This window comes from Pelobates fuscus, chromosome 13, assembly GCF_036172605.1.
Source record: "Pelobates fuscus isolate aPelFus1 chromosome 13, aPelFus1.pri, whole genome shotgun sequence".
In the NCBI taxonomy this organism is placed as follows: domain Eukaryota; kingdom Metazoa; phylum Chordata; class Amphibia; order Anura; family Pelobatidae; genus Pelobates; species Pelobates fuscus.
Window position 1 is genome coordinate 49514259 of NC_086329.1, and position 121513 is coordinate 49635771.

The following is a 121513-nucleotide window of genomic DNA, read 5'->3' on the forward strand; positions in this document are numbered from 1 at the left end:
AGGGGTTTTGTTGATTGGGGTCAAGTCTCTGGAAGAAGAAAGGGGTGGGGGGGGGGGGGCTGAGGGGTCTTGGACTCAGTCCTCTTCTTCTTCACCAAGGTTATCTATGGTGTCATAGTCTCTGAGCAGGCTGTGGACCAGCCTGCGGCAGTCTCGGATAGTGACTTGTTCCCTCCTCAACACCAAGCGATTCCTGGCGAACCATAGGGCATCCTTCACGCAGCACAGTAGGCGCCATGCGTCCTCAATTGCCCCCACTGTGTGTGTTCCGGGAAATAGTCCATACAGGATAGAGTGATATGACAGATGCTGTCTCTCAACTGAGTCTCTGAGTTCTCTTTCCAGGGCTCTCAGCAAAGCCTGTGCAAATTTGCACTGCCAGAAGAGGTGTAGAGAAGTTTCCTCCTCCACAACACACTGTGGACAATGTCTGTATCTGCACAGCCCCCTCGCATGCATGAATGTCCTTAGGGGGAGGCCTCCCTGGATGGCCATCCATGCCATGTCTTTGTGTCTATTGGTCAGCCTGCCGGATGCCACCTTTTCCCATACAGTCTCTGTTGTGGCGGCTGGCAGCCCTGGAATAGACTCTGTAATGTCCTGTGCTCTGATTAGTTTGTAGATCACCTTGGGGGACCACAGTTCCGGTTTGACTCCTTCCAGATGGTGTTCCTTCACAAACTTTCTCACATCAAGGTAATACCAAGGAGTGTTCCAGTTGTAAGGGATGGAGCTGTCCCACTTGTCCCAGCCCAGCCCTCTCCAGATGGGTAGGAGGAAAAAGCGGGACATGGAGTTCCCGGCAGAGCAGTTTGCATTGTCTCTTAGCGTCCTGCGAACTCCGTTGCATACAAAGAAGGCTCGAAGCCAGGTGGGGATATCTGGAACTCCCTTGCCTCCCTTGCGGGGTTCTTTGTACATCATGGTGCACTTCACTCTGTCCATCTTGGATCCCCAGATGAAGTGAAAAACTGCTCTTGTGATGGCTCTGCAAACAGCCATCAGAGGGGGCCACGCCTGGGCCGTGTACTGCAGAACAGGGAGGATCTCGTTCCGCAGCACTAGTTTTTTCCCTTCGATGGTAAGGTCTCTGAGGATCCACAATCCGAACTTCTGGTTCACTTTTGCCAGTCTCTCGTCCCAGCTTTTCAAGGCAGCACCCTCTCCCCCAAACCAGACCCCTAGAATCTTAATGAGGCCTGATTTGATGGGGAAGGGAAGAGGGTCTGAGGGTACATCCCACTGCCCAAACAGCATAGTCTCTGACTTCCCGCAGTTGATCTTGGCTCCTGAAGCTCTGCTGAAGTCATCACAGGTGGACTTGAGTGCTCTCACTGCATGGTGGTCAGCGCAGAAGATGTGACGTCGTCCATGTAGATCGAGCACTTTACTTCTTTCCCTCTGGTTCCTGGTGTGGTGATCCCTCTGATCTCACGGTTCTGCCTGATGGACTCGGCGAAGAGTTCTATGCAACAGACAAAGAGGAGAGGTGAGAGAGGGCAGCCTTGCCTGACCCCTGACCTGACTAGGAAGGGTTCAGTTTTCCAGCCATTCACCAATACAGTGCTGCAGATATCACGGTACATTAGGTTTACATAGGAGCAGAACACTTCCCCCAGCCCAAACCTGCGCAGTACTCTATTCATGAACTCATGAGAGACACGATCAAAGGCTTTCTCCTGGTCCAGGCACACGAGTGCAGCCCGGACCCGGCGATCCTTGATGTAATGGATCGTGTCTCTGACGAGTGCCAGGCTGTCGGAGATCCGGCGTCCTGGGATGCCACAGGTCTGGTCAGGGTCGATGATCCCTCCTATGACCGCCTTCAGTCTGGTTGCTAAGACCTTGGCCAGGATCTTGTAATCCACATTAAGGAGAGAGATGGGTCTCCAGTTTTTAAGGTCGCATCTCTCCCCCTTCTGTTTATACAAAATCGTGATCATACCTTCCCTGAGAGTGGGTGGTAGGCTGCCCGTCTCTGCCATCTCCTCATACAGGGCCAGCAGGTCCGGTCCAATGAGGTCCCACAGCGTTACGTATAACTCGGCTGGGAGACCGTCACTGCCCGGGGTCGTGCCTGGTCTAAAGGATCTGACCGCAACGTGCAGCTCCCCCAGAGTCAGGGGGCCGTCTAGCACGGCTTTCCCTGTTGGGTCTACCGTCCTCGTGATACCCGAGAGGAATCTCTCGGCGGCATCACTGCACATATGCTTAGGGGAGTAGAGGTCCTTGTAGTAGTCCGTTACTACCTTCGTGACCCTCTCTTTCCCCTGTTGCATATCACCATTACCATCACATAGCTCAGACAGGGGTGTGTGGCCAGAGTGGAGTTTCCTAAAGAAAAAAGAGTTACACTTCTCCCCCTTCTCAAGATTCTCCACTTTGGAACGAAAGATGATTTGCCTGGCTTCTTCCTCAAAGTGTCTTTTCAGACCCTCCTTGGTTTCCTCCAGCTCCTCACCCACGTCCCATCCACAGAGTTGCAGGTCCAGCAGAGACTGCAACCTGCGTTGCAGTCTCTGGAAGTACCGCTTCCTGGCAGCCGCTAGGCCTCTGCCTTTTGCCTGCCAGAAACTGCGGAGCTTGACTTTAGTCTGTTCCCACCATTCCGCCATGGTATGGAACTGACTCTTGTCTGCCATCCTTGGTATGCAGTGCGCAGCTCCTCCACAATTTCCCGTCTCTGCAGCAGGGTACAGTTTAGCTTCCAGGCACCCGGGCCAGGGGGGAAACCCTTTCCCAGTGTACCTTCGAGCTTTACCGCCCTGTGATCAGAGAAGAAGCAGGGAATCGTGGCAGAGTGCTCATGCTTAACTGTTCGGGATGTGAACACAAAGTCTATCCGAGAGCGCTGAGACCCATCTGGGCGGCTCCATGTATAATTAACAGAGCCATTACCCATTGAGCCCACAGCGTCCCTCATGGATGCCTCGGTGATCATTTCCCTAAGCAGTTTGGAGGTTACATCTAGCTTGGCTGCAGTCTGGGAACTGCGGCCATCTTCCTCTATTGGACAGTTGAAGTCACCTCCCATCAAGACTGCTCTGGTAGTTGCGAGTTGGGCCCGCAGGGTTTGGAGTAGTTCCAAACGCTGTCTCTTCTCCGGCGAGGAGTACACGGTGATGAACCTCACTGGTTCCCCTGCCCAGGAGCCGTCCACGACTAATAGTCGACCACAGACAAGCTCCCGGACAGAGTCCACCGTGAAGTGTCCTCCCCGGATTAGGACAGCGGTACCTGCTGACTTGCACCCGTTCCCACCAGACCAGAATGATGGTCCATGCGTCCAGTCCCTGGCCAGGTGGCGGTAGGACTTGGAGAAAGGGATGGAACATTCCTGCAACATAAACACATCACACTTCTGAGAGGCTAGATATCCTAACACAGCATGTCTACGTAACCTATCCTTGATGCTCCTAACATTAATGGTGAGAATAGAAATAGACGCCATAATCAATGTAAGGGAGAAAAGACAGTGTTATTCACAGACATGACTGTTCAGTTACCGCCGCCTTCCCCCTGATGGGGGAGGCTACTTCCTTCTCCTCCTCCTTGGTCCTTTATGTCCAGTGTTGGTGGTGGAGGTGGTGGGCGTGTCTCCGTCTGAACCGGCTCCTCAAGGAGGCGTTGTAGGCTGTCGAGGGTCTCTGTGTACTGCAGCTCTGGGATAAATGATGTCCCACATTCTAGAGCTTCTCGGATGAGCTCGTCTGCTTCTGCATCGGTTACCTCTGCAGGGGAGGGGGAGGCTGCTTTTTGTGCCTTTTTGCTCTGCTGAACCTTGGGTGGGCTTGTGTCTTCCAGTCCTGCTTCTTCACTGCTGATCTTCCGTTTCCTCTGACCGGGGTCTCGCAGTTGTTCCTCAGGGGGATTACCTGTAGCGGGAATAAGAGCAGGGAAGGGGTCCTGGGGGGGGTCTGCAGCAGTGAGGGAGAAGGTTAGATCTGCTGCAGTGGGTGAGGGGTAGAGTTCGGAGGGGAGAGAGCTGGGTGGGGGGCGGGTGCTCTTGGGAGTCAGGAAGGGTAGGGGGCAAGAGGGGTCAGGAGAGGTGGCCGGGTTTTTGGGAGGGGGAAGTGAGACAGCGGGGGTTGGGGTGGTTTTCTTCCCCTTCTTTTTGCCTGGCTTCTGTTTCATTTGGAGGGTCTCAGCTGGGCCTGACGCTGATAGCCCCTTACTTGCTACTGCCGCGTAGCTCCTGGTCCTTTTTGGGCAGTCTTTGTACATGTGTGAGGTGTCCCCACACAGGTTGCAGGTTGTTCTCCTGGGGCAGTCCTTGGTGTCGTGACCTGCCACCTTACATACCTTGCAGGCGGATGCCTTGCAATCCTTCCCCTGGTGCCCGAGCTGGTTGCATTTCCGGCAGTTCCTGGGTTGGTCTTGGTAGAACAGCATGCCAGCTGAGCTACCTAGGGAGAAGCACTGCGGCAGGTGTTGTAGGTTCCCAGGAGAGGATGGATCCTGTTTCAGGCGGACAATCAGGGACCATCGTCCTATCCAGAAGCCGTGCTTGTCCTTTATCTGGGCCGGGTCACTCATCACCGTGCAGAATCTGCCTAGAAACGTTGAGATGTCCTTGCCAGGGGTGTGGGGGTTCCTCATGGATACCGTCATCCTTCTCTCCTCTCTCTTTATTGGGCAGCTTCCTATAAATCGTGTGAAAGGAGAGTCGGGTTTGGCCGCCAGGAAATGTTCCCAGTACCTTTTGCAGATTGCCATCGTTAGGAACGTGACATGGAACAGGCCTGCTGCGAGGGATTGTATGCTCAGGGTCTCCGCCGCGGTGAACCCTTGGTCCAGTACCATCTGCTTACTGAAGGTTTCTGGGTTCAAATCGGGTATCCTCCCATCTACTTCCTTCAGCTTCAAGGCCACTGTCGTTTTCATCCATGGCTCCAGGGTGGGTGCTTCTCCGTGATTTGCCCCGACTCCCTTGCTCTTCCCAGTGGAGGCGAGGGGGGTGGTCCCGGAGTTCTGGGGTTTAGACACAGTGCCTTCTAACGCCGCAGTCTTGGCTCCCGGGGCTGCCATTCTTGATGCTCTCTGGGCGGTGTTGGGGCAAGTAGAAATTGTGGTTAAGGGATGTTGAGCACTGAGGTTCACTCCTCCGCAGGAGCTGCTTCTGGTTACCTCAGCTTTTCCTCCGCAGGAAGCTCAACTGCCACTCTTTCTCCGCCCCTTCAGGAGATTTGCGTTGCCTAGGCTACCTTCTCCGCAGAAGGCTCCTGCTGCCTTGGCTACCCGCTGTGCAGTGGGATACGCCGCCTTACTTTGGAATCCTCCTCCGCAGGAGGTCTAAATTCCGCCGCTTGGCGTTTTCCTCCACAGGAGATTTGCGCTGCCTAGCCAAGGCTTCCTTCTCCTCAGAAGGCCCTACCGCCTGGGCTACCCGCTCCGCAGTGGGTTGCGCTGCCTAGCTTTGGATATCTCCTCCGTAGGAGATCTTAGTTCCGCTGCTTGGCCTTCTCCTCTGTCGGAAGTTGCGCTGCCTTGGGTCCCTTCTCCGCAGAAGGCCCTACCACCTTGGCTTCCCGCTGTGCAGTGGGTTGCGCTACCTCGCCCCGGATTCTTCCTCCGCAGGAAGCCCTACCTCCGTTGCTCGGCCTTCTCCTCCGTCGGTGCCCAGTCTATGCCACCCTCTGGATTCACTGCTGGCTAGAGCCTCAAGAGTCCTTCTCCAGAATAGAATCCACTCTGTGTTGGGGAACTCCAGCAGTTTCACCAAGGTTACCTGGGGCTAATCTGTGTTGCTTTGGCTTCCTTCTCCGCAGAAGGCCCTACTACCCTAAACCTCAGCAACCCGTGATCGCATGTGTGTAGCACCGCTGTTCGGATACTGTATCTAGTCCACACCAAAAGGCCACTCTGGTTCGATCTTCCCCTAATAGCAGCAGATAGCTTAAGCCGGTTAAGGCGATGCTATAAGGCCAAAGGAAGATACTCCAAAGCACCTAAAGGCAAAGATAAGAACAGATTTTTTTTTTTTTTTTTTTTTTTAACCATTCAGTCATAGAGCATTTCCTCCAGATAAAATTCAAGGAATCTCTCAGATAACATCCTCATGATTTTTTCCAATAAAATTTTATAAATATTTACATCACAGCAAAATCACAGCAAAACCCCTCCACCTCCCCTTAAACACCACCACAACCCACCACCCAACACACCAAAAAGGCACAGCAAATTACTTACCCCAACCTCCTATAGCGCAGTCATCCATCCATTCATACTTACCCCCCACATAGCAATACAAATTTCATTTACTTTTCTACAATATTTACATTTCTACAATATTTACATTATTATCACAATACCCATCACTTATCCTCTTTTACCCCTCCACCCACCAATAAAATTTTCTCCACAAACCTAAAGAAAAATACAAAATAGACATGTTATTCACATAAAAAGAATGCCATCTCTCCCACTTTTGAAATATTTTCTCTCTTTTTTTTTTTTTTAATTATTTTTTTTTTATTATAACGAAACCCCAAAAAATCCCATATTTACGCACACCATTTATTCCATTTTTTCGTCTTCCATACACCTTCCGCATCCATTTCTCCATTTTTCCGAACATCTCTCAAATAATACAAATATACTTTTCCTCTTAACATACTTACACATGCATCCACCGTTAAACATTCATGTCTAAAAACTAACAAATTTCGAACATCCCACAACGACTCTTTTATACATGCCATAATAGTCCACAACACTCTCTCACTTGTCTTCTCTATTGAACACATACCAAATAACAATACATCAAACGAAAATACAGAAATCCCAGTCAAACCTATTACCAATTTCAACAATCTTTTCAACACTTCTCTCACAAAACCACAATTCCAGAAAACATGCACCACATTCTCTCTATCTCCACACCCTTCCCTCGGACACATCTCTGTTCTCCCTAATCTTCTTCCATACTGCACCTCTCTTGTAGCCAGACAATTGTGTATCGCCATCCATGATATATCCTTTTGCCTATTCAAAATTTCTATATCACTCAATCTCTTCCATACTTCCTTACTCATATTTTCAGTCAATCCATCAATCCTTAACACAATTTCTCTGTCATTCAAAATTTTAAAGACCTTTTTCTTCTCACACCAATCCTCCCACTTCACATTCTGTACTTCATACTTCTTTAAACACACCTCAATCTTTCTATAAAACCACGGAATATTAAAACACAAGGGTTTCATTTGATCAAACTCATGCAAACCATACCTCCTCAAACACATCCCCGCTGCATACTTCAACATACATGCTATCAAACTATCCGTTTTACAAATCCTAACACACATCCTTACATAGTGCACCATTAAAAATCTTTCCACATCCGGGACATTCATACCCCCATTCTCTCGTAATTTCACCACTTTCTCTCTACTCAGTCTCTCCATGCGACTACTCCAAAAAAATAAAAAAATTATCCTAATCAATTTCCTCAAACTCTTCTCATCCGGGGGGAACACAAAACTCAAATACAACATAATAGGAATCAAAACAGATATTATCAACACTTTACCTTCAAACGACAAAATCCTTACACTCCACAATCCAATCTTTTGATTCACTCTATTAACAACTTTCTTCCAACTTTCTTTCCCATTCAAATCCTCATCAAACTTCACTCCCAAAACCTCAATCTCATATTCAGCAACCGGCCATCCACACAACTCCAATTCCCTCCATTCACCAAAAGCCTTACACTTACATTTATCCCAATTAACTCGAAATCCACTCGCCATACAAAAAAATTCCACTATCAGTTTCACCCTCCTCAAGCCCGCCTGTGATCTACATACAACCGTGACATCATCCATATACCCAATTACTTTCATGCTTCTTCCACCACTCCCAGGAATCTCAACCCCTTTCACAATCTTATCATTCATTAAGTTACGCAACAAAGGTTCAATAACACAGATAAAAATAACAGGAGATAAAGGACAACCCTGTCTAACTCCCGAACATACCTTAAAACTATCAGTAAACCATCCATTAACTTGCACGACACTTTCAATATCTCTATACATACACTTTATCCAATTTATCATTTGCCCAGGCAATCCCATTCTCTCTAAAACACGAAACATAAATTCATGCGCTACCCTATCATACGCTTTCTCAAAATCTATCGTTGCAATCGCTACCTCTATCTTCCTTTCTTTACAAAACCATAGCACATCTCTCACACCAATCAAGCTTTCCGCTATTTGTCTGCCAGGAACCGCACAAACTTGTTCCTCACCTACCATACTTTCAATCACTCTTTTCATTCTATTAGCAATCATCTTAGCAACAATCTTATAGTCCACATTCAGCAACGTAATAGGCCTCCAATTACCCAAATCAAACTTATCACCCTTCTTAAAAATCAAAACAATCACACCTTTCTTCATTGAATCAGACATCACACCTTTTTCCAACACATACTTACAAACATCCAAAAAGTCATCCCCTACAATCTCCCAACACATTCTATACAATTCCACAGGCAAACAATCACTCCCAGGTGTTTTATTCAACTTAAATTCAAAAACCAGTTTCATACAACTCCTTCCTATTCAATTCCCTCACTAACCAGCTAACATCCTCCTTACTTACACCATTCTCCAGTTTATCAAACATCTCCTCTTCCAAACTCTCATCACGCCTCTTTTCCGTGTATAAGTTCTCATAAAATTTTTTAACCTCATTCAAAATCTCATTTTTACCATGCAGCACTTCCCCACGCTCATTCAACACACCCTCCATACCTTTTCTACAATCATACGCTTTCTTAAAAAAATATCTCGTACACTTTTCATCACACTCCAAAACATTCAATTTTGCTGCAAATACAATTTTTCTACCTTTCTCTTCCAAACATTTACGCCTCATTTCTCTTGCATCCTCAAGTTCAATTTCAACATCCCAACCTAATTCTTTTAATTTACTCAAGTAATCAATTCTTTTCCTCCAATCATCCCAAACCTCTCTCTCCATTCGAACCTTCTTCCAACTTTCTCTCATAAAAAATACTTTTGTATTTTCCTTCACCCATTCCCACCATCGTAATACACAATCAAAACTTGCTTTACATTTACGCCAACATTCATACCGTTTACTATACTCCATTCTCACTTTTTCATCCTTTAACATGCTCACATTCAATTTCCAACTACTTCTTCCATATTCCATTTTCACATTCATCCTTACCTCACATACCAAAAGCGCATGGTCCGAAAAAGCCACTCTCTGTGTGCGTAAAGACTCCAACTTAAACCCCTGTGATAAAAAACAAAAATCAATGCGAGATCTTACAGTACCCTTATCGCTATAAAAAGTAAACTTATCATAATTACCAATAACCTCCACTGCATCAGTTAAACCAACATCCTTAACTAAATTGTTCAAAATCTTCCCCGTACTATCTAACTTATACCCATCACCAACCCCCATCCTATCCTCCCTCCTTATTATACAGTTGAAATCCCCACACAAAATAGTTAAATCCCTCCCTGGTAAATTCAAACCTACACATTCAAACACATCCATTCTCTCTTTTTTATCTACTGGTGCATAAACATTTAATATCCTACACAAAACACCCCTAAACAAAAAATAAATCAATAAAACTCTCCCAGAAACTAATTCTAACACCTTCACAATATCAAATTCCCACCCCCTAAACAATATAGCTACACCAATATTTTTCCCCACCCCAAAAGAATAAAAGGACGGACCCAAATCCCACTTTATACCAATTGGCTCATCCTGTAAATGACATTCTTGTAGGCAAATAATGTGAAATGAAATTTTACAAAGGAAATCAAAAATCATCGCTCTCCTAACATTAGATTTTAAACTCCTTACATTAAGAGAGGCGACTTTAAACATAAATCAGAGGTAATTAACCCACATCATATCATGTCCCTTCATCGGACTCAGTAGTCTCTAAGACCCTAGAGAAGCCAGATATGTCAAACAATCTTGACACCGCCTGGACGTCAAAGACAGGAGAAGCAGGTCCCGAAGTTTCTGACTCTGATCTCTCCCCACGCTCCGGAGAGGATTCCATTAAAACATTCGGATATTCTCTAGACAGAACTTCTTTACTATTTCTCTTTAATCTTTTTGACTGAGGAGCATCTTTAACCTCCAACTCACTAGATACACTAGCCGAAGATGGACTAGCTTCCAATACCCCAACAGAACTTGACTCACCACACTCCATAACTTCTGCTGCACTCAGGGCTTCTTCTTTCTCTTTTTCAGCTTTCTTCTTAGCATCTTCACGCATAATGTTTGCGTGTCGTTCTTCATGCTCAGCTAAGGAACGCAATTGCGTGCCATACGATGGAATAAATGCGACCCTAGACGCTTGCAAAGCCTTCTTACCTGCATCCTCCAGAATTACTTCCTTCAGTTCCAGGTTTATTGCGTCCACTGCCCGGGCAGCACCTACCAACAAACTTGGACATAATTTAGCCATATGGTACTCAGACCCACAAAGATCACACTTGCGTTTTTCTGAACACTCATAGGCCGTATGCCCCTCCCCAAAGCAGTTTCTGCAGCACATGCCCTTTTTGCAATCCTTACTCACATGTCCGAACTGGAAGCAGTTCCTACAATACATAGGTTGACCCGGATAGAAAAGATATCCCCTGTTTCCCCCAAGGGAAAAATTCTGCGGGGGGTGTCTCACACCACTCACCTCAGTTGCATCTGGGCGAAGAACAACAAAAAATTTTCTTTTTCCATTATACACTCCAAATTGATTGACCAGCTTAACCGGCTTGGATACCTGTACACAATACCTGCTTAGAAAAACTGAAATTTCATCGTCACTAACAAACGGGTTATACATGTGTACAACAAGCGGAACCCGGGACACAGGTACATATGGCAAGAACGTCATACCTGCCAGTAAAACATTACCATCTTTCTCTCTTAGCCTTTCCATCACAGTAGTCACGCAGATCTGATCCGTAAATGTAATGTCGTACATACCCCGGGTCTGGAAATCCTGTATACAAAATAACCATTCCCGAGGTACCTTCAGCAGACCATCCAGAATCTCCTTCTGCACCGTGTAAAGGCCAACTTCACTCCGTCTCTCCTCCGTCACCAACAGCCGAACTGTCTTCGGATACGAGGGGGCACCTCTCTCCATCGCTGATTGCTTCCCGTTCCCGGAGTCAGCGCAGATCGCCCCCCAATAGCAGCATCCAGACCGTGTCCCCACTGGGAGAACACAGTCCGGAAGGCCGAGGGGCTAGCGTTGCCGATCCTCCGAGGCCTCCCGACTAGACCAGCTTTTACACTTGATCTTAGCCAAAAGGCCGAGAAGAGATAACCAGAATGGGCGCCCAGCTACTCACCTGCCGTTCGCCGGCGCTTGTTCAGCTTGCGGTGAGCCTTGGGCACAGTGCCGCCTTTTCCTCATCTAGGTGTAAGCTGGCTACAAATAGCAACAGAGACAAAGTCACCAGAGCAGCAAACAACCTCTAAACCCTTGAAACCCAGCTCCCCTTCTTAATCTTGTCCATTCCTCCCTCCTCCCCTCCAGACATACCTTGCACCTCTGTCTCTCCTGCTCAGCTGATAAGGTGCCTAACGAGGTTGCTGGATCACCTGGTCTGTCTGTTCCTCTTCAGCTGCAAGTAGGGTAGATAGAGCAAGCAATTAAGCACCACCTGCTGATTGCTCGCAATCACTCAATAATGCAATTAATTAAACTTTTAATTGATTGATAACCTAGATGTTGCTCAGATTTCCCTCCAAAACGTTTGTGCTGTCATTGCAAAGACCAGCATGCTGCAGGCTGCAGCAAATTTGCATAATTAATCCCGCCCACTTTTCCAACACTGATAATGCACGCTGCCAGCCAGCCAGCCAGCCAGCCAGCAATACATACTCTGACTTCTTCACAATGGATATGTACTGGACACTTTTATTCCATGAAGTGATTACACAGATTTACACGATAACAATGAATAAATACATGGGATCAGGTGAACAGAATTGAATCGTGCACAGCACATGATAGAGAATAACAATCAGACTAGCGATCAATCCAAACGAAACAATAACAGTTAACAAACATTGCTACAAGTGTCCATAATTCAAGGAATGTAATGTTTTTGGTCCGTTCCGTCCAGGCTTCATTCAGGCAGGCATGCCATGCCGCAGACAGGGGGAGGCAGAGCTCGCACTTAGACAGAACAGAGAAAAAAGCAGGGAAGGAGAACAAGTTTGCCTTCGTTCTCACACACACACACACACACACACCAAGTGAGAGTCCAGTGGCTTGCTTTTTTTTCCCTTTTGCATTCGTTTTTTGTTTGTTTGTTCCATCTATTTTTTAACCAGCATAAGAGAGGTGCACCGGTCCTGGAGGTACTGCAATACCAGGTCAATGCGTGGAGTGGACAGAGCAAGCTCTTCTTCCATCTCCCTGTTCCAAAAATCCATTTAATATATGGTCCCCAGATAGGGGACGTATCAGATATTAAACTGATAAGAACAGATTTTTTTTTTTTTTTTTTTAATAAAACCATTCAGTCACAGAGTACTTCCATCAGAAATATGTCAAGAAGTCTCATTCACAACATCATCATGGTCTTAGTATCGCTATAAAATAATACATTTTATTACATACAGGTTTTAAACAGACATCATTATACAAAAAACAAATTCTTAGTCACTTCAAATGCCTCTGAAAAGTTATTCAGAGCACCTTACTAAGAAATTCCCCATGGAATTAACTATGCACACCATTTCTTCCATTTATTTGTTTATCACACCCCTTCAGCATCCAATTCACCCTTCCTTTTAGCATCCAACAGATAGTACAGGTACAGTTTCCCTCTGACCATTCTAACACATCCCTCCACAGACACTGTTTCTTTTTTAAAGACCAATAAATTTCGCACATCCCATAGAGTCTCTTTTATGCACCCCATTAGTAACCACAAAATTCTGTCTTTTTCTTTATCCAGGTTACATAAACCAAATAATAAAGCTTCAAATGAGAAAACTGGGATTCCTGTCAGACCTACTACTAATTTTAACAGCTGTTTCATTACTTCCCTCACATAATTACAGTTCCACATCAGGTGAACTACATTCTCCCTAGCGCCACACCCTCCTCTTGGACACATGCCAGAACCTACTAAACCCCTTGCATGCTGGAATTCTCTTGTTGGCAAAACATTATGAATAGCCATCCATGCAATATCTATTTGTCTGTGAGCAATGTCTTCACCATGCAGCCTTTGCCACACAACTTTACTTTGTGCTTCTGTCAAACCGTCAATCCTTAGCATCTCTTCTTTATCACTTAATATTTTAAACACTTTTTTCTTTTCACACCAATCACCCTTGGATATATTTACCAAATCATATTTCTGGACACACGCATCGATTTTCTGATAGAACCAAGGTGCAATGAAGCAAACCGGTTTAGTCCTATCTATGACATGCAACCCATGCTTCTGTAACACCATCCCTGCAGCATATTTCAACATACAGGCAACCATACTTTCTTTTTCACTTAGTCTAACACACAATCTCACATAATGAATTAATAAAAACTTTTCCAAATCTGGGAAACCCATACCCCCATTCACCCGTTGTTTTAATACCTTATCCCTACCTAACCTCTCCATCCTGCTTCCCCAAAAAAACAGAAATAGAATCCCAACTAATTTCCTCAGACTGTTATTCCCTATAGGAAAGATCAAATGTAAAAACAGGATGATTGGCAGCAAAATCGCTTTTACAATTAAAACCTTACCCTCAAAGGATAAAGTTCTGTCACACCAAAAACCAATTTTCTGATTCACCCTGCTCACAACTTTATTCCAGCTTACTGTTCCTTTAAGCTCATTATCAAAGATCACCCCCAGAACTTCGATCTCACCATCCTCAACCGGCCATCCACACAAATCCAATTCTCTCCAGCGTCCAAATGCCTTTACAGCACATTTATCCCAATTTACTCTAAAACCACTTGCCATACAAAAAATATCAATCAGCAATTTCGCTCTGCGCAATCCAGCTTGTGTTTTGCACACCACAGTCACGTCATCCATGTATCCAATCACCTTTAAACTCCTGGTGCCACTGCCAGGGATTTCAACACCCTTCACCAACTTGTCATTCCTAATGCTTTTCAGCAAAGGTTCAATCACACAAATGAAAAGGACAGGGGACAGAGGGCACCCCTGCCGCACCCCAGAACTGACCTTAAAGGCCTCAGTCATCCATCCATTTACCTGTACAACACTTTCAATATCCTTATACATACATCTGATCCATTTCAGCAAAACACTCGGAAGTCCCATTTTCTCCAAGACTCTAAACATAAAATCATGTGCCACTCTGTCATACGCTTTTTCAAAATCAATCTTCGCCACCGCCACAGCCTGCTTTCTTTCCAAGCAGTACCACAGAACATCTCGCAAACCAATCAAACTTTCTGCTATCTGCCTCTCCGGCACCGCACACACTTGTTCTTCACCAACCGCATCCCCAATCACATCCTTCAGCCTGTTTGCCAGCAACTTAGCAATAACTTTATAATCCACATTAAGCAGAGTAATAGGTCTCCAGTTCTTCAAATCCTGACGATTGCCTTTTTTTGCAATTAAAACAACCACTCCCTTCTTCATTGATGTACTCAATTCACCACTATTCAGAATAAACTTGCACACCTCCAAAAAATCTTCCCCAATCACATCCCAGCATATCCGGTAGAATTCAATAGGTAAACCATCACAGCCCGGAGTTTTATTTAATTTGAAATTACAAATTGTAGTATGCAACTCATCCATAGATATTTCCCTCACCAAACCACATACATCCTCACCCCTTATACCATCATCAATGCCTTCAAGCAGTTCATCCTCCAAACTTACATCTCTCTGTTTATAATCATATAAAGTTCCATAGAACTGCTTAACTGTATGAAGCATCACAGTTTTCTCATTCACTAATACCCCATCAGCATTCAGGATTCCATCCATACCTTTGTTACATTCATATGCTTTCTTAAAGAAAAACCGCGTACATTTCTCATCATTCTCTAACACATTCAATTTTGCTGCAAAAACAATCTTTCTCCCCATTTCCTCCAAACACTCAGTCCTACATTTCCTGGCTTCATCCAATTCCGCTTCCACTTCCCACCCCAACTCACGCAATTTAAGCAAATAATCAATTCTCCTTCTCCACTCATCAAAACACGCTCTCTCCCTCCTGGCCTTGTCACAGCCTTTTTGAACAAAAAACTCTTTTGTCTTTAATTTCACCCATTCCCACCAATCAACAATGTCCTTAAAATTCAACTTACATTTTCTCCATTTACCATACCGCTTACAATAGGCCTTCCTCACTTCCTCGTCCATCAACATTCGCACATTCAACTTCCAGAATCCTTTCCCAAATTCCTTATTCTCATCCATTCTTACTGTGCACTCCAAAATCACGTGATCAGAAAAGGGCACTTTGCGCATGCGCAAATCTTCAGTGATCACTCCCTGCGAAACAAAACAAAAGTCAATACGGGATTTAACAGTCCCTTTATCACTAAAAAAAGTAAAAATGTCATCACCTCCTGCTCCTCCCAAAGTATCTTGCAAACCAAAATCCCTAACAAGATTGCCCAGCATGCGCCCCGTCCTATCAAGTTTATACCCTTCACCTGTACCCACCCTGTCTTCCCTCCTTATAATACAATTAAAGTCCCCAACCAAGAAGGTTAAATCCCTTCCTGGCAAAGCCATCCCCAAACTTTCAAGAACGTCCACACGTTCCTTCTTATCAGCAGGCGCATAAACATTAACCACCCTAAAAACAGTGCCCCTATAAGAAAAATAAACCACCAAAACCCTCCCCGACACAACTTCCAAAACTTTTAGAATTTTAAATTCCCACCCTCTAAACAACACAGCAACCCCTATATTTTTACCAACTCCACATGAATAAACTGAAGGGCCAAGGTCCCATTTAGCAATATGAGGCTTTTCCACCAGGTTACATTCCTGCAAACAAATTAGAGAAAACGTTAAAGCACGTAAATAATCAAAAATCATAGCTCTCCTACTGGCAGATTTAACACTCCTCACATTTAAAGAAAATATTGAAAACATAATTTAAAAGATAAGCCCCTCAGCAATGTTCAAGTCCCAGATTCTGACAGTGCCTGACTCTCTGAGTCCTTGGAAAACCCAGAGATTGCAACAAAACGTGACACTGCTCCAGTATCAAAGACAGGCGAGCCACGCCCAGATGTGTCAGATCCAGAGAGGCCTGCCGCCTCAGGCGAGGGCTCCACTAAATTTCTCGGGAACTCCCCAGACAGTGCAGCTGAACCTTTTTTCTTCTTTTCCTTCTTTTTCTTTTGTGAATTCACAACTTTGAAGTTTCCCTCTTCTCCAGATTCCACCACTGCAGGAGTGCCCGCTTCAAGTACCTCAGACTGAGAGGCTGGGACACATTCCATGGTTTCCACGGCAACTGCAGATACCTCGGTGTCAGTTTTTGCCTTTTTAAACGCCACATCTGCAGCCATAATGGCAGCATGCCTCTCCTCATGTTCCTCCCTGGACCTGCGCTGTGTGCCAAACGCCGGGATAAAAGGAATCCTTGTCTTGCCGGCAGGCTGCAAACCTGATGGCTTTGTAGCAGGTTCTGCTACACTGGGCTCCCCCACCGTATCCTCCCTAAATGCATTTTGCAGCAGGGTGGGGCAGAATCTGGCCATATGCTTATCTGATTCACACAGGTCACATTTCCTCTTTTCAGCACATTCAGCAGCAGTGTGCCCTTCCCCAAAACAATTTCTGCAGCATAAACCTTTATCACATGCATCGCTCAGGTGTCCAAACTGAAAGCAATTGCGGCAATATAGTGGCTGCCCAGGGTAAAAAAGATATCCCCTGTTCCCGCCAATAGAAAAGTTCTGTGGTGGGTGTTTTAAACCACTCATTTCAGAAGGGTCCTGCTTTAAAATAACAAAAAATGTCCTCTTGCCATTATAAACACCAAAAGCATTAACCAGCTTGATTGGTTTGGAAACAGCTGAGCAGTATCTATTTAGAAAAGCCACAATTTCCTAATCAGAAACAAAAGGGTTAAACATGTGAACACATAAAGGAATCTTGGAGACAGGTACGAAGGGGATAAAAGAAATACCTTGCAGCAATGGGTCAGTTTCTTTCTGATTTTTCCTGTTCATCACAGTGGTGACTTGATCCTGCTCCATAAAAGTGATATCAAAAATACCTCTTGCTGGGAAGTCCTGTACGCAAAACAGCCAGGTTCTGGGTACTTTCAGTATTCCTTCTAAGATCTCTCTTTGAACTGTATGCAGACCAACTACACTTCTTTTTTCTTCAGAAACTAACAGCCGAACTGTCTTGGGAATAGAGGGTGCACCCCTCTCCATTCTGGATAGCCAAGAAAGCTTAGTAATAGCACAGTTAAACCCTCAAAAGCAGCATTCAGCCTGTATCTACACAGTGCAGATACAGACCAGAATGCCACAGAGGAGACTGCAGCCACTACCACAACTCTCGGGCAGCAACCAGGACCGCACTTGATCTTAGCCAAAAGGCCGAGAAGCGATAACCAGAATGGGCGCCCAGCTACTCACCTGCCGTTCGCTGGCGCTTGTTCAGCTTGCGGTGAGCCTTGGCCACAGTGCCGCCGCCTTTTCCTCATCTAGGTGTAAGCTGGCTACAAATAGCAACAGAGACAAAGTCACCACCAGAGCAGCAAACAACCTCTAAACCCTTGAAACCCAGCTCCCCTTCTTAACCTTGTCCATTCCTCCCCCTCCCCTCCAGACATACCTTGCACCTCTGTCTCTCCTGCTCAGCTGCTACCGCTGATAAGGTGCCTAACGAGGTTGCTGGATCACCTGGTCTGGTCCTCTTCAGCTGCAAGTAGGGTAGATAGAGCAAGCAATTAAGCACCACCTGCTGATTGCTCGCAATCACTCAATAATGCAATTAATTAAACTTTTAATTGATTGATAACCTAGATGTTGCTCAGATTTCCCTCCAAAACGTTTGTGCTGTCATTGCAAAGACCAGCATGCTGCAAGCTGCAGCAAATTTGCATAATTAATCCCGCCCACTTTTCCAACACTGATAATGCACGCAGCCAGCCAGCCAGCCAGCCAGCCATACATACTCTGACTTCTTCACAATGGATATGTACTGGACACTTTTATTCCTTGAAGTGATTACACAGATTTACACGATAACAATGAATAAATACATGGGATCAGGTGAACAGAATTGAATCGTGCACAGCACATGACAGAGAATAACTGAATCGTGCACAGCACATGATAGAGAATAACAATCAGACTAGCGATCAATCCAAACGAAACAATAACAGTTAACAAACATTGCTACAAGTGTCCATAATTCAAGGAATGTAATGTTTTTGGTCCGTTCCGTCCAGGCTTCATTCAGGCATGCCATGCCGCAGACAGGGGGAGGCAGAGCTCGCACTTAGACAGAACAGAGAAAAAAGCAGGGAAGGAAGGAGAACAAGTTTGCCTTCGTTCTCACACACCAAGTGAGAGTCCAGTGCTTGCTTTTTTTTCTTTTCCCTTTTGCATTCGTTTTTTGTTTGTTTGTTCCATCTATTTTTTAACCAGCATAAGAGAGGTGCACCGGTCCTGGAGGTACTGCAATACCAGGTCAATGCGTGGAGTGGACAGAGCAAGCTCTTCTTCCATCTCCCTGTTCCAAAAATCCATTTAATATATGGTCCCCAGATAGGGGACGTATCAGATATTAAACTGATAAGAACAGATTTTTTTTTTTTTTTTTTATTAAACCACTCAGTCACAGAGCATTTCCTCCAGATGATATTCAAGGAATCTCTCAGATAACATCCTCATGGTCTTTTTCAGTAAAATTTAATAACAAGCACCACACAGCAATAACCACAACAAACCCATCACCACCCCATAAACCACAGCAAACCCCCACACCAAAATCACTGCAAAACAATATATACCTACCCCATTCATCCAATCATTCATACTTACCCCATTTTTTTTTTTTTAAACATAATGTATCATTAAACTTAGAACAAAATTAATACACAATTTTTTACAATTACAAAAAAAACACAACACCCCCACCACCCACTCATTACCTCTTCCCTCCATTAAATATTTTCTTTCTTCCTAAACCAAATCAAATACATATTTATTAACACATAAATACAACAACCCTTTCACCAATTTTTTTTTTTTCCTTTCTTTTCAACCACTTAATTTACTTAAAAAAATACCCACCACCATCTTGCTATGCACACCATTTTTTCCACTTAACAGTTTTCCATATTTCTTCTGCATCCAATTCACCTTTTCTTCTAACATCCATTAAATAATACAAATACATTCTCCCTCTAATCATCCTTACACATCCATCCACTGAAATACACTCATTTTTATAAATTAACAGATTTCTTACATCCCAAATCACTTCTTTTATACACGCCATCATCAACCACAACACTTTCTCCTTTTCCTTCTCAACTTGACATAACCCAAATAATAATACCTCAAAAGAAAAAAATTTAATTCCTGACACACCTACTACCAACTTCAAACATTTCCTCATTACTTCTCTCACAAAATCACAATTCCATAACATATGTACCACATTTTCACGATCGCCACATCCTTCCCTCGGACACACTTCAGATCTCGCAAGCCTTCTTCCATACTGAAACTCTCTTGTAGGTAACACATTATGTACAGCCATCCATGCCACATCTCTCTGTCTATTTAAAATTCCTTGTTCATTCATCCTCTTCCATACTTTTTTACTCTCACCAACCGTCAATCCATCAATTCCCAATAACTCTTCCTTATCTTGTAATATTAAAAAAACCTTTTTCTTTGTACACCAATCATCTATTGATACATTCCTCAATTCATATTTTATCATACATTCCTCAATTTTCTTGTAAAACCACGGTATAATAAAACGATAAGGTTTAGTCCTAACCAAATCATATAATCCATATTTCCTCAACACCATTCCTGCCTCATACTTTAACATACATGCTATCATACTTTCTTTTAAACTAATTTTCACACACATTCTTACATATTGTATTAATAAAATTTGTTCTAAATTTGGTACACCCATTCCTCCATTCTCTCTCTTTCTCATTACTTTTTCCCTGCTCAATCTCTCCATTCTGCTACCCCAAAAAAATAAGAATATTATCCTAACTAACTTTCTTAAACATCCATACCCTACCGGAAATATAAAGTTTATATACAACATTATTGGAATTAAAACTGCCTTTATAATTAAAACTTTCCCTTCAAAAGATAAAATTCTTTCATTCCAATACCCAATCTTCTGATTTACTCTATTTACCACTCTATTCCAACTCTCCTTCCCTTTCAACTCCTCATCAAACATTACACCCAATACTTTTATTTCATTCTCCACTATAGGCCATCCACTCAACTCTAATTCTCTCCACCTACCAAACGCCTTACATGCACATTTATTCCAATTTACCTTAAAACCACTCGCCATACAAAAGATCTCTACCAATAATTTAATCCGTCTTAACCCTGCTTGAGATTTGCAAACCACAGTCACGTCATCCATATAACCAATCACTTTCAAACTCCTCGCACCACTACCTGGGATTTCCACACCTTTCACCATCTTATCATCTCTTATACTTTGAAGTAGCGGTTCAATCACACATATAAACAAAATAGGGGACAAAGGACAACCCTGTCGCACCCCGGATTTTACTTTAAAAGCATCAGTCACCCATCCATTCACTTGTACTACACTTTCAATATTCACATACATACATTTTATCCACTCTAATAATTTACAAGGCACTCCCATTCTCTCCAATATATTAAACATAAAATCATGCGCTACCCTATCATAAGCTTTCTCAAAATCAATCGTAGCAACCGCTACTTCTTGTTTTCTTTCCATACAATCAAATAAAACATCTCTTAAACCTATCATACACTCCGCAATCTGTCTCCCAGGTACTGCACATATTTGCTCTTCTCCAATCATATCTTCAATCACATTCTTCATTCTGTTTGCAATTATTTTTGCTAAAATTTTATAATCAGAATTCAGCAGGGTTATCGGTCTCCAATTTTTTAAATCATTTTTTTCACCTTTTTTTAAAAATTAAAACAATTATACCTTTCTTCATTGATTCAGCCAATTCACCCCTATGCAACACACATTTACACATTTCCACAAAATCATCTTCAATCACTTCCCAACACATTCTATAAAATTCTATTGGTAGTCCATCCATTCCCGGTGTTTTGTTTAATTTAAAATTATTAATCGTATCTCTTACTTCTTTTTTATCAATCTCTTTTACCAACCCACAAACATCTTCTTCTCTAATTCCTTTTTCAATTTTCTTTAAAAAATCATTCTCCAAACCTCTATCTCTTACTTTCAAATCATACAAATTTTCATAAAACATTTGAACCTCCTTTAACATAGGACCATTTTCTTTCAATAAAACACCATCCTTATCTAAAATACCATCCATACATCTCCGCCCATCATATGCTTTTCTGAAAAAAAACCTTGTACACTTCTCATCATTTTCTATTACCTCCATTCTCGCAGCAAACACTATTTTTCTTCCCTTTTCCTCCAAACATTTTTTCTTTTTTTCTCTTGCTTCTTCTAAATCCTCTTTCATATCCCATCCCAAATCTCTCAATTTACATAAATAATCTATTCTTTTTATCCACTCATCAAAACATTCTCTCTCTCTCTTTGCACGTTCCCATCCTTTCCTTTTAAAAAATTGCTTTGTTTTAAATTTAACCCATTCCCACCATTCAATCAAACTGACAAAATTATCTTTACATTCCTTCCACTTCTTATAATTTAAAAAATAACATTCTCTCACTTCATCATCCATTAGCATACTCACATTTAATTTCCATGTACCTTTTCCAAATTCCATTCTCTCATCCACTTGTACTTTACATTCTAACATTACGTGATCTGAAAACGATACCTTGTGCATAGCAAGACTTTCATCCACAACACCCTGTGAAGTAAAACAAAAATCAATACGTGATTTCACACTTCCTTTGTCACAATAATATGTAAATACCTCATTACTCTTTGCTACATCCACCATATCCTTCAAACCAAAATCCCTAATCATATTTTTTAACATTTTCCCAGTTTTATCCAAATTATATTCCTGTCCTTGTCCCACCCTATCCTCCCTCCTAATTATACAATTAAAGTCCCCTATCAGAAACATCACTTCCCTCCCTGGTAAATACACCCTCAAACATTCAAACACATTCATTCTATCATTTCTATTTACTGGTGAATATACATTGCAAACCTTAAACATAATACCCCTAAACAAAAAATAAACAATTAAAACCCTCCCAGACACGACTTCACACACCTTAACAATATCAAAATCCCTCCCTTTAAACAGAATAGCCACCCCTTCATTTTTACCTACACCATAAGAAAAAAAAGCAGGGCCCAAAACCCACTTTGCCAGATGTGGCTTTTCACTTAGGCAACATTCCTGCAAGCAAAAAACATTACAATTAATTTTATGCAAAAAATCAAAAATAAATGCTCGCCTTGTTGCAGTTTTTATGCTCCGTACATTAAGGGAACATATCACAAACATGAGTCAGAGGAAATATTCCTCATCACGCCTCACGTACCCTCATCCGAAACTTTCTGTTTTTCATGTCTCAACGAGACACCAGGCTCTTTAGTAAGTTTCGACTGACTTGGAGTCTCACCAACCAGGGAGACTGAAACTGAAGCTTCAGACTGCGTAGCTTCACTCCCGTCCGATGACAGTTCCATAAGCAATTTAGGAAATCCTTCTGAGGACTTCTGGCTCTTCCTCCTTTTCTTTGTAGCCCTATTGACTTTTAGCTCATCCTCACCTGATTCAACTATATCGGTTGGACCTATCACCACTTCCATAGCCTCAGCAATCTCCACGTTTTCCGCAGCTAGAATAGCTTCGTCCTTTTTAGCTTCTTTTTTCGCAGCATACTCCGTCCGTCACGAAAGGATTGTACATATGTACTACCAAAGGGATTTTCGCAATTGGGACATAAGGAAGAAAAGTAATACCTTCCAGTATAGGCTCCATCGCTTTCTGTCTGTACCTTTCCATCAGCGTAGTTACCTGCTCCTGCTCGAAAAATGAGACATCATAAATACCTCTAGCTGGAAAATCTTGTACACAAAACAGCCAGTCACGAGATATCTTCAACAGGTCTTCCAGGATTTCTTTCTGAACAGTGTACAGGCTCACATCCCTTCTCCTTTCCTCCGCTACAAATACTCGGACGGACTTGGGGTAAGACGGCGCCCCTCTCTCCATCCTCGGGGATCACCTCTCGTTTCCAGCACCCGGCTCAGGTCGTCCCCCAATAGCAGCAGCCGGACTGCGTCCTCCAAAGGAAGACACAGCCGGAAGGCCGAGGGACTAGCGTCACCAGGCACCGGAACCTTCTGACCAGACCAGCTGTTACACTTGATCTTAGCCAAAAGGCCGAGAAGCGATAACCAGAATGGGCGCCCAGCTACTCACCTGCCGTTCGCTGGCGCTTGTTCAGCTTGCGGTGAGCCTTGGCCACAGTGCCGCCTTTTCCTCATCTAGGTGTAAGCTGGCTACAAATAGCAACAGAGACAAAGTCACCAGAGCAGCAAACAACCTCTAAACCCTTGAAACCCAGCTCCCCTTCTTAATCTTGTCCATTCCTCCCCCTCCCCTCCAGACATACCTTGCACCTCTGTCTCTCCTGCTCCGCTGCTACCGCTGATAAGGTGCCTAACGAGGTTGCTGGATCACCTGGTCGGGTCCTCTTCAGCTGCAAGTAGGGTAGATAGAGCAAGCAATTAAGCACCACCTGCTGATTGCTCGCAATCACTCAATAATGCAATTAATTAAACTTTTAATTGATTGATAACCTAGATGTTGCTCAGATTTCCCTCCAAAACGTTTGTGCTGTCATTGCAAAGACCAGCATGCTGCAGGCTGCAGCAAATTTGCATAATTAATCCCGCCCACTTTTCCAACACTGATAATGCACGCTGCCAGCCAGCCAGCCAGCCAGCCAGCAATACATACTCTGACTTCTTCACAATGGATATGTACTGGACACTTTTATTCCATGAAGTGATTACACAGATTTACATAACAATGATTAAATAAATACATGGGATCAGGTGAACAGAATTGAATCGTGCACAGCACATGATAGAGAATAACAATCAGACTAGCGATCAATCCAAACGAAACAATAACAGTTAACAAACATTGCTACAAGTGTCCATAATTCAAGGAATGTAATGTTTTTGGTCCGTTCCGTCCAGGCTTCATTCAGGCATGCCATGCCGCAGACAGGGGGAGGCAGAGCTCGCACTTCGACAGAACAGAGAAAAAAGCAGGGAAGGAAGAAGGAGAACAAGTTTGCCTTCGTTCTCGCCAAGTGAGAGTCCAGTGGCTTTTTGCATTTTTTGTTCAATCAATCAATCTATTTTTTAACCAGCATAAGAGAGGTGCACCGGTCCTGGAGGTACTGCAATACCAGGTCAATGCGTGGAGTGGACAGAGCAAGCTCTTCTTCCATCTCCCTGTTCCAAAAATCCATTTAATATATGGTCCCCAGATAGGGGACGTATCAGATATTAAACTGATAAGAACAGATTTTTTTTTTTTTTGAACCACTCAGTCACAGAGCATTTCCTCCAGATGCCATTCAAGGAATCTCTTCAAGTAACATCCTCATGATTCTTTTATTATAAAACACTCGTGAACACATCAAATTTTCAAAAGTCAATCCCCATCACCTTCCCACAAACCACAGCAAATCCCCCACCAAAAAATCACTGCAAACTATATCTCTTATCTCATTCATCCATCCATGCATACTTACCCCAAGAAATATATATAGAATTTTTTTTTTTTTTTTTTTCCCCCACTTCATAATATTTACACAAATATAATAAAATCACACAACCCACCACCCAATAGTTTCAATACCCACCATATGTCTTTCATATACCCCTACAAAATATAAACATTAATTTAGAATTTTACAATTTTTCAAAAATCAAACAGCATACTTTTAACACATCCCCATCGTTATAAACATAAATATATTTTTCCATTACAAACCAAATTACTTACAACAACATTTCTTAAATATCATAACCCCCTTACCTACCCTCCACCCAACTTACTATGCACACCATTTCTTCCATTTTTTGGTCTTCCATATCCCTTCCGCATCAATTTCACCCTTTTTCCTCACATCCATTAAATAATACAAATACAGTCGTCCTCTAATCATTCTCACGCACCCATCCAATGATATAAGTTCTTTTTTATAAATTAACAAATTTCTCACATCCCATATTACTTCCTTTATACACCCGACTAACAACCATAACACTCTCTTTTTCCTTTTCAATCTTACATATCCCAAACAACAACACCTCAAAAGAAAAAACTTGTATACCAGACAAACCTACAACTAACTTCAATAACTTTCTCATTACTTCTCTCACAAACTCACAATTCCACATCATATGTACAACATTCTCTCTCCCACCACATCCGATTCTTGGACACACATCTGACCGAGCCAAACTTCTCCCATGCTGAAATTCTCTCGTAGGCAATACATTATGAATTGCCATCCACGCCACATCCCTTTGTCTATTCACACATTCTATTACATCCATTCTCTTCCATACTTCTTTACTTTTCACACTTGTCAGTCCATCTATTTCAATCATAACTTCTCTATCTTTCAAAATTTTAAAAACTTTCTTTTTTTCCAACCAATCATCCTTTGATACAGCCTCTAGTTCATATTTACTAACACACACCTCAATCTTCTTATAAAACCATGGAGTATAAAAACACACCGGTTTAGTTCTATCTATATCATACCACTCAAACTTCCTTAAAATCATACTTGCTTGATATTTCACCATACATGCAATCTTACTATCTGTCTGACTCAATTTCACACACATTCTTACATATTGTATTAATAAAAACTGTTCAAGATCAGGTACTCCATTCCACCATTCTCTCTCTTTTTTACTACTTTCTCTCTACTCAATCTTTCCATCCTACTTCCCCAGAAAAATAAAAAAACAATTCTTACTAATTTTCTCAAACTCCTATAATCAACTGGAAAAACAAAATTTAAATATAACATAATTGGGATTAAAACCGCTTTCACAATCAAAACTTTCCCTTCAAATGATAAAATTCTTTCATTCCAAAACCCTATCTTTTGGTTCACCTTACTCACTACTCTGTTCCAACTTTCTTTCCCTTTCATATCCTCATCAAACATTACTCCCAAAATCATAATTGCATCCTCCTTCACAGGCCATCCACACATTTCCAATTCCTTCCATCTTCCAAATGCCTTGCATACACATTTATTCCAATTTACTTTAAACCCGCTCCCCATACAAAAAATATCGACCAATAATTTAATTCTTCTCAACCCTGCTTAAGTTCTACACACCACTGTCACATCGTCCATATACCCAATCACTTTCAATCTCCTCGCACCACTACCTGGGATTTCCACACCTTTCACCATCTTATCTTTACTTATGCTTAGAAGCAGCGGTTCAATCGTACAAATAAAAAGAATGGGGGACAAAGGACATCCCTGTCTCACCCCGCAATGTAAATAAAAGGCCTCAGTCATCCATCCATTCACCTGTACCACACTTTCAATATCCACATACAAGCATTTAATCCAATTTAATAATTTACACGGTACACCCATTCTCTCCAAGATTTTAAACATAAATTCATGTGCTACCCTATCGTACGCCTTCTCAAAGTCAATCGTAGCCACCGCTACTTCTTGCTTTCTCTCAATACAATCATATAAAACATCTCTTACACCTATCAAACTCTCAGCAATCTGTCTCCCAGGTACTGCACAAATTTGCTCCTCTCCAACCATATCTTCAATCACCCACCTCATTCTATTTGCAATCAATTTAGCTAAAATTTTATAATCCGAATTTAACAGGGTAATTGGTCTCCAATTTTTTAGTTCCAATTTATTTCCCTTTTTAAAAATTAAAACAATCACACCTTTTTTCATTGATACAGTCATCTCACCCTTACGCAGAACACATTTACACACTTCTAAAAAATCATTCTCAATCATCTCCCAACACATCCTATAAAACTCTATCGGCAAACCATCACTTCCTGGTGTTTTATTTAATTTAAAATCTTTAATTGTATCCCACAACTCTTTTTTATCTATTTCTTTGTCTAAATTACCTTTGTCTTCCTCTTTAATACCCCTATCAATTTTCCCTAACAATTCTTTTTCCAAACTTACATCTCTATCTTTACATGCATACAAATTTTCGTAAAACAATTTCACCTCCTGTAACATTAAATCCTTATCATTTACCACCATTCCTTCTTCATTTAAAACACCATCCATACTTTTTTTACATTCAAACACTTTTTTAAAGAAAAACCTTGTACACTTCTCATCCTGTTCCAAAGCATTCAATTTTGCTGCAAATACTATCTTTCTCCCCCTTTCATCCAACAACTTTTTCTTATTATCCCTTGCTTCCTCTAACTCAGCCTTTACATCATACCCCAACTCACGCAATTTACATAAATAATCCACTCTTTTCCTCCATTCATCAAAATTTTCTCTTTCCCTCTTAGCTCTTTCATACCCACACTTTATAAAGAAACTTTTCGTATTCCCTTTTACCCATTCCCACCATTCGGTTATACAAGAAAAATTATCCTTACACTCACTCCATTTTTTATACATTGAAAAATATCTTTCTCTCATCTCATCATCCATCAGCATTTTAACATTCAATTTCCAAACACCTTTTCCAAACTTCATTTTCATATCCACTCTCACCTTACATTCCAAAATTACATGGTCCGAAAATGGTACCTTGTGCATAGCAAGTTGCACCGCTGTGATCCCTTGTGAAATAAAACAAAAGTCAATTCTTGATTTCACCGTGCCTTTGTCACTAAAAAACGAAAAAACCTCACTACCCTTTGTGACCTCCACCATATCTTTATACCCAAAATCTCGTACAATATTTTTTAAACTCCGTCCTGTACTATCTAATTTATAAGTATCCCCACTCCCCACCCTATCTTCCTTTCTTATAATACAATTAAAATCCCCAAGTAAAAAAGTGAATTCCCTCCCAGGTAAATACAATTTCAAACATTCAAACATCTCCATTCTCTCTGCCCTATTCACCGGTGCATAAACATTAAATACTCTAAATAAAGTGCCCCTAAATAAAAAGTAAACAATCAAAAGTCTCCCTGTTACAACCTCTAACACCTTAACTATTTCAAAATCCCACCCTCTAAACAAAACCGCCACCCCCAAATTTTTACCAATACCACTTGAAAAAATTGTTGGACCCAGATCCCATCTAGCCACTTGTGGATTAAAGTCAAGACAGCATTCCTGCAAACAAATGAGAGTAAAGGTCAAATTCTTTAAAAAGTCAAATACCATTGCTCTTCTATTGGCAGTCTTAATGCTTCTAACGTTTAGAGAGAAAACAGACACCATCTCAGAGGATAAAACCTCATCACCAATCACGTCTCGTCATCATACTTATCTCCCCTCCCAGGGTCTTGAGAGAACCCAGAGATATCGATCAACCGAAAGACTGCCTGAGCGTCAAAAAGTGGAGAAGCCGGACTTGACATCTCCGAGTCTGACCTAACTCCAACCTCAGGTGAGGACCCCAAAAACCCCTTAGGGAACTCACGAGACAGTTCCTGGCTTCGTCTTTTCATCCTCTTTGTAGCAGGAATATTTTTTCCATCATACTCTTCCTCTGACTCCTCCATAGTGGAAGGTCCTGCTACAACTTTCTCCACTTCCACACTCTCAGCACAATCCATTACCTCGCCCACCACCTTAGCCTCGACATTCTCTCTTGCATTCTTTTTTTTCTCCTCCTCAGCCATAATCCTAGCATGTCTCTCTTGGTGTTCTTCAACTGATCTCAATTGGGTTCCATAAGAAGGAATAAATGGCAACCTAGTCTAGGTTACCGGACTCACACCAACTTCCTTCTCAATTGGATTCTCACAAGGAGGCACCAATTGTACGTTTGGACATGTGTGCGCCATATGCCTATCTGAACCACAAAGGTCACACTTACGACGCTCCGCACACTCAGCCACCGTGTGACCTTCGCCAAAGCAATTACGGCAACACATGCCCTTCTCACACTCTTCACTCGTGTGCCCAAATTGAAAACAGTTCCTACAATACCTGGGTTGTCCAGGGTAGAACAGATACCCTCTGTTGCCCCCTATAGAGAAGTTTTGCGGGGGGTGTTTCAACCCACTTACCTCATCAGAGTCAGCTTTTAAAATGACAAAAAATTTGCGCTTACCGTTATAAGTGCCAAACCTGTTTACCAACTTCACGGGCTTTGATACAGTGGAGCAATAACGGTGTAGAAAAGCTGCAATCTCTTCATCCGGAACAAACGGATTAAACATGTGCACCACCAAGGGAATTCTGGACACTGGGACGTATGGAAGGAAGGATACACCTTCCAGTAGAGTTTCCCCCTCCTTCTGATGCCTTCTCTCCATTATCGTCGTCACCTGTTCCTGCTCTTTCAGCGTAATATCATAAACGCCTCTCCCTGGAAAATCCTGGACACAAAAGAGCCATTCCCTCGGTACCTTCAGTAACTCCTCCATGATCTCCTTCTGCACAGTGTAGAGACTCACAGCTCTCCGCTTCTCCTCGGCTACAACCACACGAATGGTTCGCTGGTAGGACGGCGCACCACGCTCCATCCTCGGGATCCCTTCTCGTTTCCAGCACCAGGCTCAGGTCGTCCCCCAATAGCAGCAGCCGGACTGTGTCCTCCAAGGAAGACACAGCCGGAAGGCCGAGGGACTAGCGTCACCAGGCACCGGAACCTTCTGACCAGACCAGCTGTTACACTTGATCTTAGCCAAAAGGCCGAGAAGCGATAACCAGAATGGGCGCCCAGCTACTCACCTGCCGTTCGCCGGCGCTTGTTCAGCTTGCGGTGAGCCTTGGGCACAGTGCTGCCGCCTTTTCCTCATCTAGATGTAAGCTGGCTACAAATAGCAACAGAGACAAAGTCACCACAGCAGCAAACAACCTCTAAACCCTTGAAACCCAGCTCCCCTTCTTAATCTTGTCCATTCCTCCCCCTCCCCTCCAGACATACCTTGCACCTCTGTCTCTCCTGCTCCGCTGCTACCGCTGATAAGGTGCCTAACGAGGTTGCTGGATCACCTGGTCTGTTCCTCTTCAGCTGCAAGTAGGGTAGATAGAGCAAGCAATTAAGCACCACCTGCTGATTGCTCGCAATCACTCAATAATGCAATTAATTAAACCTTTAATTGATTGATAACCTAGATGTTGCTCAGATTTCCCTCCAAAAGGTTTGTGCTGTCATTGCAAAGACCAGCATGCTGCAGGCTGCAGCAAATTTGCATAATTAATCCCGCCCACTTTTCCAACACTGATAATGCACACAGCCAGCCAGCCAGCCAGCCAGCAATACATACTCTGACTTCTTCACAATGGATATGTACTGGACACTTTTATTCCATGAAGTGATTACACAGATTTACATGATAACAATGATTAAATACATGGGATCAGGTGAACAGAATTGAATCGTGCACAGCACATGATAGAGAATAACAATCAGACTAGCTATCAATCCAAACGAAACAATAACAGTTAACAAACATTGCTACAAGTGTCCATAATTCAAGGACTGTAATGTTTTTGGTCCGTTCCGTCCAGGCTTCATTCAGGCATGCCATGCCGCAGACAGGGGGAGGCAGAGCTCGCACTTAGACAGAACAGAGAAAAAAGCAGGAAGGAGAACAAGTTTGCCTTCGTTCTCGCCAAGTGAGAGTCCAGTGGCTTGCTTTTCCTTTTTTTTCCTTTTGCATTCGTTTTCTGTTTGTTTGTTCCATCTATTTTTTAACCAGCATAAGAGAGGTGCACCGGTCCTGGAGGTACTGCAATACCAGGTCAATGCGTGGAGTGGACAGAGCAAGCTCTTCTTCCATCTCCCTGTTCCAAAAATCCATTTAATATATGGTCCCCAGATAGGGGACGTATCAGATATTAAACTGATAAGAACAGATTTTTTTTTTTTTTTTTTTTTCACCCACCAAGAAAATTACTATTATTCCTAATACACTCATCCATCCAGTCATACTTACCCCTTTTAACACAAAATAATAATAATCTTTTTTTTTTTTTTTTTCCTATAAATATACACAATATTTACAATCACGTTACACCACCGCCCACCATTACCAATTCCCTCCAAAGTCTTGTTCTTCAAACCTGAAGAAAAACACAAGAGTTAGATATAACACTATACAATTCTTCATGAAAAACATTTGTCAATAATTATATACATAACAAGTTTATTCCCATCATATTTATCACAAAAAAAAACTCCAACCCACCCACCACGATTTCAATTATGTACACCATTTCCGCCATTTCTTTGTTTTCCAAACTCCTTCTGCATCGATTTCCCCCTTTTTCCTAACATCCATTAAATAATATAAATACATTTTACCTCTAATCATCCTAATACATCCATCCACATTCACACATTCCTTTTTAAATATCATCAAATTTCTTACATCCCATAATACCTCCTTAACACATCCCATCATTAACCATAGCACTCTCTCTTTTTCTTTCTCAAGCTTGCAAATACCAAATAATAAAACTTCAAAAGAAAAAATTGAAATACCACTTATTCCTACAACCATTTTCAATAACTTTTTCATCACTTCCCTCACAAAACCACAGTTCCATAACGCATGCACCACATTCTCTCTCCCCCCCACACCCTTCTCTTGGACACACATCAGATCTCGCCAAACACCTATCATGCTGAAATTCTCTTGTCGGTAAAATATTATGTACACTCATCCATGCAACATCCCTCTGTCTATTAACCATTTCTTTATCATTCAATTTTTTCCACACTCCCACACTCTGAACTTCAGTCAAACCATCTATCCTAATACCATCTTCTCTACTTTTCAGAATACGAAAAACTTTCCTTTTTTCACACCATTCACCTTTATTCACATTCTCCAACTCATACTTCTTTACACATACTTCAATTCTTTTATAAAACCAGGGCACATTAAAACAAATCGGTTTTTTCTTATCAATCACAACCAATCCATATTTTCTCAAAATCATCCCAGCCGCATATCTTATCATACACGCAATCACATTCTCATTCGTACTAATTAAAATACACAATCTTACATAATGACACAATAAAAACATCTCTAAATCAGGCATATTCATTCCACCATTCTCTCTTTTTTTCATTACCTTTACTCTATTTAACTTCTCCATTCGACTCCCCCAAAAAAACAAAAAAATTAATCTAACCAATTTTCTTAAACATTTGTCTTGTACCGGAAAGACCAAGTTCAAGTACAAAATAATAGGAAATAAAATAGCTTTTATAATTAAAACTTTTCCTTCAAATGATAAAACCCTAGCATTCCACAAACCTATTTTCTGATTCACTCTATTCACAATTCTGTCCCAACTCTCTCTTCCTTTCAACTCCAGATCAAACTTAACACCCAAAACTTCAATCGCACCATCCACAACATTCCAACCACATAATTCCAATTCTTTCCACTGACCGAAAGCCTTACACGCACATTTCTCCCAATTTACTTTAAAACCACTCGCCAAACAAAAAATGTCAATCAACAATTTCACTCTTCTTAATGCTGCTTGCGTACTACAAATCACGGTCACATCATCCATATATCCAATAACTTTCAAACTTCTTGCATCACTCCCAGGAATCTCCACACCTCTCACAATCTTATCCTTACGTATACTTTTTAACAACGGTTCAATCACGCAAATAAAAAGAATGGGGGACAAAGGACATCCCTGTCTCACCCCAGACTGAACTTTAAAACCATCAGTTAGCCATCCATTCACCTGAACCCTACTTTCAATACCATTATAAAAACATTTAATCCATTTCAACAATCTAAGTGGGAATCCCATTCTCTCCAAAACTTTCAACATAAAATCATGCGATACTCTATCATAGGCTTTCTCAAAGTCCACAGTCAACACAGCCACCTCCTGCATTCTATCCATACTATACCACAATGCATCTCTTAATCCAATCAAACTTTCCGCTATACGTCTTCCAGGCACTGCACACACTTGCTCGTCCCCTATTACATTTTCAATCACCCCTTTCATTCTATTTGCAATCAGTTTCGTTAAAATTTTATAATCCATATTTAACAAAGTGATAGGTCTCCAATTTGTCAAATCATTTTTATTCCCTTTTTTAAAAATTAAAACAATTATTCCCCTTTTCATAGACTCTGATATCTCACATTGATTCAACACATACTGACATACCTCCAAAAATTCATCCCCAATCATCTCCCAACTCCACCTATAAAATTCACTCGGCAACCCATCACTCCCTGGAGTTTTATTTAACCTAAAATTATTAATCGTATCCCATACTTCCTTTTTTTGAAATATCATGCACCAATCCACTAACATCCATGTCATTTATTCCTTTCTCAATCTCATTCAAAAAATCTCTTTCAAGCACAAAATCTTTGTTTTTCTGCATACAACTTACTGTAAAACCCTTTCACCTCATCTAATAATTCACTCCTGTCTTCCACCAATATTCCCTTATCATTTAAAATTCCATCCATACCTTTTTTACCTTCAAAAGCTTTCTTAAAAAAATACCTAGAACACTTTTCATCATTATCCACAACATGCAATCTAGCAGCAAACACTATCTTTCTCCCTTTTTCATCCAAGCTCTCCTTATACCTATTTCTTGCATTTTCCAATTCACTCTCCACATCCCAACCCAACTCTCTTAACTTTAATAAATAATCAATTCTCTGGCGCCATAAATCAAGACAATCTCTCTCCATACTCGCCCTTTCATATCCTTGTGAAATAAAAAAGCGTTTTGTCCTTTGCTTCACCCATTCCCACCATTCAAGCACATTTTTAAAACGTATTTTCTTTTCTTTCCATTCTTCAAATCTTTTACAATATTTTTTCTTCACCTCCTCTTCATCCAATAAACTAATATTCAATTTCCAACTGCCTTTACCAAACTCTTTTACCCCAATCATACTCAACTTACACTCCAACATAACATGATCAGAAAAGGTGACTTTATGTAAACTTAACCCATCTAATTGTACCCCTCGTGACACAAAACAATAATCAATTCTTGATTTAACTGATCCCTTATCACTATAAAACGTGAAAAGATCTGAATCCCCAGCGACTTCAACAGTATCAATAAACCCAAATTCCTTAACCAAATTATTCAATATTCTCCCAGATCTATCTAACTTATATTCATTTCCCACCCCTACTCTATCCTCCCTTCTAATTATACAATTAAAATCCCCCATTAGAAAAGTTACCTCCCTCCCCGGCAAAACCACTTCCAAACATTCAAAAACATTCACTCTTTCTTTCCTATCCACCGGTGCATACACATTTATCACTCTACACATAATACCCCTATACAAAAAGAAAACAATCAAAACCCTACCTGACACAACCTCAATCACCTTAACAATTTCATATTCCCATCCTTTAAACAAGACCGCCACCCCAATATTTTTCCCCACACCAAATGAATAAAAAGCTGGACCGCAATCCCATTTTATAAGATTTGGTTTTTCATTCAAATTACATTCTTGTAAACAAATCAAAATAAATGTTAACTTTCTTAAATAATCAAACAAAACAGCTCTTTTAGCAGCTGATTTGATACTCCGAACATTTAAAGATAATATTGAAACCATGAATCAGAGGTCAACACATTACCTCATCACACTCACGTCCCAACATCCGAACCAGCAGAGTCTCCTGGGTCTAAATTAAACCCCGAAATGTCTACCAACCGAGACACTGCCGAAGTGTCAAAGATCGGAGATCCACACCCTGAGGTCTCAGATCCTGACAAACCCTCAGGAGATGCTACCATCAGAGCTTTCGGAAAATCCCCTGAAGGAACATGCTGACTCTTCTTCTTCCTTTTGGCCCCAGGTACAAAATTTGCAGAATCATCTTCAGTAGATTCTTGCTCATTCTGAGATTCTTCCCCTACTTCTGAAAGAATCTCCCCACACTCCATTTCTTCTATTGCTACAGTGGCCTCATCTTCCTCATTCAATTTTTTCTTAGCACGGTCAGCAGCCATAATTCTGGCATGCCTTTCCTCATGCTCTTCTCTTGACCTTAGTTGAGTACCAAATGTTGGAATAAACGGGGTTCTTATTTTCCCTTCCCCTATGGAAGTACTGGCAATTTCTACAGATTGTGGAGTAGCAACCTCAGTTACCTGCCCAGAATCTTGCTTCAGGTCAGGACACACTCTAGCCATATGCTTATCAGATCCGCATAGATCACACTTCCTACGTTCTGCGCATTCCCTAGCAGTGTGCCCCTCTCCAAAGCAGTTCCTACAGCAAAAACCTTTTTCACAATCTTTACTCAAATGCCCAAATTGATAACAATTCCTGCAGTACATTGGTTGTCCAGGGTAAAATAACCCCTGTTCCCCCCAATAGAAAAATTTTGGGGGGGATGCCTCACACCACTCACCTCTGTGCAATCCGGTCTCAAAATCACAAAAAACTTCCTTTTACCATTGTAGACACCATAACTATTTACAAGTTTAACAGGTTTTGACACAAAAGAACAGTACCTGTTTAGGAAAACCATTATTTCCTCATCTGACACGAAGGGGTTAAACATGTGAACACACAACGGGATCCGGGAAACAGACACATAAGGGACAAAGGTAATACCTTCCAAAAGAACGTCCTGCTCTTTCTGTTTGTACCTTTCCATTATTGTTGTCAAGTGCACCTGCTCAGTCACCGTGATGTCAAACATACCCCGTGTCTGGAAGTCCTGCACGCAAAAAAGCCACTCCTTGGGAATTTTCAGCAAACCTTCGATGATCTCCTTCTGAACAGTATACAAGCCGACGCTTATCCTCTTCTCCGCTGAAACATACAACCGAACAGTCCTCGGGTAGGTTGGCGCTCCACGCTCCATCCTGGGATCCCTTCTCGTTTCCAGCACCCGGCTAAGGTCGTCCCCCAATAGCAGCAGCCGGACTGTGCCCTCCTAGGAAGACACAGCCGGAAGGCCGAGGGACTAGCGTCACCAGGTACCGGAACCTCCTGACTAGACCAGCTGTTACACTTGATCTTAGCCAAAAGGCCGAGAAGCGATAACCAGAATGGGCGCCCAGCTACTCACCTGCCGTTCGCTGGCGCTTGTTCAGCTTGCGGTGAGCCTTGGCCACAGTGCCGCCTTTTCCTCATCTAGGTGTAAGCTGGCTACAAATAGCAACAGAGACAAAGTCACCAGAGCAGCAAACAACCTCTAAACCCTTGAAACCCAGCTCCCCTTCTTAATCTTGTCCATTCCTCCACCTCCCCTCCAGACATACCTTGCACCTCTGTCTCTCCTGCTCAGCTGCTACCGCTGATAAGGTGCCTAACGAGGTTGCTGGATCACCTGGTCTGTCTGTTCCTCTTCAGCTGCAAGTAGGGTAGATAGAGCAAGCAATTAAGCACCACCTGCTGATTGCTCGCAATCACTCACTCAATAATGCAATTAATTAAACTTTTAATTGATTGATAACCTAGATGTTGCTCAGATTTCCCTCCAAAACGTTTGTGCTGTCATTGCAAAGACCAGCATGCTGCAGGCTGCAGCAAATTTGCATAATTAATCCCGCCCACTTTTCCAACACTAATAATGCACGCTGCCAGCCAGCCAGCCAGCCAGCCAGCAATACATACTCTGACTTCTTCACAATGGATATGTACTGGACACTTTTATTCCATGAAGTGATTACACAGATTTACATGATAACAATGAATAAATACATGGGATCAGGTGAACAGAATTGAATCGTGCACAGCACATGATAGAGAATAACAATCAGACTAGCTATCAATCCAAACGAAACAATAACAGTTAACAAACATTGCTACAAGTGTCCATAATTCAAGGAATGTAATGTTTTTGGTCCGTTCCGTCCAGGCTTCATTCAGGCATGGCATGCCACAGACAGGGGGAGGCAGAGCTCGCACTTAGACAGAACAGAGAAAAAAGCAGGGAAGGGAAGGAAGGAGAACAAGTTTGCCTTCGTTCTCGCCAAGTGAGAGTCCAGTGGCTTTTTGCTTTTCCTTTTTGCATTTTTTGTTCAATCAATCAATCTATTTTTTAACCAGCATAAGAGAGGTGCACCGGTCCTGGAGGTACTGCAATACCAGGTCAATGCGTGGAGTGGACAGAGCAAGCTCTTCTTCCATCTCCCTGTTCCAAAAATCCATTTAATATATGGTCCCCAGATAGGGGACGTATCAGATATTAAACTGATAAGAACAGATTTTTTTTTTTTTTTTTTTTTTGAACCACTCAGTCACAGAGCATTTCCTCCAGATGTCATTCAAGGAATCTCTTCAAGTAACATCCTCATGATTCTTTTATTGTAAAACACTCGTGAACACATCAAATTTTCAAAAGTCAATCCCCATCACCTTCCCACAAACCACAGCAAATCCCCCACCAAAAAATCACTGCAAACTATATCTCTTATCTCATTCATCCATCCATGCATCCTTACCCCAAGAAATATATATAGAATTTTTTTATTTTTTTTTTTATTTTTTTTTTCTTCTTCATAATATTTACACAAATATAATAACATCACACAACCCACCACCCAATAGTTTCAATACCCACCATATATCTTTCATATACCCCTACAAAAAATAAACATTAATTTAGAATTTTTTTAACTTTTACAATTTTTCAAAAATCAAACATACTTGTAACACATCCCCATCGTTATAAACAAATATATTTTCCCATTACAAACCAAATTACTTACAACAACATTTCTTAAATATCATAACCCCCTTAACTACCCTCCACCCAACTTACTATGCACACCATTTCTTCCATTTTTTGGTCTTCCATATCCCTTCCGCATCAATTTCACCCTTTTTCCTCACATCCATTAAATAATACAAATACAGTCGTCCTCTAATCATTCTCACGCACCCATCCAATGATATAAGTTCTTTTTTATAAATTAACAAATTTCTCACATCCCATATCACTTCCTTTATACACCCGACTAATAGCCATAACACTCTCTCTTTTTCCTTTTCAATCTTACATATCCCAAACAACAACACCTCAAAAGAAAAAACTTGTATACCAGACAAACCTACAACTAACTTCAATAACTTTCTCATTACATCTCTCACAAACTCACAATTCCACATCATATGTACAACATTCTCTCTCCCACCACATCCGATTCTTGGACACACATCTGATCGAGCCAAGCTTCTCCCATGCTGAAATTCTCTCGTAGGCAATACATTATGAATTGCCATCTACGCCACATCCCTTTGTCTATTCACACATTCCATTACATCCATTCTCTTCCATACTTCTTTACTTTGCACACTTGTCAGTCCATCTATTTCAATCATAACTTCTCTATCTTTCAAAATTTTAAAAACTTTCTTTTTTTCCAACCAATCATCTTTTGATACAGTCTCTAATTCATATTTACTAACACACACCTCAATCTTCTTATAAAACCATGGAGTATAAAAACACACCGGTTTAGTTCTATCTATATCATACCACTCAAACTTCCTTAAAATCATACTTGCTTGATATTTCACCATACATGCAATCTTACTATCTGTCTGACTCAATTTCACACACATTCTTACATATTGTATTAATAAAAACTGTTCAAGATCAGGTACTCCATTCCACCATTCTCTCTCTTTTTTACTACTTTCTCTCTACTCAATCTTTCCATCCTACTTCCCCAGAAAAATAAATAAACAATTCTTACTAATTTTCTCAAACTCCTATAATCAACTGGAAAAACAAAATTTAAATATAACATAATTGGGATTAAAACCGCTTTCACAATCAAAACTTTCCCTTCAAATGATAAAATTCTTTCATTCCAAAACCCTATCTTTTGGTTCACCTTACTCACTACTCTGTTCCAACTTTCTTTCCCTTTCATATCCTCATCAAACATTACTCCCAAAATCATAATTGCATCCTCCTTCACAGGCCATCCACACATTTCCAATTCCTTCCATCTTCCAAATGCCTTGCATACACATTTATTCCAATTTACTTTAAAACCGCTCCCCATACAAAAAATATCGACCAATAATTTAATTCTTCTCAACCCTGCTTGAGTTCTACACACCACTGTCACATCGTCCATATACCCAATCACTTTCAATCTCCTCGCACCACTACCTGGGATTTCCACACCTTTCACCATCTTATCTTTACTTATGCTTAGAAGCAGCGGTTCAATCGTACAAATAAAAAGAATGGGGGACAAAGGACATCCCTGTCTCACCCCACAATGTAAATAAAAGGCCTCAGTCATCCATCCATTCACCTGTACCACACTTTCAATATCCACATACAAGCACTTAATCCAATTTAATAATTTACACGGTACACCCATTCTCTCCAAGATTTTAAACATAAATTCATGTGCTACCCTATCATACGCCTTCTCAAAGTCAATCGTAGCCACCGCTACTTCTTGCTTTCTCTCAATACAATCATATAAAACATCTCTTACACCTATCAAACTCTCAGCAATCTGTCTCCCAGGTACTGCACAAATTTGCTCCTCTCCAACCATATCTTCAATCACCCACCTCATTCTATTTGCAATCAATTTAGCTAAAATTTTGTAATCCGAATTTAACAGGGTAATTGGTCTCCAATTTTTTAGTTCCAATTTATTTCCCTTTTTAAAAATTAAAACAATCACACCTTTTTTCATTGATACAGTCATCTCACCCTTACGCAGAACACATTTACACACTTCTAAAAAATCACTCAATCATCTCCCAACACATCCTATAAAACTCTATCGGCAAACCATCACTTCCTGGTGTTTTATTTAATTTAAAGTCTTTAATTGTATCCCACAACTCTTTTTTATCTATTTCTTTGTCTAAATTACCTTTGTCTTCCTCTTTAATACCCCTATCAATTTTCCCTAACAATTCTTTTTCCAAACTTACATCTCTATCTTTACATGCATACAAATTTTCGTAAAACAATTTCACCTCCTGTAACATTAAATCCTTATCATTTACAACCATTCCTTCTTCATTTAAAACCCCATCCATACTTTTTTTACATTCAAACACTTTTTTAAAGAAAAACCTTGTACACTTCTCATCCTTTTCCAAAGCATTCAATTTTGCTGCAAATACTATCTTTCTCCCCCTTTCATCCAACAATTTTTTCTTATTATCCCTTGCTTCCTCTAACTCAGCCTTTACATCATAACCCAACTCACGCAACTTACATAAATAATCCACTCTATTCCTCCATTCATCAAAATTTTCTCTTTCCCTCTTAGCTCTTTCATACCCACACTTTATAAAGAAACTTTTCGTCTTCCCTTTAACCCATTCCCACCATTCAGTTATACAAAAAAAATTATCCTTACACTCACTCCATTTTTTATACATTGAAAAATATCTTTCTCTCACCTCATCATCCATCAGCATTTTAACATTCAATTTCCAAACACCTTTTCCAAACTTCATTTTCATATCCACTCTCACCTTACATTCCAAAATTACATGGTCCGAAAATGGTACCTTGTGCATAGCAAGTTGCACCGCTGTGATCCCTTGTGAAATAAAACAAAAGTCAATTCTTGATTTCACCGTGCCTTTGTCACTAAAAAACGAAAAAACCTCACTACCCTTTGTGACCTCCACCATATCTTTATACCCAAAATCTCGTACAATATTTTTCAAACTCCGTCCTGTACTATCTAATTTATAAGTATCCCCACTCCCCACCCTATCTTCCTTCCTTATAATACAATTAAAATCCCCAAGTAAAAAAGTGAATTCCCTCCCAGGCAAATACAATTTCAAACATTCAAACATCTCCATTCTCTCTGCCCTATTCACCGGTGCATAAACATTAAATACTCTAAATAAAGTGCCCCTAAATAAAAAGTAAACAATCAAAAGTCTCCCTGTTACAACCTCTAACACCTTAACTATTTCAAAATCCCACCCTCTAAACAAAACCGCCACCCCCAAATTTTTACCAATACCACTTGAAAAAATTGTTGGACCCAGATCCCATCTAGCCACTTGTGGATTAAAGTCAAGACAGCATTCCTGCAAACAAATGAGAGTAAAGGTCAAATTCTTTAAAAAGTCAAATACCATTGCTCTTCTATTGGCAGTCTTAATGCTTCTAACGTTTAGAGAGAAAACAGACACCATCTCAGAGGATAAAACCTCATCACCAATCACGTCTCGTCATCATACTTATCTCCCCTCCCTGGGTCTTGAGAGAACCCAGAGATATCGATCAACCGAAAAACTGCCTGAGCGTCAAAAAGTGGAGAAGCCGGACTTGACATCTCCGAGTCTGACCTAACTCCAACCTCAGGTGAGGACCCCAAAAACCCCTTAGGGAACTCACGAGACAGTTCCTGGCTTCGTCTTTTCATTCTCTTTGTAGCAGGAATATTTTTTCCATCATACTCTTCCTCTGACTCCTCCATAGTGGAAAGTCCTGCTACAACTTTCTCCACTTCCACACTCTCAGCACAATCCATTACCTCGCCCACCACCTTAGCCTCGACATTCTCTCTTGCATTCTTTTTTTTCTCCTCCTCAGCCATAATCCTAGCATGTCTCTCTTGGTGTTCTTCAACTGATCTCAATTGGGTTCCATAAGAAGGAATAAATGGCAACCTAGTCTTGGTTACCGGACTCACACCAACTTCCTTCTCAATTGGATTCTCACAAGGAGGCACCAATTGTACGTTTGGACATGTGCGCGCCATATGCCTATCTGAACCACAAAGGTCACACTTACGACGCTCTGCACACTCAGCCGCCGTGTGACCTTCGCCAAAGCAATTACGGCAACACATGCCCTTCTCACACTCTTCACTCGTGTGCCCAAATTGAAAACAGTTCCTACAATACCTGGGTTGTCCAGGGTAGAACAGATACCCTCTGTTGCCCCCTATAGAGAAGTTTTGCGGGGGGTGTTTCAACCCACTTACCTCATCAGAGTCAGCTTTTAAAATGACAAAAAATTTGCGCTTACCGTTATAAGTGCCAAACCTGTTTACCAACTTCACGGGCTTTGATACAGTGGAGCAATAACGGTGTAGAAAAGCTGCAATCTCTTCATCCGGAACAAACGGATTAAACATGTGCACCACCAAGGGAATCCTGGACACTGGGACGTATGGAAGGAAGGATACACCTTCCAGTAGAGTTTCCCCCTCCTTCTGATGCCTTCTCTCCATTATAGTCGTCACCTGTTCCTGCTCTTTCAGCGTAATATCATAAACGCCTCTCCCTGGAAAATCCTGGACACAAAAGAGCCATTCCCTCGGTACATTCAGTAACTCCTCCATGATCTCCTTCAGAAACAGAGTAGAGACTCACTGCTCTCCGCTTCTCCTCGGCTACAACCACACGAATGGTTCGCTGGTAGGACGGCGCACCACGCTCCATCCTAGGGATCCCTTCTCGTTTCCAGCACCAGGCTCAGGTCGTCCCCCAAAAGCAGCAGCCGGACTGTGTCCTCCAAGGAAGACACAGCCGGAAGGCCGAGGGACTAGCGTCACCAGGCACCGGAACCTTCTGACCAGACCAGCTGTTACACTTGATCTTAGCCAAAAGGCCGAGAAGCGATAACCAGAATGGGCGCCCAGCTACTCACCTGCCGTTCGCTGGCGCTTGTTCAGCTTGCGGTGAGCCTTGGGCACAGTGCCGCCTTTTCCTCATCTAGGTGTAAGCTGGCTACAAATAGCAACAGAGACAAAGTCACCAGAGCAGCAAACAACCTCTAAACCCTTGAAACCCAGCTCCCCTTCTTAATCTTGTCCATTCCTCCCCCTCCCCTCCAGACATACCTTGCACCTCTGTCTCTCCTGCTCAGCTGCTACCGCTGATAAGGTGCCTAACGAGGTTGCTGGATCACCTGGTCTGTCTGTTCCTCTTCAGCTGCAAGTAGGGTAGATAGAGCAAGCAATTAAGCACCACCTGCTGATTGCTCGCAATCACTCACTCAATAATGCAATTAATTAAACTTTTAATTGATTGATAACCTAGATGTTGCTCAGATTTCCCTCCAAAACGTTTGTGCTGTCATTGCAAAGACCAGCATGCTGCAGGCTGCAGCAAATTTGCATAATTAATCCCGCCCACTTTTCCAACACTGATAATGCACGCTGCCAGCCAGCCAGCCAGCCAGCCAGCAATACATACTCTGACTTCTTCACAATGGATATGTACTGGACACTTTTATTCCATGAAGTGATTACACAGATTTACATGATAACAATGAATAAATACATGGGATCAGGTGAACAGAATTGAATCGTGCACAGCACATGATAGAGAATAACAATCAGACTAGCTATCAATCCAAACGAAACAATAACAGTTAACAAACATTGCTACAAGTGTCCATAATTCAAGGAATGTAATGTTTTTGGTCCGTTCCGTCCAGGCTTCATTCAGGCATGGCATGCCGCAGACAGGGGGAGGCAGAGCTCGCACTTAGACAGAACAGAGAAAAAAACAGGGAAGGGAAGGAAGGAGAACAAGTTTGCCTTCGTTCTCGCCAAGTGAGAGTCCAGTGGCTTTTTGCTTTTCCTTTTTGCATTTTTTGTTCAATCAATCAATCTATTTTTTAACCAGCATAAGAGAGGTGCACCGGTCCTGGAGGTACTGCAATACCAGGTCAATGCGTGGAGTGGACAGAGCAAGCTCTTCTTCCATCTCCCTGTTCCAAAAATCCATTTAATATATGGTCCCCAGATAGGGGACGTATCAGATATTAAACTGATAAGAACAGATTTTTGATTTAAAAAAAAAGTCTTTATTTCGAAATAAACAGTTTACAGTTTAAAACATATCTGCGTCGAAGCGCAGTGTCATACATTCTTATATACTTTATATCTTGCTAGCAGTCAGTTTTGGGCACTTTGGGCTGAGACCTTTATTAGTGCCCAAGTACCAACTGCCAACCATACAAACATTAAAAGCACCCATACCTTCCCACCAAAACAACAATAATAAATAAAAGGGGGAGGGGAGGTGAGGGGGCTTTCCGACTTTTTATCTAATAGGGGTTTTGTTGATTGGGGTCAAGTCTCTGGAAGAAGAAAGGGGGCGGAGGGGGGGGGGGCTGAGGGGTCTAGGGCTCAGTCCTCTTCTTCTTCACCGAGGTTGTCTATGGTGTCATAGTCTCTGAGCAGGCTGTGGACCAGCCTGCGGCAGTCTCGGATAGTGACTTGTTCCCTCCTCAACACCAAGCGATTCCTGGCGAACCATAGGGCATCCTTCACGCAGCACAGTAGGCGCCATGCGTCCTCGATTGCCCCCACTGTGTGCGTTCCGGGAAATAGTCCATACAGGATAGAGTGATATGACAGATGCTGTCTCTCAACTGAGTCTCTGAGTTCTCTTTCCAGGGCTCCCAGCAAAGCCTGTGCAAATTTGCACTGCCAGAAGAGGTGTAGAGAAGTTTCCTCCTCCACAACACACTGCGGACAATGTCTGTATCTGCACAGCCCCCTCGCATGCATGAATGTCCTTAGGGGGAGGCCTCCCTGGATGGCCATCCATGCCATGTCTTTGTGTCTATTGGTCAGCCTGCCGGATGCCACCTTCTCCCATACGGTCTCTGTTGTGGCGGCTGGCAGCCCTGGAATAGACTCTGTAATGTCCTGTGCTCTGATTAGTTTGTAGATCACCTTGGGGGACCACAGTTCCGGTTTGACTCCTTCCAGATGGTGTTCCTTCACAAACTTTCTCACATCAAGGTAATACCAAGGAGTGTTCCAGTTGTAAGGGATGGAGCTGTCCCACTTGTCCCAGCCCAGCCCTCTCCAGATGGGTAGGAGGAAAAAGCGGGACATGGAGTTCCCGGCAGAGCAGTTTGCATTGTCTCTTAGCGTCCTGCGAACTCCGTTGCATACAAAGAAGGCTCGAAGCCAGGTGGGGATATCTGGAACTCCCTTGCCTCCCTTGCGGGGTTCTTTGTACATCACGGTGCGCTTCACTCTGTCCATCTTGGATCCCCAGATGAAGTGAAAAACTGCTCTTGTGATGGCTCTGCAAACAGCCATCAGAGGGGGCCACGCCTGGGCCGTGTACTGCAGAACAGGGAGGATCTCGTTCCGCAGCACTAGTTTTTTCCCTTCGATGGTAAGGTCTCTGAGGATCCACAATCCGAACTTCTGGTTCACTTTTGCCAGTCTCTCGTCCCAGCTTTTCAAGGCAGCACCCTCTCCCCCAAACCAGACCCCTAGAATCTTAATGAGGCCTGATTTGATGGGGAAGGGAAGAGGGTCTGAGGGTACATCCCACTGCCCAAATAGCATAGTCTCTGACTTCCCGCAGTTGATCTTGGCTCCTGAAGCTCTGCTGAAGTCATCACAGGTGGACTTGAGTGCTCTCACTGCATGGTGGTCAGCGCAGAAGATGGTGACGTCGTCCATGTAGATCGAGCACTTTACTTCTTTCCCTCTGGTTCCTGGTGTGGTGATCCCTCTGATCTCACGGTTCTGCCTGATGGACTCGGCGAAGAGTTCTATGCAACAGACAAAGAGGAGAGGTGAGAGAGGGCAGCCTTGCCTGACCCCTGACCTGACTAGGAAGGGTTCAGTTTTCCAGCCATTCACCAACACAGTGCTGCAGATATCACGGTACATTAGGTTTACATAGGAGCAGAACACTTCCCCCAGCCCAAACCTGCGCAGTGCTCTATTCATGAACTCATGAGAGACACGATCAAAGGCTTTCTCCTGGTCCAGGCACACGAGTGCAGCCCGGACCCGGCGATCCTTGATGTAATGGATCGTGTCTCTAACGAGTGCCAGGCTGTCGGAGATCCGGCGTCCTGGGATGCCACAGGTCTGGTCAGGGTCAATGATCCCTCCTATGACCGCCTTCAGTCTGGTTGCTAAGACCTTGGCCAGGATCTTGTAATCCACATTAAGGAGAGAGATGGGTCTCCAGTTTTTAAGGTCGCATCTCTCCCCCTTCTGTTTATACAAAATCGTGATCATACCTTCCCTGAGGGTGGGTGGTAGGCTGCCCGTCTCTGCCATCTCCTCATACAGGGCCAGCAGGTCCGGTCCAATGAGGTCCCACAGCGTTACGTATAACTCGGCTGGGAGACCGTCACTGCCCGGGGTCCTGCCTGGTCTAAAGGATCTGACCGCAACGTGCAGCTCCCCCAGAGTCAGGGGGCTGTCTAGCACGGCTTTCCCTGTTGGGTCTACCGTCCTCGTGATACCCGAGAGGAATCTCTCGGCAGCATCACTGCACATATGCTTAGGGGAGTAGAGGTCCTTGTAGTAGTCCGTTACTACCTTCGTGACCCTCTCTTTCCCCTGTTGCATATCACCATTACCATCACGTAACTCAGACAGGGGTGTGTGGCCAGAGTGGAGTTTCCTAAAGAAGAAAGAGTTACACTTCTCCCCCTTCTCAAGATTCTCCACTTTGGAACGAAAGATGATTTGCCTGGCTTCTTCCTCAAAGTGTCTTTTCAGACCCTCCTTGGTTTCCTCCAGCTCCTCACCCACGTCCCATCCACAGAGTTGCAGGTCCAGCAGAGACTGCAACCTGCGTTGCAGTCTCTGGAAGTACCGCTTCCTGGCAGCCGCTAGGCCTCTGCCTTTTGCCTGCCAGAAACTGCGGAGCTTGACTTTAGTCTGTTCCCACCATTCCGCCATGGTATGGAACTGACTCTTGTCTATCTGCCATCCTTGGTATGCAGTGCGCAGCTCCTCCACAATTTCCCGTCTCTGCAGCAGGGTACAGTTTAGCTTCCAGGCACCCGGACCAGGGGGGAAACCCTTTCCCAGTGTACCTTCGAGCTTTACCGCCCTGTGATCAGAGAAAAAGCAGGGAATCGTGGCAGAGTGCTCATGCTTAACTGTTCGGGATGTGAACACAAAGTCTATCCGAGAGCGCTGAGACCCATCTGGGCGGCTCCATGTGTAATTAACAGAGCCATTACCCATTGAGCCCACAGCGTCCCTCATGGATGCCTCGGTGATCATTTCCCTAAGCAGTTTGGAGGTTACATCTAGCTTGGCTGCAGTCTGGGAACTGCGGCCATCTTCCTCTATTGGACAGTTGAAGTCACCTCCCATCAAGACTGCTCTGGTAGTTGCGAGTTGGGCCCGCAGGGTTTGGAGAAGTTCCAAACGCTGTCTCTTCTCCGGCGAGGAGTACACGGTGATGAACCTGACTGGTTCCCCTGCCCAGGAGCCGTCCACGACTAATAGTCGACCACAGACAAGCTCCCGGACAGAGTCCACCGTGAAGTGTCCTCCCCGGATTAGGACAGCGGTACCTGCTGACTTGCACCCGTTCCCACCAGACCAGAATGACGGTCCGTGCGTCCAGTCCCTGGCCAGGTGGCGGTAGGACTTAGAGAAAGGGATGGAACATTCCTGCAACATAAACACATCACACTTCTGAGAGGCTAGATATCCTAACACAGCATGTCTACGTAACCTATCCTTGATGCTCCTAACATTAATGGTGAGAATAGAAATAGACGCCATAATCAATGTAAGGGAGAAAAGACAGTGTTATTCACAGACATGACTGCTCAGTTACCGCCGCCTTCCCCCTGATGGGGGAGGCTACTTCCTTCTCCTCCTCCTTGGTCCTTAATGTCCAGTGGTGGTGGTGGAGGTGGTGGGCGTGTCTCCGTCTGAACCGGCTCCTCAAGGAGGCGTTGTAGGCTGTCGAGGGTCTCCGTGTACTGCAGCTCTGGGATAAATGATGTCCCACATTCTAGAGCTTCTCGGATGAGCTCGTCTGCTTCTGCATCGGTTACCTCTGCAGGGGAGGGGGAGGCTGCTTTTTGTGCCTTTTTGCTCTGCTGAACCTTGGGTGGGCTTGTGTCTTCCAGTCCTGCTTCTTCACTGCTGATCTTCCGTTTCCTCTGACCGGGGTCTCGCAGTTGTTCCTCAGGGGGATTACCTGTAGCGGGGATAAGAGCCGGGAAGGGGTCCTGGGGGTGGTCTGCAGCAGTGAGGGAGAAGGTTAGATCTGCTGCAGTGGGTGAGGGGTAGAGTTCGGAGGGGAGAGAGCTGGGTGGGGGGCGGGTGCTCTTGGGGGTCAGGAAGGGTAGGGGGCAAGAGGGGTCAGGAGAGGCGGCCGGGTTTGTGGGAGGGGGAAGTGTGACAGCGGGGGTTGGGGTGGTTTTCTTACCCTTCTTTTTGCCTGGCTTACGTTTCATTTGGAGGGTCTCAGCTGGGCCTGACGCTGATAGCCCCATACTTGCTACTGCCGCGTAGCTCCTGGTCCTTTTTGGGCAGTCCTTGTACATGTGAAAGGTGTCCCCACACAGGTTGCAGGCTGTTCTCCTGGGGCAGTCCTTGGTGTCGTGGCCTGCCACCTTACATACCTTGCAGGCGGATGCCTTGCAATCCTTCCCCTGGTGCCCGAGCTGGTTGCATTTCCGGCAGTTCCTGGGTTGGTCCTGGTAGAACAGCATGCCAGCTGAGCTACCTAGGGAGAAGCACTGCGGCAGGTGTTGTAAGTTCCCAGGAGAGGATGGATCCTGTTTCAGGCGGACAATCAGGGACCATCTTCCTATCCAGAAACCGTGCTTGTCCTTTATCTGGGCCGGGTCACTCATCACCGTGCAGAATCTGCCCAGAAACGTTGAGATGTCCTTGCCAGGGGTGTGGGGATTCCTCATGGATACCGTCACCCTTCTCTCCTCTCTCTTTATTGGGCAGCTTCCTATAAATCGTGTAAAAGGAGAGTCGGGTTTGGCCGCCAGGAAATGTTCCCAGTACCTTTTGCAGATTGCCATCGTTATGAACGTGACATGGAACAGGCCTGCTGCGAGGGATTGTATGCTCAGGGTCTCCGCCGCGGTGAACCCTTGGTCCAGTACCATCTGCTTACTAAAGGTTTCTGGGTTCAAATCGGGTATCCTCCCCTCTACTTCCTTTAGCTTCAAGGCTACTGTGGTTTTCATCCACGGCTCCAGGGTGGGTGCTTCTCCATGATTTCCCCCGACTCCCTTGCTCTTCCCAGTGGAGGCGAGGGGGGTGGTCCCGGAGTTCTGGGGTTTGGACCCAGTGCCTTCTAATGCTGCAGTCTTGGCTCCCGGGGCTGCCATACTCTCTGGGCGGTGATGGGGCAAGTAGAAGTTGTGGTTAAGGGATGTTGAGCACTGAGGTTCACTCCTCCGCAGGAGCTGTTTCTGGTTACCTCAGCTTTTCCTCCGCAGGAAGCTCAACTGCCACTCTTTCTCCGCCCCTTCAGGAGATTTGCGTTGCCTAGGCTACCTTCCCCGCAGAAGGCTCCTGCTGCCTTGGCTACCCGCTGTGCAGTGGGGTACGCCGCCTTACTTTGGAATCCTCCTCCGCAGGAGGTCTAAATTCCGCCGCTTGGCGTTTTCCTCCACAGGAGATTTGCGCTGCCTAGCCGAGGCTTCCTTCTCCTCAGAAGGCCCTACCGCCTGGGCTACCCGCTCCGCAGTGGGTTGCGCTGCCTAGCTTTGGATATCTCCTCCGTAGGAGATCTTAGTTCCGCTGCTTGGCCTTCTCCTCTGTCGGAAGTTGCGCTGCCTTGGGTCCCTTCTCCGCAGAAGGCCCTACCACCTTGGCTTCCCGCTGTGCAGTGGGTTGCGCTACCTCGCCCCGGATTCTTCCTCCGCAGGAAGCCCTACTTCCGTTGCTCGGCCTTCTCCTCCGTCGGTGCCCAGTCTATGCCACCCTCTGGATTCACTGCTGGCTAGAGCCTCAAGAGTCCTTCTCCAGAATAGAATCCACTCTGTGTTGGGGAACTCCAGCAGTTTCACCAAGGTTACCTGGGGCTAATCTGTGTTGCTTTGGCTTCCTTCTCCGCAGAAGGCCCTACTACCCTAAACCTCAGCAACCCGTGATCGCATGTGTGTAGCACCGCTGTTCGGATACTGTATCTAGTCCACACCAAAAGGCCACTCTGGTTCGATCTTCCCCTAATAGCAGCAGATAGCTTAAGCCGGTTAAGGCGATGCTATAAGGCCAAGGGAAGATACTCCAAAGCACCTAAAGGCAAAGATAAGAACAGATTTGATTTAACAAAAAAGTCTTTATTTCGAAATAAACAGTTTACAGTTAAAACATATCTGCGTCGAAGCGCAGTGTCAGACATTCTTACATACTTTATATCTTGCTAGCAGTCAGTTTTGGGCACTTTGGGCTGAGACCTTTATTAGTGCCCAAGTACCAACTGCCAACCATACAAACATTAAAAGCACCCATACTTTCCCACCAAAACAACAATAATAAATAAAAGGGGGAGGGGAGGTGAGGGGGCTTTCCGACTTTTTATCTAATAGGGGTTTTGTTGATTGGGGTCAAGTCTCTGGAAGAAAAAAGGGGCGGAGGGGAGGGGGGGGGGGGGGCTGAGGGGTCTAGGGCTCAGTCCTCTTCTTCTTCACCGAGGTTGTCTATGGTGTCATAGTCTCTGAGCAGGCTGTGGACCAGCCTGCGGCAGTCTCGGATAGTGACTTGTTCCCTCCTCAACACCAAGCGATTCCTGGCGAACCATAGGGCATCCTTCACGCAGCACAGTAGGCGCCATGCGTCCTCAATTGCCCCCACTGTGTGCGTTCCGGGAAATAGTCCATACAGGATAGAGTGATATGACAGATGCTGTCTCTCAACTGAGTCTCTGAGTTCTCTTTCCAGGGCTCTCAGCAAAGCCTGTGCAAATTTGCACTGCCAGAAGAGGTGTAGAGAAGTTTCCTCCTCCACAACACACTGTGGACAATGTCTGTATCTGCACAGCCCCCTCGCATGCATGAATATCCTTAGGGGGAGGCCTCCCTGGATGGCCATCCATGCCATGTCTTTGTGTCTATTGGTCAGCCTGCCGGATGCCACCTTCTCCCATACAGTCTCTGTTGTGGCGGCTGGCAGCCCTGGAATAGACTCTGTAATGTCCTGTGCTCTGATTAGTTTGTAGATCACCTTGGGGGACCACAGTTCCGGTTTGACTCCTTCCAGATGGTGTTCCTTCACAAACTTTCTCACATCAAGGTAATACCAAGGAGTGTTCCAGTTGTAAGGGATGGAGCTGTCCCACTTGTCCCAGCCCAGCCCTCTCCAGATGGGTAGGAGGAAAAAGCGGGACATGGAGTTCCCGGCAGAGCAGTTTGCATTGTCTCTTAGCGTCCTGCGAACTCCGTTGCATACAAAGAAGGCTCGAAGCCAGGTGGGGATATCTGGAACTCCCTTGCCTCCCTTGCGGGGTTCTTTGTACATCACGGTGCGCTTCACTCTGTCCATCTTGGATCCCCAGATGAAGTGAAAAACTGCTCTTGTGATGGCTCTGCAAACAGCCATCAGAGGGGGCCACGCCTGGGCCGTGTACTGCAGAACAGGGAGGATCTCGTTCCGCAGCACTAGTTTTTTCCCTTCGATGGTAAGGTCTCTGAGGATCCACAATCCGAACTTCTGGTTCACTTTTGCCAGTCTCTCGTCCCAGCTTTTCAAGGCAGCACCCTCTCCCCCAAACCAGACCCCTAGGATCTTAATGAGGCCTGATTTGATGGGGAAGGGAAGAGGGTCTGAGGGTACATCCCACTGCCCAAACAGCATAGTCTCTGACTTCCCGCAGTTGATCTTGGCTCCTGAAGCTCTGCTGAAGTCATCACAGGTGGACTTGAGTGCTCTCACTGCATGGTGGTCGGCGCAGAAGATGGTGACGTCGTCCATGTAGATCGAGCACTTTACTTCTTTCCCTCTGGTTCCTGGTGTGGTGATCCCTCTGATCTCACGGTTCTGCCTGATGGACTCGGCGAAGAGTTCTATGCAACAGACAAAGAGGAGAGGTGAGAGAGGGCAGCCTTGCCTGACCCCTGACCTGACTAGGAAGGGTTCAGTTTTCCAGCCATTCACCAACACAGTGCTGCAGATATCACGGTACATTAGGTTTACATAGGAGCAGAACACTTCCCCCAGCCCAAACCTGCGCAGTACTCTATTCATGAACTCATGAGAGACACGATCAAAGGCTTTCTCCTGGTCCAGGCACACGAGTGCAGCCCGGACCCGGCGATCCTTGATGTAATGGATCGTGTCTCTGACGAGTGCCAGGCTGTCGGAGATCCGGCGTCCTGGGATGCCACAGGTCTGGTCAGGGTCGATGATCCCTCCTATGACCGCCTTCAGTCTGGTTGCTAAGACCTTGGCCAGGATCTTGTAGTCCACATTAAGGAGAGAGATGGGTCTCCAGTTTTTAAGGTCGCATCTCTCCCCCTTCTGTTTATACAAAATCGTGATCATACCTTCCCTGAGAGTGGGTGGTAGGCTGCCCGTCTCTGCCATCTCCTCATACAGGGCCAGCAGGTCCGGTCCAATGAGGTCCCACAGCGTTACGTATAACTCGGCTGGGAGACCGTCACTGCCCGGGGTCCTGCCTGGTCTAAAGGATCTGGCCGCAACGTGCAGCTCCCCCAGAGTCAGGGGGCCGTCTAGCACGGCTTTCCCTGTTGGGTCTACCGTCCTCGTGATACCCGAGAGGAATCTCTCGGCGGCATCACTGCACATATGCTTAGGGGAGTAGAGGTCCTTGTAGTAGTCCGTTACTACCTTCGTGACCCTCTCTTTCCCCTGTTGCATATCACCATTACCATCACGTAACTCAGACAGGGGTGTGTGGCCAGAGTGGAGTTTCCTAAAGAAGAAAGAGTTACACTTCTCCCCCTTCTCAAGATTCTCCACTTTGGAACGAAAGATGATTTGCCTGGCTTCTTCCTCAAAGTGTCTTTTCAGACCCTCCTTGGTTTCCTCCAGCTCCTCACCCACGTCCCATCCACAGAGTTGCAGGTCCAGCAGAGACTGCAACTTGCGTTGCAGTCTCTGGAAGTACCGCTTTCTGGCAGCCGCTAGGCTTCTGCCTTTTGCCTGCCAGAAACTGCGGAGCTTGACTTTAGTCTGTTCCCACCATTCCGCCATGGTATGGAACTGACTCTTGTCTATCTGCCATCCTTGGTATGCAGTGCGCAGCTCCTCCACAATTTCCCGTCTCTGCAGCAGGGTACAGTTTAGCTTCCAGGCACCCGGGCCAGGGGGAAAACCCTTTCCCAGTGTACCTTCGAGCTTTACCGCCCTGTGATCAGAGAAGAAGCAGGGAATCGTGGCAGAGTGCTCATGCTTAACTGTTCGGGATGTGAACACAAAGTCTATCCGAGAGCGCTGAGACCCATCTGGGCGGCTCCATGTATAATTAACAGAGCCATTACCCATTGAGCCCACAGCGTCCCTCATGGATGCCTCGGTGATCATTTCCCTAAGCAGTTTGGAGGTTACATCTAGCTTGGCTGCAGTCTGGGAACTGCGGCCATCTTCCTCTATTGGACAGTTGAAGTCACCTCCCATCAAGACTGTTCTGGTAGTTGCGAGTTGGGCCCGCAGGGTTTGGAGTAGTTCCAAACGCTGTCTCTTCTCCGGCGAGGAGTACACGGTGATGAACCTCACTGGTTCCCCTGCCCAGGAGCCGTCCACGACTAATAGTCGACCACAGACAAGCTCCCGGACAGAGTCCACCGTGAAGTGTCCTCCCCGGATTAGGACAGCGGTACCTGCTGACTTGCACCCGTTCCCACCAGACCAGAATGATGGTCCATGCGTCCAGTCCCTGGCCAGGTGGCGGTAGGACTTAGAGAAAGGGATGGAACATTCCTGCAACATAAACACATCACACTTCTGAGAGGCTAGATATCCTAACACAGCATGTCTACGTAACCTATCCTTGATGCTCCTAACATTAATGGTGAGAATAGAAATAGACGCCATAATCAATGTAAGGGAGAAAAGACAGTGTTATACACAGACATGACTGCTCAGTTACCGCCGCCTTCCCCCTGATGGGGGAGGCTACTTCCTTCTCCTCCTCCTTGGTCCTTAATGTCCAGTGGTGGTGGTGGAGGTGGTGGGCGTGTCTCCGTCTGAACCGGCTCCTCAAGGAGGCGTTGTAGGCTGTCTAGGGTCTCTGTGTACTGCAGCTCTGGGATGAAAGATGTCCCACATTCTAGAGCTTCTCGGATGAGCTCGTCTGCTTCTGCATCGGTTACCTCTGCAGGGGAGGGGGAGGCTGCTGTTTGTGCCTTTTTACTCTGCTGAACCTTGGGTGGGCTTGTGTCCTCCAGTCCTGCTTCTTCACTGCTGATCTTCCGTTTCCTCTGACCGGGGTCTCGCAGTTGTTCCTCAGGGGGATTACCTGTAGCGGGAATAAGAGCAGGGAAGGGGTCCTGGGGGGGGTCTGCAGCAGTGAGGGAGAAGGTTAGATCTGCTGCAGTGGGTGAGGGGTAGAGTTCGGAGGGGAGAGAGCTGGGTGGGGGGCGGGTGCTCTTGGGAGTCAGGAAGGGTAGGGGGCAAGAGGGGTCAGGAGAGGTGGCCGGGTTTTTGGGAGGGGGAAGTGAGACAGCGGGGGTTGGGGTGGTTTTCTTACCCTTCTTTTTGCCTGGCTTCCGTTTCATTTGGAGGGTCTCAGCTGGGCCTGACGCTGATAGCCCCTTACTTGCTACTGCCGCGTAGCTCCTGGTCCTTTTTGGGCAGTCCTTGTACATGTGTGAGGTGTCCCCACACAGGTTGCAGGTTGTTCTCCTGGGGCAGTCCTTGGTGTCGTGGCCTGCCACCTTACATACCTTGCAGGCGGATGCCTTGCAATCCTTCCCCTGGTGCCCGAGCTGGTTGCATTTCCGGCAGTTCCTGGGTTGGTCTTGGTAGAACAGCATGCCAGCTGAGCTACCTAGGGAGAAGCACTGCGGCAGGTGTTGTAGGTTCCCAGGAGAGGATGGATCCTGTTTCAGGCGGACAATCAGGGACCATCTTCCTATCCAGAAGCCGTGCTTGTCCTTTATCTGGGCCGGGTCACTCATCACCGTGCAGAATCTGCCTAGAAACGTTGAGATGTCCTTGCCAGGGGTGTGGGGGTTCCTCATGGATACCGTTACCCTTCTCTCCTCTCTCTTTATTGGGCAGCTTCCTATAAATCTTGTGAAAGGAGAGTCGGGTTTGGCCGCCAGGAAATGTTCCCAGTACCTTTTGCAGATTGCCATCGTTAGGAACGTGACATGGAACAGGCCTGCTGCGAGGGATTGTATGCTCAGGGTCTCCGCCGCGGTGAACCCTTGGTCCAGTACCATCTGCTTACTGAAGGTTTCTGGGTTCAAATCGGGTATCCTCCCATCTACTTCCTTCAGCTTCAAGGCCACTGTTGTTTTCATCCATGGCTCCAGGGTGGGTGCTTCTCCGTGATTTGCCCCGACTCCCTTGCTCTTCCCAGTGGAGGCGAGGGGGGTGGTCCCGGAGTTCTGGGGTTTAGACACAGTGCCTTCTACCGCCGCAGTCTTGGCTCCCGGGGCTGCCATTCTTGATACTCTCTGGGCTGTGATGGGGCAAGTAGAAATTGTGGTTAAGGGATGTTGAGCACTGAGGTTCACTCCTCCGCAGGAGCTGCTTCTGGTTACCTCAGCTTTTCCTCCGCAGGAAGCTCAACTGCCACTCTTTCTCCGCCCCTTCAGGAGATTTGCGTTGCCTAGGCTACCTTCGCCGCAGAAGGCTTCTGCTGCCTTGGCTACCCGCTGTGCAGTGGGGTACGCCGCCTTACTTTGGAATCCTCCTCCGCAGGAGGTCTAAATTCCGCCGCTTGGCGTTTTCCTCCACAGGAGATTTGCGCTTCCTAGCCAAGGCTTCCTTCTCTTCAGAAGGCCCTACCGCCTGGGCTACCCGCTCCGCAGTGGGTTGCGCTGCCTAGCTTTGGATATCTCCTCCGCAGGAGATCTTAGTTCCGCTGCTTGGCCTTCTCCTCTGTCGGAAGTTGCGCTGCCTTGGGTCCCTTCTCCGCAGAAGGCCCTACCACTTTGGCTTCCCGCTGTGCAGTGGGTTGCGCTACCTCGCCCCGGATTCTTCCTCCGCAGAAAGCCCTACTTCCGTTGCTCGGCCTTCTCCTCCGTCGGTGCCCAGTCTATGCCACCCTCTGGATTCACTGCTGGCTAGAGCCTCAAGAGTCCTTCTCCAGAATAGAATCCACTCTGTGTTGGGGAACTCCAGCAGTTTCACCAAGGTTACCTGGGGCTAGTCTGTGTTGCTTTGGCTTCCTTCTCCGCAGAAGGCCCTACTACCCTAAACCTCAGCAACCCGTGATCGCATGTGTGTAGTACCGCTGTTCGGATACTGTATCTAGTCCACACCAAAAGGCCACTCTGGTTCGATCTTCCCCTAATAGCAGCAGATAGCTTAAGCCGGTTAAGGCGATGCTATAAGGCAAAGGGAAGATACTCCAAAGCACCTGAAGGCAAAGATAAGAACAGATACTACACTTGATCTTAGCCAAAAGGCCGAGAAGCGATAACCAGAATGGGCGCCCAGCTACTCACCTGCCGTTCGCTGGCGCTTGTTCAGCTTGCGGTGAGCCTTGGCCACAGTGCCGCCTTTTCCTCATCTAGGTGTAAGCTGGCTACAAATAGCAACAGAGACAAAGTCACCAGAGCAGCAAACAACCTCTAAACCCTTGAAACCCAGCTCCCCTTCTTAATCTTGTCCATTCCTCCCCCTCCCCTCCAGACATACCTTGCACCTCTGTCTCTCCTGCTCAGCTGCTACCGCTGATAAGGTGCCTAACGAGGTTGCTGGATCACCTGGTCTGTCTGTTCCTCTTCAGCTGCAAGTAGGGTAGATAGAGCAAGCAATTAAGCACCACCTGCTGATTGCTCGCAATCACTCACTCAATAATGCAATTAAACTTTTAATTGATTCATAACCTAGATGTTGCTCAGATTTCCCTCCAAAACGTTTGTGCTGTCATTGCAAAGACCAGCATGCTGCAGGCTGCAGCAAATTTGCATAATTAATCCCGCCCACTTTTCCAACACTGATAATGCACGCTGCCAGCCAGCCAGCCAGCAATACATACTCTGACTTCTTCACAATGGATATGTACTGGACACTTTTATTCCATGAAGTGATTACACAGATTTACATGATAACAATGATTAAATAAATACATGGGATCAGGTGAACAGAATTGCATCGTGCACAGCACATGATAGAGAATAACAATCAGACTAGCGATCAATCCAAACGAAACAATAACAGTTAACAAACATTGCTACAAGTGTCCATAATTCAAGGAATGTAATGTTTTTGGTCCGTTCCGTCCAGGCTTCATTCAGGCATGGCATGCCGCAGACAGGGGGAGGCAGAGCTCGCACTTAGACAGAACAGAGAAAAAAAGCAGGGAAGGGAAGGAAGGAGAACAAGTTTGCCTTCGTTCTCGCCAAGTGAGAGTCCAGTGGCTTTTTGCTTTTTCCTTTTTGCATTTTTTGTTCAATCAATCAATCTATTTTTTAACCAGCATAAGAGAGGTGCACCGGTCCTGGAGGTACTGCAATACCAGGTCAATGCGTGGAGTGGACAGAGCAAGCTCTTCTTCCATCTCCCTGTTCCAAAAATCCATTTAATATATGGTCCCCAGATAGGGGACGTATCAGATATTAAACTGATAAGAACAGATTTGAATTAACAAAAAAGTCTTTATTTCGAAATAAACAGTTTACAGTTAAAACATATCTGCGTCGAAGCGCAGTGTCAGACATTCTTACATACTTTATATCTTGCTAGCAGTCAGTTTTGGGCACTTTGGGCTGAGACCTTTATTAGTGCCCAAGTACCAACTGCCAACCATACAAACATTAAAAGCACCCATACCTTCCCACCAAAACAACAATAATAAATAAAAGGGGGAGGGGAGGTGAGGGGGCTTTCCGACTTTTTATCTAATAGGGGTTTTGTTGATTGGGGTCAAGTCTCTGGAAGAAGAAAGGGGCGGAGGGGGGGGGGGGGGGGCTGAGGGGTCTGGGGCTCAGTCCTCTTCTTCTTCACCGAGGTTGTCTATGGTGTCATAGTCTCTGAGCAGGCTGTGGACCAGCCTGCGGCAGTCTCGGATAGTGACTTGTTCCCTCCTCAACACCAAGCGATTCCTGGCGAACCATAGGGCATCCTTCACGCAGCACAGTAGGCGCCATGCGTCCTCAATTGCCCCCACTGTGTGCGTTCCGGGAAATAGTCCATACAGGATAGAGTGATATGACAGATGCTGTCTCTCAACTGAGTCTCTGAGTTCTCTTTCCAGGGCTCTCAGCAAAGCCTGTGCAAATTTGCACTGCCAGAAGAGGTGTAGAGAAGTTTCCTCCTCCACAACACACTGCGGACAATGTCTGTATCTGCACAGCCCCCTCGCATGCATGAATGTCCTTAGGGGGAGGCCTCCCTGGATGGCCATCCATGCCATGTCTTTGTGTCTATTGGTCAGCCTGCCGGATGCCACCTTCTCCCATACAGTCTCTGTTGTGGCGGCTGGCAGCCCTGGAATAGACTCTGTAATGTCCTGTGCTCTGATTAGTTTGTAGATCACCTTGGGGGACCACAGTTCCGGTTTGACTCCTTCCAGATGGTGTTCCTTCACAAACTTTCTCACATCAAGGTAATACCAAGGAGTGTTCCAGTTGTAAGGGATGGAGCTGTCCCACTTGTCCCAGCCCAGCCCTCTCCAGATGGGTAGGAGGAAAAAGCGGGACATGGAGTTCCCGGCAGAGCAGTTTGCATTGTCTCTTAGCGTCCTGCGAACTCCGTTGCATACAAAGAAGGCTCGAAGCCAGGTGGGGATATCTGGAACTCCCTTGCCTCCCTTGCGGGGTTCTTTGTACATCACGGTGCGCTTCACTCTGTCCATCTTGGATCCCCAGATGAAGTGAAAAACTGCTCTTGTGATGGCTCTGCAAACAGCCATCAGAGGGGGCCACGCCTGGGCCGTGTACTGCAGAACAGGGAGGATCTCGTTCCGCAGCACTAGTTTTTTCCCTTCGATGGTAAGGTCTCTGAGGATCCACAATCCGAACTTCTGGTTCACTTTTGCCAGTCTCTCGTCCCAGCTTTTCAAGGCAGCACCCTCTCCCCCAAACCAGACCCCTAGAATCTTAATGAGGCCTGATTTGATGGGGAAGGGAAGAGGGTCTGAGGGTACATCCCACTGCCCAAACAGCATAGTCTCTGACTTCCCGCAGTTGATCTTGGCTCCTGAAGCTCTGCTGAAGTCATCACAGGTGGACTTGAGTGCTCTCACTGCATGGTGGTCGGCGCAGAAGATGGTGACGTCGTCCATGTAGATCGAGCACTTTACTTCTTTCCCTCTGGTTCCTGGTGTGGTGATCCCTCTGATCTCACGGTTCTGCCTGATGGACTCGGCGAAGAGTTCTATGCAACAGACAAAGAGGAGAGGTGAGAGAGGGCAGCCTTGCCTGACCCCTGACCTGACTAGGAAGGGTTCAGTTTTCCAGCCATTCACCAACACAGTGCTGCAGATATCACGGTACATTAGGTTTACATAGGAGCAGAACACTTCCCCCAGCCCAAACCTGCACAGTACTCTATCCATGAACTCATGAGAGACACGATCAAAGGCTTTCTCCTGGTCCAGGCACACGAGTGCAGCCCGGACCCGGCGATCCTTGATGTAATGGATCGTGTCTCTGACGAGTGCCAGGCTGTCGGAGATCCGGCGTCCTGGGATGCCACAGGTCTGGTCAGGGTCGATGATCCCTCCTATGACCGCCTTCAGTCTGGTTGCTAAGACCTTGGCCAGGATCTTGTAGTCCACATTAAGGAGAGAGATGGGTCTCCAGTTTTTAAGGTCGCATCTCTCCCCCTTCTGTTTATACAAAATCGTGATCATACCTTCCCTGAGAGTGGGTGGTAGGCTGCCCGTCTCTGCCATCTCCTCATACAGGGCCAGCAGGTCCGGTCCAATGAGGTCCCACAGCGTTACGTATAACTCGGCTGGGAGACCGTCACTGCCCGGGGTCCTGCCTGGTCTAAAGGATCTGGCCGCAACGTGCAGCTCCCCCAGAGTCAGGGGGCCGTCTAGCGCGGCTTTCCCTGTTGGGTCTACCGTCCTCGTGATACCCGAGAGGAATTTCTCGGCGGCATCACTGCACATATGCTTAGGGGAGTAGAGGTCCTTGTAGTAGTCCGTTACTACCTTCGTGACCCTCTCTTTCCCCTGTTGCATATCACCATTACCATCACGTAACTCAGACAGGGGTGTGTGGCCAGAGTGGAGTTTCCTAAAGAAGAAAGAGTTACACTTCTCCCCCTTCTCAAGATTCTCCACTTTGGAACGAAAGATGATTTGCCTGGCTTCTTCCTCAAAGTGTCTTTTCAGACCCTCCTTGGTTTCCTCCAGCTCCTCACCCACGTCCCATCCACAGAGTTGCAGGTCCAGCAGAGACTGCAACTTGCGTTGCAGTCTCTGGAAGTACCGCTTTCTGGCAGCCGCTAGGCCTCTGCCTTTTGCCTGCCAGAAACTGCGGAGCTTGACTTTAGTCTGTTCCCACCATTCCGCCATGGTATGGAACTGACTCTTGTCTATCTGCCATCCTTGATATGCAGTGCGCAGCTCCTCCACAATTTCCCGTCTCTGCAGCAGGGTACAGTTTAGCTTCCAGGCACCCGGGCCAGGGGGGAAACCCTTTCCCAGTGTACCTTCGAGCTTTACCGCCCTGTGATCAGAGAAGAAGCAGGGAACCGTGGCAGAGTGCTCATGCTTAACTGTTCGGGATGTGAACACAAAGTCTATCCGAGAGCGCTGAGACCCATCTGGGCGGCTCCATGTATAATTAACAGAGCCATTACCCATTGAGCCCACAGCGTCCCTCATGGATGCCTCGGTGATCATTTCCCTAAGCAGTTTGGAGGTTACATCTAGCTTGGCTGCAGTCTGGGAACTGCGGCCATCTTCCTCTATTGGACAGTTGAAGTCACCTCCCATCAAGACTGTTCTGGTAGTTGCGAGTTGGGCCCGCAGGGTTTGGAGTAGTTCCAAACGCTGTCTCTTCTCCGGCGAGGAGTACACGGTGATGAACCTCACTGGTTCCCCTGCCCAGGAGCCGTCCACGACTAATAGTCGACCACAGACAAGCTCCCGGACAGAGTCCACCGTGAAGTGTCCTCCCCGGATTAGGACAGCGGTACCTGCTGACTTGCACCCGTTCCCACCAGACCAGAATGATGGTCCATGCGTCCAGTCCCTGGCCAGGTGGCGGTAGGACTTAGAGAAAGGGATGGAACATTCCTGCAACATAAACACATCACACTTCTGAGAGGCTAGATATCCTAACACAGCATGTCTACGTAACCTATCCTTAATGCTCCTAACATTAATGGTGAGAATAGAAATAGACGCCATAATCAATGTAAGGGAGAAAAGACAGTGTTTTTCACAGACATGACTGCTCAGTTACCGCCGCCTTCCCCCTGATGGGGGAGGCTACTTCCTTCTCCTCCTCCTTGGTCCTTAATGTCCAGTGGTGGTGGTGGAGGTGGTGGGCGTGTCTCCGTCTGAACCGGCTCCTCAAGGAGGCGTTGTAGGCTGTCGAGGGTCTCTGTGTACTGCAGCTCTGGGATAAATGATGTCCCACATTCTAGAGCTTCTCGGATGAGCTCGTCTGCTTCTGCATCGGTTACCTCTGCAGGGGAGGGGGAGGCTGCTGTTTGTGCCTTTTTACTCTGCTGAACCTTGGGTGGGCTTGTGTCCTCCAGTCCTGCTTCTTCACTGCTGATCTTCCGTTTCCTCTGACCGGGGTCTCGCAGTTGTTCCTCAGGGGGATTACCTGTAGCGGGAATAAGAGCAGGGAAGGGGTCCTGGGGGGGGTCTGCAGCAGTGAGGGAGAAGGTTAGATCTGCTGCAGTGGGTGAGGGGTAGAGTTCGGAGGGGAGAGAGCTGGGTGGGGGGCGGGTGCTCTTGGGAGTCAGGAAGGGTAGGGGGCAAGAGGGGTCAGGAGAGGTGGCCGGGTTTTTGGGAGGGGGAAGTGTGACAGCGGGGGTTGGGGTGGTTTTCTTACCCTTCTTTTTGCCTGGCTTCCGTTTCATTTGGAGGGTCTCAGCTGGGCCTGACGCTGATAGCCCCTTACTTGCTACTGCCGCGTAGCTCCTGGTCCTTTTTGGGCAGTCCTTGTACATGTGTGAGGTGTCCCCACACAGGTTGCAGGTTGTTCTCCTGGGGCAGTCCTTGGTGTCATGGCCTGCCACCTTACATACCTTGCAGGCGGATGCCTTGCAATCCTTCCCCTGGTGCCCGAGCTGGTTGCATTTCCGGCAGTTCCTGGGTTGGTCTTGGTAGAACAGCATGCCAGCTGAGCTACCTAGGGAGAAGCACTGCGGCAGGTGTTGTAGGTTCCCAGGAGAGGATGGATCCTGTTTCAGGCGGACAATCAGGGACCATCTTCCTATCCAGAAGCCGTGCTTGTACTTTATCTGGGCCGAGTCACTCATCACCGTGCAGAATCTGCCTAGAAACGTTGAGATGTCCTTGCCAGGGGTGTGGGGGTTCCTCATGGATACCGTCACCCTTCTCTCCTCTCTCTTTATTGGGCAGCTTCCTATAAATCTTGTGAAAGGAGAGTCGGGTTTGGCCGCCAGGAAATGTTCCCAGTACCTTTTGCAGATTGCCATCGTTAGGAACGTGACATGGAACAGGCCTGCTGCGAGGGATTGTATGCTCAGGGTCTCCGCCGCGGTGAACCCTTGGTCCAGTACCATCTGCTTACTGAAGGTTTCTGGGTTCAAATCGGGTATCCTCCCATCTACTTCCTTCAGCTTCAAGGCCACTGTCGTTTTCATCCATGGCTCCAGGGTGGGTGCTTCTCCGTGATTTGCCCCGACTCCCTTGCTCTTCCCAGTGGAGGCGAGGGGGGTGGTCCCGGAGTTCTGGGGTTTAGACACAGTGCCTTCTACCGCCGCAGTCTTGGCTCCCGGGGCTGCCATTCTTATTACTCTCTGGGCTGTGATGGGGCAAGTAGAAATTGTGGTTAAGGGATGTTGAGCACTGAGGTTCACTCCTCCGCAGGAGCTGCTTCTGGTTACCTCAGCTTTTCCTCCGCAGGAAGCTCAACTGCCACTCTTTCTCCGCCCCTTCAGGAGATTTGCGTTGCCTAGGCTACCTTCTCCGCAGAAGGCTCCTGCTGCCTTGGCTACCCGCTGTGCAGTGGGGTACGCCGCCTTACTTTGGAATCCTCCTCCGCAGGAGGTCTAAATTCCGCCGCTTGGCGTTTTCCTCCACAGGAGATTTGCGCTTCCTAGCCAAGGCTTCCTTCTCCTCAGAAGGCCCTACCGCCTGGGCTACCCGCTCCGCAGTGGGTTGCGCTGCCTAGCTTTGGATATCTCCTCCGCAGGAGATCTTAGTTCCGCTGCTTGGCCTTCTCCTCTGTCGGAAGTTGCGCTGCCTTGGGTCCCTTCTCCGCAGAAGGCCCTACCACTTTGGCTTCCCGCTGTGCAGTGGGTTGCGCTACCTCGCCCCAGATTCTTCCTCCGCAGGAAGCCCTACTTCCGTTGCTCGGCCTTCTCCTCCGTCGGTGCCCAGTCTATGCCACCCTCTGGATTCACTGCTGGCTAGAGCCTCAAGAGTCCTTCTCCAGAATAGAATCCACTCTGTGTTGGGGAACTCCAGCAGTTTCACCAAGGTTACCTGGGGCTAGTCTGTGTTGCTTTGGCTTCCTTCTCCGCAGAAGGCCCTACTACCCTAAACCTCAGCAACCCGTGATCGCATGTGTGTAGTACCGCTGTTCGGATACTGTATCTAGTCCACACCAAAAGGCCACTCTGGTTCGATCTTCCCCTAATAGCAGCAGATAGCTTAAGCCGGTTAAGGCGATGCTATAAGGCAAAGGGAAGATACTCCAAAGCACCTAAAGGCAAAGATAAGAACAGATTTTTTTTTTTTTTTTTTTTTTTTTTCTTATCATTCAGTCACAGAGTCTTTCCTCCAGTTGAAATTCAAGGAACCTCTCAATAACATCATCATGATCTTTTGCAATAAAATAATAAAAAAGTTAAACATCACACAAAATTCACAGCAAACCAAAATCCCACCACCACCCGCAAACCACAGCAAACTACCCACCCACCAAAGAACCACACTGCAAACACATCCAACCCCGAAAAGTTATTATTAACCACACTCATACATCCATTCATACTTACCCCTTTAATTATTCTTCATATATACACGTAATAAAAATATACATCATATGGTTACAAAAACTGCACACCCCACCACCCAACTTTACCTCTACCCACCTCAGTTCTTCCATTTTAGCCTATATAAAAAACCAATGTATACATATTAATTCAATTACATTACCACAATAATTTCCTTAAGAGGCCCAAATTTTATTTTTTTTTTCAAATATTCAAAAAATACAATTACTTTACAAATAACACACCCACCACCTACCTCATCTCTACGCACACCATTTCCTCCACTTCTTAGTTTTCCACACACCCTCCGCATCCATTTCATTCTTCCTCCTGACATCCCTTAGATAATACATGTATACTTTACCTCTCACCATGCGAACACATGCATCTACAGACAAATATTCATGCTTAAACACCACCAAATTTCTCACATCCCACAATGTTTCTTTTATACATGACATCACAATCCACAACACTCTCTCTTTCTCTTTTTCCAACTTACATAAACCAAACAATAACACCTCAAACGAAAAAACAGAAATCCCAGTCAACCCAACCACAAATTTCAACAATTTTTTATTCATCTCTCTTACAAATTCACAATTCCAAAAAACATGCACTACATTTTCTCTGTTACCACATCCATCCCTCGGACACATTTCAGACCTAGCCATTCTTCTCCCATACTGCATCTCTCTTGTTGGCAAACAATTATTCACAGCCATCCATGCAACGTCACGCTGTTTATTAAAAATTTCTATCTCATCCAATCTTTTCCACACATCACTACTTTGCAAATCATTCAAACCATCAATTCTAGTCACCCTCTCCCTTTTATTTAAAATTTTAAATACTTTCCTTTTCTCACACCACTCAACACTAGAAACATTCTCCAATTCATACTTTCTAACACATACCTCAATTTTTTTATAAAACCACGGCACACTAAAACATATTGGTTTTGTCCTATCTATAACAATCAGACCAAACTTTCGTAAACCCATACTCGCAGCATACTTAAACATACAAGCAACCAAACTCTCTTTTTTACTAAGTCTCACACACAAACCCACATAATGTATTAATAAAAATTTTTCTAAATCCGGCACATTCATACCCCCATTCTTACGTTTTTTCATCACTAATGCTCGACTCAATCTTTCCATTCGACATCCCCAAAAAAATAAAAACATAATCCTTACCAATTTCCTCAAATTTTTATCCCCAATAGGGAAAACAAAATTCAAATACAAAATAATAGGTAATAAAACCGCTTTCATAATTAAAACCTTTCCTTCAAACGACAACACTCTCATACTCCACAACCCAATTTTCTGGTTAACCTTATTAATTATTTTATTCCAACTTTCTCTTCCCCTCAATTCGTCATCAAATTTTACCCCCAACACTTCAATTTCTCCTTCCACCACTGGCCATCCACACAACTCTAACTCTCTCCACTGACCAAAAGCTTTACATGCACACTTATCCCAATTTACCTTAAAACCACTTGCCAAACTAAAAATTTCCACTAACAATCTCACTCTTCTCAATCCCGCTTATGTTCTACAAATAACTGTCACATCATCCATATATCCAATTACTTTCATACTTCTAGCGCCACTACCAGGAATCTCAACACCTTTCACTACTTTATCTTTCATAATATTACGCAACAATGGTTCAATCACACAAATAAAAATAATGGGAGACAGGGGACATCCCTGTCTAACTCCGGATTCAACTTTAAAACTATCCGTCATCCATCCATTCATTTGTACGACACTCTCAACATTTTCATACAAGCATTTAATCCACATTAACAATTTCTTCGGCATTCCCATTCGATCTAAAATACTAAACATAAAATCATGTGACACTCTATCGTAAGCCTTTTCAAAATCAATCGTTGCTACAACCACCTCCTGCTTCCTCTCCTTGCAAAACCATAAAACATCTCTCAACCCAATCAAACATTCTGCAATCTGTCGTCCAGGCACTGCACAAATCTGTTCCTCACCAATCACATCCTCAATCACTCTCTTCATTCTATTCGCTATTATTTTCGCAATAATTTTATAATCTGCGTTTAGCAGAGTGATAGGTCTCCAATTTTTCAACTCACGTTTATCCCCTTTTTTAAAAATTAACACAATTATACCCTTTCTCATGGACTCAGACAACCTCCCCTCATTTAAAACGGACTTGCATACTTCTAAAAAATCATCCTCAATCACTTCCCAATACATCCGATAAAATTCAACAGGCAAACCATCACTTCCAGGCGTTTTATTTAATTTAAACTCACTAACCGTCTCACTCAATTCTTTTTTATCAACATCTTTTATCAAACCACTAACATCCGTTTCATTTACACCAGATTCAATACTTGCTAACACCTCTTCTTCCATCCTTGCGTCCCTCTTCTTTTCCTTATACAATTCTTCATAAAATTTAAAAACTTCATTTATCATTAATTCTTTCTCTTGTACCAACACACCATCCTCATTCATAATACCTTCCATAGCCTTATGACAATCATACACTTTTTTAAAAAAGAATCTTGTACATCTTTCATCGTTTTCCAAAACATTCAACTTTGCCGCAAACACAATTTTTCTCCCTTTCTCATCCAACCATTTTTTCCTGTTTTCTCTCGCTTCTTCCAATTCTTCCTCAACATCCCAGCCCAATTCTCTCAACTTACACAAATAATCAAACCGTTTTCTCCATTCATCCCAACATTCTCTTTCCATTCTAGCTTTCTTCCATCCCTTTTTCATAAAAAACTATTTAGACTTCATTTTCACCCATTCCCACCATTCGACTACACTATCAAACTTACATTTACTTTGTTTCCATTGTTTATACCTTTCACCATATTCAACCTTCATATCTTCATCCACCAGCATTCCTACATTCATCTTCCAAAATCCTCTCCCAAATTCCAAATTCACATCCATTTTCACCTTACATTCTAACACAACATGATCGGAAAAAGCGACTCTTGATGTGCGTAGAGATTCAGCGTACACACCCTGTGAAAGAAAACAAAAATCAATACGTGACTTAACTGAACCATTTTCGCTAAAAAAAGTATATACATCTTCATCACCCATAACTCCCACCGAATCCACAAGACCAAAATCCCTAACTAAATTATTCAACATATATCCTGATTTATCTAACTTATTTACTTCCTTACTCCCAATTCTATCCCCCCTCCTTATAATACAGTTGAAATCCCCCACCAAAAAAGTAGCCTCCCTCCCTGGTAACACAAACCCCAAACATTCGAAAACATTCACTCTTTCTTTTTTCTCTGCTGGTGCATATACATTTATAACCCTATATACGATTCCCCTAAACAAAAAATACACTACCAAAATTCTACCCGTCACAACTTCCAAATATTTTAACACTTTAAAATCCCAACCCTTAAATAAAACCGCCACCCCTATATTATTCCCCCCACCACACGAGTAGACTGCAGGACCATATTCCCATTTGGTAGCTATGGGACTCTCTGGTAAATTGCATTCCTGCAAACATATTACAGCCATAGCGAGTTTACACAGAAAATCAAAGATGAAAGCTCTTCTTATGGCCGCTTTGATGCTACGCACATTAAGGGAGTAGATACGAAGCATAAATCAGAGGAAAAAAACTCCTCATCATTTCACGTCTTTCTATTCAACTCTTCGAGCCTTCCACTTTCCAAAGAAAACATAGAAACTTGACCCCGTCTAGAGATGGTCCGAGAGTCAAAACCAGGTGACATTGAACCCGATGCTTCAGAATCCGACAAATTTTCAATCTCAGGGGGAGATTCCATCAATAGTGTCGGAAAATCACTAGAGAGAACACTCTTACCTATTTTCGTTTTCTTCGATAACGGAAGCATACTTGACGTGTCCTCTTCACCTGAATCCACCAGAAGTGAGGGACCAGCAACCACAGCCTCGTCTCCACATTCCATTGATTCAGCGGCCACAATTTCTTCCAGCACAGCTTTTCCGGACTGCTTTCTCCGTATGTCTTCAGCCATTAATTTAGCATGGCGCTCTTCAATCTCTTCTTTAGATCTCAGTTGAGTGCCATACGTCGGGATAAACTGGATTCTGGGTTTCTGTACCCCACTCATATCCTCAGTTTTACGGACTGCCTCAGGCACTTCTGCTCCCTTTTCAGCCTTGCTACGGGAAGGATCCCGGAGCCTATCAGGGCAATATCTGGCCATATGAGTCTTTGAGCCACAAAGGTCACACGATTATGACCCTCCCCGAAACAATTTCGGCAGCAAATACCCTTCTCGCACTCCAGGCTAGTATGCCCAAACTGATAACAGTTCCTACAATATTTTGGCTGCCCTGGGTAGTACAAGTAGCCCCTATTACCACCAATAGAAAAGTTTTGAGGCGGATGCCTTAACCCACTCACCTCCGATGGATCAGGACGCAATGTGACGAACACTTTCCTCTTCCCATTATACACCCCAAACATATTTACAAGCTTTACAGGTGTAGCCACCACCGAACAGTATCTCTGTAAAAACACCATAATCTCTTCATCAGTCACAAAGGGGTTATACATGTGAATGACCAACGGTACCTTTACTACTGGAACAAACGGGGTAAAGGTGATCCCGTGCAGCAATACATTACCCTCCGCCTGCAGCTTTCTCTCCATCATAGTTGTCACCTGGTCTTGCTCTACGAAAGTCACATCGAACACACCTCTAGCAGGAAAATCCTGGACACAGAAGAGCCACGCCCTTGGAATCTGCAGCAAACCTTCAAGAATCTCCCTCTGGATCACCTGCAAGCCAACATCACGTCTCCTTTCTTCGGACACCAAAATGCGTACAGATTTTGGAAACGAGGGGGCACCTCTCTCCATCTTCAAATCCCTTCTCGTTCCCAGTGAAAGCGCGGGTCGCCCCCCAATAGCAGCATCCAAGCCACGCCTCCACAAGGAAGACGCAGCTGGAAGGCCGAGGGGCTTGCGTTGCCAACACCGGGACCTTCTGACCAGACCAGCTTTTACACTTGATCTTAGCCAAAAGGCCGAGAAGCGATAACCAGAATGGGCGCCCAGCTACTCACCTGCCGTTCGCTGGCGCTTGTTCAGCTTGCGGTGAGCCTTGGCCACAGTGCCGCCTTTTCCTCATCTAGGTGTAAGCTGGCTACAAATAGCAACAGAGACAAAGTCACCAGAGCAGCAAACAACCTCTAAACCCTTGAAACCCAGCTCCCCTTCTTAATCTTGTCCATTCCTCCCCCTCCCCTCCAGACATACCTTGCACCTCTGTCTCTCCTGCTCAGCTGCTACCGCTGATAAGGTGCCTAACGAGGTTGCTGGATCACCTTGTCTGTCTGTTCCTCTTCAGCTGCAAGTAGGGTAGATAGAGCAAGCAATTAAGCACCACCTGCTGATTGCTCGCAATCACTCACTCAATAATGCAATTAATTAAACTTTTAATTGATTGATAACCTAGATGTTGCTCAGATTTCCCTCCAAAACGTTTGTGCTGTCATTGCAAAGACCAGCATGCTGCAGGCTGCAGCAACTTTGCATAATTAATCCCGCCCACTTTTCCAACACTGATAATGAACGCTGCCAGCCAGCCAGCCAGCCAGCAATACATACTCTGACTTCTTCACAATGGATATGTACTGGACACTTTTATTCCATGAAGTGATTACACAGATTTACATGATAACAATGAATAAATACATGGGATCAGGTGAACAGAATTGAATCGTGCACAGCACATGATAGAGAATAACAATCAGACTAGCTATCAATCCAAACGAAACAATAACAGTTAACAAACATTGCTACAAGTGTCCATAAATCAAGGAATATCATGTTTTTGGTCCGTTCCGTCCAGGCTTCATTCAGGCATGGCATGCCGCAGACAGGGGGAGGCAGAGCTCGCACTTAGACAGAACAGAGAAAAAAGCAGGGAAGGGAAGGAAGGAGAACAAGTTTGCCTTCGTTCTCTCCAAGTGAGAGTCCAGTGGCTTTTTGCTTTTCCTTTTTGCATTTTTTGTTCAATCAATCAATCTATTTTTTAACCAGCATAAGAGAGGTGCACCGGTCCTGGAGGTACTGCAATACCAGGTCAATGCGTGGAGTGGACAGAGCAAGCTCTTCTTCCATCTCCCTGTTCCAAAAATCCATTTAATATATGGTCCCCAGATAGGGGACGTATCAGATATTAAACTGATAAGAACAGATTTTTTTTTTTTTTTTTTTTTTTTCTAACCACTCAGTCACAGAGCATTTTCCTCCAGATGATTTTCAAGGAATCTCTCAAATAACATCCTCATGGTCTTTTTTCAGTAAAATTTAATAAACACAACACAGCAAAAAACACAACCAATCCCCTCACCACCCCAAAAACCACAGCAAACTCCCACACCAAAATCCCTAGAAACAAGTTATACCTACCCCATTCATCCAATCATTCATACTTACCCCATTTTGTACTTTTTACCTAAACACGCAAAAAAAGACTACATATTATTAACATAATAACCATACAACCCACCACCCAACATTACCAGTATCCACTGCTTGTTTTCCATTTAACCTGTACAAAAACCAATATATACATTAATACAATTATTTCAATACAATTTTTATCATAACACCAAACATTTTTTCCCTTTTTTTTTTTTTTTTTAAATGACATTTAATACATTTAACCAACTAAAACCTACCCACCACCTACATTGTCTCTACGCACACCATTTTTTCCACTTTTTGGTTTTCCAAAATCCTTCTGCGTCCATTTCTCCACACTTTCTCACATCTCTCAAATAATACAAATATACTTTTCCACGAACCATTCTCACACACGTATCTACTGTTAAACATTCTTTCTTAAAAATCATTAAATTTCTCGCATCCCATACCGTTTCTTTTATACATGACATCACAATCCACAAAACCCTCTCTCTTTCTTTCCCAATCTTACACATACCAAATAACAAAACTTCAAACGAAAAAACCGGAATACCGGTCAAACCCACAACAAACTTCAATAATTTATTCATCAATTCCCTCACAAACAAACAATTCCAAAAAACATGCACCACATTCTCTCTCCCCCCACACCCTTCTCTCGGACACATTTCTGACCTAGTGTCAGGATCGGGTCAGGGATCCAACACGCAGAGTACAAAGAGTAGCAGATACGTATACCGGTCCTTAGAATGGCCGGACTTAACGTAAAACTACGATAGAATGGTCAGAGACAAGCCGAGGTCGAGGGAACGAGAAGACAGGTAAGCGAGAGACAAGCCGGGTCAAGGATAACAGAAAGACAGGAGAGTAAATACCAAAGCCGGGTCAGAACCAAAAAGCAAGAGAATAACAGAGCACTGTGTGACTAGGCAGACTAGAACCACGACAGGGCAATGAGTAAATGAGAGAGCCACTGTTAAGTATCCTGGTTAGGGAGAGAAGACACGCCTCCGGCGAGTCCTGATTCGTCTCCAGAGATTTGAGTGACAGGACGTTCCGGGTTGGCGTCATGACGTCGACCTCCGGTCCTCCTGCTATAAAAGGAAGTGACTCCCTCGCGGCCGGCGTTTGCAAGACCGGGTGAACCGCGGAGACATGCCGTCCGGACGGATAAACTTCTAAGTCTCTACCTCTCTCAGAGGTAGAGGCTTCAGGTACCCTGACAGTACCCCCCCTCTCAGATACGCCCACCGGGCGGAAGGAGCCGGGGCGAGATGGAAAGCGGGAGTGAAATGCCCTGCGAAGGCGAGGAGCATGAACATCCTCTTGTGGTACCCAACTCCTCTCCTCAGGACCATAACCCTTCCAGTCAACCAAATATTGTACTCTCCCCCGGGAGACACGAGAATCAATAATGGAGTTAACCTCATACTCTTCCTGACCCTCCACCTGAACAGGGCGCGGAGGAGCGATTGTGGAGGAGAATCTGTTACAGATTAGAGGTTTCAGCAAGGACACGTGAAAGGAGTTCGGGATGCGTAAAGTAGCTGGGAGAGCTAGACGATACGCCACTGGGTTAATTCGAGTCAAGATCCTGTAGGGACCAATATAACGAGGAGCGAATTTCATGGAAGGAACTTTAAGGCGAATATTCCTAGTACTCAACCAAACTCTATCACCTGGAACGAAATTCGGAGCCGCCCTTCTACGTTTGTCAGCATGTTTCTTAACCAGCATAGAATTGTGTAGAAGAATCTGTCGAGTCTGATCCCACAACTTCCTCAAATTGGCCACATGGACATCAACCGACGGCACTCCTTGGGAAGGAGAAACCGAGGGAAGAATAGATGGATGAAAGCCATAGTTCATGAAGAAGGGGCTTGAATGCGTAGAGTCACAAACGAGATTGTTGTGCGCAAACTCCGCCCAAGGAATCAAACCGACCCAATCGTCCGGGTGTTCGGAAACAAAACAACGTAAGTACTGCTCAATCTTCTGGTTGGTTCGTTCGGCAGCTCCGTTAGACTGAGGATGATAGGCGGAAGAAAAATTCAATTTGATGCCTAATTGAGAACAGAATGATCTCCAAAAACGTGAAACAAATTGGGAGCCTCTATCAGAAGTGATCTCCGAAGGAATCCCATGCAAGCGAAAAATCTCTTTAGCAAATATCTCCGCCAATTCAGGAGAAGTCGGAAGTTTAGGCAAAGGTACGAAATGTGCCATCTTGGTAAACCTATCGACTACGGTGAGGATAACAGTGTGCCTTTTAGAAACAGGCAAATCCACAATAAAGTCCATTGCCACACAGGACCAAGGTTTATCAGGAATTTCCAGAGGTTGTAGAAGGCCACAAGGAAGCGAATGCGGTAGTTTAGTTTTAGTACAGACCTCACAAACTCCGATAAAATCCTTAATATCCTTCCGTAACGAAGGCCACCAGAAATCTTTGGAGATCAAAGAATACGTCTTGCGAACACCCGGATGACCAGCCACCTTACTCTCGTGAAGACACTGTAAGAGCTCCAGTTGGAGTTCAGGAGGAACGAAATGTCTGGAAGCAGGAGTCAGTCTAGGTGCCAGATGCTGCAAGCTCCTTATCTGCTCAAGTAGCGGAGAGTGGACTTTGAGAGTAGTGTTAGCGATAATGTTACACTTGGGTACTATAGAGGACAAAACCGGCTCAGATATGGCAGCAGGTTCATATTGGCGAGACAAGGCATCGGCTTTAGAATTCTTAGAACCTGGCCTATATGTGAGTACGTAGTTGAAGTGAGTGAGGAATATGGACCAACGAGCCTGTCTAGATGATAGTCGTTTAGCCTCTCCAATATAGGATAAGTTTTTATGATCTGTCAAAATAGTAACAGGATGCAAAGTACCCTCCAATAAATGTCTCCACTCCTTTAAGGCCATTATAACCGCTAGGAGTTCCCTGTCACCAATGTCATATCTGCTTTCAGTACCTGACAATTTTTTGGAAAAGTATCCACAAGGATGTAATGGTTTATCTACACCCAACCTTTGGGACAGAACGGCACCTATACCTGTCTCAGAAGCGTCAACTTCGAGTAGGAAAGGTAGTGTAGTATCAGGGTGAACCAAAATTGGTGCGGAAGCAAACAGCTCCTTGAGTGTCTTAAAAGCCAGAAGTGCTTCAGTAGACCAATTCTTAGTATCAGCCCCTTGTTTGGTCATGTTGGTGATGGGAGCAATGATAGAGGAGTATCCCTTAATGAAACGTCTGTAGTAATTGGAGAAACCAATAAATCTCTGGATAGCCTTGAGACCCTTAGGTAAAGGCCAATCTAATATGGATTGGAGCTTCTCCGGATCCATTTCAAACCCCTCTCCAGAAATCACGTAACCAAAAAAGGTAGTTTGGGATTGGTCAAAGCTGCATTTCTCTAATTTGCAGTATAAGCCATGCTGAAGAAGTTTGTGTAAAACCCTTCTGACTTGTCCGTGGTGAGTTTCAATATCCCTGGAATGTATAAGTATATCATCAAGGTATACAATCACACAGTCATCTTGAAACTCCCTAAGAACCTCATTAATAAGATCCTGAAATACCGCCGGGGCATTGCAGAGACCAAAAGGCATTACAGTATACTCATAGTGCCCATATCGAGTATTGAATGCAGTTTTCCACTCGTCTCCGTCGTGAATTCTCACCAAATTATAAGCACCTCTAAGGTCTAACTTAGTGAAAATCTTAGAACTTTTTAATCGATCAAAAAGCTCGGTGATCAAGGGAATCGGATATACATTTCTAATGGTTATCTTGTTAAGACCTCGGTAGTCAATGCAGGGTCTTAAAGTACCATCCTTCTTTTTAACAAAAAAAAATCCAGCCCCAGCAGGGGAGGAGGATCTTCTAATGAACCCCTTGTCTAGGTTTTCACGAATATACTCCTCTAGAACTAAGTTCTCATTCGTAGACAAAGGGTATACATGACCCCTGGGGGGCATAGTACCAGAAAGTAAATTAATTTTGCAATCAAAAGGCCTATGTGGTGGTAAGGTATCAGCCTTTCCTTTGTCAAATACTGCCTTTAAATCTTGATACAAGGACGGTATCTGTACTTTGGTAGGGTCGGTAGCGTTATTAAGTGCGTTGACACTACAGAGAGGTGACACTTTCTTTAAACAATTCTCTTGACAATCCTGACCCCACGAAACTATTTCCCCTGATCTCCAATCTATAACGGGGTTATGTCTCTTAAGCCAGGAGTATCCCAGGACTATGGGAACAGAAGGAGATGAAATGAGTAGTAGGGATATTTCCTCCTTGTGTAGAATACCAGTAGTTAAGTTAAGAGGTGTAGTCTCCCGGAAAATCACAGGCTCAACTAAAGGTCTACCATCAATGGCCTCAACAGCCAAGGGTGTCTTCCTTAACTGGGATGGGATAGTGTGTTTGGTGAGAAACTTTTGGTCGATAAAACTCTCAGCAGCGCCGGAGTCTATCAATGCCATAGTCTCTAAGGTTCCCTTTTCCCAAGTTAAAGAGACCGGTAATAGGAGTCTATGTTCTTTGTAGTTATGAGTAGAGGACAAAATCGAAACACCCAAGGTCTGTCCTCTAGAGAAACTTAGGTGCGAGCGTTTCCCGGACGACTGGGACAGCTCAAACGTACATGACCTCTGGCTCCACAATACATACACAGTCCCTCCCTTCTCCTGTACTGTCTCTCCTCCTCTGACAGACGAGTAAGACCTAACTGCATAGGTTCTGAAACCTGTGGAGTTTTGGTTTCAGAAATTTGAAATGATGGTGCTAGTCTAAAGGAAGACCCACCAGTTCTATCTCGAGTATTCTGCCTCTCCCTTAGACGTTCGTCAATACGAGAGATAAAGGAAATTAAGTCTTCCAGGTTCTCGGGAAGCTCTCTTGTCGCTACCTCATCAAGTATTACATCGGATAATCCATTTAAAAATACGTCTATATAGGCCTGTTCATTCCATTTTACTTCTGCCGCCAAAGACCTGAACTCTAGTGCGTAATCCACAAGTGTTTGGTTGTCTTGTCTAAGGCGCAACAGTAATCTGGCTGCATTGACCCTCCTGCCAGGGGGATCAAAAGTTCTTTTAAAAGCAGCTACAAAGGCATTATAGTTATAGACTAATGGATTATCATTTTCCCACAACGGATTAGCCCATCTCAGAGCTTTCTCAATGAGTAAGGTAATAATAAATCCCACTTTTGCCCTATCAGTAGGGTAGGAACGGGGCTGTAGCTCGAAATGGATACTGATCTGGTTCAAAAACCCACGACACCTCTCAGGAGAACCAGCATAACGTACAGGCGGGGTAACTCGGGAAGAAGCACCTACAGTAGCTACCTCTAGCCCTGAACCCACAGAGGAAGCAGACGTATTACGCATCTCCTCGGGTGGATTAATAGGACGTGATAGCAGCGCCTGTAGTGCTAGAGCCATCTGATCCATCCTATGATCCATGGCGTCAAACCTAGGATCAGGAGAACCAAGCTGACAATTTGTACCTGCAGGATCCATGGCCCTGTCGTAATGTCAGGATCGGGTCAGGGATCCAACACGCAGAGTACAAAGAGTAGCAGATACGTATACCGGTCCTTAGAATGGCCGGACTTAACATAAAACTACGATAGAATGGTCAGAGACAAGCCGAGGTCGAGGGAACGAGAAGACAGGTAAGCGAGAGACAAGCCGGGTCAAGGATAACAGAAAGACAGGAGAGTAAATACCAAAGCCGGGTCAGAACCAAAAGGCAAGAGAATAACAGAGCACTGTGTGACTAGGCAGACTAGAACCACGACAGGGCAATGAGTAAATGAGAGAGCCACTGTTAAGTATCCTGGTTAGGGAGAGAAGACACGCCTCCGGCGAGTCCTGATTCGTCTCCAGAGATTTGAGTGACAGGACGTTCCGGGTTGGCGTCATGACGTCGACCTCCGGTCCTCCTGCTATAAAAGGAAGTGACTCCCTCGCGGCCGGCGTTTGCAAGACCGGGTGAACCGCGAGGAACCGAGGAGACATGCCGTCCGGACGGATAAACTTCTAAGTCTCTACCTCTCTCAGAGGTAGAGGCTTCAGGTACCCTGACACCTAGCCAAATTCCTTCCATACTGTCTCTCTCTTGTTGCTAAACAATTATGCACCGCCATCCACCCAATATCTCTCTGTCTATTAACAATTTCAATTTCATCCATTTTTTTCCACACCTCTTTACTTTGCTGTTCATTCAAACCATCAATCCCACATATATTCTCATTCTCATCCAAAATCTTAAAAACCGCTTTCTTTTCACACCATACCTCGTTCGACACTTTTTGTAAACCATACTTCCTTACGCACAAATCAATTCTCTTATAAAACCACGGAACTTCAAAACAAATTGGTTTTGTTCTTGCAATCTCACACAAACCATTTTTTCTCAAACACATTCCTGCAGCATACTTCAACATACATGCGACCAAATTCTCCTTATTACATATCTTCACGCATAATCGAACATAATGAATCCATAAGAATCTTTCAACATCCGGAACACCCATACCACCATTCTTACGTTTCTTAACAACTATCTCTCTACTCAATCTCTCCATTCTACTACCCCAAAAAAACAAAAAAATTATTCTCACTAATTTCCTCAAATTCCTATTATCAATTGGAAAAACAAAATTTATATAAAGCATAATCGGTAGCAGAACCGCTTTTATAATCAAAACTTTACCCTCACACGACAACACTCTACTTGACCACAAACCAATCTTCTGATTCACCCGACTGACAACCTTATTCCAACTAGCTTTCCCTTTCAAATCATCATCAAATTTAACACCCAAAACTTCAATTTCTTCATCCACAACAGGCCAACCACATAATTCCAACTCTCGCCATCTTCCAAAAGCTCTACATGCACATTTATTCCAATTAACTCTGAAACCACTCACTAAACAAAAAATCTCCACAATCAACTTCACTCTTCTCAAACTAGCTTGCGTTCTACATACAACTGTAACATCATCCATATAACCGATAACCTTCATACATCTCGCACTACTACCCGGAATTTCTACACCTCTCACAACTTTATCATTCACAATATTTCGTAACAATGGTTCGATCACGCAAATGAAAAGTATTGGGGACAAGGGACACCCTTGTCTCACACCAGAACATACATTAAAACTATCCGTCCACCACCCATTCACTTGCACTACACTCTCAATTCCTTTATACAAACATTTAATCCAATTTACCACTTTCAAAGGCAAACCCATCCGTTCCAATATCCCAAACATAAAGTCATGCGTAACCCTATCATACGCCTTCTCAAAGTCAATCGTCGCTATAGCCACATCCATCTTTCTCTCCTTACAGAACCATAACATATCCCTCAAACCAATCAAGCTTTCCGCAATCAATCTTCCTGGCACTGCACATACTTGCTCCTCTCCCACCATCCCTTCAATCACTCTATTCAACCGATTTGCAATAAGTTTTGCCAATATTTTATAGTCCACATTCAATAAGGTTATCGGTCTCCAATTCTTCAAATCATTCTTATCACCTTTTTTATGTATCAGCACAATCACACCCTTTCTCATCGTATCAGACAGCAAACCCTCATTCAAAACCAACTTACATACCTCCAAAAAATCCTCTGCTATCACATCCCAACACATCCTATAAAATTCAACAGGCAACCCATCACTCCCAGGCGTTTTATTCATTTTAAACTGAGTCATAGTTTCAGCCAATTCAACCATATTAATATCCCTTTCTAACCATACCACATCCTCCTTACTCACCCCATTCTCAATACCACTCAATACTTCATCTTCCAGACTAATCTCTCTCTTTCACTGTATACAACCTCTCATAAAAATTCTTCACTTCATTCAACAGACCATTCCTCTCACTAACTATAACACCCTCGTCACTCAAAACTCCTTCCATCCCTTTTTTCCCTTCAAAAGCTTTCCTAAAAAAGAATCTTGTGCATTTTTCATCTTTGTCCATCACATTCAACCTAGCAGCAAACACAATCTTCCTTCCTTTTTCTTCCAAACATTTATTTCTATTTTCTCTAGCATCTCTCAACCTCAAACCCCAATTCTCTCAACTTACATAAATATTCAATCCTCCTTCTCCAATCATCCAAATTTTCACTATCCCACCTAGTTTTTTCTTTTCCTTTTTTAATAAAGAATACTTTCGTTCTTACCTTCACCCACTCCCACCATTCAAGCAAATTAGGAAAATTGTTTTTACACTTACGCCACAATCTATATTTTATACAATACTCACCTCTCACCATTTCATCCATTATCATACTTACATTCAACTTCCAATAACCTTTCCCAAAATCCATACTCACTTTCATTCTCACCTCACATTTCAGAAGGACATGATCTGAAAACGGAACCTTCTGGGTGCGCAGAGACTCTACTTGTACACCTTGTGAAATAAAACAAAAATCAATACGTGACCTAACCGTTCCCTTATCACTCCAAAAAGTAAATTTCTCATCATTCCCAATAACCCCCACCGCATCTGTATATCCTAAATCCATAATCAAATTTTTCAAAAATTTCCCAGTACTATCTAAGTTATGCTCATTCCTTGCCCCCTCCCTATCTTCCCTCCTAATTATGCAATTAAAATCCCCACATAAAAAGGTTATTACCCTCCCTGGCAAATTTAAACCCAAACATTCAAACACACACATTCTTTCCCTCTTATCAGCAGGTGCATAAATATTAATTACCCTACACACAGTGCCCCTATAAGAGAAAAAAACCACCACAACCCTCCCTGAAATAACCTCCAAAACTTTTATTACATTACACTCCCACCCTTTAAATAAAACTGCCACACCTGTATTGTTACCCCTACCACCAGAAAACACAGCGGGTCCCAAATCCCAGGTAGCTATCCGTGGAGCTTCAGACAAACAGCATTCCTGCAAACAGATAATTTGGAAAGTTATGTTTTTCAAAAAATCAAAAATTACAGCTCTTCTTGCTGCAGCCTTAATGCTTCTTACATTAAGAGAACATACTGAAATCGGAGTGAAAACCTATTCAGATAAAATATCATCTCAAGTTTCCTCATCCAATTCCACACTTGTTCTAGGGACCTGCGAAAATCCCGAAATATCCTTGAATCTGGATACTGCACGGGAATCAAAAACAGGAGAGACGGAACCTGAAGCATCCGACTCTACCAAACCACTCCCTTCAGGTGAAGATACCATCAAAATTTTAGGAAACTCCCTAGAGAGCTTCTGACTCTTCCTTTTCTTTTTAATAGCCGGAAACACCTCCTCCTCCTCCGAATCTTCAGAACCCACCTGTATAGATGAACCTGCCACATCCATACCGGGTTCAATAGGCTCTCCATACTCCATGGCTTCTGCTACAGCTGAAACTTCCACCTCCACCATACTCGCCTGTTTTTTCGCCAGATCTTCCGCCATAATTTTAGCATGAATCTCTTCATATTCCTCCCTGGACCTCAACTGGGTCCCATAGGTAAGAATAAAAGCAATTTTAGTTTTAGAAGTCTGCTTCGTCCCCGCCACCTTATCACCACCTTCATTCCCACCACCGCCAGCACCAAAATCCATAGCAAAAAGATCTTTTTGTACATTCGGGCACGTTCGTGCCATGTGACTGTCAGCACCACACAAATCACACTTCCTTCTCTCTTCACACCTTGCAGCGGTGTGCCCTTCACCAAAACAGTTCCTACACACCAAACCCTTCACACAATCCTCACTCAGGTGACCAAACTGGAAACAATTTCGGCAAAACTTGGGTTGACCCGGGTAAAAAAGGTAACCTCTATTGCCTCCAATCGAAAAGTTTTGGGGTGGATGACGAAGACCACTTGCATCAGTAGTATCCTTTTTCAAGGTAACAAAAAACTTTCGCTTACCATTAAAAACCCCAAAACAATTCACCAGTTTCACCGGCTTAGCAACCATGGAACAATACCTACTTAAAAAAGCAGAAATCTCTTCGTCAGTGACAAATGGGTTGTACATATGAACAACTAACGGAACCTTGGAAACAGGCACATATGGCAAAAAGGATACACCTTCCAACAGAACATCAGACACCTTCTGCTTACTTCTCTCCATAATGGTCGTTACCTGTTCCTGTTCCATCAGCGTAACATCATATACTCCCCTTGCAGGAAAATCCTGAATGCAAAATAAGCACTCACGAGGCAACTTCAAAAGACCTTCCAGGATTTCCTTCTGCACCGTATACAGCCCAATATTCTTCCTCTTCTCCTCAGAAATAAACAGCCGAACTGTCTTCGGATAGGCTGGCGTGCCTCGCTCCATCCTACGGGATCACTCCTCGTTTCTGCTGAAGGCGCGGGTCGCCCCCCAATAGCAGCATCAGGTCAATGTCCTCTAAAAGAAGACATAGCCTGAAGGCCGAGGGGCTTGCGTTGCCAAACAAGCAGAACCTTCTGACCAGACCAGAATAAACTGATCTTAGCCAAAAGGCCGAGAAGCGATAACCAGAATGGGCGCCCAGCTACTCACCTGCCGTTCGCTGGCGCTTGTTCAGCTTGCGGTGAGCCTTGGGCACAGTGCCGCCTTTTCCTCATCTAGGTGTAAGCTGGCTACAAATAGCAACAGAGACAAAGTCACCAGAGCAGCAAACAACCTCTAAACCCTTGAAACCCAGCTCCCCTTCTTAACCTTGTCCATTCCTCCCCCTCCCCTCCAGACATACCTTGCACCTCTGTCTCTCCTGCTCAGCTGCTACCGCTGATAAGGTGCCTAACGAGGTTGCTGGATCACCTGGTCTGGTCCTCTTCAGCTGCAAGTAGGGTAGATAGAGCAAGCAATTAAGCACCACCTGCTGATTGCTCGCAATCACTCAATAATGCAATTAATTAAACCTTTAATTGATTGATAACCTAGATGTTGCTCAGATTTCCCTCCAAAACGTTTGTGCTGTCATTGCAAAGACCAGCATGCTGCAGGCTGCATCAAATTTGCATAATTAATCCCGCCCACTTTTCCAACACTGATAATGCACGCTGCCAGCCAGCCAGCCAGCCAGCCAGCCAGCCAGCAATACATACTCTGACTTCTTCACAATGGATATGTACTGGACACTTTTATTCCATGAAGTGATTACACAGATTTACATGATAACAATGATTAAATAAATACATGGGATCAGGTGAACAGAATTGCATCGTGCACAGCACATGATAGAGAATAACAATCAGACTAGCGATCAATCCAAACGAAACAATAACAGTTAACAAACATTGCTACAAGTGTCCATAATTCAAGGAATGTCATGTTTTTGGTCCGTTCCGTCCAGGCTTCATTCAGGCATGCCATGCCGCAGACAGGGGGAGGCAGAGCTCGCACTTAGACAGAACAGAGAAAAAAGCAGGGAAGGAAGAAGGAGAACAAGTTTGCCTTCGTTCTCGCCAAGTGAGAGTCCAGTGGCTTTTTGCATTTTTTGTTCAATCAATCAATCTATTTTTTAACCAGCATAAGAGAGGTGCACCGGTCCTGGAGGTACTGCAATACCAGGTCAATGCGTGGAGTGGACAGAGCAAGCTCTTCTTCCATCTCCCTGTTCCAAAAATCCATTTAATATATGGTCCCCAGATAGGGGACGTATCAGATATTAAACTGATAAGAACAGATTTTTTTTTTTTTTTTTTTTTTTCCGAACCACTCAGTCACAGAGCATTTCCTCCAGATAACATTCAAGGAATCTCTCAGGTAACATCCTCATGATTCTTTTTCAAATAAAATTTATAATAATCACACTATAATCACAACACATCAAACCCCATCACCACCCCAGAAAAACCAAAACACAATACACCCATCAAGAACCTTCAAATTTATAAAAACAATCACACATTCCAAAACATACTTACCCCTAAATAAAGCAAATATATACATATTATATTTACATTATACACAACTTTACCACACAACCCACCACCCCGGCATTTTTTTTTTTTTTCTTTTTTTGAAAAATACATCATACCCACCCAATTAAACATAAAAATCTTCACAACCCACCACCCAGCATTACCAATACCCACCAACCATCTTCATTTAAACCCTATAAGAAAAGACACATGTATTAATAAACTTGCACTATACATAACTATTCCTCATTTTTTTTTTTTTTTTTTTTTTTTTTTTTTTAAATTAACATATTATACAGAAAACAATCAACGGACCACAATTTGCACAAAAAACCTACCCACCACCTACCAAATCTTCATGTGCACCATTTCTTCCACTTCTTGGTTTTCCACACACCTTCAGCATCCATTTCATTCTTCCTCTTCACATCTCTTAAATAATATAAGTACATTTTGCCTCTCACCATACGTACACAAGCATCAACCGATAAATCTTCGTGTTTGAAAACAATTAAATTTCTAACATCCCACAACGTTTCTTTGATACATGCCATCATCATCCACAACACTCTCTCTTTCTCTTTTTCTAACTTACACAATCCAAACAATAACACTTCAAATGAAAACACAGGTATCCCAGACAATCCTACCACCAATTTCAATAATTTTTTGTTCACTTCCCTAACAAACTCACAGTTCCATAACACATGCACTACATTCTCTCTTCCACCACACCCAGCTCTCGGACACAATTCAGACCTTGCCAATCTTCTCCCATACTGCATTTCTCTCGTAGGCAGACAATTATGGATAGCCATCCACGCCAAATCTCTCTGTCTGTTAAAAATTTCTACATCATTCATCCTTTTCCATACTTCCTTACTCTGATTCTCATTCAGTCCATCAATTCTAATTACATTCTCTCTTGCATTCAAAATTTTAAAAACCTTTCGTTTCTCACCCCATTCATTAAGTGAAACATTTTGCAATTCATACTTATTCACACAGACATCAATCTTCCGATAAAACCACGGTACCATAAAACAAACTGGCTTTGTCCTCTCAATCTCATGCAACCCATATCTTCTAAGACTCATACCCGCCGCATACTTTAACATGCAAGCAACTATACTCTCTTTCTTGCAAATCTTCACACACAAACCCACATAATGCACTAACAAAAACCTTTCCAAATCCGGCACATTCATGCCACCATTCTTCCGTAATTTATACACTTTCTCTCGGCTCAATCTTTCCATTCTGCATCCCCAAAAAAATAAAAATATAATTCTCACCAACTTCCGTAAACTTTTATCTCCAATTGGAAAAATAAAATTCACATACAATATTATTGGTAATAAAACTGATTTTATTATTAAGACCTTGCCTTCAAAAGATAACACCCTGTCACTCCACAACCCAATTTTCTGATTCACTCTATGAACAATATTGTTCCAACTTTCTTTCCCTTTTAGCTCTTCATCAAATTTCACTCCCAAAACTTCAATCTCATTTTCCACCACGGGCCAACCACACAACTCTATCTCTCTCCATTCACCAAACGTCTTGCACACACATTTATTCCAATTAACCTTAAAACCACTCGCCATACAAAAAATTTCCACCAATAATCTCACTCTTCTTAACCCTGCTTGTGATTTACATACAATAGTTACATCATCCATATACCCAATCACCTTCATACTCCTTGCATTACTACCCGGTATCTCAATTCCTTGCACAATCTTCTCATTCATAATATTTCTCAACAAAGGCTCAATCACACATATAAAAAGAATGGGGGACAGGGGACAACCCTGCCTCACCCCTGATCTTATCTTAAAACTCTCAGTCACCCATCCATTAACTTGTACTACACTTTCCACATCATTATACAAACATCTAATCCATCGCAGTAATTTATCAGGTACTCCCATTCTTTCTAACACACTAAACATAAAGTCATGCGCCACTCTATCATACGCCTTTTCAAAATCAACAGTTGCTACAGCTACTTCTTGCTTTCTTTCCAAACAATACCACAACACATCTCTCAATCCAATTAAACATTCTGCAATCTGTCTTCCCGGTACCGCACACACTTGTTCCTCCCCAATCATATCCTCAATCACCATCTTCATCCTATTTGCCATTACTTTTGCTATTATTTTAAAATCCATATTCAATAACGTAATCGGCCTCCAGTTTCTCAAATCATGCTTCACCCCTTTTTTAAATATTAAAACAATCACTCCTTTCCTCATTGATTCAGTCATTCTTCCTTCCCTCAAAACAAACTTACATACCTCCAAAAAATCTTCTTCAATCAAATTCCAACACATTCTATAAAATTCAGCAGGCAATCCATCACTCCCAGGTGTTTTATTTAATTTAAAATTACAAATAGTATCATGCAATTCCTTTTTATCCACATCTCTTACCAAAAAACTAACATCCGACTCATTTATTTTCTTATCAACATACTTCATTACATCACCTTCCAAACGTACATCTCTCATTTTTTCTTTATACAACTCACTATAAAATCCATACACTTCATTCAACATTAACCCCTTGTCACTCACAATAACTCCTTCCTCAGTCAATATACCATCCATACCTTTTTTACACTCAAAAGCTTTTTTAAAAAAGAACCTTGTACATTTTTCATCCAATTCTAACACATTCAATTTTGCTGCAAACACAATCTTCCTACCTCTCTCTTCTAAACACTTCCTCTTACATTCTCTTGCTTCTTCCAATTCATCCTCAACCTTCCATCCCAATTCTCTCAATTTACACAAATAGTCAATACGCTTTCTCCATATATCCCAACATTCTCTCTCACGTCTTGCTTTTTCCCATCCTTTCCTTATGAAGAATATTTTAGTTTTCAATTTTATCCATTCCCACCATACACTTATATCTTCAAACTTATTTTTACAATCCCTCCATCTACCATAACTTATGCAATATTCCTCTCTCACCTGCTCATCCATCAACATTTGTACATTCAACTTCCAAATACCTCTACCAAATTCCAATTTCACATTCGTTTTCCCTTTACAAACTAACATCACATGGTCTGAAAATGGAACCCTTGATGCACACAAAGATTCAGCAATAACACCTCGTGACGTAAAACAAAAATCAATACGTGACTTAACATTACCCTTATCACTAAAAAAAGTAAAAACCTCCTCCTCCCCCATAACCCCTACTGCATCTGTGAACCCAAAATCCCTAATTAAATTAAATAACATCCGACCTGATCTATCTAACTGATATCCGTCACCTGAACCTATTCTATCTTGCCTTCGAATGATACAATTAAAGTCCCCTACTAAAAACGTACCCTCCCTACCTGGCATCACCAAACCCAAACATTCAAACACAGCCACTCTCTCTTTTTTCACTGCGGGTGCATAAACATTAATAATTCTAAATACCGTACCCCTAAACAAAAAGTAAACAATCAAAACCCTCCCCGTAATAAATTCCAACACCTTAACCACCTCAAATTCCCATCCCCTAAATAAAATTGCTACACCAATATTACTACCATCACCACTCGAATAAATAGATGGGCCATATTCCCATTTTGTCCCCAAAGGTCTCTCCGCCAAGTTACATTCTTGCAAACAAACAACGGCAAGAATTAGTCTGCTCAAAAAATCAAAAATTAGAGTTCTTCTTGGAGCGGCCTTAATGCTCCTAACATTTAGGGAGACGACTGAAAACATCAGAAGAAAAAAGCTTCTTCATCATCTTCACGTCTTCTCATCTGAAAAACCTCCCCCCCCGGACTCCCGGGAGGGACTCAGAGCAAACCCATGTCTCATAGCCGACCTTGCATCAAAACACGGAGACATAGGATCCGAAGCCTCAGATCCTGACTGCTCCTCCAAATCAGACAGGGACGCCATTAACGGATTCGGGTATTCCCTCGAGAGGGTCTGTGTGTTCTTTTTTATTTTCTTAGACACCGGGGGGCTATCAACACCTACATCTTCACCAAGATCCGCCAAGAGTGAGGGGCCTGCCACCACCACTTCAGCAGCAACTCCTTCTTCCAGCTCCATACCTTCTGTCTCCGCCAACTTCTGCAGTTTTTTCACACCATCTTCGGCCATTAATTTCGCGTGTCTTTCCTCTATTTCCTCCCTGGACCTAAGCTGGGTCCCAAAGGTCGGAATAAAAGGAATCACAGGTTTTAACAGAGGCTTTTTTGCATTCCCACTGCGGTCTTTTTCCACCTCACTCACACCTTCTGCGGTATCTGTCTGGGGAGGGTCCCGCCACAACTTAGGACAAGACCTTGCCATATGGCTCCGAGAACCACACAGATCGCAACATCTCCTTTCTGCACATTCGGCAGCAGTGTGACCCTCCCCAAAACAGTTCCTACAACACTGACCTTTCACACATTCGTCGCTTAGGTGGCCGAACTGGAAACAATTCCTGCAAAACTTTGGCTGCCCTGGATAGTACAGGTAACCTCTGTTACCCCCAATTGAAAAGTTCTGGGGTGGGTGTTTAATCCCACTCGACTCTGACGGATCTGGTCTTAGTGTCACCAAAAACTTCCGTTTACCATTGTAAACCCCAAACATATTCACCAACTTAAATGGTGTACCCACCACCGAACAATATCTATTCAAAAACACCGTGATTTCTTCATCCGTAACAAAGGGGTTGTACATGTGTACAACAATCGGGACTTTCACCACAGGTACATAAGGGGTAATGGTAATCCCATTCAACAATACGTCACCCTCTTTGTGCTTCAAACGCTCCATCACCGTGGTTACTTGGTCTTGCTCCATAAAAGACACATCGTAGACACCTCTCGAGGGAAAATCCTGCACGCAGAAAAGCCAGGCTCTTGGGACCTGCAACAAGCCTTCCAACACATCCTTCTGGATCACATGAAGCCCGACAGCATTTCTCCTTTCTCCATTCACAAAAATCCGGATCGATTTAGGATACGACGGAGCACCTCTCTCCATCTTTGAATCCCTTCTCGTTCCCAGTGAAAGCGCAGGTCGCCCCCCAATAGCAGCATCCAAGCCACGCCTCCACAAGGAAGACGCAGCCGGAAGGCCGAGGGGCTTGCGTTGCCAACACCGGGACCTTCTGACCAGACCAGCTGTTACACTTGATCTTAGCCAAAAGGCCGAGAAGCGATAACCAGAATGGGCGCCCAGCTACTCACCTGCCGTTCGCTGGCGCTTGTTCAGCTTGCGGTGAGCCTTGGGCACAGTGCCGCCTTTTCCTCATCTGGGTGTAAGCTGGCTACAAATAGCAACAGAGACAAAGTCACCACAGCAGCAAACAACCTCTAAACCCTTGAAACCCAGCTCCCCTTCTTAACCTTGTCCATTCCTCCCCCTCCCCTCCAGACATACCTTGCACCTCTGTCTCTCCTGCTCAGCTGCTACCGCTGATAAGGTGCCTAACGAGGTTGCTGGATCACCTGGTCTGTCTGTTCCTCTTCAGCTGCAAGTAGGGTAGATAGAGCAAGCAATTAAGCACCACCTGCTGCTGATTGCTCGCAATCACTCAATAATGCAATTAATTAAACTTTTAATTGATTGATAACCTAGATGTTGCTCAGATTTCCCTCCAAAACGTTTGTGCTGTCATTGCAAAGACCAGCATGCTGCAGGCTGCAGCAAATTTGCATAATTAATCCCGCCCACTTTTCCAACACTGATAATGCACGCTGCCAGCCAGCCAGCCAGCCATACATACTCTGACTTCTTCACAATGGATATGTACTGGACACTTTTATTCCATGAAGTGATTACACAGATTTACATGATAACAATGATTAAATAAATACATGGGATCAGGTGAACAGAATTGCATCGTGCACAGCACATGATAGAGAATAACAATCAGACTAGCGATCAATCCAAACGAAACAATAACAGTTAACAAACATTGCTACAAGTGTCCATAATTCAAGGAATGTCATGTTTTTGGTCCGTTCCGTCCAGGCTTCATTCAGGCATGCCATGCCGCAGACAGGGGGAGGCAGAGCTCGCACTTAGACAGAACAGAGAAAAAAGCAGGGAAGGAAGGAAGAAGGAGAACAAGTTTGCCTTCGTTCTCGCCAAGTGAGAGTCCAGTGGCTTTTTGCATTTTTTGTTCAATCAAAAAATCTATTTTTTAACCAGCATAAGAGAGGTGCACCGGTCCTGGAGGTACTGCAATACCAGGTCAATGCGTGGAGTGGACAGAGCAAGCTCTTCTTCCATCTCCCTGTTCCAAAAATCCATTTAATATATGGTCCCCAGATAGGGGACGTATCAGATATTAAACTGATAAGAACAGATACTACACTTGATCTTAGCCAAAAGGCCGAGAAGCGATAACCAGAATGGGCGCCCAGCTACTCACCTGCCGTTCGCTGGCGCTTGTTCAGCTTGCGGTGAGCCTTGGGCACAGTGCCGCCTTTTCCTCATCTGGGTGTAAGCTGGCTACAAATAGCAACAGAGACAAAGTCACCACCAGAGCAGCAAACAACCTCTAAACCCTTGAAACCCAGCTCCCCTTCTTAACCTTGTCCATTCCTCCCCCTCCCCTCCAGACATACCTTGCACCTCTGTCTCTCCTGCTCAGCTGCTACCGCTGATAAGGTGCCTAACGAGGTTGCTGGATCACCTGGTCTGTCTGTTCCTCTTCAGCTGCAAGTAGGGTAGATAGAGCAAGCAATTAAGCACCACCTGCTGCTGATTGCTCGCAATCACTCAATAATGCAATTAATTAAACTTTTAATTGATTGATAACCTAGATGTTGCTCAGATTTCCCTCCAAAACGTTTGTGCTGTCATTGCAAAGACCAGCATGCTGCAGGCTGCAGCAAATTTGCATAATTAATCCCGCCCACTTTTCCAACACTGATAATGCACGCTGCCAGCCAGCCAGCCAGCCAGCCATACATACTCTGACTTCTTCACAATGGATATGTACTGGACACTTTTATTCCATGAAGTGATTACACAGATTTACATGATAACAATGATTAAATAAATACATGGGATCAGGTGAACAGAATTGCATCGTGCACAGCACATGATAGAGAATAACAATCAGACTAGCGATCAATCCAAACGAAACAATAACAGTTAACAAACATTGCTACAAGTGTCCATAATTCAAGGAATGTCATGTTTTTGGTCCCTTCCGTCCAGGCTTCATTCAGGCATGCCATGCCGCAGACAGGGGGAGGCAGAGCTCGCACTTAGACAGAACAGAGAAAAAAGCAGGGAAGGAAGGAAGAAGGAGAACAAGTTTGCCTTCGTTCTCGCCAAGTGAGAGTCCAGTGGCTTTTTGCATTTTTTGTTCAATCAAAAAATCTATTTTTTAACCAGCATAAGAGAGGTGCACCGGTCCTGGAGGTACTGCAATACCAGGTCAATGCGTGGAGTGGACAGAGCAAGCTCTTCTTCCATCTCCCTGTTCCAAAAATCCATTTAATATATGGTCCCCAGATAGGGGACGTATCAGATATTAAACTGATAAGAACAGATACTACACTTGATCTTAGCCAAAAGGCCGAGAAGCGATAACCAGAATGGGCGCCCAGCTACTCACCTGCCGTTCGCTGGCGCTTGTTCAGCTTGCGGTGAGCCTTGGGCACAGTGCCGCCTTTTCCTCATCTGGGTGTAAGCTGGCTACAAATAGCAACAGAGACAAAGTCACCACAGCAGCAAACAACCTCTAAACCCTTGAAACCCAGCTCCCCTTCTTAACCTTGTCCATTCCTCCCCCTCCCCTCCAGACATACCTTGCACCTCTGTCTCTCCTGCTCAGCTGCTACCGCTGATAAGGTGCCTAACGAGGTTGCTAGATCACCTGGTCTGTCTGTTCCTCTTCAGCTGCAAGTAGGGTAGATAGAGCAAGCAATTAAGCACCACCTGCTGCTGATTGCTCGCAATCACTCAATAATGCAATTAATTAAACTTTTAATTGATTGATAACCTAGATGTTGCTCAGATTTCCCTCCAAAACGTTTGTGCTGTCATTGCAAAGACCAGCATGCTGCAGGCTGCAGCAAATTTGCATAATTAATCCCGCCCACTTTTCCAACACTGATAATGCACGCTGCCAGCCAGCCAGCCAGCCATACATACTCTGACTTCTTCACAATGGATATGTACTGGACACTTTTATTCCATGAAGTGATTACACAGATTTACATAATAACAATGATTAAATAAATACATGGGATCAGGTGAACAGAATTGCATCGTGCACAGCACATGATAGAGAATAACAATCAGACTAGCGATCAATCCAAACGAAACAATAACAGTTAACAAACATTGCTACAAGTGTCCATAATTCAAGGAATGTCATGTTTTTGGTCCGTTCCGTCCAGGCTTCATTCAGGCATGCCATGCCGCAGACAGGGGGAGGCAGAGCTCGCACTTAGACAGAACAGAGAAAAAAGCAGGGAAGGAAGGAAGAAGGAGAACAAGTTTGCCTTCGTTCTCGCCAAGTGAGAGTCCAGTGGCTTTTTGCATTTTTTGTTCAATCAAAAAATCTATTTTTTAACCAGCATAAGAGAGGTGCACCGGTCCTGGAGGTACTGCAATACCAGGTCAATGCGTGGAGTGGACAGAGCAAGCTCTTCTTCCATCTCCCTGTTCCAAAAATCCATTTAATATATGGTCCCCAGATAGGGGACGTATCAGATATTAAACTGATAAGAACAGATTTTTTTTTTTTTTTTTTTTCCTTTTTTTCGAACCATTCAGTCACAGAGCATTTCCTCCAGATAACATTCAAGGAATCTCTCAGGTAACATCCTCATGATTCTTTTTCAAATAAAATTTATAATAATCACACTATAATCACAACACATCAAACCCCATCACCACCCCAGAAGAACCAAAACACAATACACCCATCAAGAACCTTCAAATTTATAAAAACAATCACACATTCCAGACATACTTACCCCTAAATAAAGCAAATATATACATATTATATTTACATTATACACAACTTTACCACACAACCCACCACCCCGGCATTTTTTTTTTTTTTTTTTTTGAAAAATACATCATATCCACCCAATTAAACATAAAAATCTTCACAACCCACCACCCAACATTACCAATACCCACCAACCATCTTCATTTAAACCCTATAAGAAAAGACACATGTATTAATAAACTTGCACTATACATAACTATTCCTCATTTTTTTTTTTTTTTTATATTTTTTTTTTTTTTTTTTTTTATTATTTATTATTATACAGAAAACAATCAACGGACCACAATTTGCACAAAAAACCTACCCACCACCTACCAAATCTTCATGTGCACCATTTCTTCCACTTCTTGGTTTTCCACACACCTTCAGCATCCATTTCATTCTTCCTCTTCACATCTCTTAAATAATATAAGTACATTTTGCCTCTCACCATACGTACACAAGCATCAACCGATAAATCTTCGTGTTTGAAAACAATTAAATTTCTAACATCCCACAACGTTTCTTTGATACATGCCATCATCATCCACAACACTCTCTCTTTCTCTTTTTCTAACTTACACAATCCAAACAATAACACTTCAAATGAAAACACAGGTATCCCAGACAATCCTACCACCAATTTCAATAATTTTTTGTTCACTTCCCTAACAAACTCACAGTTCCATAACACATGCACTACATTCTCTCTTCCACCACACCCAGCTCTCGGACACAATTCAGACCTTGCCAATCTTCTCCCATACTGCATTTCTCTCGTAGGCAGACAATTATGGATAGCCATCCACGCCAAATCTCTCTGTCTGTTAAAAATTTCTACATCATTCATCCTTTTCCATACTTCCTTACTCTGATTCTCATTCAGTCCATCAATTCTAATTACATTCTCTCTTGCATTCAAAATTTTAAAAACCTTTCGTTTCTCACCCCATTCATTAAGTGAAACATTTTGCAATTCATACTTATTCACACAGACATCAATCTTCCGATAAAACCACGGTACCATAAAACAAACTGGCTTTGTCCTCTCAATCTCATGCAACCCATATCTTCTAAGACTCATACCCGCCGCATACTTTAACATGCAAGCAACTATACTCTCTTTCTTGCAAATCTTCACACACAAACCCACATAATGCACTAACAAAAACCTTTCCAAATCCGGCACATTCATGCCACCATTCTTCCGTAATTTATACACTTTCTCTCGGCTCAATCTTTCCATTCTGCATCCCCAAAAAAATAAAAATATAATTCTCACCAACTTCCGTAAACTTTTATCTCCAATTGGAAAAATAAAATTTACATACAATATTATTGGTAATAAAACTGATTTTATTATTAAGACCTTGCCTTCAAAAGATAACACCCTGTCACTCCACAACCCAATTTTCTGATTCACTCTATGAACAATATTGTTCCAACTTTCTTTCCCTTTTAGCTCTTCATCAAATTTCACTCCCAAAACGTCAATCTCATTTTCCACCACGGGCCAACCACACAACTCTATCTCTCTCCATTCACCAAACGTCTTGCACACACATTTATTCCAATTAACCTTAAAACCACTCGCCATACAAAAAATTTCCACCAATAATCTCACTCTTCTTAACCCTGCTTGTGATTTACATACAATAGTTACATCATCCATATACCCAATCACCTTCATACTCCTTGCATTACTACCAGGTATCTCAATTCCTTGCACAATCTTCTCATTCATAATATTTCTCAACAAAGGCTCAATCACACATATAAAAAGAATGGGGGACAGGGGACAACCCTGCCTCACCCCTGATCTTATCTTAAAACTCTCAGTCACCCATCCATTAACTTGTACTACACTTTCCACATCATTATACAAACATCTAATCCATCGCAGTAATTTATCAGGTACTCCCATTCTTTCTAACACACTAAACATGAAGTCATGCGCCACTCTATCATACGCCTTTTCAAAATCAACAGTTGCTACAGCTACTTCTTGCTTTCTTTCCAAACAATACCACAACACATCTCTCAATCCAATTAAACATTCTGCAATCTGTCTTCCCGGTACCGCACACACTTGTTCCTCCCCAATCATATCCTCAATCACCATCTTCATCCTATTTGCCATTACTTTTGCTATTATTTTATAATCCATATTCAATAACGTAATCGGCCTCCAGTTTCTCAAATCATGCTTCACCCCTTTTTTAAATATTAAAACAATCACTCCTTTCCTCATTGAGTCAGTCATTCTTCCTTCCCTCAAAACAAACTTACATACCTCCAAAAAATCTTCTTCAATCAAATTCCAACACATTCTATAAAATTCAGCAGGCAATCCATCACTCCCAGGTGTTTTATTTAATTTAAAATTACAAATAGTATCATGCAATTCCTTTTTATCCACATCTCTTACCAAAAAACTACCTTCCGACTCATTTATTTTCTTATCAACATACTTCATTACATCACCTTCCAAACTTACATCTCTCATTTTTTCTTTATACAACTCACTATAAAATCCATACACTTCATTCAACATTAACCCCTTGTCACTCACAATAACTCCTTCCTCAGTCAATATACCATCCATACCTTTTTTACACTCAAAAGCTTTTTTAAAAAAGAACCTTGTACATTTTTCATCCATTTCTAACACATTCAATTTTGCTGCAAACACAATCTTCCTACCTCTCTCTTCTAAACACTTCCTCTTACATTCTCTTGCTTCTTCCAATTCATCCTCTACCTTCCATCCCAATTCTCTCAATTTACACAAATAGTCAATACGCTTTCTCCATATATCCCAACATTCTCTCTCACGTCTTGCTTTTTCCCATCCTTTCCTTATGAAGAATATTTTAGTTTTCAATTTTATCCATTCCCACCATACACTTATATCTTCAAACTTATTTTTACAATCCCTCCATCTACCATAACTTATGCAATATTCCTCTCTCACCTGCTCATCCATCAACATTTGTACATTCAACTTCCAAATACCTCTTCCAAATTCCAATTTCACATTCGTTTTCCCTTTACAAACTAACATCACATGGTCTGAAAATGGAACCCTTGATGCACACAAAGATTCAGCAATAACACCTCGTGACGTAAAACAAAAATCAATACGTGACTTAACATTACCCTTATCACTAAAAAAAGTAAAAACCTCCTCCTCCCCCATAACCCCTACTGCATCTGTGAACCCAAAATCCCTAATTAAATTAAATAACATCCGACCTGATCTATCTAACTGATATCCGTCACCTGAACCTATTCTATCTTGCCTTCTAATGATACAATTAAAGTCCCCTACTAAAAACGTACCCTCCCTACCTGGCATCACCAAACCCAAACATTCAAACACAGCCACTCTCTCTTTTTTCACTGCGGGTGCATAAACATTAATAATTCTAAATACCGTACCCCGAAACAAAAAGTAAACAATCAAAACCCTCCCCGTAATAAATTCCAACACCTTAACCACCTCAAATTCCCATCCCCTAAATAAAATTGCTACACCAATATTACTACCATCACCACCCGAATAAATAGATGGGCCATATTCCCATTTTGTCCCCAAAGGTCTCTCCGTCAAGTTACATTCTTGCAAACAAATAACAGCAAGAATTAGTCTGCTCAAAAAATCAAAAATTAGAGCTCTTCTTGGAGCGGCCTTAATGCTCCTAACATTTAGGGAGACGACGGAAAACATCAGAAGAAAAAAGCTTCTTCATCATCTTCACGTCTTCTCATCTGAAAAACCTCCCCCCCCGGACTCCCGGGAGGGACTCAGAGCAAACCCATGTCTCATAGCCGACCTTGCATCAAAACACGGAGACATAGGATCCGAAGCCTCAGATCCTGACTGCTCCTCCAAATCAGACAGGGACGCCATTAACGGATTCGGGTATTCCCTCGAGAGGGTCTGTGTGTTCTTTTTTATTTTCTTAGACACCGGGGGGCTATCAACACCTACATCTTCACCAAGATCCGCCAAGAGTGAGGGGCCTCCACCACCACTTCAGCAGCAACTCCTTCTTCCAGCTCCATACCTTCTGTCTCCGCCAACTTCTGCAGTTTTTTCACACCATCTTCGGCCATTAATTTCGCGTGTCTTTCCTCTATTTCCTCCCTGGACCTAAGCTGGGTCCCAAAGGTCGGAATAAAAGGAATCACAGGTTTTAACAGAGGCTTTTTTGCATTCCCACTGCGGTCTTTTTCCACCTCACTCACACCTTCTGCGGTATCTGTCTGGGGAGGGTCCCGCCACAACTTAGGACAAGACCTTGCCATATGGCTCCGAGAACCACACAGATCGCAACATCTCCTTTCTGCACATTCGGCAGCAGTGTGACCCTCCCCAAAACAGTTCCTACAACACTGACCTTTCACACATTCGTCGCTTAGGTGGCCGAACTGGAAACAATTCCTGCAAAACTTCGGCTGCCCTGGATAGTACAGGTAACCTCTGTTACCCCCAATTGAAAAGTTCTGGGGTGGGTGTTTAATCCCACTCGACTCTGACGGATCTGGTCTTAGTGTCACCAAAAACTTCCGTTTACCATTGTAAACCCCAAACATATTCACCAACTTAAATGGTGTACCCACCACCGAACAATATCTATTCAAAAACACCGTGATTTCTTCATCCGTAACAAAGGGGTTGTACATGTGTACAACAATCGGGACTTTCACCACAGGTACATAAGGGGTAATGGTAATCCCATTCAACAATACGTCACCCTCTTTGTGCTTCAAACGCTCCATCACCGTGGTTACTTGGTCTTGCTCCATAAAAGACACATCGTAGACACCTCTCGAGGGAAAATCCTGCACGCAGAAAAGCCAGGCTCTTGGGACCTGCAACAAGCCTTCCAACACATCCTTCTGGATCACATGAAGCCCGACAGCATTTCTCCTTTCTCCATTCACAAAAATCCGGATCGATTTAGGATACGACGGAGCACCTCTCTCCATCTTTGAATCCCTTCTCGTTCCCAGTGAAAGCGCAGGTCGCCCCCCAATAGCAGCATCCAAGCCACGCCTCCACAAGGAAGACGCAGCCGGAAGGCCGAGGGGCTTGCGTTGCCAACACCGGGACCTTCTGACCAGACCAGCTGTTACACTTGATCTTAGCCAAAAGGCCGAGAAGCGATAACCAGAATGGGCGCCCAGCTACTCACCTGCCGTTCGCTGGCGCTTGTTCAGCTTGCGGTGAGCCTTGGGCACAGTGCCGCCTTTTCCTCATCTGGGTGTAAGCTGGCTACAAATAGCAACAGAGACAAAGTCACCACAGCAGCAAACAACCTCTAAACCCTTGAAACCCAGCTCCCCTTCTTAACCTTGTCCATTCCTCCCCCTCCCCTCCAGACATACCTTGCACCTCTGTCTCTCCTGCTCAGCTGCTACCGCTGATAAGGTGCCTAACGAGGTTGCTGGATCACCTGGTCTGTCTGTTCCTCTTCAGCTGCAAGTAGGGTAGATAGAGCAAGCAATTAAGCACCACCTGCTGCTGATTGCTCGCAATCACTCAATAATGCAATTAATTAAACTTTTAATTGATTGATAACCTAGATGTTGCTCAGATTTCCCTCCAAAACGTTTGTGCTGTCATTGCAAAGACCAGCATGCTGCAGGCTGCAGCAAATTTGCATAATTAATCCCGCCCACTTTTCCAACACTGATAATGCACGCTGCCAGCCAGCCAGCCAGCCATACATACTCTGACTTCTTCACAATGGATATGTACTGGACACTTTTATTCCATGAAGTGATTACACAGATTTACATGATAACAATGATTAAATAAATACATGGGATCAGGTGAACAGAATTGCATCGTGCACAGCACATGATAGAGAATAACAATCAGACTAGCGATCAATCCAAACGAAACAATAACAGTTAACAAACATTGCTACAAGTGTCCATAATTCAAGGAATGTCATGTTTTTGGTCCGTTCCGTCCAGGCTTCATTCAGGCATGCCATGCCGCAGACAGGGGGAGGCAGAGCTCGCACTTAGACAGAACAGAGAAAAAAGCAGGGAAGGAAGGAAGAAGGAGAACAAGTTTGCCTTCGTTCTCGCCAAGTGAGAGTCCAGTGGCTTTTTGCATTTTTTGTTCAATCAAAAAATCTATTTTTTAACCAGCATAAGAGAGGTGCACCGGTCCTGGAGGTACTGCAATACCAGGTCAATGCGTGGAGTGGACAGAGCAAGCTCTTCTTCCATCTCCCTGTTCCAAAAATCCATTTAATATATGGTCCCCAGATAGGGGACGTATCAGATATTAAACTGATAAGAACAGATTTTTTGATTTAAAAAAAAGTCTTTATTTCGAAATAAACAGTTTACAGTTTAAAACATATCTGCGTCGAAGCGCAGTGTCATACATTCTTATATACTTTATATCTTGCTAGCAGTCAGTTTTGGGCACTTTGGGCTGAGACCTTTATTAGTGCCCAAGTACCAACTGCCAACCATACAAACATTAAAAGCACCCATACCTTCCCACCAAAACAACAATAATAAATAAAAGGGGGAGGGGAGGTGAGGGGGCTTTCCGACTTTAACTAATAGGGGTTTTGTTGATTGGGGTCAAGTCTCTGGAAGAAGAAAGGGGGCGGAGGGGGGGGGGGGGGGGGCTGAGGGGTCTAGGGCTCAGTCCTCTTCTTCTTCACCGAGGTTGTCTATGGTGTCATAGTCTCTGAGCAGGCTGTGGACCAGCCTGCGGCAGTCTCGGATAGTGACTTGTTCCCTCCTCAACACCAAGCGATTCCTGGCGAACCATAGGGCATCCTTCACGCAGCACAGTAGGCGCCATGCGTCCTCAATTGCCCCCACTGTGTGCGTTCCGGGAAATAGTCCATACAGGATAGAGTGATATGACAGATGCTGTCTCTCAACTGAGTCTCTGAGTTCTCTTTCCAGGGCTCCCAGCAAAGCCTGTGCAAATTTGCACTGCCAGAAGAGGTGTAGAGAAGTTTCCTCCTCCACAACACACTGCGGACAATGTCTGTATCTGCACAGCCCCCTCGCATGCATGAATGTCCTTAGGGGGAGGCCTCCCTGGATGGCCATCCATGCCATGTCTTTGTGTCTATTGGTCAGCCTGCCGGATGCCACCTTCTCCCATACGGTCTCTGTTGTGGCGGCTGGCAGCCCTGGAATAGACTCTGTAATGTCCTGTGCTCTGATTAGTTTGTAGATCACCTTGGGGGACCACAGTTCCGGTTTGACTCCTTCCAGATGGTGTTCCTTCACAAACTTTCTCACATCAAGGTAATACCAAGGAGTGTTCCAGTTGTAAGGGATGGAGCTGTCCCACTTGTCCCAGCCCAGCCCTCTCCAGATGGGTAGGAGGAAAAAGCGGGACATGGAGTTCCCGGCAGAGCAGTTTGCATTGTCTCTTAGCGTCCTGCGAACTCCGTTGCATACAAAGAAGGCTCGAAGCCAGGTGGGGATATCTGGAACTCCCTTGCCTCCCTTGCGGGGTTCTTTGTACATCACGGTGCGCTTCACTCTGTCCATCTTGGATCCCCAGATGAAGTGAAAAACTGCTCTTGTGATGGCTCTGCAAACAGCCATCAGAGGGGGCCACGCCTGGGCCGTGTACTGCAGAACAGGGAGGATCTCGTTCCGCAGCACTAGTTTTTTCCCTTCGATGGTAAGGTCTCTGAGGATCCACAATCCGAACTTCTGGTTCACTTTTGCCAGTCTCTCGTCCCAGCTTTTCAAGGCAGCACCCTCTCCCCCAAACCAGACCCCTAGAATCTTAATGAGGCCTGATTTGATGGGGAAGGGAAGAGGGTCTGAGGGTACATCCCACTGCCCAAATAGCATAGTCTCTGACTTCCCGCAGTTGATCTTGGCTCCTGAAGCTCTGCTGAAGTCATCACAGGTGGACTTGAGTGCTCTCACTGCATGGTGGTCAGCGCAGAAGATGGTGACGTCGTCCATGTAGATCGAGCACTTTACTTCTTTCCCTCTGGTTCCTGGTGTGGTGATCCCTCTGATCTCACGGTTCTGCCTGATGGACTCGGCGAAGAGTTCTATGCAACAGACAAAGAGGAGAGGTGAGAGAGGGCAGCCTTGCCTGACCCCTGACCTGACTAGGAAGGGTTCAGTTTTCCAGCCATTCACCAACACAGTGCTGCAGATATCACGGTACATTAGGTTTACATAGGAGCAGAACACTTCCCCCAGCCCAAACCTGCGCAGTGCTCTATTCATGAACTCATGAGAGACACGATCAAAGGCTTTCTCCTGGTCCAGGCACACGAGTGCAGCCCGGACCCGGCGATCCTTGATGTAATGGATCGTGTCTCTAACGAGTGCCAGGCTGTCGGAGATCCGGCGTCCTGGGATGCCACAGGTCTGGTCAGGGTCAATGATCCCTCCTATGACCGCCTTCAGTCTGGTTGCTAAGACCTTGGCCAGGATCTTGTAATCCACATTAAGGAGAGAGATGGGTCTCCAGTTTTTAAGGTCGCATCTCTCCCCCTTCTGTTTATACAACATCGTGATCATACCTTCCCTGAGGGTGGGTGGTAGGCTGCCCGTCTCTGCCATCTCCTCATACAGGGCCAGCAGGTCCGGTCCAATGAGGTCCCACAGCGTTACGTATAACTCGGCTGGGAGACCGTCACTGCCCGGGGTCCTGCCTGGTCTAAAGGATCTGACCGCAACGTGCAGCTCCCCCAGAGTCAGGGGGCTGTCTAGCACGGCTTTCCCTGTTGGGTCTACCGTCCTCGTGATACCCGAGAGGAATCTCTCGGCAGCATCACTGCACATATGCTTAGGGGAGTAGAGGTCCTTGTAGTAGTCCGTTACTACCTTCGTGACCCTCTCTTTCCCCTGTTGCATATCACCATTACCATCACGTAACTCAGACAGGGGTGTGTGGCCCGAGTGGAGTTTCCTAAAGAAGAAAGAGTTACACTTCTCCCCCTTCTCAAGATTCTCCACTTTGGAACGAAAGATGATTTGCCTGGCTTCTTCCTCAAAGTGTCTTTTCAGACCCTCCTTGGTTTCCTCCAGCTCCTCACCCACGTCCCATCCACAGAGTTGCAGGTCCAGCAGAGACTGCAACCTGCGTTGCAGTCTCTGGAAGTACCGCTTCCTGGCAGCCGCTAGGCCTCTGCCTTTTGCCTGCCAGAAACTGCGGAGCTTGACTTTAGTCTGTTCCCACCATTCCGCCATGGTATGGAACTGACTCTTGTCTATCTGCCATCCTTGGTATGCAGTGCGCAGCTCCTCCACAATTTCCCGTCTCTGCAGCAGGGTACAGTTTAGCTTCCAGGCACCCGGACCAGGGGGGAAACCCTTTCCCAGTGTACCTTCGAGCTTTACCGCCCTGTGATCAGAGAAAAAGCAGGGAATCGTGGCAGAGTGCTCATGCTTAACTGTTCGGGATGTGAACACAAAGTCTATCCGAGAGCGCTGAGACCCATCTGGGCGGCTCCATGTATAATTAACAGAGCCATTACCCATTGAGCCCACAGCGTCCCTCATGGATGCCTCGGTGATCATTTCCCTAAGCAGTTTGGAGGTTACATCTAGCTTGGCTGCAGTCTGGGAACTGCGGCCATCTTCCTCTATTGGACAGTTGAAGTCACCTCCCATCAAGACTGCTCTGGTAGTTGCGAGTTGGGCCCGCAGGGTTTGGAGAAGTTCCAAACGCTGTCTCTTCTCCGGCGAGGAGTACACGGTGATGAACCTGACTGGTTCCCCTGCCCAGGAGCCGTCCACGACTAATAGTCGACCACAGACAAGCTCCCGGACAGAGTCCACCGTGAAGTGTCCTCCCCGGATTAGGACAGCGGTACCTGCTGACTTGCACCCGTTCCCACCAGACCAGAATGACGGTCCGTGCGTCCAGTCCCTGGCCAGGTGGCGGTAGGACTTAGAGAAAGGGATGGAACATTCCTGCAACATAAACACATCACACTTCTGAGAGGCTAGATATCCTAACACAGCATGTCTACGTAACCTATCCTTGATGCTCCTAACATTAATGGTGAGAATAGAAATAGACGCCATAATCAATGTAAGGGAGAAAAGACAGTGTTATTCACAGACATGACTGCTCAGTTACCGCCGCCTTCCCCCTGATGGGGGAGGCTACTTCCTTCTCCTCCTCCTTGGTCCTTAATGTCCAGTGGTGGTGGTGGAGGTGGTGGGCGTGTCTCCGTCTGAACCGGCTCCTCAAGGAGGCGTTGTAGGCTGTCGAGGGTCTCCGTGTACTGCAGCTCTGGGATAAATGATGTCCCACATTCTAGAGCTTCTCGGATGAGCTCGTCTGCTTCTGCATCGGTTACCTCTGCAGGGGAGGGGGAGGCTGCTTTTTGTGCCTTTTTGCTCTGCTGAACCTTGGGTGGGCTTGTGTCTTCCAGTCCTGCTTCTTCACTGCTGATCTTCCGTTTCCTCTGACCGGGGTCTCGCAGTTGTTCCTCAGGGGGATTACCTGTAGCGGGGATAAGAGCCGGGAAGGGGTCCTGGGGGTGGTCTGCAGCAGTGAGGGAGAAGGTTAGATCTGCTGCAGTGGGTGAGGGGTAGAGTTCGGAGGGGAGAGAGCTGGGTGGGGGGCGGGTGCTCTTGGGGGTCAGGAAGGGTAGGGGGCAAGAAGGGTCAGGAGAGGCGGCCGGGTTTGTGGGAGGGGGAAGTGTGACAGCGGGGGTTGGGGTGGTTTTCTTACCCTTCTTTTTGCCTGGCTTACGTTTCATTTGGAGGGTCTCAGCTGGGCCTGACGCTGATAGCCCCATACTTGCTACTGCCGCGTAGCTCCTGGTCCTTTTTGGGCAGTCCTTGTACATGTGAAAGGTGTCCCCACACAGGTTGCAGGCTGTTCTCCTGGGGCAGTCCTTGGTGTCGTGGCCTGCCACCTTACATACCTTGCAGGCGGATGCCTTGCAATCCTTCCCCTGGTGCCCGAGCTGGTTGCATTTCCGGCAGTTCCTGGGTTGGTCCTGGTAGAACAGCATGCCAGCTGAGCTACCTAGGGAGAAGCACTGCGGCAGGTGTTGTAAGTTCCCAGGAGAGGATGGGTCCTGTTTCAGGCGGACAATCAGGGACCATCTTCCTATCCAGAAACCGTGCTTGTCCTTTATCTGGGCCGGGTCACTCATCACCGTGCAGAATCTGCCCAGAAACGTTGAAATGTCCTTGCCAGGGGTGTGGGGATTCCTCATGGATACCGTCACCCTTCTCTCCTCTCTCTTTATTGGGCAGCTTCCTATAAATCGTGTAAAAGGAGAGTCGGGTTTGGCCGCCAGGAAATGTTCCCAGTACCTTTTGCAGATTGCCATCGTTATGAACGTGACATGGAACAGGCCTGCTGCGAGGGATTGTATGCTCAGGGTCTCCGCCGCGGTGAACCCTTGGTCCAGTACCATCTGCTTACTAAAGGTTTCTGGGTTCAAATCGGGTATCCTCCCCTCTACTTCCTTTAGCTTCAAGGCTACTGTGGTTTTCATCCACGGCTCCAGGGTGGGTGCTTCTCCATGATTTCCCCCGACTCCCTTGCTCTTCCCAGTGGAGGCGAGGGGGGTGGTCCCGGAGTTCTGGGGTTTGGACCCAGTGCCTTCTAATGCTGCAGTCTTGGCTCCCGGGGCTGCCATACTCTCTGGGCGGTGATGGGGCAAGTAGAAGTTGTGGTTAAGGGATGTTGAGCACTGAGGTTCACTCCTCCGCAGGAGCTGTTTCTGGTTACCTCAGCTTTTCCTCCGCAGGAAGCTTAACTGCCACTCTTTCTCCGCCCCTTCAGGAGATTTGCGTTGCCTAGGCTACCTTCCCCGCAGAAGGCTCCTGCTGCCTTGGCTACCCGCTGTGCAGTGGGGTACGCCGCCTTACTTTGGAATCCTCCTCCGCAGGAGGTCTAAATTCCGCCGCTTGGCGTTTTCCTCCACAGGAGATTTGCGCTGCCTAGCCGAGGCTTCCTTCTCCTCAGAAGGCCCTACCGCCTGGGCTACCCGCTCCGCAGTGGGTTGCGCTGCCTAGCTTTGGATATCTCCTCCGTAGGAGATCTTAGTTCCGCTGCTTGGCCTTCTCCTCTGTCGGAAGTTGCGCTGCCTTGGGTCCCTTCTCCGCAGAAGGCACTACCACCTTGGCTTCCCGCTGTGCAGTGGGTTGCGCTACCTCGCCCCGGATTCTTCCTCCGCAGGAAGCCCTACTTCCGTTGCTCGGCCTTCTCCTCCGTCGGTGCCCAGTCTATGCCACCCTCTGGATTCACTGCTGGCTAGAGCCTCAAGAGTCCTTCTCCAGAATAGAATCCACTCTGTGTTGGGGAACTCCAGCAGTTTCACCAAGGTTACCTGGGGCTAATCTGTGTTGCTTTGGCTTCCTTCTCCGCAGAAGGCCCTACTACCCTAAACCTCAGCAACCCGTGATCGCATGTGTGTAGCACCGCTGTTCGGATACTGTATCTAGTCCACACCTAGAGGCCACTCTGGTTCGATCTTCCCCTAATAGCAGCAGATAGCTTAAGCCAGTTAAGGCGATGCTATAAGGCCAAGGGAAGATACTCCAAAGCACCTAAAGGCAAAGATAAGAACAGATTTTTGATTTAACAAAAAAGTCTTTATTTCGAAATAAACAGTTTACAGTTAAAACATATCTGCGTCGAAGCGCAGTGTCAGACATTCTTACATACTTTATATCTTGCTAGCAGTCAGTTTTGGGCACTTTGGGCTGAGACCTTTATTAGTGCCCAAGTACCAACTGCCAACCATACAAACATTAAAAGCACCCATACTTTCCCACCAAAACAACAATAATAAATAAAAGGGGGAGGGGAGGTGAGGGGGCTTTCCGACTTTTTATCTAATAGGGGTTTTGTTGATTGGGGTCAAGTCTCTGGAAGAAGAAAGGGGCGGAGGGGGGGGGGGGGGGGCTGAGGGGTCTAGGGCTCAGTCCTCTTCTTCTTCACCGAGGTTGTCTATGGTGTCATAGTCTCTGAGCAGGCTGTGGACCAGCCTGCGGCAGTCTCGGATAGTGACTTGTTCCCTCCTCAACACCAAGCGATTCCTGGCGAACCATAGGGCATCCTTCACGCAGCACAGTAGGCGCCATGCGTCCTCAATTGCCCCCACTGTGTGCGTTCCGGGAAATAGTCCATACAGGATAGAGTGATATGACAGATGCTGTCTCTCAACTGAGTCTCTGAGTTCTCTTTCCAGGGCTCTCAGCAAAGCCTGTGCAAATTTGCACTGCCAGAAGAGGTGTAGAGAAGTTTCCTCCTCCACAACACACTGTGGACAATGTCTGTATCTGCACAGCCCCCTCGCATGCATGAATGTCCTTAGGGGGAGGCCTCCCTGGATGGCCATCCATGCCATGTCTTTGTGTCTATTGGTCAGCCTGCCGGATGCCACCTTCTCCCATACAGTCTCTGTTGTGGCGGCTGGCAGCCCTGGAATAGACTCTGTAATGTCCTGTGCTCTTATTAGTTTGTAGATCACCTTGGGGGACCACAGTTCCGGTTTGACTCCTTCCAGATGGTGTTCCTTCACAAACTTTCTCACATCAAGGTAATACCAAGGAGTGTTCCAGTTGTAAGGGATGGAGCTGTCCCACTTGTCCCAGCCCAGCCCTCTCCAGATGGGTAGGAGGAAAAAGCGGGACATGGAGTTCCCGGCAGAGCAGTTTGCATTGTCTCTTAGCGTCCTGCGAACTCCGTTGCATACAAAGAAGGCTCGAAGCCAGGTGGGGATATCTGGAACTCCCTTGCCTCCCTTGCGGGGTTCTTTGTACATCACGGTGCGCTTCACTCTGTCCATCTTGGATCCCCAGATGAAGTGAAAAACTGCTCTTGTGATGGCTCTGCAAACAGCCATCAGAGGGGGCCACGCCTGGGCCGTGTACTGCAGAACAGGGAGGATCTCGTTCCGCAGCACTAGTTTTTTCCCTTCGATGGTAAGGTCTCTGAGGATCCACAATCCGAACTTCTGGTTCACTTTTGCCAGTCTCTCGTCCCAGCTTTTCAAGGCAGCACCCTCTCCCCCAAACCAGACCCCTAGGATCTTAATGAGGCCTGATTTGATGGGGAAGGGAAGAGGGTCTGAGGGTACATCCCACTGCCCAAACAGCATAGTCTCTGACTTCCCGCAGTTGATCTTGGCTCCTGAAGCTCTGCTGAAGTCATCACAGGTGGACTTGAGTGCTCTCACTGCATGGTGGTCGGCGCAGAAGATGGTGACGTCGTCCATGTAGATCGAGCACTTTACTTCTTTCCCTCTGGTTCCTGGTGTGGTGATCCCTCTGATCTCACGGTTCTGCCTGATGGACTCGGCGAAGAGTTCTATGCAACAGACAAAGAGGAGAGGTGAGAGAGGGCAGCCTTGCCTGACCCCTGACCTGACTAGGAAGGGTTCAGTTTTCCAGCCATTCACCAACACAGTGCTGCAGATATCACGGTACATTAGGTTTACATAGGAGCAGAACACTTCCCCCAGCCCAAACCTGCGCAGTACTCTATTCATGAACTCATGAGAGACACGATCAAAGGCTTTCTCCTGGTCCAGGCACACGAGTGCAGCCCGGACCCGGCGATCCTTGATGTAATGGATCGTGTCTCTGACGAGTGCCAGGCTGTCGGAGATCCGGCGTCCTGGGATGCCACAGGTCTGGTCAGGGTCGATGATCCCTCCTATGACCGCCTTCAGTCTGGTTGCTAAGACCTTGGCCAGGATCTTGTAATCCACATTAAGGAGAGAGATGGGTCTCCAGTTTTTAAGGTCGCATCTCTCCCCCTTCTGTTTATACAAAATCGTGATCATACCTTCCCTGAGAGTGGGTGGTAGGCTGCCCGTCTCTGCCATCTCCTCATACAGGGCCAGCAGGTCCGGTCCAATGAGGTCCCACAGCGTTACGTATAACTCGGCTGGGAGACCGTCACTGCCCGGGGTCCTGCCTGGTCTAAAGGATCTGACCGCAACGTGCAGCTCCCCCAGAGTCAGGGGGCCGTCTAGCACGGCTTTCCCTGTTGGGTCTACCGTCCTCGTGATACCCGAGAGGAATCTCTCGGCGGCATCACTGCACATATGCTTAGGGGAGTAGAGGTCCTTGTAGTAGTCCGTTACTACCTTCGTGACCTTCTCTTTCCCCTGTTGCATATCACCATTACCATCACGTAACTCAGACAGGGGTGTGTGGCCAGAGTGGAGTTTCCTAAAGAAGAAGGAGTTGCACTTCTCCCCCTTCTCAAGATTCTCCACTTTGGAACGAAAGATGATTTGCCTGGCTTCTTCCTCAAAGTGTCTTTTCAGACCCTCCTTGGTTTCCTCCAGCTCCTCACCCACGTCCCATCCACAGAGTTGCAGGTCCAGCAGAGACTGCAACCTGCGTTGCAGTCTCTGGAAGTACCGCTTCCTGGCAGCCGCTAGGCCTCTGCCTTTTGCCTGCCAGAAACTGCGGAGCTTGACTTTAGTCTGTTCCCACCATTCCGCCATGGTATGGAACTGACTCTTGTCTATCTGCCATCCTTGGTATGCAGTGCGCAGCTCCTCCACAATTTCCCGTCTCTGCAGCAGGGTACAGTTTAGCTTCCAGGCACCCGGGCCAGGGGGGAAACCCTTTCCCAGTGTACCTTCGAGCTTTACCGCCCTGTGATCAGAGAAGAAGCAGGGAATCGTGGCAGAGTGCTCATGCTTAACTGTTCGGGATGTGAACACAAAGTCTATCCGAGAGCGCTGAGACCCATCTGGGCGGCTCCATGTATAATTAACAGAGCCATTACCCATTGAGCCCACAGCGTCCTTCATGGATGCCTCGGTGATCATTTCCCTAAGCAGTTTGGAGGTTACATCTAGCTTGGCTGCAGTCTGGGAACTGCGGCCATCTTCCTCTATTGGACAGTTGAAGTCACCTCCCATCAAGACTGCTCTGGTAGTTGCGAGTTGGGCCCGCAGGGTTTGGAGTAGTTCCAAACGCTGTCTCTTCTCCGGCGAGGAGTACACGGTGATGAACCTCACTGGTTCCCCTGCCCAGGAGCCATCCACGACTAATAGTCGACCACAGACAAGCTCCCGGACAGAGTCCACCGTGAAGTGTCCTCCCCGGATTAGGACAGCGGTACCTGCTGACTTGCACCCGTTCCCACCAGACCAGAATGATGGTCCATGCGTCCAGTCCCTGGCCAGGTGGCGGTAGGACTTAGAGAAAGGGATGGAACATTCCTGCAACATAAACACATCACACTTCTGAGAGGCTAGATATCCTAACACAGCATGTCTACGTAACCTATCCTTGATGCTCCTAACATTAATGGTGAGAATAGAAATAGACGCCATAATCAATGTAAGGGAGAAAAGACAGTGTTATTCACAGACATGACTGCTCAGTTACCGCCGCCTTCCCCCTGATGGGGGAGGCTACTTCCTTCTCCTCCTCCTTGGTCCTTAATGTCCAGTGGTGGTGGTGGAGGTGGTGGGCGTGTCTCCGTCTGAACCGGCTCCTCAAGGAGGCGTTGTAGGCTGTCGAGGGTCTCTGTGTACTGCAGCTCTGGGATAAATGATGTCCCACATTCTAGAGCTTCTCGGATGAGCTCGTCTGCTTCTGCATCGGTTACCTCTGCAGGGGAGGGGGAGGCTGCTTTTTGTGCCTTTTTGCTCTGCTGAACCTTGGGTGGGCTTGTGTCTTCCAGTCCTGCTTCTTCACTGCTGATCTTCCGTTTCCTCTGACCGGGGTCTCGCAGTTGTTCCTCAGGGGGATTACCTGTAGCGGGAATAAGAGCAGGGAAGGGGTCCTGGGGGGGGTCTGCAGCAGTGAGGGAGAAGGTTAGATCTGCTGCAGTGGGTGAGGGGTAGAGTTCGGAGGGGAGAGAGCTGGGTGGGGGGCGGGTGCTCTTGGGAGTCAGGAAGGGTAGGGGGCAAGAGGGGTCAGGAGAGGTGGCCGGGTTTTTGGGAGGGGGAAGTGTGATATATTTTAATATATGGTCCCCAGATAGGGGACGTATCAGATATTAAACTGATAAGAACAGATACTACACTTGATCTTAGCCAAAAGGCCGAGAAGCGATAACCAGAATGGGCGCCCAGCTACTCACCTGCCGTTCGCTGGCGCTTGTTCAGCTTGCGGTGAGCCTTGGGCACAGTGCCGCCTTTTCCTCATCTGGGTGTAAGCTGGCTACAAATAGCAACAGAGACAAAGTCACCACAGCAGCAAACAACCTCTAAACCCTTGAAACCCAGCTCCCCTTCTTAACCTTGTCCATTCCTCCCCCTCCCCTCCAGACATACCTTGCACCTCTGTCTCTCCTGCTCAGCTGCTACCGCTGATAAGGTGCCTAACGAGGTTGCTGGATCACCTGGTCTGTCTGTTCCTCTTCAGCTGCAAGTAGGGTAGATAGAGCAAGCAATTAAGCACCACCTGCTGCTGATTGCTCGCAATCACTCAATAATGCAATTAATTAAACTTTCAATTGATTGATAACCTAGATGTTGCTCAGATTTCCCTCCAAAACGTTTGTGCTGTCATTGCAAAGACCAGCATGCTGCAGGCTGCAGCAAATTTGCATAATTAATCCCGCCCACTTTTCCAACACTGATAATGCACGCTGCCAGCCAGCCAGCCAGCCATACATACTCTGACTTCTTCACAATGGATATGTACTGGACACTTTTATTCCATGAAGTGATTACACAGATTTACATGATAACAATGATTAAATAAATACATGGGATCAGGTGAACAGAATTGCATCGTGCACAGCACATGATAGAGAATAACAATCAGACTAGCGATCAATCCAAACGAAACAATAACAGTTAACAAACATTGCTACAAGTGTCCATAATTCAAGGAATGTCATGTTTTTGGTCCGTTCCGTCCAGGCTTCATTCAGGCATGCCATGCCGCAGACAGGGGGAGGCAGAGCTCGCACTTAGACAGAACAGAGAAAAAAGCAGGGAAGGAAGGAAGAAGGAAGGAGAACAAGTTTGCCTTCGTTCTCGCCAAGTGAGAGTCCAGTGGCTTTTTGCATTTTTTGTTCAATCAAAAAATCTATTTTTTAACCAGCATAAGAGAGGTGCACCGGTCCTGGAGGTACTGCAATACCAGGTCAATGCGTGGAGTGGACAGAGCAAGCTCTTCTTCCATCTCCCTGTTCCAAAAATCCATTTAATATATGGTCCCCAGATAGGGGACGTATCAGATATTAAACTGATAAGAACAGATTTTTTGATTTAACAAAAAAGTCTTTATTTCGAAATAAACAGTTTACAGTTAAAACATATCTGCGTCGAAGCGCAGTGTCAGACATTCTTACATACTTTATGTTACGGTACCACCTTCCGAGCTCCAGACACAGTCGTTAGTCACTTGTATTCCCGGTTCCCCCAATAACGAGACCAAGCTCCATTATGAGGGTAAAACATGAACTGAGGACTGGATCAGCCAGCCTGCCTTTTATTTGCATTTCACACACACAGGCCACACCCAAGGGGAGGCATAAAATAACCACTGGCATCGATGTTACATCCCACACATTCCCTCCCCTTGGTGTGACACATAATCCTATTATACATACAGTTTGAAATATACTTTTATATAACTTTCATAACTTCAAATCCATCCATCAGGTTCACATAAGAGACACATATTCAGATTCAGCATACTGAAAACATAACCATTCTCAAAAATCACATCAATCCCTTCAGTGAATAAAAAGTTACGCGAAAGTCCGTTTATGACCGACCGCAGGTACCTTTTCTTGCCCAAAATAGTTCCCTGGATTCGGGCTGTGCGGTCGGTCACTTGCTGGCCTAAAAATGGCTAAGTCCCGTTCGAGGTGGGTCGGTACTTCGACTTTCGTTGAACTGTCGAAGTATCGTCGATAGTACGGGTCGGCGGGTTCGAAGTTAAAATGGCCGCCGCCACGTGGTCCTTTGTCCGATGTCGGCCACCTCGAGGACTTTGGTAGCTTGGGCGTTTCATTAGTTTCCGCTGTACTTGAATGTCTTTTATACAAAGTCACAACCCTTCGCATAATCTCTCAGGGACCATAAGTATTGGGCAAATCAGACGAACCCAAATAGGTTTAGTCCCGACGGATGGGTCTGTCACATGGCTCCCTCCTTGTGGAACACTCCGGCAGACCCGGCTTGACCCTGTGGCGGGTCAACTTGGGGATGACCGGACTTAGGGAGGATAGGGACGTCTGTTTGCCGGGATAACCCATCCGCATTCCCATTCTGCTTACCGGGCCGGTAGCTGATAGTGAAATTGTAAGGCTGCAATGCCAAACTCCACCTCAGCAGTCTGCCATTGTCCCCAGAGACCCGGTTAAGCCAGACAAGGGGGTTGTGGTCTGTTACGAGAGAAAATTCTTGTCCGTATAGGTAAGGGCTCAGTTTCTTCAGTGCCCAGACCAGGGCTAAACACTCTTTCTCTACTGCCGCATAACTCACTTCTCGAGGTAGTAACTTTCTGCTGAGATATGCGACAGGGTGCTCTCCTCCATCCTCCCCGACCTGGCTCAGCACAGCCCCCAGTCCATACATGGAAGCGTCTGTGTGGACAAGAAAACGTTTGTTAGGGACTGGGGCAGCCAGGACAGGGGCATTCACAAGAGCCTGCTTCAGGGCCCGAAACGCGGCTTCACAAGCTGGAGACCACAGGACCTGCCTAGGTAAGTTCTTCTTAGTCAGGTCAGTCAGGGGCTTGGCAATCGTGCTATAGTCGGGGACAAAACGTCGATAATACCCTGCTGTCCCTAGGAAAGCAAGCACTTGGGTCTTGGTGATAGGTGTGGGCCAGTTAGCTACCGCTTCCACCTTAGCAGGTTCGGGCCTCTGGCTCCCACAACCCACCCGGTGACCCAAGTACTGTACTTCTGCCATGCCTAAATGGCACTTGTCTGGTTTCAGAGTCAGGCCGGCGGCCCGAATCTTGTCCAGCACTACCCCTACGTGTACTAGGTGGTCTTCCCAAGACTCACTGTAGACCGCGATGTCGTCCAGGTAGGCACATGCAAATCCCTGGAAGCCATCGAGGAGCCTATCCACCATACGCTGGAAGGTAGCCGGAGCATTCTTCATCCCGAATGGCATAACCTTAAACTGGTATAGGCCAAACGGGGTGACGAAGGCCGACTTGGGGATAGCATCCTCGGCCAGGGGGATCTGCCAGTACCCTTTACATAGGTCAATGGTGGTCAGATAGCGCCCCCTGGCAATGCGGTCTAGTAACTCGTCTATCCGGGGCATCGGGTAGGCGTCAGTGGTAGTCCGCTCGTTGAGCCGCCTGTAATCCACACAGAACCGGGTGGTCCCATCCTTCTTGGGTACTAGGACTACGGGCGACGCCCACGGACTATCTGAGTGCTCAATAACCCCCAGCCGGGTCATCTCCTGTATCTCCTTCCGCATTCCTTCTCGGACTGCTTCCGGGATACGGTATGGGGGTTGTCGTAGGGGGTTCTGTCCGGGTGTCTCGACTTTGTGTATAGCTAGGTTGGTGTACCCGGGTTCTTGGGAGAACGTCGCCTGCTTCTCCCACAGAAGCTGTCTGGCCTGGGTTTTCTCGGCCGGGCTTAGTCGGTCACCTAACTGTACGAGGCTAGTAAGGTCGGTCTGGGGATCCCTTTCTAACAGGTCAGGTAAAGGTAAGTTCTCTGGGTCGTCAGTAGCTGGGGCACAAACTGCTGCAACATCCTCGGGTCGTTCCTGATACTCCTTGAGCATGTTCACATGAAAGGATCGTTGTACCCTTTCATCCGAACAGCTGGCTATAAGATAGGTAGTATCGCATACCTGAGCTAACACCTTGTACGGGCCCTGCCAAGATGCTTGCATCTTGTTTGCCTTCACAGGTTTGAGCACTAGGACCTTCTGCCCAACCTGGAAGACCCGCTGTCGAGCGCCCCGATCGTACCATCGCTTCTGTCTCCCCTGGGCCGCCCGGAGATTTTCCCTTACCATCAGGGATAGTTTCTCCATGCGGTCCCGGAGTTCCAGAACATATGGTACTATGGGGGTCCCTTCTTGCTCCGTCTCCCCCTCCCAGTGTCCTCTAATGAGATCTAGGGGTCCACGAACCCTTCTCCCATAGAGTAACTCAAAGGGGGAGAACCCAGTTGATTCCTGGGGCACCTCTCTGTATGCAAATAGCAGATGAGGCAGGAATCGCTCCCAGTCTCTGCAAGAGTCAGTAAAGGTCCTCAGCATCTGTTTGAGGGTACCATTAAATCGCTCGCAGAGACCGTTAGTCTGTGGATGATAGGGTGAACTAAGTAGCGGGTTGATGCCGCACACCTTCCACAGCTGCTGGGTGAGCACAGCGGTAAATTGGGTTCCCTGATCAGAGAGGATCTCCTGAGGGAACCCGACCCTAGTAAAGACTTTAACCAGGGCATCAGCAACCGTCTCTGCCTCTATATTAGACAGCGCTACTGCTTCTGGGTAACGGGTGGCGTAGTCTACCACAGTAAGAATATATTTCTTACCGGATGGACTAGCCCTGGCCAGTGGACCCACAATGTCAACGGCTATGCGGGAAAAGGGCTCTCCAATGATAGGCATCGGCTGTAGCCTAGCTTTTGGATGATCTCCCCGCTTACCTACCCGTTGACAAGTGTCGCACGTGCTACAATACATCCGCACATCTCGGTTAAAATTGGGCCAGAAAAAGTTTTGGGTGATTCTATGAGCTGTGCGGTGGGAACCTAGATGACCTGCTAACGGCACGTCATGCCCAATCCGCAGAATCTCCTGCCGATACTTTGCAGGTACTACCAGTTGTCGTTTCTGCGGAGGGGCATTCGGTTTCGGGGAAGGTTTCGGGATCCTGTACAGCCTATCCCCCACCCACTCGTAGTGTTCTCCACCTACTCCTTCTTCCCCAGCGTCGGCCCTGGCTCTGTACTTGGCTAACGTCGGGTCCTCCCTAGTTTCCTTCCCGTACATTTCTGGGGTATCCCAGCCGAACGGGGCCTGGTCTAAGGTACAAGTCGGGGTAGAGAGTCTTACCTGGGTCTCAACAGCAGGTGGGCCGGCCTCAGTGGCACGGGTCTGGGCACGGGTCGTAACAGCGTCCACTGCAGCGGGGCCCATGGGAGCAAAGGCCGAAACCAGGGGGGCCAAGTCGTTGCCAAGAAGAACATCAGCGGGTAAATCCTTAATGACCCCCACATTCACGTGTCTAGCGCCCACTCCCCAATCCAAATGTACCCGGGCCACGGGTAGACGAAATACTGCACCCCCGGCTACTCGTACTGCCACGGTATCCCCGGTATGTTGAGCTTCGGACACTAGGTGCTTTTGGAGCAAAGTCAGGGTTGCACCAGTGTCTCGTAGCCCACTGGCTTCCTTCCCGTTGACCTTTACACTCTGTCTGTGGTGTTGTCGATTGTCCTGGTGGGCAGCCTGAACAGGGTCCGCCTCATGTAATATGCCCCAGCATTCCTCTTCCTCTACACAGTGGACTGCTGGGAGAGGTGCTGGGGAAGGGGCCCCCGTGGGTTTCCTCCAGGACTGGTTCCTGTTGGCACGGTTCATCGGGCACTCCTGTCGCCGGTGCCCTAGCTGATTGCACAGGAAGCACCGAAGGGGTTCAGAGTATTCTCGGGCGTTAAACCGGGGTGGACGTTGGTATTGGGCAGCTGGAGGGGGTGCGGATGGTCTGTTTATGGGGGGCTGATACGTGGCAGCGGCTGGTTGGTATTCCGCTCGGGCTGTGGCCTTGGTGATGGAATTGTCCAGTCTGCGAGCGTCAGTGTACTCATCGGCCAAGCGAGCCGCCTCGTGTAGAGTGGAAGGCTTACGGTCTCGTACCCACTCTCTGACCCCTGTCGGCAATTTGTCGAAACAATGTTCCAATAGAAACATCTGCAGCACCTCTTCTCCCGACACCGCCTGGCATCCTGCCATCCAGTGGGCGGCTGTGCGATGTACCTTGCAGGCCCATTCCACGTATGAGTCCCCAGTGGTCTTTGCAGTGTCCCGGAACCTCCTCCGGTATGCCTCGGGTGTAACGGCATACCGGGCAAGTAAAGCTTCCCTGACGGTAACATAATCCCCGATCTCCTCATCCGGAATAGCCCGAAAAGCGTCGTTGGCCCGGCCGGATAACTTGCCGGACAGTATAGCAACCCAGTCTGCCGGGGGTACCTTGTGCAGGGCACATTGCCGCTCAAAATCCGCAAGGTACCCGTCAATCTCTCCTTCGGTCTCACTGAAGGCTTTGAAGGCCGCAAATGGCACTTTCTGTTTGTCCCCCGGGTTTGCTGTGACTGGGGCCGCTGCAGTACCGTTTTGGCGTAGCAGGCTGGCCTCCACAGCGGCTTGAACCTGGGTGATGATCTCTACGGAGGGGTTGGGGCCATAATGGGCCAGCCGAATTCTTACCGCCCGGTCAAATCTTGCCTCCTCGGGGGTTCTGTCGTCGGGGCTGGGTCCATTGGCTCCCTCTGCCGCTGGTACTCCATCCATTTCCAGCAATAAAGCAATAATGTCCCTCTTCTTGAGGTTACTGGCCTGTCCGCCCCTTTGTTCCAATAAGTCTTTTAAGGTAGCTCTTCTCAGGTTTTGGTATTGTAGTTCCATTTTATTCTTGGTCGTAGCGGTTTCTTTGGGCGTTGAAGATCATCCCGTCGCTTGCCACCAGTTGTTACGGTACCACCTTCCGAGCTCCAGACACAGTCGTTAGTCACTTGTATTCCCGGTTCCCCCAATAACGAGACCAAGCTCCATTATGAGGGTAAAACATGAACTGAGGACTGGATCAGCCAGCCTGCCTTTTATTTGCATTTCACACACACAGGCCACACCCAAGGGGAGGCATAAAATAACCACTGGCATCGATGTTACATCCCACACATTCCCTCCCCTTGGTGTGACACATAATCCTATTATACATACAGTTTGAAATATACTTTTATATAACTTTCATAACTTCAAATCCATCCATCAGGTTCACATAAGAGACACATATTCAGATTCAGCATACTGAAAACATAACCATTCTCAAAAATCACATCAATCCCTTCAGTGAATAAAAAGTTACGCGAAAGTCCGTTTATGACCGACCGCAGGTACCTTTTCTTGCCCAAAATAGTTCCCTGGATTCGGGCTGTGCGGTCGGTCACTTGCTGGCCTAAAAATGGCTAAGTCCCGTTCGAGGTGGGTCGGTACTTCGACTTTCGTTGAACTGTCGAAGTATCGTCGATAGTACGGGTCGGCGGGTTCGAAGTTAAAATGGCCGCCGCCACGTGGTCCTTTGTCCGATGTCGGCCACCTCGAGGACTTTGGTAGCTTGGGCGTTTCATTAGTTTCCGCTGTACTTGAATGTCTTTTATACAAAGTCACAACCCTTCGCATAATCTCTCAGGGACCATAAGTATTGGGCAAATCAGACGAACCCAAATAGGTTTAGTCCCGACGGATGGGTCTGTCACACTTTATATCTTGCTAGCAGTCAGTTTTGGGCACTTTGGGCTGAGACCTTTATTAGTGCCCAAGTACCAACTGCCAACCATACAAACATTAAAAGCACCCATACTTTCCCACCAAAACAAGAACAGATACTACACTTGATCTTAGCCAAAAGGCCGAGAAGCGATAACCAGAATGGGCGCCCAGCTACTCACCTGCCGTTCGCTGGCGCTTGTTCAGCTTGCGGTGAGCCTTGGGCACAGTGCCGCCTTTTCCTCATCTAGGTGTAAGCTGGCTACAAATAGCAACAGAGACAAAGTCACCAGAGCAGCAAACAACCTCTAAACCCTTGAAACCCAGCTCCCCTTCTTATCCTTGTCCATTCCTCCCCCTCCCCTCCAGACATACCTTGCACCTCTGTCTCTCCTGCTCAGCTGCTACCGCTGATAAGGTGCCTAACGAGGTTGCTGGATCACCTGGTCTGTCTGGTCCTCTTCAGCTGCAAGTAGGGTAGATAGAGCAAGCAATTAAGCACCACCTGCTGATTGCTCGCGATCACTCAATAATGCAATTAATTAAACCTTTCTTTAATTGATTGATAACCTAGATGTTGCTCAGATTTCCCTCCAAAACGTTTGTGCTGTCATTGCAAAGACCAGCATGCAGCAGGCTGCAGCAAATTTGCATAATTAATCCCGCCCACTTTTCCAACACTGATAATGCACGCAGCCAGCCAGCCAGCCAGCCAGCCATACTCTGACTTCTTCACAATGGATATGTACTGGACACTTTTATTCCATGAAGTGATTACACAGATTTACATGATAACAATGATTAAATAAATACATGGGATCAGGTGAACAGAATTGCATCGTGCACAGCACATGATAGAGAATAACAATCAGACTAGCGATCAATCCAAACGAAACAATAACAGTTAACAAACATTGCTACAAGTGTCCATAATTCAAGGAATGTCATGTTTTTGGTCCGTTCCGTCCAGGCTTCATTCAGGCATGCCATGCCGCAGACAGGGGGAGGCAGAGCTCGCACTTAGACAGAACAGAGAAAAAAGCAGGGAAGGAAGAAGGAGAACAAGTTTGCCTTCGTTCTCGCCAAGTGAGAGTCCAGTGGCTTTTTGCATTTTTTGTTCAATCAAAAAATCTATTTTTTAACCAGCATAAGAGAGGTGCACCGGTCCTGGAGGTACTGCAATACCAGGTCAATGCGTGGAGTGGACAGAGCAAGCTCTTCTTCCATCTCCCTGTTCCAAAAATCCATTTAATATATGGTCCCCAGATAGGGGACGTATCAGATATTAAACTGATAAGAACAGATTTTTTTTTTTTTTCTTTTTTTCTAACCACTCAGTCACAGAGCTTTTCCTCCAGTTGAAATTCAAGGAACCTCTCAATAACATCATCATGATCTTTGCAATAAAATAATAATAAGAAATAAACATCACATAAATCACAAAAACAACAATTCCCACCACCCTCAAACCACAGCAAACCACCCACCCACCCATCGAAAAAACCCCCACTGCAAACACATTTAAAACAAAAATTCTTAACCACAGACATTCTTACCTTCCTACTTACCCCATATATTTAGCAATCAAATAAACATCATAGTTCATTGATAAACCCACACACCCCTCCACCCAACATTACCTATACCCACCTCTGTTCTTCCATTTTAACCTACATGAAAATCAAATGGTACAGATTAATTCAATCAAAAATCATTAATATTTACATACTAAACCCATTTTTTTTTTCCTTTTTCATATATTTACATATTTACTTCAATTTCTAATTAACACATAAATATATACATAACTTTGTCAATAATCACCCACCACCCTCCATTTCTTATACAACTTTTTTACCTTCCTATTAAATCACACAAACCCACCACCTGCTTCCTCTCTACGCACACCATTTTTTCCATTTTTTTGTTTTCCAAATACCTTCAGCATCCATTTCACCAAACTTTCTCACATCTCTCAAATAATATAAATACATTTTACCTTTAATCATTCGTACACACGCATCCCTTGTTAAACATTCTTTTTTGAAAACTATTAAATTCCTTACATCCCACACTGTCTCTTTTATACAAGCCATTAACATCCACAAAATTCTCTCCTTCACACCCTCAATCTTACCCTCACCAAACATCAAAACTTCATAAGAAAAAACAGAAATACCAGTCAATCCTACTACCATCTTCAATAATTTTCCCATCAATTCTCTAACAAACACACAATTCCAAAAAACATGTACAACATTCTCTCTCCCTCCACAACCTTCCCTCGGACACATTTCAGACCTCGCTAACCTCCTTCCATACTGTACCTCTCTCGTTGCCAAACAATTATGCACTGCCATCCACGCTATATCCCTCTGTCTATTACCTATTTCTATCTCATTTATCCTCTTCCACACTCTTATACTCTGATTTTCATTCAAACCGTCAATACCAATTACAGTTTCCTTCCCGTCCAAAATTTTAAAAACCTTTTTCTTGTCACACCATTCCTCACAGGAAACATTCTGCAAACCATACTTACACATACAAACTTCAATCCTCTTATAAAACCAGGGTAAAATTAAACACAATGGTTTAGTCCGTTCCACCACACACAAACCATACTTTCTCAAACTCATTCCGGCTGCATATTTCAACATACACGCAATCACATTGTCTTTTTTACTAATTCTAATACACATTCGAACATAATGAATTAATAAAAATCTACTCACATCCGGAACATTCATACCCCCATTTTTGCGTTGTTTTACCACTTTCACTCTTTCCAATCTTTCCATTCTACTCCCCCAGAAAAACAAAAAAATTATTCTATTCAACTTTCTTAAACTCTTATCATTAATAGGAAAAACAAAATTTAAATATAACATAATAGGTAACAGGATTGCTTTAATAATTAATACCTTGCCTTCAAACGATAACACTCTATCATTCCACAAGCCAATCTTCTGATTCACACGACAAACTACTCTATTCCAACTCTCTTTCCCTTTTAATTCCTCATCGTATTTAACTCCCAACACTTCAATCTCGTTCTCAACCACTGGCCATCCACATAACTCTAACTCACTCCATCTCCCAAAAGCTTTACAAGCACATTTATCCCAATTTACTCTGAACCCACTAGTCATACAAAACACTTCCACTAACAATTTCACTCTCCGTAAACCAGCTTGCGTTCTACATATAACAGTTACGTCATCCATGTACCCGATCACTTTCAAACTCCTCGCATTGCTCCCTGGAACTTCAACACCCCTCACCACTTTGTCATTCATAATACTACGTAATAAAGGTTCAATCACGCAAATAAAAAGCACCGGCGACAAGGGGCAACCTTGTCTCACTCCTGAATGCACACAAAAGCTTTTTGTCATCCATCCATTTACTTGCACCACACTCTCAATCCCCTCATATAAACATTTGATCCAATTTATCACTTTCATCGGCAAACCCATTCTATCTAAAATCTCAAACATAAACTCATGCGCAACTCTATCATACGCTTTTTCAAAATCTATTGTTGCAATCGCCACTTCAATTTTCCTTTCCTTACAGAACCACAATACATCTCTCAAAACAATCAAACTCTCTGCAATCTGTCTACCAGGCACAGCACACACTTGCTCCTCTCCCACCATACTTACAATCACTCCTTTCATTCTATTAGCAATCACCTTCGCTATGATTTTGTAATCAACATTTAACAGTGTTATCGGCCTCCAATTTCTCAAGTCGCTCCTTTCACCTTTTTTATAAATTAACACAATTACTCCCTTTCTCATAGATCCAGACAGCATACCATGACTTAAAACCAACTTACATACTTCAACAAAATCTTCCTCAATTACCTCCCAAAACATCCGATAAAATTCAACAGATAAACCATCACTCCCTGGAGTTTTATTACATTTAAACTGAGAAATAGTATCAATTATCTCCTTTTTATTCACGTCTCTTTCTAACCACCTCACATCATCTTCACTCAATCTACTCTCAATACCATTCAACACTTCCTCTTCTAAACTAACATTTCGCTTTTTTTCCCCATATAAATGCTTATAAAACCTTCTTACTTCATTCAACATTTCCTCCTTACTTTGAACTAACTCACCTTCCTCATTCAAAACTCCATCCATCCCTTTTCTACATTCATACGCTTTTTTAAAAAAGAATCTCGTGCATTTCTCATCATTTTCCATTACCTTCAACTTAGCTGCAAAAACAATCTTTCTACCTAAAGCTTCCAAACATTTTCCTCTATTCTCTCTTGCCTCCTTCAATTCATCATCCACTTCCCATCCACCTTCTCTCAATTTACACAGATAGTCTATCCTTCTTCGAAATTTATCCAAACACTCACTTTCTTGCCTTGCTATCATACAACCTTTATTTTGAAAAAAATATTTTGTTTCTCTTTTCACCCATTCCCACCATTCAATCAAATTCTTAAAGTTATTCTTACATTTCCTCCATACTGCATACTTTCTACTATATTCCATTCTTACATTTTCATCCACCAGCATACTAACATTCAATTTCCAAAACCCTCTGCCAAAAACTAATTTTTCATCCAACCTCACCTTGCATCCCAATAACATATGGTCTGAAAAAGAAACACTCCATGTGCGTAGAGATTCCACCTTAACACCCTGCGAAATAAAACAAAAGTCTATACGAGATCTTACTGAACCTTTATCACTCACAAACGTAAATTTTTCATCATCCCCTATCACCCCTATCGTGTCTATAAGTCCAAAATCCTTGATTAGGTTTTTTAACATTTTCCCTGTACTATCTAATTTATACCCGTCACCCAAACCTACCCTATCTTCCTTCCTAATGATACAATTAAAATCCCCACACAAAAATGTGATTTCCCTCCCTGGCAACACCAACCCCAAACACTCAAAAACCTCCAATCTTTCATTCTTATTAACTGGTGCGTACACATTTATTAACCTATACTCAATACCTCTATACAGAAAATAAACTATTAATACCCTCCCTGAAACAATTTCTAGTGTCTTCAAAATAGTAAATTCCCACCCCTTAAATAACACCGCCACACCAATATTTTTACCCACACCAAAAGAAAAAAAACTTGGACCCTTTTCCCATTTAGAAATTATTGGTTTATCTGTCAGCCCACATTCTTGTAGACAGATGATCTGAAAAGTTAGTTTTCTCAAAAAATCAAAAACAACAGCTCTTCTCACTGCAGACTTAATACTCCTCACATTGAGGGTGGCTACTTGGAACATAGATCAGAGGTTATACAACCTCATCATATCACGTTCCATCATCTGATCCACAGCTTCCTTCT

At 45.2% G+C, this 121513-nt stretch overlaps 6 non-coding genes and 12 pseudogenes across 6 annotated transcripts; all 18 read right to left on the reverse strand.

Moving 5' to 3' along the window:
• Positions 1-12371: 12371 nt before the first annotated feature.
• LOC134584166 (U2 spliceosomal RNA) lies at positions 12372-12555 on the reverse strand. The gene has a single exon (XR_010086476.1). It is a non-coding gene; the product is annotated as a U2 spliceosomal RNA (small nuclear RNA).
• Positions 12556-18675: 6120 nt separating this feature from the next.
• On the reverse strand, positions 18676-18887 carry LOC134584182 (U2 spliceosomal RNA; annotated as a pseudogene).
• Positions 18888-24606: 5719 nt separating this feature from the next.
• Positions 24607-24796, reverse strand: LOC134584168 (U2 spliceosomal RNA). Its single transcript, XR_010086478.1, has one exon. It is a non-coding gene; the product is annotated as a U2 spliceosomal RNA (small nuclear RNA).
• Positions 24797-31118: 6322 nt separating this feature from the next.
• LOC134584169 (U2 spliceosomal RNA) lies at positions 31119-31314 on the reverse strand. Its single transcript, XR_010086479.1, has one exon. It is a non-coding gene; the product is annotated as a U2 spliceosomal RNA (small nuclear RNA).
• A 6146-nt stretch (positions 31315-37460) lies between these two features.
• On the reverse strand, positions 37461-37682 carry LOC134584178 (U2 spliceosomal RNA; annotated as a pseudogene).
• A 6321-nt stretch (positions 37683-44003) lies between these two features.
• On the reverse strand, positions 44004-44180 carry LOC134584143 (U2 spliceosomal RNA; annotated as a pseudogene).
• A 12334-nt stretch (positions 44181-56514) lies between these two features.
• On the reverse strand, positions 56515-56689 carry LOC134584210 (U2 spliceosomal RNA; annotated as a pseudogene).
• A 1009-nt stretch (positions 56690-57698) lies between these two features.
• LOC134584157 (U2 spliceosomal RNA) lies at positions 57699-57876 on the reverse strand (annotated as a pseudogene).
• A 12583-nt stretch (positions 57877-70459) lies between these two features.
• On the reverse strand, positions 70460-70660 carry LOC134584194 (U2 spliceosomal RNA; annotated as a pseudogene).
• Positions 70661-82372: 11712 nt separating this feature from the next.
• Positions 82373-82597, reverse strand: LOC134584180 (U2 spliceosomal RNA; annotated as a pseudogene).
• A 6352-nt stretch (positions 82598-88949) lies between these two features.
• Positions 88950-89140, reverse strand: LOC134583957 (U2 spliceosomal RNA). The gene has a single exon (XR_010086323.1). It is a non-coding gene; the product is annotated as a U2 spliceosomal RNA (small nuclear RNA).
• Positions 89141-90146: 1006 nt separating this feature from the next.
• LOC134583958 (U2 spliceosomal RNA) lies at positions 90147-90337 on the reverse strand. Its single transcript, XR_010086324.1, has one exon. It is a non-coding gene; the product is annotated as a U2 spliceosomal RNA (small nuclear RNA).
• A 999-nt stretch (positions 90338-91336) lies between these two features.
• On the reverse strand, positions 91337-91542 carry LOC134584200 (U2 spliceosomal RNA; annotated as a pseudogene).
• Positions 91543-97923: 6381 nt separating this feature from the next.
• On the reverse strand, positions 97924-98100 carry LOC134584144 (U2 spliceosomal RNA; annotated as a pseudogene).
• Positions 98101-108673: 10573 nt separating this feature from the next.
• Positions 108674-108782, reverse strand: LOC134584186 (U2 spliceosomal RNA; annotated as a pseudogene).
• A 1003-nt stretch (positions 108783-109785) lies between these two features.
• On the reverse strand, positions 109786-109962 carry LOC134584147 (U2 spliceosomal RNA; annotated as a pseudogene).
• Positions 109963-116142: 6180 nt separating this feature from the next.
• LOC134584209 (U2 spliceosomal RNA) lies at positions 116143-116321 on the reverse strand (annotated as a pseudogene).
• A 996-nt stretch (positions 116322-117317) lies between these two features.
• LOC134584190 (U2 spliceosomal RNA) lies at positions 117318-117516 on the reverse strand. Its single transcript, XR_010086486.1, has one exon. It is a non-coding gene; the product is annotated as a U2 spliceosomal RNA (small nuclear RNA).
• Positions 117517-121513: the final 3997 nt, after the last annotated feature.